The sequence below is a fragment of the Oenanthe melanoleuca genome, chromosome 2 (assembly GCF_029582105.1).
Source record: "Oenanthe melanoleuca isolate GR-GAL-2019-014 chromosome 2, OMel1.0, whole genome shotgun sequence".
Lineage (NCBI taxonomy): Eukaryota > Metazoa > Chordata > Aves > Passeriformes > Muscicapidae > Oenanthe > Oenanthe melanoleuca.
In genome coordinates this window covers 12,103,190-12,247,368 of record NC_079335.1, presented here as the reverse complement: position 1 = coordinate 12,247,368, position 144,179 = coordinate 12,103,190, and the positions used below count along the sequence as shown (strand labels likewise).

Below are 144,179 nucleotides of genomic sequence, written 5' to 3'. Positions count from 1 at the left end.
AGCAATTGTCCTAGCATTTACTTAATTGTCCTATGTCCTTTTCTCATTCACTGTCCTACCTCATAACTATAGAAAAATTGGATTATTGTGGTTTTTTTCCTTCACTCTGTTTTACAGTGCTCATTTTCTCTCTTTGATGGATTTTATTTCTATCAATGGTTTAGATGTCTCTGTTTTAATGTCAAGATCTCAGACTGCCTTCTTCCATGTGCTAGAAGGTTCCTATTACCCTATCTTCTCCATGGAAGCTTATGAATGAAAATAGTGCCTTTTCTTTTACACACATTTCTAAGCACAGCTCTGCCTCTGGAATTATATTTTCAATCAACAGTAGTGTCAAAATCCAAGAACTAACTGAGAAAAATCTTTCTAATTGAGAAAGGCCTTTTCAGTGCTGGTCCTAAACTAAGCTTTTATTTTCATTGCATGGTCTAACACCCCACAGCTGTTTGTAGCAGAACAGAAGGCATGGAAAAGCTCTAACAAGAAAATGGCTTAACAGTGACATGGGATCCAAACAGCATCCACCAATCTATGCACACATCTTCTGTTTGTAAAAGTTTGGGGCTAGGTGGACCAGCAAAAGGACCCAATCCACCTAACCCTAAACCAGGCAAGACTAGGAGGACAAAATGATGATTCCTTGTAAAGGGGGCTCCCTGATGGGAGAGGCAGAGGCAGTCACCTACTGACTGACCAGTCCTGGAACAAATTCTTGAGCTGTCAGAGAGTGAGACAAAGCCATGCAAGGTAAGTAGAATCAAAGATGAGAAATAAATAGCTGGGCTTGTGACAGGAAGAAAAAATATAAAGCACTGAGAAAAGAGTAAATAAATGATGAATAAATGATGCCTGGATAACAGCAACCCCAAAAGCTGGTATCTGGTTTCAGCAGAGCACAATACATTTCTCCTGCCTCTCTGAGCATGGCATGAATCAGCCTCTAGAGGTAATAACTGGACTGGAAAGCTGGACTGAGCACCTGCCTTTTAGGTGACCAAATTTACATGAGATTTATCTTACCCCCTATGCAAATGCACTGGAAATTGTAGTTCTATGTTGCATCTTTATTAAACTGTGACTTTTTACACTTGCTAGTCAGATGCTGGATAGATGCAAATCAGATAACTCTCCTATTCCATTTACCTCCTCAGGAGACCAATGTCAAAGGGTGTAACAGTGATAGGTTAATCTTAACCACCACTAGACAAGTGGGCAGCACAATCCTAATTATGCTGATCTGTTAGTAAAACATAGATCATATGTTAATATGGATGGAGTTCTGCTTTAGGTGCAAGTTTGATTATACCAGACTGCTCATTGCATCTGGGAATCTCCTGGCAACACAAATTGTTCCAGGTTTGTTTGACAATGAATGTGGTATTCCACCTAGTTTCATTTAGTACCACATAACACTGGGACTGAGGAAGTCAAAAAAGAGCCTGTCCCATGCTCCACAGATTGCAACTGTCTGCTTCCTAGGCATCAAAAGCTATATCTAAACAAATTAAAACAGTGCACAAGAGCTTTTTTCTGGCATTGCATGAAGTAGCATAACACAGTTTGCATCCACATGGCTCCAGTGTTCTCCCACCACCAAAGGAAAAAAAAAAAAAAAAAAAAAAAAGAGAGAGAGAGAAATTGATCCAAATTTCCCATTACAAACAGTGCCTGACCTGCTCCTGAACCACACCAGGGTTCTGTCTGGGAGAATATCAGCTTGCATGGGCCAACTCCCTGCCAACACGCATGCCAACAAGTACACAATATAGGCTATTGAAGGACAGTCCTCATCCTATGCCCCAGCCTTGCTTAGTTTAGTTACTGGTATAGATACAGACAAAATAGCCAGAATATAAGGCAATGATTTTCCCTAAGCACGAAAGCTGAAAAATTCAGCTCAGACTTTGTTTGTAGACCACATTATTCACATGATCTATAACATCCCCTAGCAACAGACACTCAGAAGACTGGCTGAAACTTAGCAGCAACAGGAGCAGCCTGTACTGGCAGGGAGAAAGCAGGCAGTGATAGAGAGTGTGTCTGTCCTGGTCCCACCTGTAAGAGCTGCCAGCTCTTGACAGTCAATGCCCTCCCCAGCCTGAGCTCTAGGCACACATTACAGGCTTGTCAGCCTCTGAAGAGCACTCCTGGGGATCCTCAGGGCCCACAGAAAAAAATGATTTTTTTTTTTTTTTTTTTTCACTCTGTCCTTGTCAAACAAACATGTCCCCACATGTGCAGCAATGCTGTGTGGCCACAGCTATGCAGGATGTGCACAGCTGCATCTCATGATGTCTAACATGCCAAACACTGAATGATGGCAATGGGACACTCAAAATCAAAAAGTACCACTGGGACAGCACCACTGACAGTAGAAAGCTCCTCTGTTAGGCAGAAAATATATGGTGAGACCTGGTATTTGGCAGAAGTCAGGACTAGAAAACATTATGACAGTACAGACAATGATAATGTAAAGGACATGCAAGTCCTTCCTCTGTTTCCACACTTTAGGAAGAAGGCTGGGTTTATAACCTCTAATAAAGATTTAATTATTCCTATGTCTTTTAGAATACCTTCTGTTATACATACATTTTTTATTAGGTATAAAAATTAATTTCCCCAACCCCACTAGACCAAGGAAGAAGACTGTGGCAGAAACTGGGACCTTGAAGGCTGTGTCTTCATTTGGCAAAGGAAAACAGCAATATTTACTCTGGATTTGAAGAATGACCTCTAATGAATGTTATGTTTGCTAATGATAGACACTTTGGAGGCTTTCAAGAGTCAGGGATTACTCTGCTATCCAAAACAAATAATCATAAACCAGATTTTTTTTTAATAATGCTGATAATAAACAGAAGGGAATAATTTATTAAGTGCTGCATACGTGGATGGTTTCTTCCTCCAGTTCAGAGGAAAGCTGAAATTCAAATTCAAAGCTGAAATTGAAGTTTACCTTCTTCTTGTTGCAAAATCTCTCTGTCTAAATTTGTGTTGCAGTTCTCATTGGAAATCAAACCTTCACAAATTGGCCATCAGTGCATTGCAACATTGTCCACTGTATTTCACCCAAATTAGCCAATGGTTATTTTAGACTGATTTATACTGTGATATTATCATCTATTCTCCTTAATAACTTACGAGTCTAAAAGTCAAATTGCACAGAAGGAAAGAAATCTTGAAACTGCTCCATTCCTACAGTACTGTGTGACTGGGCAGGCGTGTCCCAAGTGCTGCCACTTGACCCCAGCCAGCAGACAGCCAGGGAGCAGCCTGTGCTTCTGAGCCAGGTGACATTAACAGCTGTCTGACTGTGGGGTTTACAGCACAGGTGAGAGTTATCTTCTCTACAGTCTTTTGTGTAGCAGGCCATGTCCCCATCCTATGAATTCCCCTTGACCACCTGCTGTCTCCTCAAAAATTCCCATTGCTCTTTATTAGACCTGAGCCTTCTTCAAGAGGTAGGTGAGAATTCTGTGAAAACACAAGAGGAGTTGAATGAGATCTGCTTGGTTCCCTGGCAGTCTAGAGCTCAGCTGAGATGCTGGCATGGTACTTTACAGCTGGATTTGATTTCTTCCAAATCTGTAAGGACACAGTTGGACACTGCTTATCTCCTCCATTTTGAAAAATAACTTGGTCAGGTTTTGTCTCCTTATAAAGTACTAAATATAATTTTTAAAAGTTCCAGTCATATTCTAGCCTTTCATGTCTCAAATGGCACTTCTGTGTTTAGGGACTTTTGGACAAAAGTTCAACTCCATTAAATTGGGAACAGGCTGTCTGGGATACTGAGCTGTTGCTGCTGCTGCATCCTACAATCACTGGGGCTTCTTCAGATTGTGGTTATTAGTTGCTTGAGAAGAAATTACCAAACATAGTAGTGAAGATAAATTATATTTCCTATTGATCTTGATGCATATTCACTGTTCATCATTAATCTAAAATAATTTTGTATTTCTGGACCAATGTGTCATTCAAATCCCTACCAGTAAGGCTCAGTAGGAAAACATTACTAAAATAATTAGCATTACTTAAGTCAGGAGTGCAGGCCTTGTTTCAGGCTATGTAACACCACTGCCTCCAGCAAAAAACCCTTCATGACTGGGATGCAGAAGTCAAAGGCAAAGATGCATTTCCAGCTTTATTCCTGTAGCTATTACTTACAGAACCAGACCTGTCTGCACCAATAATATACCAAATGTCTTTGGTAGACTTTGTCTTTATGCTTAATTTGGAAACTTAGAATAGCTGGAGAGAGACTTGAAATTCACAGAGGATTCTGTCCATGAAGAATCTAACTACATATAATATGGTAAAATCACTCCATGCACACAGGGAGAGCAGAATCCAGCCCCAAACTACTTTTGTTTAAAATACAGTGCAGCTTATATCCTAATAAACAATTTACAGTGCAGTTTCCATGATTTGAGTTTTGGATATCTGAATCATCTTTTTTCAGATGGAACTGGATCATGTTCTCTATTGCCAGTTAATTACTTTAAAGTATCTCAGCCTTTTTTAAATGCCTAATTGTCTGAATTTGTATCAGCTTCTCTTAGAAATTTGGTTAACATGATTTTCACCACATACTAGTTATTATCAGTGTGTGTACTGAAAATGCAGAGCAAGATAATGATGATAATGAATCTCAGGCAGGTTTTGTGTTTGCTGTTTCTTCTCCCCAGCTGGTTCACCCAGTTCAAAACCTTAAAAATACATAATACCATTCCTTAGAGTAAACATACTGTAACTCAGTTTTCTTCCCCCAAGCAAGCAACCAGATGAATGGCCTTGGTGGATTATTCTGTAACAGAAACACTCATAAGGGGTCTGTGATAAGCAAGTGAATGGAAATGGAGAAGTGCCCTGTTTAAAATCATCCAAACATTTTCTCTTAACATGAAACATTTGAAAATGTGTAGCTCAGTGTTTGATGAAACACAGGACCCTGTTGTCTGTAGCTCTGTTCTAGTCCCTTCTTTAAATGTAATCTTTTATCCAAGTCACATGTGTTTTCAATAACTTCACATGTGGATGCAGTTACACCAGAAAACTGATTCACAAGTACTTTAGAGGCTCCTCTATCTTTCAGACCCACCTAAAGTTTCTTTCCATTTTTTTTTAATATTTTTTTAGAAAGCATATGAAGGGAAATAATCAGTTTTGCTTGCTTACAACACAACTGCCCTGGTCTGAATCATAAGTACAGCATTGTTCAAAGGAACAGCTGGTACCAACTCCAGCAGTTTAAGCCCTCCCCTCCAAACAAAAAACTTTGTTGGGTCTGTTAGTCATCACCTCCCTCAGGTATTGATTCAAGGCTACAGTTCTGCCTATTCCTGCCATGGCTAAAAAGATTTGTCACAAGGTTTTCGGAAAGGAAAATTTTCATGCACAAGCAAACATACAAATATTTCTTTCTTGTCTGCTAATCTCCATGGTTATTGTACCTCCTTGAAACATTTTTAACCACATAAAGGGCAATCACAGTTTAATGGCAACAATAGAGCACTAAATAGTTATTTCTGTAGAAAAGCACATACAAAGATAGTTTTGCCCTCAGGCACTGCAGCTTTATAAACAGACAACTTCACTATAAATCTGAATCAATTCTGAAGCTTTTTCTATCAGGAAACACCATTTTAGGGATTGGATCTGTTTGAAATATATTCTCAGGAACTGAACTCCTATTGCACTTTATTTTCAAAGCAAGCTCACACAGGTCCCCTCCTCATTTCCAGGAGTGCAGTTTCACTGCTCCTTCTAAGCTATGCCAGAGGTGGCAGCCCTAAAAAGCACTTTAACTACTTTGGGAACTGTACTTACATGGTTCTTTCAAGAAACTTCTGCTAACCAGCAAATGGTAAACTTTGAACTTCCTGGACAGTTTTCTAGGACATCTGCTTGACAGTCAGTTTTCAAAGAGTTTGTACTCAGTTATGGACTTATTGCTTTTATTCATCAGGGCCCATTTTGTCCTGGAATACACAGGTATTCCAAAACAGAAGTTTGCATATAAATCCCTTCATAGCCTGTGGACTGGTGGTTTGAGCCTAGAGACCAAAGTAATGTAACCCCTTCAGCTTAGCACAGGAACCTCTAACACCATGGAAATCAAGCAGGACATGAGGATTTAGATGTCATGATTACATGGCCTGGATTTGGGGTGACCTGAATATTTCATCTGCAACTGAGAATCAGAAGCTGTAAGGGATGGGGAGCTTCAGGAAAAGATTTTGAGTTCCAGCCACCTTAATACACTGATGGACATTTCCTAGAGAAGGAGGAAGGAGTTTTTGTTGGTAGGTGTAGGAAAGTTGAGGTTGCCCAAATCTTTTCAGTTAGAGAGCTGTATTTGCAGATTATGTCTGGACTTGAAAAAAAGGTATTCTCAGATCTTTGTCTGGCCTTTCTACCATAAAATAACAGGCAAATAGATGCCAAGATGTTTCAAATATGCATTTAGCACATGTCAGTCTCAGGATCATGCAGAGCTTTTTGCCTCAGTAAGAACATCCTTCATTCCCACGAGGTCCAATGCCAAGTGAAGGGCTGTCTCTCACACTGTGGGTTGAGATTTACTGCCTGGCTGTGCCTCTGGGCAGCTCTGGGAATGGCAGCAGGACACCACATCATTCAACACAACACCAGGGCACAGATGGGTGAATTTCAGCCCTGACCATTGCATTTTTCTGACTCTTCTGCAGCCTGAGTAAAACCCATGTGTGGTCTCATAAATGATCAGTGTGGTACAGCTGGAGGAGTGAAGTGTATCTGTCCTTTCAGGAGACTAACTTTCCAAAATCCACATCATCCTCTCTGACCTCTCCTGAGTGGCTCATGCCAGAAGCTGAGATTGATCACAGCTAAAGTTGTATCACCAATATGCATGATGATTCATTAATCATAGAACATGAGTTCAGACTTTCAAAGTCTGAGCATTGTGGGCAGGATCCAGGAAAAAGCTTAAATGCATGTATACATTTTATTCATGTAGAATCTATGGGATAAAAAATGTTGAGCAAGTTAATGTGCATGGACTTCATCGAGGGCAGGGTGTTTGTGCTTTGGAGGATCAGGTTTTACATAGCACAGCCTTGTTCCCAAAGCTACAGACATGCCTACAGTAAAAAACAGAAAGCATGATGGCAGGGTCAAGGTCAAAACCTGGGACAAAGTCTCCAGAATGAGACCAAGGGACACAGAACCCATGCTCCTTACAGAGGGCTGGCATCAGAAAGGGCTGTCAGCCCATCATCTCTACCAGAAACATTTGTGGTGTCTTAGACTGTTAATTAGAATTACAGTGTTTATTCTGTTGTCCAAGGCTTTTTTCACAATGTTGAGAAAATTATAAACTTTTAAGATATGGGTGTTACCTTAAAATATGCCTGCCTGAATTAGTCTAACTTAGCCTTAAACTACGTGCATTTTTATGAAGAATTAATGGGGGAAAATTTTATAAAATTACAAAGTTAATCAGAAATCAACTCTAGTTTTCTCTCATACAGTTTTGTTGGACATTTCAGGCAGGTTTAAATATTTGATAGGATAATTTTATCTTTTGAGGAATTATAGTGGTAGAAACTATCTGAATGCTCCTGTCTTTAATTGCATGTAACCTATGTTTCCTCTTAGTCAAAGGCCTCACTCTGCTCAAATGTAAAGTTTCTATACAATTGCATTTATGACAAAGAATTCAAAAGACACAAATTAAGTCTGTGTATTACAGTCAAGGAAAAATGAGCAAAATCTACATAGCAGTAACCCTGAGGTCTATTAGAAAACAGCTTCCAGAACTTGTGCCTTAAAATATCAGCATCAGACTATAAGTTCATTTAACCTGAGTTTTAAAAGACTTATAACCACTGTGGTTATTTGGTGGAGTAAATCTACACAATAAATTTCTTTACAGTCATATTCAACTTACCCAGTGCAAATCCAAAATACTTCAAGTGAATCACAAATTTCATAGATGTGGATGGAGATATAAAATGTTAGGGTTTCAGTGCAAGTGCTGTGGTTTTAAACTGAAATAACAAAACAGGATCTGGTCTGGAGAACACAAGTCCCATGGAAATCTTTATGAAAAATTCAGAAGTAGTATAGGTTACATGTCAAGTATAGGTTGACCAGAAATTGTATAAATGCTGAAGTGGAGTAGTAAGCAGAATCTTGAGCTAATTTATCCCCCAGTGAATACAAAAAAAGCCAGTACTAGATGTGTTGAAGAACACAAAGTAGAAACTAAAACAAGAAATTAAGATAAGTAAGCCAGTCTGCTCTCTTGGTTGAAATTCCTCTTATTCTTCAGAGATGAGGAGATATTGACTTCATTACAGAGACTGAGCCTTTTCTCATTCCATGCTGCTCAGCAGCCATGGTGGTATGAAAAGGGAAACTGCTGCCTGACACAGTAAAACAGCTTCACTGCCCCAGTGTCCTATTGCTCCTCACACACTAGGGGCAATCAGATGGCAGAACTTTCTGGCAAGGGACTTCAGCTGCAAGAGAAACTCATCCTCTGGGGAGAAAGAGAAAAGATACTCATGTGAACCTTTATCAAGGGAAATAAGGGGGGAGACTGTCAAAACGAGCATGTCATTTGTAAAGGGAGGTCAGAAGTATGGAAAACCAGAAAAATACCATGTGGTCTCACCAGTAATTTAGTTCTTATGGGGAAAGTTAGCTGAACTCTTCCTCTTCCCTTCTCAGCCTCAACCATGTCTGGTTCTCTGGTTTAAAATTCAGTTCAGTACTTCCCAGATGGGGAATATGATTTCCTCCCTTCTTTATAGATTTCTCTGGTTTACATTACCATACAATAAATATATTACAAAATGTTATTTGCCTCTGTCCACAGCTTTTGAGTAGTTGCAGTGATCTAAAAGATATCACAAATTAAATTACTGGATCCCTCTCCAAACTCATCATGGCACATGGAGGAAGAGAAAAATCAAGCAATCTCATTGCATCTGGAGCTCAGTGTTTATGCATTTCAGCAACACACATTCCATTGTGCTAATATCTTTCTTGAAAAGAATCAGTGAGAATGAAACTGTCCAGTTCACTGCATGGACCAGTGCTGTTCTCCCAGCCAGCCTGGCAGTCAACACTGTGCTTGAGGGATTTTAATGTACACAGATGTGGTTTTGATTTGATCTTAATTTTTTAGCAGGAACTTCTTCTGAAGTTGGTCCATGTAAATGACCAGAATCTGGAATGAAATCTAAGAAATATATGCATTACTTGTAACCAAGATCATTAGTGAATTCAAATAAGGGTAGCTGGAGAAAAGGAATATAGGAATGTATTTTTAAGGTTAAACATATTCTGCAGAAACAATAAAGAAAATCAATTCAGTATTTATTATCAGCAGGTACTTAAAAGCAGCATTAACTGCACAAAGACTGTGCAACTGCTGAACCAATTCTACTGAGACACTCTGGCCACCAAATCACCCCCTAAATGACACCCTGACCAAAAAACAAAAGTGTCCCCTGTAGCAATATTCCCTTACTGCATTTGTGTTTCTACCACAGGGCAGATACCACAGGGCCAGGACCATGTGAGCCACTCCTGGAACGTTCCTGACAGGGATGATGGTGGGTCTGAAAGCAGCACAGGCACTTCAGAGGGAAAACTTCCCAAGCAAGTGGTCAAAAAAAAATCTAGGGTCAGAAGCAAATCCACAGTTACAACTATTGGCTCTCTTCAGGGGAGCTTAGGCATCAATCATTTCACCCAGCTTCCCCATGATCGATCCCAAAGCTGGGATGGGAATGTGAAATATGAAAATTGTTATTGGAGAGTGGTCTGACATATTTCAAAACTAAGATTTTTTATTTTTTTTTTAATGAGATTCCTTGTAAGATCAATGCTGGTACACTCACTGACTTTACCAAAGAGTTGCCCAGGATTAGCAGTAAAAATGCAAGCTGCATAAGTTAAAAGGTCAGTAGAATTGTTACATTTATTTCTGTGAATTCATTTAAAACAATAGGCATTTCTCTTGTCTAGCCTATTGTTCTAGTATTAATTCCCATCTGTATTTCTTATTTCCTCATCAAGCACAAGCTTTGTCTCCTTGCTGTGAAAATTCTCCAAAGCACTGTCGTGTCCTATGAGCCAAATCCATTGCTGCAAGATCAGCTGAAATCCAGGCACCTGCAGCAGCCCCATCCCCTTTTCTCCAGGAAGCCCTTTAGTGCAGAATACATTGGGATGTTCAGAACCACTACCCCTAATGGTGCTATTTCTGTGCAGGACATTAAAAGAATTCTGTGGCCACTTGGGCCATAAATTCTCTGTCTTGTTTGCTCTCCCACCCTGCCACTAACAAGCAGGGAAATTGTGCAATAAAAATGTGCAATGTAAGCCCCAACCATCCCTTCAACATGCACCCAGCAGCCTCTAGCCAGGTGAGCAGGTGTGCAGAGCAGTGGAACAGAACTGCTGTTAAAGCAGTGAGAGTTCTGTGCATCCTCTTAGACTCACCTAATGATTTGTGTCCCAAACCCCAGGCCAGATAATCTGCTTGATCCAGCTATTACAACTAATCTTTTACCTGGGAAAACATCTGTGGAGGGCATTTGACAACACCAGCATAAATAAACTTGCTTAACTGAAATCTTAATGCACCATCAAAGTACGTAGGATCTTAGATTTCTAGGAGAATTCATGTTGGAAGGCACTTCAGCAGGTTTCTAGCCCAAGTTCCTGCTCAAAGCAGGGACACTCATAAGACCAGACCAGGTTGCTCAGTGTTTTATCCAGTCTGGAGATGGCACAACCTCTCTTGGGAAACCTGCTCCCATGTCTGATTGTCTTCATGCTGAAAATATTTTTTGTCTTATCCAAGTCAGAACCTCAGTGTTTCAACTTCAGAGTTCGTTTAATCTAAATATATATAATTACTATTTTGTAAGTATTAATATTACATAATGTTGCAGGGTTTTTCACTCAGCTTTGCCCTCAGAACTTAAGGGGTGTATAAATCTGTTAGCCCACCTTAAAAGTGCACTAGCTGTTGCTTGTTTAATGTCCTGGGGAACAACAAATATACATTCAGAGCCATTCTATAACCAGATATAATATTTTGCATTTAAATGTTCCTTACAGCAGAATAAATCCCCCACACACTTAAACACATATCAAATAACCCTGCATTAAACAGAGGCTGTTTCTTTGGTAAAGCCTGGCAGCTGTTTAAGCACAAGCAGAAAATTAGGAAAAAGTAGTTCAGGATAAGACATGGGAAGTACTGCAGGAATGTGCCTTGTCCTTATGCATTGATATTTCGCTAGGAAGAGTCGTTGTCAGCATTTCTGTCAGAAAAGGTTGCCTGGAAAGAAACTCCTAATTCATTCCAGTACACCTAAATAGCACAGCTCAGCAACTTCAAGAGATGCTGCTAGAAACTCCTGGTTTCTCAATGTGATTGGGAAGCAGAAGAATTGCTCTTAGTTAATGAAATCTGTATTTAGAGACCTCATGGAAAGTTGTTCATTCAGTAATTCAAAAATTTCTTTATTCAATTTAAAGTTCTGAGCTATGACACATCACTAAACTACGTGACAAGTCAAAATAGAGTGAAGCACAGCCTTGAATTGGGGTGTGACATGATGTCCCTTGCAATATGCCTCAGGATACCTTCATTGGCCAGGAATGATGAAGAACACAGCTCTGCACCACTTCAAAAGCAGCCACACTCCCTGGACATGGTCAGAGCTAACATGTTTTAACCTGCTAGTGACCCATAAGCAGCTAGGGTTGTTCCTTGCTCCAGAGGGTGTTCAAATTCTTGTCTTGCAAACAAGACTTTCCAGTGCTTGCTCAGTTATCTGAGCCTCTGCTAAAGGAAAAGAACAGGTAAGCAAATGGTAAACAAACCTCAAGCTCTGTTTCACCTTTGCATTATCTGGATGAGTTACAACAACAAAGAAGATATTTTTCCTCCTAGGATTGTTTAATTCCACAGATTATAGCTCATATTTTCTGGCAAGATATTCAGCTGCTATTAAGCACTTTGACAAGAAACAATGTTCTAGTACTCATCAGTACCTTTCTCTACCACCCCTAGACAGTGTGCTGAAAGAGGAAATCAGTATAACAGATTTGGATGGGTTCTTTTGCTTTTATGGATAATTTATCACAATGAGGTAGAGCAAGAAATGGAAACAATGAACATCAACTTACATAAATAGCACAGAGAATCAGCCTGGTGACAGGATGAGCAGAGAGGCTTCAATGTGATTTGACATTTCAGGTTAATTTCTCTCCAAGGGTGGAAGAGAAAATTTTGTCTTCAGAGCAATTTACAGCACTGACTAAATAATACAATAATGTCACATTTTGCCAGTATCTTTCAGGAGTGAACCCGTTTTCCCCACTAAACTCACACCACACCGACTGTGAGAGAGAATCTCCATAGTCTATGGCTGAAGGAAAGCTCTGGCCACCCTTCAGAAGGTGGGACACTGATTAAAGCAACAGAGGGGTGCAAAAGTCACATCTCCCCAAAACTCTGTGCCTGGGAGATGTGACCTACCCACATTTATTCAAGATGCTTTGATCCTCCTGCCACAGCTGAAGTGGTGTGAAATGTTCACAAAAATCTTTGCCAAAATTATCCACATTCCTAAAGAACAAAGATCCACTTATCTGCCAGAAACTCCACCTTACTCTCATAAATAGCAGCCATTTGGCTTTTTTCCCCTCCTTGAACAAAGCAAAACTGCAAACATAGACTTTTGTGCCCAGATGAAAAGAGTAATTATAATAATAGCAGTAAATGGATACACTACACTGAGCACAGAAGGAAAAGTGTTTTTGCTGATAAGACTGAAGCACCAATCCAGCAGTGACCTCCAATAATGATTTCAGGGAAGCTCCCTCTGCACAGCATCCCAGACCTGTGATCCTGAAAACAACCTGTGAACACAGTGGCAAGGAGACCATAAAATGCCAGTAGCCTTTACAGAGACATTTAGGGGTGATTCCAAATACTCAATGCAGAGCACTTAAATAGCAGATTTGCATTTTCAGTTTAAAAGTCTGCAATTCTTCCCTGTCTCCTATAATTGATTTTTTTTTCTTCTTCTCTGCCTGATACAGATTAGTGTTTCACAAATAAAAAAGTTCCTTATTACTAAAGTTAAATCACATATAATCAGGAACACAGAAAATATTTCAGTAGGCAAAAAGCTAATTCTGCTAATGCCCCATGAATGAAATGTTATCTGTCAATTAAAGAAAAAATACTTCCTCTTCTTTTTAATGCCAGAGAGCAGAATTAATGCCACAGCTCAATTTCTATCATACAATGTAATAACACAATTATGAAGCTGAGGAAATCCTAAAACTTATTTTGCTTGGCTTCCAGTCCGACAATTTTCAGAACTGTATGCAATGCACGGATTTGTTTCCCATTAAAAAATTATTTGTTAAGCTCCATTCATTCAAGATGCAGGAAGAGACAACTCAATGGCTTATCAATTTAATCTGAACATCACTTGACTCTTCTGCTTGGCCTGCACTCACATTACAGTTTCCCTAAGTAGTTTCAACAGCCCATACTGAAATAGAGTTTTGTACCAGACAACAATAAATTACAGGTTTGCCAAGTCTCTCGTGCCAAGCATGGTGCTCCCACACCCCCCCTCCACAGCTGGGCTGCTCCCTTGGACATTTTCTGTGCAGCATCATACCAAGGTGATCCAGTCTGGGCCCTGCAAATCCACTGCATCTAGCACAAAGGAGGAGATCCAGCTCCAAACTGGAACACCTAAAGATAAATGAGACAAATGTCCCCATGTACACTAGGCATCTTCAGTCAGGAATTCTTCAGTCAGGAATGATCTAGGGCTGCTTTGTTGCCATCAGAAATGCCCTATGAAATCCCACATGACCTTCAGGCAGCACTGCAGAACAGCCTGGGTGTCTCCTAGGACCATATTTTGCAGATCCATCCAAACACTTTGAGTATTTGAAAGTATCTCATGCATTATGAAACCAAACCTTGCCCTTCACCTTGATTTAATCCCATACAGAGGCATGGAGGATCAGAGCTTTTCAGCTAGAGAAGGAATCCAAACTGCACCTAGCAATGCCCATTTTCCCTGGAGCAAAGGATTCATTACACCTCATGGGACTGTGTTCATACACATACACACATGAGAGAGAGAGGGGGAAAAAGGAAGGGCCCTATGCTGTAAGCTAGTCACATTCAGAGCTGGCTCAACATTTGGAACTCTTCAAGCCTGAAGTCTGTATGGCTCTGGAATGCTGCCTCACTCCCATGCAAAGATGAGGTCTTTTGAAAAACCAGAAATAAGATGTAGGTTCATAATACTGCTAAAATTGTGGGAATGTTGGAACATAAGGATTGGGCCAGGCCTGTTTCCCAGTATTATAAAAATATTAAAGACAGAATTCATAAACAGAAAAATCTGTTCAATGAAGTGCATAGAAAATGAGTAATAATAAATCAGCTGCTGTATTTGAAATGGCTCAAATTTTTTTCCAGAGTTGCTCAGTTTATCTCTATTTTGGCTGCTGTGCTGCCCCATCAAGTGTGATTTGTGATTAAAGCTGCTTGTGGTATTGTCTTCAGGCCAGTGCTTCTGGTGTGGCCATTCACAGTACAGCTTATTTTCATTGACACATGGACCCCAACACTGGCTTAAACCAAACAGCAAAGGCTTTAACTGGGGGAGCTTCAAATGTGCAAGTCCTGCTATCTCAGGTGGGAGATGGCTCATCTATCAGTAGTTAATAGAGGAGGTAAAGTATCAGCACTTCTGGGTCCATTGCAAGGTGCTGCATGAACACAGACCACAAACCATTTTTTTTTTAAATTAAGGATTCACTGTCCAAGCATAGGCATAGAAGAATCTAGGAAATCTGGCTTCTATTCCCAGCTCTGATGCACCATGGTGGGATTGAGCTGCTGTTCCTAAATTTTCCAGCAAATCAACTCACCTCATCTTCACCTGCACATGTTCATAGGCTAAAGTGTCTCGCAAAAATTTGGCCAGATTTGAGCATCAGGTAACATTAGCCCTACCTAAGCACTGCTCTGGATGTTTTAGGCTGTGTCTGATGCAGGGCCAGCAGCAGGGATGCTCTCATGGATGCTCTCTGGATCCATGGCACTGACCCAAGCAGGCTTGCTGCCCTGACACTTTGGATAACACCAGAAAGGGGCCCCAGTGCTCCCTTCTCCCCTGCATCTCCCATCATCCTGCACCAGGGAAGCAGAATTTTCAGTTTTCTCAAGCAGCAGGAAGATCTGACCCCCAGGATCCCAGTCCCTGGCAAACCATCATCCACCTCTGGCACCAGCAGCAGGGCCACCTCCCTCCACTGCAGAAAGCCCAGTCAGTGCTCCGTGTGCCTGGATGCTGGGCAAGGGTCCAGACCTTCAGAGTGGTATTTGAGAGCACTGAGCACTCTCTGCCACTGAAATCCCTTTATTTTCTCCCTCCACACCTTCAAAATTTTGCAGTAATGAGGCTGGGACCCTACACACAACAGCCTTAGTTCCACATTATCTCAATTAATATTTTTCAACCTACACACTATAGACCAAGGACTCTGTGAAAGACATAATATACAACAGGGTATAATCTTTTTCTGCTAACTATCCCTATCCCAAGATGGATTAGCTCTCCTTTATTATTCGTCTTTTGTCAGCCAGCCAGTGAATGATAGCTGTATTACTGTGAGGTTAAATAATAATGTTTGTCTATCCTAATAAGAGAAAATATTATTTGTATTTCATAACAGATGATCTTGTGGACTTCAAGCCTTCTATGTCACTGCAGTTGGCCATAATTCTCAAACTGGCTAATTTTATTACAAATTTAAATTACTAAACTCTCATTAAGTTCTGAGCTTTCACTGTGCCTCATGCATTTTACAGATCTTATTTACCTGTTAGACACATTTCTCTGGGCTAAACATGAGAATACCCTCCTGATCAAAGTACATGCTGTTATTCCAGGTAACAAAGCATTGCAATGCCAAACGAAACTTTATCAGTCCAAGCATACTTCCTAAAATTCCTCCTGCATCATCCAAAGGCTGGCAATATTAGCACTGAGCTGGTACTTCCCACACATTTAAGAGGTTGGCTCTCTCAAAGAGGAGATTAGGCTGCTCTGTACTAAAATATGGAAAATGCCTCTGGCAATGTCTGAGTTGGAAGATTAGTACTTTTAAAATTATTTAATGACTGTGGTTTAATCTACGGAAATTTCTGGACAATAGTGCATGTATAATGCTTAATTGATCTAAGCACACAGACTCAAACATTTGGGATGAGCCAACTGCTTTTAGCCTCACTATTTTCAGGGGGAAAGTAATAGATGTGTGGATATGGAAACTTTCAGAACTTTGGAGGTAGGTGTGAGCTGAGTAAAGACCTGAACTATTATTGTTGAATCTCATTTCTCTTTGGTACCTTGTAATTGAGTGACTGCAAAGGTTTACAGTAACTAACAAATTCTAGCACAATACAAGACTATAAAACTGCTTTATTTTCCTGCCAATTATGTGGTGAGAAATATATGGCTGACACATCTTGCCACATAGGAGGAAAAAAAATAATTTCCCAATTATCTTTGTATATTTTTGGCTAAGAAGTTTTCTCATGAGTCACAAATCATTTTCTCATGGCACCAGTAGCCTTATTACATATGCAACTAATTTCATTCTGTAATCTAAAGCAGCAACAAAATTAAAATTTCTGATATCTCTCCTGGCATTCAGTTATGAGAAGCTGCAATGATTTTTCTTTGTCTATGAATAGCAGTAGGTAAAAAGGATCTCAAAACCAGGAATACCAGTGTGCTTTTGGTTGGCAATAAGGAATATAATGAACAGCATGTACAATGGTCCTGGCCTCAGCACACCAGTCACCATTGACTATTTTCTGTCAGAGCTTCAAAACAATGCCAGCTCAAAAACCATTTTCAAAGAACTCTTCTTTTACTTATTTATCACATGGAATTAATATTGGCCTCACCCTATTCTCAGTAAGATCAAGAGAAAGTTCTAAATTGATTTCAGCACAGGAGAAATTAAAGATTCCTTTTTCATTTGCTGACCCTTGAAAAAGAGACAATCCTAGTAACCACATTAAATAAAAGCCAACATAACTGCTTGGCAATCAGCAACATGATAAATATGTTTCATTTTGATGAACATTAGAAAATCTAAACAGAATGATTCTTGCTTGCTTGCTTCCTTTGAGTTTGTCTATGTCCCCCAAGAAAGGATCTTGCTGCTCTCTGTGAGATATCATCCATTGTGGAAAGAGTGATGTTTACCATTGGATATACAGTTTTGGAAATGAAAACACTTGACAACAGAGCTTGTGTTACTAACTATTTGTCATGAGAGTGTCTTGAGTTGCTGCTCTTTCCATGGTCTGAATGTTTTGAATCTTTCCTGCCAAAAGGAGATAACTGAGGCAGGCTAAATTAACAAAAAAAAAAAAAAAAAGCCAAATCCCTGACCATGACAAAAGTACTTCATAGTAACATACCAATCACAGGTACATTGAAGTTACTGTACTAAACCTTCAAAGATCTAGAGTTTTGAGACAAAAGCAAATTACCCTAAAATCTTGGAAAACCTCTCACTGCAGCCTGCAAATGAAAAAGCAGCATGAGTATTTTACCAGGCAAATTGCTCCAAAGATTTAACTCATGACATGAATCTAAGTAGGAATAACTCATCCCAAGCTTTTCAAGTCTTTAAACATCTCAATGCACTCTCCTTGCAGCAGAAACCTTTGGATGGACCAGTGATAAATATTTTCAGCTCCATTTCTGAGATGCTGCAGAAGACTAGAAATTTAGTGCCTCAGCTATTATGTCCAGGGTGGAGGGCAGGCCCCAGGAAAGTGAGAGTGAGCCCTGCCTTGTCCAATTGCACTACACTGCACAGAAGGCCACAACCTCAGCTTTCACCCCCTGCACCAGTGCCCTGTCAGCCTCCAGCTGTGCAAGAACTGACCCACAGGACACACCAAGTGAGCTCTTCATACTGTCCTCCTTGCATGCCTGTCAGCTGTAGTAGCAAAGGTCTGTGATGGCTGATTCCATTAAATAGGTGTAGACAGTTTCCACAATCCCCCTTGAGTTTCTGCTCACCCAGCAACGGCAGAGATGCTCAGAGATGTACATGAGCACAAGTTCATCTGTCTGAAACCAAGGCTTCAGCATGGCCATGGCTCTTGAGAAGACCCTTATTTTAACAATTCTTCTTCTTTTAGAATTGATATTTTTTAACCCTTCCATTTTGGAGACTGCAGGTCACAGCACCTAAAGAGGCTCTGCAGACAGGGACAGCCACCAGCACCATCAGTTCTTTCACTCTCTCCTGCCCAGGTCAGAAAACCAGAAGCAAGGACCAACCAGTGAGGATGGAAGTGAGACAGTCAAATGCAAGTGAAGTGTTTTGCTGTAAAATCAGGCAAGACCAGTCCTAGCACACCAGCTAGGACTGTGACAGTACCAACCTCTACCAATGCCAAGGAGCTCTGAGATCTGGGGGGTTGTTAGGATCATGAGCCCCACACCAAAACCACTAATGACTTGCTTGTTTTTACTGGTGAAGAATCAGTCTGTCTGTACATCTGGGGCTGCTAAGTCCAAATTCTTCTGCAAACCAGCACACTTCAAAATAAAAAAAAAGGAGAACCGAACAGAGACAGGAAGCAGTTTTAGGGCAGGCATGCCTCAAAAGGAGGGTTCACTGTTGTTGCTTGAAAGAATTTTAGCTCTGCCAGGTTTTTTCAAAGTCCTGGCTGCTAAAGATCTCCAAACTCACCTGGCTCCCAGACACTGGTGAATTTCAAGCAAGAATATGCTGCAAATCAGGGGGTTTTCTTATCGAGCACCCACCCAAATCCACATCATAGCACTTACAGTCAGTAATGGCTCAGGCCCAAGCAGTGACAGAGCTGAGGGGCTGTTTCATCCTAACCAGCTCACACTGACTAGCTTCAACTACTTCTTATGGATTGACCTCACAGCTCTCCAACTGCACTTCTTCTGCCAAGTTTGTTCGTTTCTGTGTTTTTCTTTCAAGTGTCTCAAGAGCACAGTTCATACAACTCCATATAAATCTCAAAATTTACAGCATGTCCAAGTTATACACAAGATGGTCAGGAAATTATGTCTAATAGAAAACTGTCAGCAGCAGATTATGAGAGAAGTGTGTGGGACAGATAATGATAAGGCAGAAGAAAAATACAAAGACCTGCAAGAAAACAAAAGAAGAGGCAGTGAGTCTGGGTACTGAGGCCTGGCATTTTTGCCAGTTTAATCACATAACTGGATATCACACTTTTACAGCATTTTTCTTTTGGCAAAAGCAATCTTACCAGCATCAAAATATATATTTTTTTGCTCCAGAAGCTTAGAAAAACTGCACAAAACCTAAATACCTGTTTTGTTGATCGAAGCTGCCTCTAAATCCAGAGTGCACTAAATCAGCTCCCCCAGCAGTGCTGGGGTCTGGATGTCAGCAGGGAAGAGCAGGAGCTGTGTGGAGGCACTGCCCAACATCTTCCCTCAGAATGCTCCAGGGTTTTCAGTCTGGGCTTGCCTGTGGCTGAGGTGAAAATGGGTGTGGTGGGTCTGTGCCTGACCACAGGGCAGATGTGCTTGAGCCCCCCTCCTCTCTCCTTCACAGCCTCTGAGCCACTGACCAGAGCACCCTCCTCTCCTGCAGTTGTGTTTCCCAGCTGGGATCATTTCTTTGACCTGCCCAGATGGACAGAAAGGAGGTTTGGTTTCAATAACATGGCAGACAGGAAGGACACTGCCCAGAGGATGTATTTCTAGCAACATTTGACACCTTCCCCTTTTGACCTGGATAAGAGGGAGAAGAAGAATGGCTGGGTCATTTTTTTGCTGGAGGAGTGCAGGAGGAAACCTGCCAGCGACAGAAGAGTGAGAAAGGGACAGATAGGAGCCTGGCAATTCAGAAAAGCACACCAAGAGGGACAAAACAAAACACCAGAGCAAACAGCTGCTGTTTAAAGTCCAGATGCCTGCTCCCCTCCCAGCCTGCTTGCTCAGGTCATTAAACCCAGAGTGTTTTGTTCCCAGCCTCCTCCACTGAAACTGTTCCCAAGTATGAGCATGAGCCAAGGGAAAACCCTGAGCAGCCCTGCAGGACCAGGACAAATGGTCACAGCTTTCTGCAGCCCAGGCAGTGATAAAACTTTGTTCCTCTGCTAAACAATGTGTAATTAGAAGATATTCATGGCTGGGTTTTAGTAGAGCCAGTGGGTGCATAAAGTTAAACCACACTCCTGTGTTAGCTTGGTTTTTTTCTCAAGTAAGAGAAAAATTTAAAAGAGAAGCTCAGCTTTTCAATATAGGTTTTGTCTCATCCTTCCTTAGTAAGTAGTTCTCCAGGATGAAATTTTTTTCAGCTGACTTGAAGCTAATCAGCAGTATTTTGAAGCTAAAGCAGCATTTGTTAGTCAATCTTATTTGGGTGGGGGGGAGGAAGAGTTAGTCCTATGCTTTTTCCACTATGAGACCAAAAAACATCAGATACTGTCTTTTTCCCTTCAGCTTTTTTTTCCCCTTTCCCTTTTTCCCCAAAGGTCTGGGATAGAATATCCATATCCCCATCCCTCTGAGCTTTTCTCTAATAGGTTGCAAACATCAGTGCAGAGCAGTGATTTTTTCATTCCCATCCCATCAGTCAGAATCAGAAACCGTGTTCTGCCGTCATCTGGCAGAAAGGAGCAGAGTCAGGGAGCCACAGCAGAGAGTTCACTCATAAAACAGACCTGGAAAATTAAATATGCACTGCCCAGAAAAGAACACACTCTGAGTAATGGCCAAGGCTTTTCTTTGACTTGCAGCTACTTTTGCTATTATTTTTGAGATATTCAAGCCCTAAAAACCAGCTCTGGAATGGGATTCCAGGTGTTAGCTGGAATTCTCTGAGCATTTCTAGCTTGGACACGATGAATGGTGACTCAAGTCCTTAATACAAATATTAGCAAGGAGAAAGCACTGCTCTCCATTCAACGCTGGTATACCTGACCCCAGACACTTTTCCCCAGCTGATAAATTAGAGCTTTTATTTGCATTTGGGTCCCTCTAGTGGAAAAAGGAAGAAGCCCAAGGACAGCAGCACACCTCGGACGGGACGTGCTGCATTACAGAACCTCACGACCTGCAAGCAGCAGCGTTTCTGCACCTTTGCTCCCATTTAACTCAGGGTCACACCGAGGCTTCGTGCAGATTTAACTGCTGTGATGGAAGCCAAATATCAGCCCTGCATGCTCTGGTGCTCCAGGACACAGCAGGATGTTTATTCCATTCTTTACACCGCTGAGTGTGCTGGGATGGAGCAGCCCCACTCAGCTGTGCACACTGGGAGCAGCAGAGCTCTGGAGCAAGGGACAGGCTGTGTGAGCACCAGGTGAACCTGAGCCAGCACTGCACCTTCCCCACTTCAGTCAGAGCTGACACAGGGCTGAAGCCTCAGCTTAAGGGAGAGATCCCTCCCCTCTTCAGCACTGGGGTAGTCTCAGCCAGAAATCCAGCCAGCTTCGGGCTTCCAAACACAGTGCTGACAGAGCAGATGAAGCCCAGTGGGTCACCAAGATGCTGGGGACCACAGCACACTGTCCCTCCTTACAGGAGGAGAAACTGAGCTTTGTTCAGCCAGGAAAAGCAGCTCAGGGAAGGTGTCACTGCTGTCCACAACTATCTCATGAACAGAAGGTGAAGTCCATCTCTCCACAGAGGTGGACAGGGAAGAGACACAAGGCAACATGAGACACAAGACTTGAGCGAGAACAAGGGAAATTCTAGAGACACAAGGGGAAAATATTTCATTGTGAGCACAGTTGAGTGCAGAAAATATCCAGAGAAGGTAGGGAATCTCCATCACTGGAGATATTCAGGACTTGGTTGGACAAGACCCTGAGCAACATGCTCTCATTTCAAATTCAACTCTGCCTGGAAAAAGAGATTGGGCCAGGTGAAATCTAGAGGTTTCTCCCAGTCCAAATTATTCTGCCTTGTATTTCTTGCCCACTGAATAACTCATCTGGACCCTGGCTTTGGTGAAGATGATTTTGAAAAGGAGTGGTGACAATAAGAGAAAATAGCCAAATGGAGTAACCCAACATATGAGATTGTGGAAGAGAACTGGTGTCTGAAAGAGCAGTGTCAGTCTGCATTCATCCTACCCAGCTTCAGATACCTGCATTAGGAGTATGGTCACCCAGCCTCAACCCATCCTGAATCAACCTTCTAGCTCTCCATCACTGAAGAAAGAAGCTGAAGCACAGAGGAATTCAGTGACACATTTTCATCAGCAATTCAGCAGCTCTGGAGAACAATTCTTATGTTCTTCAAATCAAAGCATGCCACTCTTCAGATGCATAGAATGGATTGGGTAGGAAGAAACCTTAGAGAACATCTAATTTGTATTTTAAGTTAATTCTGCTCACTGAAAACTTGTCATGTGGCTCTGATTCCTTCATGGCAAGGGGTGGAAGGCAGCATATGGACCTTGCTGTATGTGCACATGTTACTGGCTTCAAACATTGTTGTGAGCCTCTCTGTTGTGAGTTGAAGAGAGAAGCACAACTCCATGATGTCCATCCCTGAATTCTCAGCAGCTGTTTGCCCCTGTAGTATTTCCCAGCACACCTATTCCATAGTGGCTGTCTTCTAGCTTAGCTCCTGCCCACAGCTGACATACATCAGGTTCACAGGACAGCTTTGCATTCTCATCCTGGGTATGCTCCTTGGCAGGACTTCCCCAGGCCAGGGTTTTGTGTCTGGCAGAAACTGGTCCATCCCTCAACCTCTGCCACGGCCCATCTCTGTGGGATCTCTATGGTGGCACTGCTTTTTCCTGTGATGGTGAGTGATCCAGGAAAGCTCAGCAGCCTCTGCTCCTTCGAGGGGATTATTTACCCACTCTACCAAGATTCTGACTGAGAGTGCCCCTGGCAGAAAACTCCAGGGCAAAGGAGGCAACTGGCATGCTGGAGCTGTGCAATGAGTCCTTGTGGCCCAGGAATGGTATCTGGTATTGCAAACTATGAAGGATATTCTTGTTTAACAGCGCCAAATTCTGCCAAAGGAACTCTCAGGCCAGGGTGCTGATGCTGTGCTAAGCACCTTGAGCTGCCCCTTACTGACCAAAACTCCACCTCCAGCCAGCAAAAACCAGAATGCCACACTGGGGAGCTGTAGAAATATCTTAGCTTGGCTAGGATTCAATCACATTAGCAGGAGACTCTTCCACGCAGAGCTGTCTACTACAGTGAGTTTTGGGAATAATTACCAACAGTAGGAGTTTCAGGACTATCTTACACCAGGTTCTACAAGGGTTGTTCACAAGGTTATAAAATATATATCACTCATTACTCCAGGTCTGCTGCTAGTAAAAGGTGAAAGGCTGGGCTATATAACAACCTCAGAGGGCTGGTAAAGCAGCAAAATAATTAAAGAAAAAATTACAGTTTCACCAAATTTGGCTATAATTTCTGAGAACAAATTAGGCAAATCATGATCCTAGAATGACTTTACTGTGCTTTTGGGTGTTTATTCCCAATGTTAGAAGAAGCCAAGTTTCAGGAAAAAAATTTATAAAAACTTAGATGTGAATAAAGCAATATTTAACCCCCAAATTTAGGCTGCAACTGAATAAATTTTCCTTCCAAAAATCACAGTCCATAGAAACAGGAGAATTGAAGAATTTCAGCCAAAGTGTTTTAAGTTTCAAGGAGTTTCAAGTAAGAAAAGCAGGCCCTAGGGTGGAAAACTGTTTGGCAATAAAGGCATACAACTGCTACCAGCTCCACCTATAACATGGTCAAATTAGTGTGTACTGCAGAGCCCCTAGTAAAAAGTAGATTAGTTAGCCCAAGAATTCCCACTATTATTTGCATTGGTACTTACCATGAGAATAGCAATGTTTCCTCTGTGAATAAAAACATCAAGTCTAAGCCTTGCTGGCACTACATATAACACTTGCATTTTCTCCCTCATGTTAACATGGAGATTCACAGGCAACATGCCAAGAAGACCAAAGAAGCTAAATTCATTGTATAAATAATTCAGGATCAAAACCACTGGTGGTAAATCTGGAAAGTCACCATCTGACCTACCATATGTGGTTACTATGGAAATCACTTTCTCCTTTAACTTAATATACTCAGTAGTGGGAACCATTTCCTCATGATTCATGAATCCTGGGCATGTGCTCTGCTGCTAAGCACCAGTGAGAAGCTGTTTGCTGCAGTGATGTTATAATACCTTGACAGGAATACAGGACTGGAAGCTGCCACAAACTGGGCCTGAGCTAACCAGAGTGAAGCTGAATATGTGCTGCAAAAGCAAATCTGAAGAGGGACTGGCTATGAATTGCTATGTGGTCATGTCTGATGCCAGTAATATCAGTCCCAAGTCAATAATAAAACTGTAGCTCACAATGAACAGGCACAGCTTGTTTCCAACACAGAGATGAGGTTCATAGCCACCTGTTTATAAAATTTGTTCTTGTTTGGATTAAAAAGATGAGTTTGTCATATGAAGGATTAAGCACAGTGTAAAAATTCAAAAACTCAGGACTTCTTACTTGCCCCTATTACTTCTAAATTGTTTGCAGAAGTAATTTCACTTGTTTATGCCTGAAAAATTGAAATACTTAATTTGGTCCATCAAGGTGTCTTAACAAATGGGATATCCTGGTCATTACAGCATCACTCAGGAAGAAAAGCAGTTCCCAGGCTCCAGAAGAGCCTGGCCCAAATGTGGGCTGCACATTTCTGATCCTTCCAGCAGCTGGCTGTAGAAATCTGTGTTTTGCACATTGCAATAGGCTTGGAGGATTCACCCTGATATGAGCTGTGAATCTCCAGATAAGGTGGTGTTGGGGGGCTGTAACTTTCAAGAACCACACAGCTCTTAAAAGACAGCAGCTGTGATTTTTATTACTTTTAATAACTGCTGTTCATTATTATTTTATTTGCTCAGATACCTCAGTTGTAGCCAATATTTGGAGCAGTGGTGTCTTTTACAGTCACTGGGAGGTTTCAGCTCTGTTCAAGATCTGTCTTGTCTAGATATTATGAAGTGTAACACACTTATTTTCTAGAATTAAAAATATTTTCCCCCCAGTAGCCAGTCAGTTGTGACAGGGATTAAAAAGCTATAAAATGAGTCTCCAGTTCTTCCCAGAGCCTGACCCAGCTCTGTAATACAGAGACCATCACCATCTAAGATTTACACCCCATTACCTGCAGGACCAGTGTGCACTTTCCAAATCCAGCCAAATGGAGGTGGGTCACACCTGTGAAAACCTGTCAGCAACAATCATCAAAAAGTAACAAAAACCTCTTTACTGTGGACAACAATGACAAAAAGGGTTCTGATTTGGTTTCATCTTAGCATTGCCCTTCCCCAAAGTGCAGCACACTATTTTGGAGTCAGTGTGCCGATTCCCTGCACCTATCCTCAAAACAACATTTATTAAGTGATCGACAGGACACTGATTGCCACCAGAATTTAATGGGCACAAGCCTGATTGTAAAGGGCAATGCAGAGCTCACACTGTCCAGCAGGAGAGCTCAAAACAGAGGACCCTGAGAAGGCCCTTTGACCACAGCCTCCACTCCTGGAGCAGCTGGGCTGCTCTGCACCCCAGAGCACACAGGTGAAGTCTGGTCATTCTGGAAGTATCCTGAGAGGAAATGTGGCACCTTCCAACATGGGGCAGCTGCACAGGGGACACAGCTAAGAGCTGCACCTCAGCACTGTCTCAGCCTGGCCAGAGGTGTTACATGGCTCTTTTGCTTAATCAATCATTACAAGGCATTATCATTAATCATGCAAAGAACAAATATCTGAAACAGAAACTTCAACCTTTCAGCTACACGTGTGTTGAGGTGTAATAGTCACAGAAGTACAATTTTTATTCTTCCAGGGCAGCTAAGTCACAGGCGCTGCCTCAAGGGTGTGGGGGTGATCTCAACCTCACCCCTTAGCAGAGATTTACCCAGCATCTGGTGAGTGAGGTGCACCTCTCCAAGCTGAGAGAGCCTGGCTGTCCCTGCACCTCAGCCCCACAAGCTCTGCCTTCCTACTCCATCTGGTGCTGGGGAGCCAGCATCTGCTCCTCCTCATCCTCTGGATACACTGGGATCCATGCAGGGAGAGCCCCAGCCACGCTTCCAGGGCTCAGGAGCTCCGTCTGTGCCAGTGCCCAGACTGACCCAAGCCTGCAAAGCCCATCCCCAGGCACACACAGCCTGCCCTTTGCTTTAGTGACCTCCACCATTGCCATGGGAAAGGCACACTGCTGGGCCATCTGTCAGCACTTTGGATGGCAGGCACCTCCTTACCAGGCAGGCAGATAACCCTCTGGTAATTAAGCAGTGAGCCCCAGCACCTTCATTATCTTGCAATCACATGCTATTAAGCTGAGTCGCCTTCCCTTCCTTAAATTTCATGTGAGCACTGTTCAAATGCTTAATTCAGAAAATGATGGATGAACTCCAAATGGGCAAAGAATCTCAATTTCCTCCCATACAATTAATATTGCCTGGCTTAGGCAGAACAGAGATACCCAAGAGCTCTGCACAGAAAGGTCTCCTTTACTCCAGCCCCCTGAAATTCAAAAGCCAACTCAACATGTCCAAAATGAAAAAGAAACAGCTGAGAGATTTTGCACCACATTTTATGGTCTTTATGGCATCCAAGTCAAAATTTTCAGTAAAATAAAGGAATTTGTCTGATTAGCAATTAATTCTTTATGTCAGGCAAACTCTGAACTCACAGTTGTTGCTAGGTTATCTGTTTGCATGACCATGTCCACCCATTTCTGCAGAGAATGCATAAGAATTTGCATTATTAGGAAATCTAAATATTTGTGCTGTCAAAAATAGTACAGAGAAAGATTTTTTTGTTGTTGTTTTACACAATAAGATCCAGGTTTTATCCACTGAAGCAAGGGAAATTTTTGGCTCTCAACACAAATCACAGACAAAAACATCCGAGCCTACAGTTATCATGAAGCAAAGAGAAATAATTATTTGGCCTTTACATGGTTTGTTTTGTTTGTTTGTTTGTTTGTTTCAATAAAACCAGGAATTTTTCTCCTCAGTTTTTATTTTGAAAATGATTTCTTTTCAAGTGGTATTTCCAAAGGAATATTCCAACTGGCTTCAGCAACTCACATATTTGTCCAATAAAGAAAAGGAGAAATGTCACTGCAAGACACAAAAGCTCCAGAGTCAGACAAAGATGACTGATCATGAGAAGTGCATTTTGCTTCACTTTTTCCAAAAATCTTTTCCTCAGTAAATAATTCTGAGTTCTTGTTCATCTACAGATCTCAAATACCATTTCTGAGAGAAGTCTTTACACTTAAAAATTCACTCTTTTCACATGCTTTTCAGAAAAGGGTTGTACATACACTTCACATGCAAAATTATTTCTACCCACCCACACTAGCTTCAGTAACCACATATTCCAATTTCCATAACCCATTTTCTTCCCCACTCTCTCTTCTCGCTGAACTGTCAAATCCTTCATTGCACTGTAATCTCCTTTTCCATACAATTTATTTTCAAGGATCTAATTTATTTTCAGGTGCTACAAAATAAATAATCATTTTCAAAATTGATTACCAAAGCTAAAATCTGGGCTGGCTGCTGCTGACATTCTACTTGTAGGTCACATACACACACATGAACAAGCATTAAGAAAATTAGGAAAAATTTGACACTAAAATACAAAACTCATGGGATTTCAGAATTAAATATTCTTGAGTTTTACATACTTCTAAGGCTATGTCCATATTGGAAGCAGTAGAAATTCACTCTGTTCACAAAAAGAAGCAGTCAAGATGCACTTTTCCATCCCACAACTTCAACCTACCCCAAACACCAGATATGAGAGAGCCCTGACCATGTTTATCCAGCTGACTTAAACCCCATTTTCCTGTCTCTCAGACTCATACTGGCTTCTGACAGCCTGAGGTATCTCTACTGAAATCCCTGTAAGGAGTTATACAGAGAGAACATCATGTTTCACATGCAACACCACAGTAACAGACACAGCATATCCACTAAAAATGGAATTATTCATTCTCTTATTTAAATTTTCCATCTCTGCTCTTCAATAAAAATGATATTGGTATAGAATCCCAACTCTACTGCAGCCATGTAAGCTGGTTCAGGAAGTTACAAGAGGGAATTGGAGAATGAGAGTCCCAGAAAAAAACTGGAAAGTAGGATCCAGCCTTCACAGGAGCTGAAAACAGCTTTAAACCCTCCTCCAAAACAGTAAACAGGGTTTTTTCCAAAGTATCCCAGTCTGATGTAACTGCTACTGTTTTCTTGCTTTGACTTCAGGATTAGGCTCTACAGGTGCATTTGGCAAGCACATTCCAGAAGGTCTGCCAGGATATTCAGCCCAAGGTGAATATCTACTTACAGTAGGAGCTGGTTAATAAGATCTCATTAAAGAATTCTGGGGACCAAAAAAATCTGGGTTTGTCATAATTTATGCATTTTCAAAAGTCTGTTTATTCTGATAGCATTTGCTCTAGAAAGAAATTGAACAACACATTGTGAAGTTCGTGTATTCTATTTGGTCTTTTTGGAGCAGCAGTTTTTATTTTCTTCCTCCTGAAGTGGACTTTTGAAAATTCAGTTACAAAAGTTACAAAATACTTAAATTCTGACCAAATATTTTGTCTCATTTATCTGCTTTCCTGGAATTTCACTTGGAAAGGGTAGTTTTTCCTTTCCAGCTCAGAAAGGAAAATCAGAGTTTCCTTGCAACAGAAGACCTAATCTCCACCCATACTGCTTGACATCAAATGTGCTCATAAATTCTGGGAAAGGATTTTCAAATTATAAAAATAAACTATAAATGCTCAGAAGTCCACTTGTGTTTCACAGAGGAAACTGTTGTGGTCACAGTGATCAGGCAGAGTCCCACAGAGGAGCTCATGGATCCCAATGCCAGGTCTCTCCTGGTGCCTTGCTCCATTAGAAAACTTCAAGATTAACCAACATGTCAGAAAGTAACACCCAGCTTTCACAGAGTTAGGCATGGAAAGATGGATCACACCCAACACTGGCAGAAGAGGGTAGCAGCTTCTGCAAATAGTGAACTTTTATGTGATGAAACTTTAGCCTGTCTCAGAAGGACACACTTCTGAAAGTCACTTTTACCATAGTCCTGGGAGTATAATTACTAGTGATATCACTTCTAAAACTAAATAGGATAGAAGGTTGAATGTGTTGCACAAATAAGCCAATGAACTCACTGACACTGATAGCCTTCAGATTACACAGTGCTAAAACCCTGTGGTCTCAATCTTCCCTAGTAGCTGTCCCACTAAACCATGTAACTGGAATTTTTTTTTTCCATCCCTGAATAATCACAAGGAAGATGGAAATTCTGCACTGGGAGAAGATTAATGACTGTGGTACACTGAGAGGGATGTTACTACATCCAAAACAATGAATCACAGAACTACACTTTGGAGAATGTCACCTTTTATGACATGAGATTCCACACAATTCTGGAGTTTTATAGGACAACAAAAAGGTACCTGTGATGTCAGCAAACTTGCTGGGTACTTCCAATCTGGGCTTGTGCTGCCAAGTATTCCTGGAGTGGTGATTTAATTTTGGCTGTGTCACTGCTGCTATGTCAGCTGTACTGCTGTGAGTGTAGCTCTCACATGTCCCCAGCTGGGCTGTTGCTGTCCTTCAAAATCCTTGTCACGTGTGACACCACAAATGGACAAGTCAGCAAGGTAACAGATGCAATAATAAACTCTAACTGCATGTATGGGGAAGATGGATAATGTACTACTGCAGATAGCCAAGTCTGGGACTAACAAAACTAAAGAGCAGCCTGAATAAAGGGAGCTTTTTGCAGATTATGCTAACCAGGTGTGTAAATGTTTGCCTGCTCCCAACCTGGTAGAGTGGCTCAATGAGGAAAGGCCACTGGTGGGCTCTTTGCCTGGGAAAGGGGGGCTTCTATCCAGCTAGGGATCCTCCTAAATCAGAGGGAAGCTTACTTCTACTCCAGCAATTAAAAATACAGACCAAAAAGAACCACTTGTGATGGATGTACACAGAAATACTAAAGTATGCCAGCTTTTCACTGAAGCAGGAGCACAGTTGCAGTGAGATGGAGCAGTTTCTATTCCCACAAGGACTTGAGAACTCTCTGGGGCAACCATTTCCTTGGCTCAGGACTGTTTCTCCTCCTCAGGCCTCCAACTGCATTTTGGAAGAAAAATGAGGAACAAAAAGATAGTGTTCATTCTGAAAGACCAATATGTATTAAGTGAAGCATAAAATTATAAATGGAGAAGTAGAACTATCACTGGAGAGAAAGCAGTTTGCCAACAAAACCAGAGAGAAGCAATGTGGATGGATACACAGAGATGCCATGAAAGAGTCCCCTTTCATCTGCTTAATAGCTCTTTCCCTGCATTGACATGTGAAAATTTAACCACTGGCCATACAGTAAGCTGACATTCATTTTTTAGCTCACACAAATCATCTGGCATCACTCTGCTCCCTGGTGGGTGAAATGGAGCTGGGTTGGGAATCCCTCAGACACAAAACCTCTCGACCCCATCCCAGCTCACAGTGCAGCCTGTCATTGACAGAGGGGTCTTGGCCACCCAGACCAGCACTGAGCCAGGACCTTCTGTCCCAGCACCCTGCCACGATGCAGGCACAACCTCCTGAGGTCCCCTGGGACAGATCTTCACCTTCCCAGGACTCCAGAACATGCCCATGGAGGCAGCTGGCGTGCTGCCGTGCCCAGCTGAGCTGCTCTGTTTCCACATGCACAGCCCACGGTAGTGCTGTACACAGGTCAAATGTCCTTTGCCTTCATTCATCTTTTCCAGCAGCACACGAACTACCAAGCAGCAGAAAACTGCCCCATCAAAGGTCTCTTCCAGTTTCTCATTGTACTGGGGGAAATGCTATCTAGAAGAAGCAGCCTCCAGCTCTCTCCTTTTCTGCAGGTCATGGGAACACGAGGCAACACAAGACAGAAACCACTACATGATTAGAGCAAGAAAATCAGTCATGCTATCCTTATGAGCAAGAGGTGGAAGAGCAAAAATATCAAATGCATACCCACCAAAGCCTGCTGAGGGTCAGCCCTCTGCTTACACTGACCTTACTGAAGTCAAGAATGAGAATTTCTCCATTGACTAAAATGTCAGTATAAGCTCCATCCAGCCTGAAGTGAGCCATGTGCATTGCAACAGTAGAGACACATCTAAAACAGTGAAGTAGTGTATTGCTGAAATGCAAAGCCAGGAAAGCTGTGTTCTAGCTGCCAGCTGACTGCAGGTGCACGTGGCAGCAGGACATACATGGTCCATTTTGGGTGGCATTCACATTACTGGGCAAGATCTGAACAGCACACAGCTAAGAAGCTAAACCAGCTGAAGAAATTGATTTATATCCACAATAAAATAAAGGTAACCAACAAGGCAAATGTGAAAATGTGACCACACAAGGTACAAGAGGCAAACCAGAAAGAGCACCTGCTACACAGCATGTTTTATTGACAGGATGGCTTGTTGCTCACCATGTTTCCTAAATAAATTAACTAGAAGGTCAAAAATATTCTTGAACAGAGGCTGGGATCAAAGATGACAAAGTGAGGAGGGTGTCCTAGTTGAACAATCAATATTAACAGCAGTCCTGACATAGTCAAAAGCTTAGTGCTATCACTGACTGGATCCTCCCTCTGCAGTTGGTGATTTCTGGAGGGACAGTGACTTTCTCTCTGGATAATTTTAAGAATAATTTCCCTATCCCAGAATTTTAACAGATTAAAATTAATGTACTTGGGGAAACCTCCAAAAGGTCTCTGGAGCTACATGATGACAAATTCCCTCACTACTGCAGTCTGCTTTTGAACTAATCCTGGATGGTGGGACTTTCCTCTTGCTCATTGCAAGGGCTCAAGGAAGCTCTTTCACAAGTGTAAATCAGGACAACTCACTGATTTCAGCTCCTGAGGAGAATTAGCTAGATCACCATTTTAATCTGTCTAAGATTTCAGGGCAAAGAAAATTATTTCAAATTAATCAGAGCAAAATCCATCATCCCTTCAGCACTATGTGTATTTCTCTCTACTCTGTAATTTGAACTTTGGAAATTCCAGCAATATCAATCAGAGCAAACCGAGAACACCAAGGAATAATGAAATAAAACAAAATATTCAGTGTTACATCCAGTACAAAGTAGGCATTATGTAAAAAATTAAGTGGAACTTCTAAAAAACCCTGAGAAACTTTTGCATTTTTTAGTATCAGCAAAGCAGAAATAGCCATCTTTCCCTCCAGAGGCATTCACAAAGAGCTATAAACTCCAACAATAAATCTAATAATTGTGACCCCTTCTTAAACTGAATGTGTCAAAGGGGTTTTGTTGCAAATTCCAAGATGTTATCAGTATTATTATATTTTAATACACTATTTAAATAAGCTTTAGAATTTATACACTGTAATAGGCCTATTAGGTATATTAACTTCCATAAGAGCTGTAATCCAGTAAAGAATTTTTTAAAAAAACTTAATACATTTTTATATTGTTTTATATTTCAATAAAACAGCCAATATTGATTATTTTCACCTTGGTATTACATGTTAGATTAAAAGTCTAATTTAATGATCTTCTAGGAGTTGTAAGAAAAAAACCTGGAGCTTCTATATGATGGGATAGCTGAAATGATAGTGACTGCCAGCCCAATAATAGCACATGCCATCACCCAAAAGAGAAGCACATACAAAAGGCAAAAGAGTTTTACTTGCTATTCTTCTGTAAACATGCATATTTAAGCAACAAAAAGAGAGATCAGAGGAAACAGAAATGCAATGGATGCAACTTGAAAAAGCATCACCAGCATGACAAGGTAAAAGAGAAAGCAGAAGTGCCAGGGAAAGGGAACACAGCTTGCAGAAAAAGTCACAGTCTCTCATCATTGAATCACAGAATCATAAACCAAATCAGAATGAATCATAGAATGGCTCGGAAGGCACCTTAAAGATCATCTAGTTGCAGCTCCCTTGCCATAAGCACACCAAGCTCAGACAAAATGGATTTTGCATGTCACTTAAAACATGCTCCTGTCTCAGAAAGGGATTACACTCCTTCCCCAGTTTCCCCTCTTCATGAGAGCCCAGTGCCACTGCCCAGCACTTGCCTGAAGACCCCCATGTCCAGGCAGGTCCCCTGAACCCAGTGTGACCCCTGAGGTGGTAGAATGCTTAGGCAAAGCTCAGACCATGGGGTCAAAGTGTTTCCAGGCCCAGCATTAGATCCCTGGCAGCTTCCAGGGTGCCTAATGTGAAAGAGCCCTGCTGAATTCAATTGTACTGCTCACATTTGTACTCTTGCTCACAGCTCCCCTGGGTGTTGCATGCTCATATCCTAATTTGAATAATCAAAACCACTATCAACAGTGTGGTATTATGGTAACACAGGTATAACATGGAGGAAAAAGTGGTGTCAGAAAGGAGAACTGGAAAAGTGTACAGAATATGCAAGCAACTACTGGAAAAAATGATGAAAACAGCATGCTACTGTAAAGTTTCAGGTCTAATGGCAGTAAAATGAAAGCAAATTTAATGTTTAACTCAATTATTATTCATTAAATATCAAGATTGTGACAGGACTTAGAAACCCACTGTGTTGGTCTTCACTGGGTTATCAATCTGGGGTCTCCACCACCACCAAATACCTCAAATCCAAGAAATATCACAGTTCAAAAACTCTTGCAGATTGCAGAGAGTGACTTTCCTAGAGAGGCTTCAGGAACCCAGGAGACTCAACACTGAAGCAATCCTTCATAAGAAGTCTCCCAGCTCATCTTTCTCTGACCTATTTGTGAAATTCCCCAATGAGGGGAGCTCCCCAGGCGGACAGTTTCACTGTTCATACAGGAGTGTTTTATCCAAACCAGGTTTGCAGCATCACACATCAGTTGCAGTGTGTCATGACACGGTTAAACATGAATTTTGGCTAGAGATTTTATTATCAATGCTATAAAAGTTAACATGAAAAGCTTATCAGGTGAAACTGTGTAAATATTCCAATTGGTTTAGTTTTGTTTTCCACCCTTTTACAACCCTTTATTTAAGAAGTTATTGTTTATTTGTGTATTAATACTGGTTCCTGTTAATTTGGAAGGTTTGTCTGGAGAGACTTAATTTACCAATTTGTCAAAATTAATTTATCACCTTGCTTTGTTACTTCTCTGTCTGCAGTGTCTGTTTTATTGGAGACTCCCCACCAAACCACACCTTACTTCCAGGGTTCCAGAGCAGTGTTAGACCCCACACAATCTGCTGTGAATCAAATGCAGAAGATATTGGTCTTTTCCGTCTGCTGTGTGCAAGTCAAAGTGACAAACAGACTACAGAACTACATACAAATCATATTTTTATGCTAAGCTATAATTGTGATATATAAAGGATTTCAGTGAGCTGGTCCAAAATTGTCCTAGGGCTGCTATCCTGCTCAGAGCAGTGTTCCATTAGCTCACTGTGACATCCCACTTCCATAGGGAAGGGAGCATGCAAAATTCATAGATGCTCATGGTCAAAAGGAACAACAAAAGTCAGAGGATCCTGAGTTTTGAACTCAAAACTCAGAGGATCCACATAAGTTTACAAAGTTCCATTAGTAAATTACACATTTGGCTTGGCTAAGTTTGTGTGTGATCTATCTAAGCACACAGCAGTAGGTTTTGCATAACGGGGTAGGGTGAAAGGGAAGAGAGAGAGGGAGGGAGAAAAGGGGATTAAATAGGGGGAGAGACAAGGAAAAGAAAGAAACAAAAAGAGATCACCAGTCTTGGCTCCAGCTCAATCCACCTGGGGTGTCCAGGGTCCTGGGCACACTCATGGAGCAAGTGCACTGTTTTCCTCACCCTAGAAACAAGCTTTTGCTTTCTATGCTAAAGAGTTAGTGTTCAGTTAGTGCAGTCTGTTCTTCCAGACCTTTCTGGAAATGGGTTGGCAGGCTGTGGGATCTCTGGTGGTCTCCATCCCCTCCTACAGCCCATGCCCACTTCTCATTCCTGCACTGGTGCTGTACTGCACTGTGCTTATCTCCAGGAGCCAGATCAAGGGCTTCTGTCCCAGAGAAGTGCTGCCCTATCTCCAGCCACATCTGTTCCTTCCCACGGTGTGCAGTTACCTACACCCTGTTTGTTAACACCAACAGCCCTTGGCTGGGCCCACAGCCATTCAGCTGTCAGTGTTTGAGACACACACATTAGCTCCCTTATCTTCTAGGCTTCTACACTCACTGTCCTGGCTTTTTTAGCACAGCAAGTCCCATGCACTTCAGAAGAAACCTTTTAAAATATCACACAATAGTCAGACACGGATTGCACTAAGCTCTGTGCTAAATCTCAGTTTTAAACCTAATTTTAATGACTGAATTATCCCAAAAGAGCAAGATTTAGTAATAAACCGCTAAAATCTGAGAGAGAAAAAATGTTAAAATAGCTTTAATGTAGAAACTAATTTAGTAGTGATGGATAAAAACAGTATTAATAGGAGATAGGTAGGCTCCAGCTGTCATCTTTTCTGATCTCAGACCCAGATCTAAACAAGCATTTGCATTACTAACTGCTCTGTAGATATGGAAGTCTCAGTGAATTCAGCAGGATCTCAGCACCCAAGTGGAAGTCAGCAGAGTTTTGCTCCTTCTACACCAGTTCATGGAAGTCTTATATTTCACTTGGGCTTTTATGAATCCTGATTCAGAAACTGTTCATGTGGGTACCCAGTTTTAAACCTCAGCTGTACTGACCCCACTGCAGGCTGGCAGAGTCCAGCTCTGTATAACAACTGGATCCCAGAATCACAGGACAGCTGAGGTTGGAAGGGACCTCTGGGGGTCACCTGTCCAACATTGCTGCTCAATCAGGGCTACAAAGAGTCCCTCTGTCTCCACTGAGAGCCCTTCCCAGGTATGGAGCTAGCTAGCCACACATACCTTTCCATGTAAGAGCCTCCAGCAGATCCTAAGGGAGGATTTCTGTTCTTACTGTAAGATGTTTAATTTAGAACGGACAAATAGTCTCGACTGTGGGAGTTTTTCAGTGAGTCACCACCCAAGAATGACTGCAGGCATCTCTCCAGTGGAATGGGTATGTCAGCACTGCTACACTGCACTGAGCTCTACTCATAAACAGACACCTTCTGAAGCAAGATCAGTGTGAGGATGTCAATTGTACCTGGCCCTAAATAACAACCACCTGTGACAAAGATTGGTTATTAGAGGTACCTAACTTTTGGAGTGGAATTCACCTCCAGGTTCATTGGCAGAAGTTCAGCTGTGCACATGTGCACCAGTACTGTACTGACCTGGCAGTCTGCTCCAGGACTTGATTTTGTTGAACAAATGTAACTGTGCCACGTTTGATGTTCTCCAGGGCACCCAGGAGATCTACACAGGGCTGGATGACAAGACACTGCACCCATGAGATGCCCAGTTCCCAGGGAGCAGTGCCAGAGGTCAGTATGATCTCCTAAGCTGATATCCCAGAGCACCAAGGACCAGGCTGGTGCAGGCTGTCCTGACCCAGTCCCCCAACACAGGCCCCTAAGGTACCTGAGCTGCAGCTCCCAAAGGCTGCAAAGGACCTTTTGGTCCTACACCATGTCTGCCAGCCCGCTGCAGGTGATGCCAAATGCAGCACAGCATCTCCAATGGCATGCATGTGGACAAAGGATAACCCTTTATGTCACTGGAGAAAAGATAACAGCTCACACCAGCTACTTTAGACAGGTCCTTTGTGATGACAAAATTGGTCACAGATATGTCTGTTGCTATTTGTTGGGTATAAAGAGGCTCTGATCTCAATGCAAAGCACATCTTCACCTGATCAGATGAGAAACACTCCAAGGAGCACAGCTCCTCATATCCCAGGGTTTCCTGGGAGATTTTATTCTTACTGTATAAAACAAAAAATGGTTATTTTTGCATGGCTGGTTTAAACTTTAATATTCTTAATCATAAAAAAAAGTTGTGAATACCTTTCAATCTGCAGAATGTTTTCTTAGCAGTAAAAAATAGAGCAGCTCATTTCAGGAGTGAAAGTCTTCAATTTTTTCACAAAATGCAGCATAAGAATTTACTAAATTAAGTTAGAATCGATCATGGGTGAAAGAGAACTGGAATTATTAGATCCTTTAAATGGCAGAAATAGTTTAAGGGATGAACATAAATAGAATTATGGGCCTCCTTGTAGCCTCTGCTGGTGAACATTCTCTCCAATCAAAGTGAATAGCTTGATAGGATCAAACAAAAATGTTATGAGTGGGGTGGCTGATTATTGAATTGAAGGTTGGCAGAGGAACAACTAATGACATCTTATTACTAAGTCATAAAATCGACATTTCGATGTTGAACTGAAATCTGTAAAGAAAAAAATTTAAGACTTTTAACAAATTCTGCATTCCAGGAAGTGAATTTAACATAAATACCTAACACTTATTGCAAGACCCACTTTTAATGTTCTTGCAAGTGGGAGGTGTCTCAAGAGGGAAAGTCTTTTGGTCATTAAGTGTATCACAAAATCAGCTCACACTATGCTTCTCTTGCTTGCTTATGTAAATTTGGCATGGGACTTTATATACTACAAATGTGAGTTTTTATGTACTACTAGGGATCATGACATAATTACTAAAATTACCAACGAGAATAACAAGTTAACCATTGTTTAAATTTAATGAATAACATTGTTTTTACTGAGCAAAATAGCAACAAACTATGTAGAGAGGGATTTTTTTTTTTAAACTTCTAAACCAGAAAGATGAAGACTTATCATGGTAAAGAAAAATCCAGGAGGAGATGAGTTTGTTCAGATTTATCAAAAGGAGTCTAAGGGACAATCTAACAGAGGTCAGCAGCTACCTGACTGGGGAGTTACAAGGGGGACAGGCATGGGGAAAAAAATGGACTGTGCAGGCAGAGTGGAGAATACTGCCAGGAAGATTTCATACTTGGATTTTTTCAATGCTCAGACAGTCAAAACAGCAGATCTGGAGACTAAAGTTTTCCTGCTTAGAGCAGGAGCTTGGGCTAGAGACTTGCAGAACTTCATGCCACGGGATTCCTGGGCTCCCTGCTTCAGTGGCTGCACAGCCAGAGCATTGCTGCAGTCTGATCCTCTGCCCAGCTCACAGGTTTACTGGGGCCCACGGGGATGGGAGCAGGGCTAGTAGGACAGATATCTCCATGGATAGATCCAGTTTCCCCTCACTACTGGAAAACATGGCAGCAACTCTGTTTGCATCAACAGCCTCCCTAAACTAGCACACACAGAGGTAAAAGCAACACCACTCCTCTTAAGACATTTATCTCAACAGTTGCAAGTAATATGAGCTTTTAATATTTGTGTTTGTGTTTCTCTGGAAGAAAAGGCAGGGGGAGGACTGGCAATCAGGGGAACAGCTGCTCTAGCATCGGTGGGAAAGCACCACACAGCTCCAGTCTTTTTCACCAAATTGACCTTTCTAGGAAAGTGTACCTGGTGACAGCTTGAAATTATGTCTTTGAAAGGGAACAGTAACTGCAAGCATGTGGCATGAGAACAATTAAACACTTTTCTTGCCCCATTCACACCTGCAAAGTGCTCAGTGAAATACACGTCACTCTTTCCTCTTCCTCATGAGAAATGTCTCCAGATGCTCTTTAAAGCACAACATTCTCCTGTGCCTGCTGCAAGATGTGGAGCAGAGAGCACAGGCATTTTCCAGTGTTCAGAAAATCTTACATTTTGGTATTTGGCCCTCTTGAGTCAGTGCTCTCTTCATTGATGCTCACAAGTCATTAAAAGGGAGACAATTGTATATGCAGAGCACCATTCAAAACTGTTCACAGTCTGCCCTGGTTATTTTGCAGATGCACAGATTTGAGACTTCAGAGGATGATAAATATCATCTGATCTGACTTGCAGCACTGCAGAAAACCAGGAACCTCCCTGCCATTTTTGTAGCCTCTTGGCTAATCCACAGTGGAGCTCTGAAGCAGCCCCTGCTTTTTTGTAGTATAGAAAGGGAAGACACCAGCCATGCACAAATGCTGGAGAGTAGTAACTGCTCTGCTCTTAATCTCCCCCACATGTACAAGAAAGCAAACGAAAGCCAAGAAAAGAAAATGGGACACAGAGGAACATATTTTCATAGTGCAGCTCTTAAGCTGTCACCCATTATAAGCCCTATGCTCATTAGACCCACTTATGTCACATTTGCACTTGCAGATTGAAGGCCTCTGGTGCAATAACCATTCATTTTATACCAGCAGAGCCTTGACACCTGAGGCCAACACAGCCCTGCAAGGTGCAGAGACAGCTCTGTGAAAGCTGGGCTCTCTCTCACAAGAATTAAACTGGAGCCCTCTGTTTATCAGACAGGATCCCCTTGGAAAGGAGATGTTTGCCCACTCATCAGGAAAATGATCCCTGCAGTTCACAGAATTCACAGAATCACTGGGTTGGGAGAGACCTTCAAGATCATCAAGTCCAATCCATGCCCTAACACCTCAACCAGACCATGGCACCAAGTGCCACATCCAGTCTTTTTTTAAACACATCCAGGGATGGTGACTCCACCACCTCCCTGGGCAGACCATCCCAGTACTTGATCACTCTTTCCATGAAACACTTTTTCCTAATATCCATCAATATTCTGGTGGGTCAGGGCTGTGCTGTGACACTCAGTTTTTCCCTCCTGCAGCTATGGCACCTGTAGCAGCTGCACTGGGGAGGTGGGGAAGAATCAGGACCACCTCTCCTGCTGGCAAACCACAGCCCAAACATAAAGCTCCAGCAGCTGCTGCACAAGCTGTTGAGCATGAATTACCACCGTTTGCAACACAGGGTACTAGAGTAAAATGGCTTCAGTTTCAGGAATCTTTACTGTATCAGGCTGTAATTCATGGCAGTTCAGCTGCTGCTGCATGGATGGCTGAGCCATCCCTGCAAAAAATGTCTGGAGTCTTTCCAACTGTTTGAAAATAAGCTGGACACCAGAAGGATCAATATTGCCCTCTTCCAAAAAGCCAAGATGGTACATCTTCCTGCACAAATTGAAATTTCAGACACAGAAGGTGATTGAGGGGAAAAAAATCAGAGATTTATATTGGGAAACAAAGGAAAATATGCAACAACCATGATCAGAGTTACCAGGTCTGTACATGTCCCAGATGGCAGAAGCCAAAGCCTATCTGCGTTAAAGGAAAATGTGCTTGGATTACAGATACTTTTAGTTGAAAACTTAGACTATGGAAAGAATAATTTTGGCCATAATTTGCCCATTAAGCTCAGTGAAGTGCTCTGGGACAAGGAAATGAGTGAGAGAATCCCTGGCCAGATTCCACCTTGGCTTCTATTTACTGCAACCAACTTTGCAGCTAATTCTTGTGCACCTCTCGCTCCATCAGAGCATTTACTAAATAACTTTAAGTACATCCCACTCCCATTTAGGCACTGAACTAACACTCAGGTTTTGCTGGCTCAGAGCCCATAGTGAGTAAGAATACTAGTGGATATAGCAGTAGTCAGAAGAATCAACACCTAATTCTTTGCAGCAGGGCCTCTGGCACAAAGGGCTCTTCTTCAGAGTGAGACAAGGTGCAGAGTTTGCTCAGACCTCACCAAGCTCTCAGGCACCATGGTGGGATTCAGTTCACCTAATGGCAGATAGTTCCAACATGGGTGTTGACATCTGCTTATCACCTCCAACTCCTTTTGTAGGAAGTGGAGAGAAATAATGTGTTCTTGTTCTTGTCCTTCACTGTAGGATCTCTCCAGGGGATTCATCATACACCTGTCGAGTATCATTCATAAGAGGGCCAGCTCTGACAGATAAATTCTCTTTAGAGATTGAATCCTTCCACCTCTCTGCAAAAAGGCAGCGACTGTCCATCCCCCCAGGTCCTTCAGAGGAGCTGAGACCCAGCCCAGTTGCGATGGTCAATGAGGAAACCTGGTCTGGCCCAGTAAAACTGGAGCTGCTACAACACTTTCTGGGGAGCAACTTAAGTGAAAATCTCTCTCAAAACAGCCACTGTGAAACTCACAAGAAGCCAGTGAGCCCTGTCCAAACAGGAGCAATCCCCACCCTGGATGAGTGAGGCAACTGCTGCACAGGAGGGCCCCAGGCAGCAGCAGAGCCTGGCAGACACCTCTGCCCTGATGGCCACCCAGGGCAAAGCTGGGGACTCCCTCTTGCTGCCTCTCCCCAGCCCTGGGACCCCTGGCAGGCCCAGAAACTCTCTTCTCTAGTCCCATCTGACAGAGACACATTAAAGGATGGCACCACGTGGCACAGAGCTGCATTTTGAGGTCCGCATCCTGAGGACATGCTCAGCTGGCTTTGTATAACCAACTTCACATTCAGGAGACAGAGAATGGATATCACAAGAGCCCTGAGCACAGTTTTAATGGTGAAATTAGTGAGTTAGTCCCAAGGACTCCCACACCTAAAACCAATCCCTGAGAGCAGTGAACCCCCACTGCCAGCCCCATTCATTAGTGGAATGCAGTGCTGAATACAATGACTATGCCCTGAGAGAGGATGCAAAAAACAGTCAGGAAATGAAGAGTTCAGCCATGGTCTTCCTACAAGGATTTCTTCTGTGACTGCCAGGGCTCCATGCTGGAGACAAGTGAGCCAGATGTGCTTGACTACAGCTATGGTGGCAGCTCGACCAACAGAGATGCCCCAACAGGAATTAGGACAGCCCTAAATAGACATAGCTTTAATGCTGGCAATGCTGTGGCTTTAATCCACCAACCTCTTGCTGAGTTCCTGTTTTCAGGTGAATTTATTCTATTCTAACTCTTGTGTTTTATCTTTCTGTATTGAAGTTGTTTTTTTCTAAGATGATTTAACTAGCTTGCAGCTTCTGTTCCCAGAGCAAGGCTTGAATCTTCTCAGTTATGGTAACAGGCCCATTGCAAAAGTCAAAGTGCAAAGAGCTAAGGCAGAGGGCACTATTCCTCTCTCACAGCTACAGACCCAAGGTCCAAAGAGACCTGTTAGCCAGTGTCACATGTGAAGTCTGTAACAGCAGGCATAACATATTCCCCCTGACCTGTATCCTCCAGTCCTAACCAAGGCAAGGACTGCCACCCACTTGGTTTCTACCTGGCTTGCAAGGTTTTGTGCTTCCTGGGGGAAAGAAAGGGATCTCCTGGCTGGAGCTGTGCTGCCTACATTGGAGTCATTACGGTGTTTTACCAGATGTGTACATGCCTGTGCTGTGTCCACCACAACTGTGAGGGTCCATGCTTATAAGGTCCTTCATCAAGTCATGCTGAACACCCTCAGTGCAGATTATTTAATAACTGCTGGGGTTAGGTGTAATCCAGCTCAGAGGCTATGGAGATGTGAGGGAAGTTCATGAAGGCTGTGAAGGGAAGCAGACAATATGTTTTACTCAGGTCAGCACAGAATTCACTCCCCATCAGAGCTGGTGAAAGGCTTCTGGAGAGCAAGTGCTCTACTGACAACTTCCAGAAATCTCCCCAGTGAGCAGAGGCCCATATCAAGCATCAGTAGCACATGTGCATAGCTGTAATGGGAGCAAAACGCTCCAGTTATGACGTTTGTTTTCAGTTCTTTCCTCCAGCTCAGCTCCATATGCTGTTACATTTTTCCAGCCTGTGCAGTGATTCATGTGGCACGCTGCCTGACACTCACCGTGTGCCCGTGCGGGTCCCACGGGTGCACAGGGAGAGCTCTGCACCGAGGCAGCTCCCAAAGGGCCAGAGCCACACCACTGCCTGCAGGGCTCCTGCCCCTCTGCAGCCAGCCTGGATACGAGCTCCTGCATTTCCCAGCCAGCAGCGCCTCAGGGAAAACTGGCTTTGAAGTTCCTGTCCCTCCCACAGCTACAGTTGCATCCAGTTGAGAGAAGATGATGTAACTGGCAGCAAACTCTGTCCTCTTGGCATAGAAGTCCTGCAAATAACCCTCTGGTGTCTCTGACCCCAGCACCATGCCTGATGCTCCCACATAGATCTCTTTGTCCAATATTTACACAGCAACATGTAAACAGCATCTTCCCTCTGTAAACGTAATTGGAAACTCTCAATTGATTTTGTGCCAAAAAGATATACCATAAAACTCAGAAGGGCTATTAATGAGAAGGATATTAGCAATAAAAACCCATATAGGTCTGCACATAAACATGAGTGAGCATTATGAGAGCGGGAGAGAGACATGCAAACCCTGCATGCTGTTTTCCTGAGGTGGTTTTGCTAACATTTGGAGCTCTGCTGTAATAACCTTTCACATAAATATTGCAAGACTCCACTACGTAATTATTCCATCTTGAATGTCATCATCTGTATTTCTCCCAGAATACAAGCTGTTTGGATCATCGTAGGGAATATTTTGGAGTCAGTTGCTCAGTACCAGGTTCAATTGCTTTTACAGCAGCATGAGGAGATGTTGGAGGGAAGTCAGCTCCAGGGGAGGCAGGGAGAGGGAACCACATCCTGGAAGGTGGAGGGAGTGGTGTGCAAAGCTGACTGAATTCAGGAATAAGGCAAACTCTGCCTAAACTAGTACAGATCTGCTCTCTATGGTGAGGCAACCAGCAGTCTGGAGGAGGAGGTGGAGAGGGCAGTGTTGTTGCACCCCTTAACTTCTGACAGTCTCCCATTGTGTCTTCACCATCAGAGTGCTGGAATGTGGGTGGGATAAGAGAACAATGAGGTGGGTGGGAAATGGGCTGTGCCACCAGGCTGAGGGAGGTGTAAGCAGCACTGCAAAGCCCAGCTGCTAGCCAGGAACCGCACACATCCCCCAGACCAGTGCTGGCACCAGTATTGCTTCTTGTCTCCCCTGCTGGGCTGCCTGGTGGGACTGGGGGCATTCTCTGCAGGGTGCAGTCACCAGACTGGCACAGTGATACACTGGAGGGCAGGCTGCTGTTCACAAGGACCTGGAGAGGCTGGAAATCGGGCTGAAAATTGGGATTTACAGGTTAGGGGCCTTTCCCCAAGTTACAAGTTTGCATGTGATCCCCAAAGATCCTGCCCAAGTGTTTAAACACCTCTCACCCAAAGTTTTAACTTTCTTGAGTGCCAAAGCCTTTCCCTCCTAAACACAGCACCGCTGATAAGAAGCCATCCTTCATCTTGGGCATTGGGAACCCAAACAACTTCGAGAGTCTCAAGCTGAGAAGGGCCTGAGGCCCTTTGGTTTCAACTGAACCAAAGGAGGCATGAGTGAGCCCTCTCTGGGGAAGCTGGAAGGATTTGCCCTGATTGAATAGTGACAGAAAGAAAGGAGAGGAAAAAAAAACACTGTGAAGAAGGAAATCAAGAGGCTGTTCTGCACCTATAAGAAACCCAGCCTGACTGGTTTTTTCCTCACCTTGGAAAGTCATTTTAGACAGAGATTTGCAGGAAACGAGAGCTTCTAACCTATTTTTTCTATTAGCAGCAGCTAACATTCAAGTATTCCTGACCCTCAAATTTTGCCTCAGCTGTAACACTCAGGCCTTTAATAGTCCCAAAATGGGGATGTAGCTCCACAGGGGACCTTCAGACCAGAAGTTGTCTCCACTTTTTGTATTTTCCAGGTGTGTTTCAGCAAGAACAAAACACCATGTGCAAGCAGATGGAGGGCTTGGGGACATCCAGCTTCTGCAAGGAAACCAAGGCTGTCCTGAAGAGCCACTGGTCAGTGCCTGCCTCGCAGATATGGCTGGGCAGAGAAGAATAAACAGGGACCAGAGTCTTTGTGCCTTCAAAGAGCACCTTATGCATGTCAGAAGAAAGAGCTGAGCCTTTCCCCACTCACAGCTAGGAACTACAAGAAGAAAGAGGCTTTGCACAAGATCATGACTTGGCACATGGGTATTTCCCTCTGCCTGGGCAGATGTCTGCAAATCCCAGCCTCAGGCTCCCACTCCCAGGTGAATTCCCAAGTGGGAGGTCTGAGTTCACAGGACAGAAGATCACCTAAACACAAGGCTCACAGGTACACAGTGATGCAGCATTTGAGTTGAGGCATTGAAGTTTAAGATTTCTGTCTTGATGCATCCACCTGCAAAGCCAGGCTAAGGTATTCACACCCACCATAAAGCTCCTGGGAGAACATGGGGCTCGAGACCAGGGAAAGCTGCCCACATCATCCCCACATATGAGGCAGCAGGTCCTGCTAGGGGGAGTTTTAGGTGCTGAATCAAGATTAGGAGGAAGAAAAGCACAGCCTTCCCCATTGCCCTCTCCATATCACACCATTCGGTTTTTTTAAGTTTTTTTTTTCACTGATGAATTCTCAAAGAAACTACTTGTTTAAGGCAAGAAGCTGGGGCATTTAATTACAGTGATGCCATTCATACCATGACAGTTAAGCATCAGTTGGAATTTTTAAAATATAATCTTTATTCTATACAAAAATAAAACAAAACAAAATCCTCTCTGGGCTAATGTGGATGAAGAGCCTTGACCCCTAGAACACTAATCCCTTTCTCCAGTAAACTCAGATTTGTTCCCTCTGCCACACACACAGCTTGCATGATCATCCACAGCTTTGAAATTCTGTGGGATAAGTCAAATACCAAGGAAGCACTCATTTCATATCACTTGGTTTTCCTCACATCTGGTGATTTAGGCCATTTCCTTGTGGTGGCCTAATCCAAAGTTTTTCAAACTTTCTGTACTACTGGGCATCCAACTGGGCTTCACTCACCCACACCCACTGCTTGTACCACCATGGGCTTTCTCATCTCAGCTTTCCTCAGCCTTTTAATGAAAAACAGCTAAAAGTGATGTGGTTCTGCAGATCAGCTGGATCCCTTGCAGTGGTCATACAGAGGGATCCAGGCACAGTTTAGGAACATTAAATGGGTGCCAAGACCAAACCCTATGGACAACCACAGCTCTCAAATGTCACCACGTTTCCACCATGCTCTCTGCCCTTGTTGAATGATTTCAGAAAGAAGTTCTGAGAGAATAATCATTATAAGAGTCATCCAACATACTACACTGTGACACTGCACTGTTAATGTTTTAATGAAGCATCAAAACCTGCTGAAATCAGCTGCATCACTGTGCAGGTAAGATAAGTTACAGAAGAGAGTTAGCAGATACAGATCACCAGACACAGGACATAGCCCTGCCCACCAGATAACAAGCTCTGCCTTAGACAGTGCCTGACCCTGCTCAAACCTCTCCCTGCTCCTGGCAGGGTGGCACAGCAGATCCAGAAGCAGCAGTGGCACTCAGGGTGGCACAGACCTCCCACTCCTGTCTGCAGTCCTCACTTTAGAGACAAGATTTTCATGTAGCAAGAGATTATGAGTGACTTACCAAAACCAGTATGGGGTAGGGTTATTGTTCTCAGAATCCAACTCTCCAAGGTCCTGTTCCAACACTGTATCTTAAGTGTTAGACTGTAAATTATGCTAAAAAGCCACTCAACTTCACCAGGTCCATCCCTATATCCCCACCACTGTGATACACCTGTAAAAAGAGTATTTGTCCTTCAATAAGCAGTTTTTATTTGACCAAGTAAAAATATCCATTTGTAAAATGCATCTTCATTTATTTGAAATATTTTACATGCTTTTTGAAGAGATGTGCTCAAGCTATTGAGCATATATATATCTATATATCTATATATATATATAATATATCATATCATATCACATCACATCATATCATATCGTATCATATCATCATATCATATCATATCATATCATATCATATCATATCATAAATTATAGATATGATTATGATATATGATATATTATATCTTAAATATTAAATATTAAACATTAAATATACATTATATGTTATATGCTATATGCTATATGTTATATAAAATATAAAATATAAAATATAAAATATAAAATATAAAAATTTATATCAGAAAATTTATAGAGGCTCAAACGAAAAAAAATCTGCTTCTCAAAATGAAGCAGCAAAAGACAGCTTGGGTTGGCCAGTGTTCCCTGGGACTGTGCAAGGCTCACAGGGGCCAGATTTTCACTCTCAGCAGCAGAACAGCTTAGTGAACACAAATGCTGGGAAACATGGACTGAAAAGTCCAAGTCAAAGTTCAGTTATTTTGGAATTGCTAATGTGAAAAATAATACTTTAATATAGGAAAAATCCTCAGAGACTTCCTCACACACATTCATCACTCAGAGCAGCTACAAGGAGGTAATTCAAACTTTCCACCCTCACATTAATTGCAGCAGCACCTTGGAGTGAGTTCCTGCAAGAAGGAAAGCCAGACTGCAGTGGGCACTTTGCATGGATACAATAAAGGAGACAGTCTGTTCTCTTGGAGTTTACAATAAAGTAGATAACAGAAATAAATACATGAGCATTGAAAGAGCAAGCAGCAGAAAAAGCATTGAGTGAAATTATAACACATTGAGTAAGCTGTGAATGCATGGAAATTATTTTCTAATTGACATTTTTCTGAAACCAATCATACTGCTTGCCTTCAAGTGGACAGAGCAGTGTTGTAAAAACCTTCAGTACATTCAGCTCAAGCTTGACAGCTACCAATTAATCTGTCCATTAACTGAACAGCTGAGGAAAGAATAAAAGGGCCAGAGCATCATGATCCTCAGTGTTATTGTGCTGATTAAAATGTCTGCAGATTACAGCTATGTCACTTGTAACAGTCTTCTTGCCTACTGTTTAAAGTTTCTTTGCTGTTTTTAGGTTCTAAGAGAATAATCTTCTAAATATTAATATTAGAGTTCTGAGAAAAAAAATCTTCCTTCTTCAGTAGGGACAGGAGGTTTTTCAGCTTTTCAGCAAAACAAAGCAGCTTTTTGGGGAATGATGCCTCCTTTTGTGTAATTTTCTCTACTGTGATGAGGCTGAAATTTGCATTTGACATCTGAGGCCAATGAGAGTTCTCTAGAGGGTTCCACTGCACACAGCCCTATAAAGCACTGGTATCTTCAGTCCTAGTCTTGAAAAATCAGTGTGTGCTGATCCCTGGATCATCTGGACATGCTGATTTCTAGATCCACATGCACTGGATCCATGCAAAGCCTTGTGTGCAAGTTCTTCAGCTCAAGAACAGTTGTAAAGAATGCACTTGCCCTTTCAGTGGGACATGTCATAAGAAAGAAGGTAGAAAAGATGAAGGAGGAATTTACATTCCTCTGTTTTATTCCGTAGAACTACTGAAAACAAAGGAAGAGAAGAAACTTGACAGGACAAGGATCAGTTTCAGGAAAGGATATTTTTCAGAGAAAGAGCAGAGGTACTCAGAATGTCAGAAGAGTGGGAAGCAAGCATGCAGCACAGAGGACCAGGGTACATCTCCTTGGACAAATAACCACCTCACAATATATCTGCAAGGTGGCCCAAAATCTGTAATCTGTAATCTGTAAATCATGTCCTGGGTGTTCCCCGTGGATAGCAGCCGGGTCTCCCAAGAACCAGTGCCAAGAGCATCCCAACAGAAGTAGGTCCAGAATCACTCATTACCAACACTCACTGTTTTCTACCTTGTGAGTACATCCAGACATGCCAGAGAAGAGGTCAGAGCTTCACTACTCCCAAGTCCCCAGGACAAATGCAACACACACCAGGACTGCTCCTGAAGGTGGTGGGTGCCACCCTACCAGCCTGGTTCAGTGAGACAAATCCATAAAACACAGGAGAGGAAAGTTCTGTTGGGAGCCCATAGATTAGTATCCATGACATTATTTCTAGAAGTGCTACACATTTACCACCACTCCCAGAGTTCAAAGGGAACTGACTGCTCTTAAGGGGTTTCTAAAAACATAATATAGGATTTTAATTTGCTTTTCCTGATTCAAAGCGTGTGAGAATGTTTTTCAACTTTTTCAATGTTTTGACAGAAAAACAGAAAACTAGGTTAAAATATATAAATTAAGATTTTATTAGAAAGTCTTCAGTACAAAAACCCCAGAACTCTATCATTTTAGAGACACTGGTCACAAGGAAATGCCATTGTTTTCTTTCTTGCTTTTTTCAAGCTCATTAAAAATGGATGAAAATAAGCACACAGCCCTCCAGCAGCTCCCAGCCTGCCCACCCTCTGGGGTTCAGCTGGAAAACTGTGCTTGGAAAACATCTACAAAAATGTTGGCAAATGTATATCAGTATTTTCCCAAAAGACCTAACAGGCTTTTATTATCCAAACATATCAGATGGCTTGGAAAATCCACATCTGCACTGAGCTGCCGAATGGGAAATGAGATCAAAATGTGAAACTAAGAGCTTCCGATGCTTTCCTCGTAAATGACATTAAAACCAGAGGAGAAGGAGGTTTAGCTTCTCCATTCCCCCTCATTCCTTCAGCTCCTGCAGCCCCAGCAGAAGGAGGCTGTCAGTGAGGAGCTCCCTGTGCTGCCAAGGAGTTAAACTTTCCAGTTAAATACAGAGGAGAGAAATGAAGAGCTGTTATTTCAAGGGGCCAACCCTGGTGATAGTACCAGCATTTTACTTGAATGGATAAATCAATCCTTGCAACCCAGAGACAAAGAAAAACATGAACAAAGAACTTTCTGCTGGTGTTCCTTAAGCCAGAGAAAATACTTTCAATATAATTTTAATACTTTTAACATAAGGCCTGCTTTAATCAATTAAGATTAACTTTTTAAATACAACATCAGTACTTACTGGAAGGAATGTTAAGATTAAACTCAGCAGAAAAGTTTGTGCTCATAGTTTTTCCCTCTCTGGATGTTACAAAAAAAAGTTGCACACTTCCCTTTTTGCTCTGGCAGTGACTGCTGTAGTTATTATTTTCCTCCCTCTGATGCTGATGCCAGTTGAGCATGGAAAGACACACAAAAGGAGAAAAGTCACAGGGAAAACTGACAGGAGGAAAGGCTTTTGGAGTCAAAGTTGCCTTACATCATTTAAAGTTGCTAGGATTAGTTCATTTGAACTCCTATGGAGTTGGGACGTGGTGTTTGGAGATAAATCCAGCTTTTCTTCAGTGTGGTAATTCATCCACTATGACAAAGTTTCCACCAGGATGAATTTGAGTTTAGCTTTAGGCTCTCCAGTTCCTGTTGCTGAATGCCAGCACAGAGTGCTGCTCTGTGCAAGCCTCTGTGTTTCCTGAGCACTCAAGAAGGCAGGTCAGCACTCAAGCTGAACCCTCCCAAAATACTGCAGAGACCCCTTTCTGGGATACAGAAGAAATTAAACACATGCAGCCTAGGGCAATTAAAAATAATGTGAAGTGGGGTTTTTCTGTGCAAACAACTGACTATTCAGATGGAAAAGCCTCATTAAGGAATATAAAACTTACAACCAACTGGATCCACATAATTAATCAGATCTGAAGAAGTGAAGACAGTCCTGAGATAAGTTTTCTGTATAGTTCCCTTCTGATGTGGAACTGTGATAAAGCACTTGGAGTGAATCATCTTCTCATTCCCAGAGCCAGATAATGGGACATACACAAGTATCTATTTTCACCCAGTTACCAGCTGCAAAGCCAATAAATGTTTGATGCATTCCTCATCCCCTTTCCTGGAGTTTGGGTCTTTTAGGAATGGGGCAGGTTTGTAAGCTATGGAAACAGCAGGTGGGGGTGGCAAGAGGAAACATCATGTAAGTGTAAAACTTGTCTGCTAAAACCCATGCAGGCACACCTGATCTGGGCTGAAAGACAAAGGACAGCATTTAATCAGGCTGGACTTGAACCTGTGTCTGGGCTGAGCTACACAAGGCTCCCAAGCCTTACTCTTCCTCTCAGTGATCTAAAAGATAAACTGTGCTACCCTATAGACTGTTCTTTATATCAAGAATGTGGATTTCCCGTGACCTCAGTGTTGTCTTTATGTGACTTCTGGATGTGTAGGTTCAGAGTTTAGCCAGTGAAGAGGGCTAGTGTGTCACTGTAGCTGAGAAATAACACCTGTCCCACCAGGGCCAATGAGATATTTGCCATTTTGCTTAACAGGGACCAGGATTTCAGGCAGAGTGCTTAAGAAAGCAGGCAGTAAGTTGGAAGATGGAAAAGTGTGATCTGGACAGCCCAGGCTTTACCTGTCTATTGGCAAAAAAAGAAAGCTGTAGTTCCTGTGTTACAACCATATCTAAAACTGCTAAGCTCTGTGGGCAGAAACTGTGCTGTCCTTTATCTCATGAAACCCCAAGGTCTTCCTCTTTCTCCCAACAACTATGCAGATCCTGCAGTTTTCATATGGAGAGAGAAGTCCATGCCACACTTTGATGCTATGGTCACCAGCTGTACCACATTTGCAGTGGCCCTCAGATGAAAATATCACTACAGGTTCTGATAAGACCCAGCTGTGTTCAGCTGTCACTGAAGTGGTGACACTCTACACCCATCTGTGTGTGTTTCCAGCATCCAGCACACTCAGACCCACTTTCCCCAAATCCCTGGGATGAAAACCTATTAGCAGTAAGCAAGTCAGAACCAGGCAGGAGAACTGCCAGGGGCCCTTCTCAAACATCTCACACACATCTACATCCAGGAAACATTTCTTCCAACCATGACACACATCACTAGCTAAGCCAACAGGGAACTCCCTCCTGACTATCTTGTTGTTTCTTACTTTCAGCATCTACTCCATCATCTCCCATTAACTTCTTTACAGCAATTAATGCACAAAAATACATTTTGGCACCAGTTCTGATGTTTTAATTGTCCAAAGTTCAGATGAAATTCAGGAGCACCTTCACAGCCTGCAGGATCCGGTGCTGTGCTCCCAGCATTTTCCCTGTCCATATTGTGTCAGATGAAAGAAACCAAGAGTCTCACCACTGCTTGCATTTCTTATCAGCTGGTTCACTTTTTTTTTCCTGTAGGCTGAGCTTCTCCTCATGGTTTTCCACCTCAAGTGCAGTGTTACACTCACATGGTCACACAGTTCTCAAGTGATGGTGAACCCAAGCATGGCCAGCTTGGTGTCCAGACAGTGAAATCCTGAATCCATCCACACCCTGCTGAGTCAGCACTGCTGCATCCCAAAGAAGCCCCTCACCAAACTCAACTCTGATGTCAACTGGGGCCTCTGGGCCTTTTCATAAGACAAATATTTCCCCATGTAAGATCTGCTGGGACCACAGATGAAGGTGGACTGCATTAGGCATCTGTTTTCCTTTGCAACCAAGCTGTTTTGAAATCACTTAACATTTTTCACAGAAGCATTAGTATGTTACCATCAGCTTCAATGGGAATTTCTATGCCAGAGCAACAGATGAGGCAGTCCACCACTCTGCCCCTCCCCTTTTTATTTTTTTAAATTGTACAGTACACACAAATATTAACATATCATCCTGATAAAGCTTTGTTTACTGGCATGGTGCCAGCCCCTCTGCAGTGCCTCCTGCTTGGCAGCCTAATCTCCTGAAGTTTGAGGGATGCAGTCCAAATCTCTTAGCAACACTAAATCTCATTCAATTAACTTTGTTGGGGGACAGAATCATTTTGTTACTGCTGCTTGCCAGTCTGCCATATCCAATGTGCCATCCAGCAGTTAGGCCATGCAGCCTTTGGACGTGGCAAGGAGGCACAGCACACCCCAGCACAGCAGCTCTGGCCACACTGGCCATCCTGAGCTGCAAAGCAGCCCATTAGCCAAAAACTCCAAGTCCTCAGAAAGGTCTTCAGTGGCAACAGATCCAAGCCATGGCCTGGGTTTTAACGGCTTCTATTGATGCCACTTGTGATCTGCATCCAGCACAGACTCCTGCTCCGAGCACCACTGCTCCCCCTTGGGATTCACACGTGTGTTGGGTTGATGTGGCCAGAAATGTGCATTCTGTCACCATCTGTTGAAGCTCATGGGGCAGTGACCCTTATCTCTGTGACACATACTATCTGCTAATGGGCCATCTTTGGGACAGGGTGAGGCAATCATCTTTATCTTTTCCACAGCCCATCCTCCCTCCAGCAAGATATCATCTGCTGCTGGGCCATTCAGTCCCACTGTGTGACTGATAAAATTACATCATCCCATGGGAGATGCTCCAGCCAGAGGGAGGAGCCAAGCCTTTCCTACCTAGATAAAAACAGATTTTGGACAGCGAGATACCTTATTTCCACTGGATTCCAGAGGAGAAGCTGGATGCTTCCACATCATCTCCGGACCTTCAGAGGAAAACTACACCTTCTACAGGAGCACTGCTTCAGCTGAACCACACCTGCCACTGCAGGAGGACTGTAGCCATCATTTAATGGGACTGCTGCCAACACCCTGACTGACTGACAGGGCGTCAGGTTGTATTCTGACTGTCAGTGTTTTGGGATTGTTCTTTGTAATACTGCATTTCTATTTTTAATTTTCCTAGTAAAGAACTGTTATTCCTAATTCCCCTATCTTTGCCTGAGAGCCCCTTAATTTCAAAATTATAATAATTTGGAGGGAGGGAGTTTACATTCTCCATTTCAAAGAGAGACTTCTGCCTTTCTTAGCAGACACCTGTCCTTCAAACCAGGACAGAGCATCACTGTTCCCTCTTGGGATTCAAGGGCATCGCTGGCCTGAGAGATGCTGGGGCAGCAGCCACCAAAGAGATGTCCCAACCCAGCACAGCCCTGCACTGGGGCTGGCAAGTGCCATACACTAAGTGTATGAATACACATCTCCTTCTGGCCCTGCTCTATGAATAAAGGTCCAAGACATGGCTTCCAAGGGATGTTCTTTTGTACCTATAGAAAAGCAGGGAAATGTATGGGGATGTCTTGCAAGTCCCCAGAGAACAAGAAAATGAAACTACTTCTAATCTCAGCTAGAAGCTGCTGGGTGCTGTATCCTGTGGGGAATGGTGGGTTAACATCATAGGCCTCTCCTATGTGTGATTTTACACAGTATTTATGCTTAACTACAACACGTGAATCTTTAATTACAAATCTAAGACATTAAAGGGAAATTAGCTTAGTTTAAAATAATTTTCTTTCCACAACTAGTCAAAAACAACCAAAAAAGCAGTAATTTGATTCCACCACACAGCAGGTGGCATTATATCCTTCATTAAATCATACAGATATGACTAATATTAATCTTCATTTGTACCACTATGCATCAAATTTGGTATCCACCACATCATCCTTCGCATACTAATTATTTTTAAATGTATTTCATTAATGTGTTGAGACATAAGTAAAAGCAGTGATAAGGACCTGGACAGGAATTAACCCCTTTCCCAGCTCCCCTCCAGACAACAGATCCCAGCATTTCTCTGAAAGGTCTGCACCAATATTAGAGCTTTAAGGAAAACATATAAAAAACCCGCATTTATTTTTCCTTCTATTACTGACTTCCAAAAACTCTTGCAAATAAATTCACTGTATAGGGGCAAAGGTTTCTCTTATCTTTGTCACTTTTAATATTGGGAAGAGTCTTTCTGAATGCAGATGGTAATTTAGTTCATAGGCAGCAAAATGCATGTCCATGGCTTTATAGAGATATACACCTTTATCTCTTACTCTCTTAGTGTGTCCCCCCCACCTTTTCCAAGCTTCCCCCTAAAATGCCACCCATTTATTGAAAAGCTAAATCCTATCCTGTCTGCTCAGTCCTGGATAAAACACGGTTTTTGGCAGCATGATGTTAAATTTGCATCTTGTAAGTAATGCACCCAGAGATTGAAGCAATAGTCACATTGTTTTTATAAATCAAGTTTTACATACAGTATCTTTTTTCCTCCAGACACTCTCAAAGAGCAGGAAAATCAGTATTTTACAGGGAGCATGAGTTAACCATCTCTGTTGAAAAATGTCACCATAAATTTGTCACTGGTCTAGGGTGACATTTAAGGTGGCTACTGTGACAAAATATTTTTCACTGAGAAAGCTGCCTTTTTGGGATTTTCAAGATCAGAAGAAAACATTTCCTTTTAGTTGCAGTAAATGCACATAGCCTAACCTGTAATTTTAACGTTATCCAGGAGCTAGTGCAAATCCAGCTTTCCAAAACTTAGAGGAGCTATTACTAGCATGGCCTTGCAGCAAAACAAAATCCTAGAGCTACCCAGCATACAGGGAAAATCTACGTGCTAAGAACCTAAGAGCAGGTGTCCTACTAAGAAAATGATACAAACTCTTGGTTGAGCCCCAGGAGGATAAAGACTCCAAATTGTTTCTGTAGCACTGTGATACTGCTTTTATATTCTGAGAGTGGTGTAGATGCACTTTTCTGCGAAAGCAGGAAAATTCCTACTGCCACCACTGAGATCCAGGTCAGTCTCATAAATATTTACCTCAACCTGCAGAAAGCCCAGATAAGCTTCCTCCTGGTGTCAGTGATGGGTGAGCAGTGTGCAGCTCAGCCCAGGCAGTGCCTTTAGACTCCAGGGATCTGGCTGGCCATGACTCCCCTGCATGGGGTTGCCAAAAGTCCCAGGAGCCCCAGTGTTGGCACTGATTTTTATGAATGCTTGGCCACAGCCAAAGCTGCTGGAGACCTTGTCTCCAGTTTTCTCAAGCTCTGGTTCCCCATCAATAAATTGGGATAACCATAGGGACAGATACTATGAGTGTGCTGTGAAGCTTATGAAGTTAATATTATAAGTACCTTAACACCCTGGTTTACACAGAGTTACAGAAGGATTGTTATTTTTGAGCCTGCATAGCCAAAGACCAGTAAAGTGATAACATTCACCTTCAGAAAATAGATTTTTATCTTCTCACATGAAACCTGACCAGGGTAATACTCGCTGCTCTCCTCCTGCTGTTGAAATATGTTGCCATAAGTGTTTAGTGTAACATCTGACCTGTTTCTCTTGAATCTTCCTAGATTACGGTCAAGTCATTTGCACTTCAATAGTTCAGGGGCTGTACCACAATTTCTGGGCCTGGAAAGTAGCTCAGCTGTAAAAACTTGCTGGAGGCTGTCAAATGGCATAAAGAGGTTAAACCAGGGAGTATTTTTAAAGACAGTTTTGGAAGGAGAAAATTGTTATACTTGAGTCCTTCCCTCTCTGCTCCCCTTTTGGTTGCGAGCCTTAAATCATGGAGATCTTCAAGGCTGTCTTTCCAAAACAGTTTAAAGACAAAACTACAGCAACCATTTGCCAGCTCTCTGATTCCACAGGTAAAGCAGAGTCATCAGAGCAAAGTCAAATGGCCTGATCAATAATGCACTGTGGCTGTATAGATTGCATATGTCCAGAAATGGATGGGGAGGAACAGGTGTGTGGGGACTGTCTTTTGTACCAGCTCTGCCATAAGGGACAGGGGAACCCACAGCAGCCAAGGGCTGTGTGCTCTTCCATCACACACAGGCCTTGGCACAGCAGACCCACTGTGGTCCCCTAGAAAATACCATCATGCAGAACTGCCACAATGTCTTAACACTTGAAAGTCTAATACTGTGAAATACTTCTCTGCACAATGTGCCACTTGGAACTGCATCCTTGTCCCCAGACTCCCCCACCCCTTCCCAAAACACCTCTCAGCTAATACATATAATTTAATAGCCATGTATTGTTTAAACCCTCATAAAGAGCATGAAATAAAACAGAGAAACTAGGCTGCCTGCAAACTTTCCAGGTCTCCAGAGAGATGGCAAATTGTATCACCAGTCCCTCTAGAATTGCCAAATATCCCCATCAATTCTGTTTGCACCATCAGTCTAAAGATGCTGTATTCTACTCTAAGGGACAGATAAAGACACATTCTGAAACACATTCTACAGTAGAGATAAATATACAAGCTGTCTCGGTGAATTAGTTACATGTGCAAATAGCTTCCTGAAGAGCAGGCTGTTTGACGGATAAAATCTGATCCAAAATCAGCAGGAGTCACAAAAGAAAATAAAAAATAAAAAAAATCCCCTGAACCAGGGGCTCTGAACCAGGTCTTTGGTTAATTGGAAATGGATAACATTGGATATGACACCTGCTGGGCAGTCTTTGGTCACTAATCCACTCCAGTTGTCCACAAAGCCTTGCAACTTGTCACCCTTCACGCCAGGCTCAGCAGGGAGCTGAGAGATGAATGCCTCAGACAGTCAAACCACTCACCCCAGCCCTGTTATCTTCTGGATGGGGTCGGGGCAAAGCCACAGGGGAGTCCAGGTGAAGTATGCATTGCCACTGGCCATGCAGCACCTGCCTCCAAATAGGAAGAGTTGTGTCTCCAGCACTATGGATAAACAGGGAGGAAAAAAAAACAGGACAAAAAAAGTCTTAAAAATTCAAAGAATTTCTACTTAAATACTGCCATAAACTGGTGGGAAAGACTTCTCAAAGAAAGTAACTTTCTCTATGGAAACAAATAGATGATTTCTCAAGTGGATGCCCCTGCCAAGCCCTAGCACTGAAGTCCTGTAAAAAGCTCCAGAAAGGGATTTAGCCTGGCTTTTAGGCCAGGACAAATCCCACCAGCTTGCAGCCGAGATACCACTTTTGTTAATACAGAACTTGGTCTTTATTCCTTCTGCCAAAGCACCCTGGGCTGCCTGGTCCCGCAGTGAGGTCATAACTCAGGGCTGATCACATCACAGCACGTTGCCATGGCAATGCTTGAACTGTCACAAAGGATGTGCGCCGTGATTTCACAGCAGATGGGCTGTGAGGGAGGAAGCCCTCATTTAAATTTTAAAAATTGCTTTAGTAATTAGCAAGAGCAATAGAAAAAAATAAAAAAAAAAACATTGAAAAGAGAAGAAAAATCCCCAAACTGTCACTCTCAGCAAAGGTTATAGCATTCACGTGGGATCTGCTGGCCATCCACAAGAAAGGCCAAGCTGCTGCTCCAAGTTCACCGAGCTTGTCAGGTCACTGATGGGTCCAACAAAGTCTGGAGCCTGCTCGGCTCAGGAGGCCCAGGGCAGTGGTGGGTGAGCAAAGCCCAGTGGGCTGTCAGTGCATTTCAAAGGCATCCTTCACAGGCACCTGACAGGAATGGCAGAGGGCAGGCAGAGGCTGCCAAAGGCTCTATTAAAGCACTGACTGCCTGACACAACAGGAGCTACAGTGGCCTGACTTCAGAAGTTTTTAGCAAGCAGCTGGCTCAGTTATTTCTATGGTCCTTCTCAATGAAGCACGAAGAGCACAGAGTCACACAGATGTGCTTGCATCCCTTCAGGGACAAGGTGGAGCTTTACCCCTCAAAGGTAAGAGTGAAACACCTTGGCTCAAGTTTCACTGGCCCACAGCAGCCTACACTGGCCTGGTCCTGCATCCTCAGCAACTCTTGCACAATTCCCACCTCTTGCCCTGGCCCTTGGGAACTGAAATCAACAGTGAGCACTGGAGGCAGAGCAGGTGGCGTCAAGCTTTCCAGACAGCCATGGCACAGCCCTGCTCCCTCCTGGGCTCCTCCATCCCTGGCAGAGGTGACCTTGAGGAAGCAAAGCCTCGGGTCCCCATCCCCAGAGCTCACTGCAGGGACGCCGCCGTCCCCTGGCTCACACAGACGCTCTCTTCCACATGACAGCAGCTCAGCAACCTCAAGGCAGAATTAAATCTCTCTCCCTTCTGCCTGCAGCAGGCAAAGCACGTGGTGTTTCAGAGACCTTGGGCTGAGTCCTCATATTTAATGGGGAGAGCAGACTTCAATGCAGCTTGTTCCTTGTTCATTCAGTGACTAACTGTTGATCTCTCTAAGAATAAGCCAGATGGTTCCCGTGATAAGTGATCAGCTCTCCTGGAGTTTTTGAAACAGAAAAAGACAGATGCCTGCGTGCCTCTTGCCAGGACCCATCTTAAGCTCAGGCGATGAGTGCAAATTCTCAGAGAGGTTGTGTTCAAGGGATTCTCTCCATCCAGGCTTAGCAACTAATCTTCCCCATCAGCCCTTCTTCCAGGAGGGGAGGCATCTTGCCTTCTGACAGCTTCCCCCAGCTTAAGGGCACTACAAATCATAAGACCGGCCCTTTTAATTGGATCAGACTTGGATACTGTTTTCCTTTCCTGCGCATTCACATTAACATCTCATTTAGCAGACAGCACATCTGATCGGTGCTTACGACTTCAGCTTGGATTTGCACACACCGGTGATTGAGAACACTGATAGGAGCGACAAAGCATTTTAGCAAAGGAGAAATCTTGCTTTGGGAAGCTGGTTTGCTGGGGTGGGAAGAAAAACCCACCAGGCTAAAGATCTTTGTTTCTCAGCCATTGATGCGCTGACAACACCAGTCAAGCACCGCTTCCTGCCCTCAGCACAGACATCAAGGACTCCACAAGAGAGGGAAAAAAGGTAGCAGTGTTTGTCTGCTGACTTCTTTTTTATTTGTTTTTACCTTAATTTCTCCTTCTGATTGTATAAGAAGCCTAATTGCACTACTGAGCTAGCATTAAAAACAGAGAGCCAGCAGATCGCTGTGCCCATGCAGGGTTAGGAGAATGGGGTGGAAAAGGAGATTGGGAGCAAGGTGTAAAATTAGCGACAGAAGCTAAGTTTGGTTCTTCCCAAAACCAGCTCCAAGGCAATAGCTTGGCCCACCAGCCAAGGGCCCTGGGAGAAGAAAACACATCCATTCCAAAGCTCAGCCTATCTGTTCGCCGCTAAGTCTTGCAGGCAAAACTCCACTTGATCTCACAGAGTTAGGTCAGCATAAAAAGGAGAAACATGTAGCCATGTAGAAAACACTTCTTTTATTTGCAAACCTCTGCTCTGGCTCTCAGAGGATGTACATTCCCTTTTAGGATATTTATGCAGTATCTCCAGAGTGAAAGTCAGAGCTGCACCCCTAAGACAGAGAATTAGATCTGTAATGCTGATTCAGCCTGCAATTTCACAGGATTAAACAGTCAGAAAAAAAACATTAAGCTGAGAAATACTGAAATGTATGTGGCAATACATATGTCAGACACTCATATTCACACCATAAGAAAACTACAAATCAGTACACAGTTCATTATGTCTGACCAAAGGCATTATTTCACAGACGAGACTGCAACTTTATCTGAGGGCTTTATGGAGCAGATGTCACTTTAAACCCAGAGACAGTGCACAGAAGCAACAGAGAGGGCACTAGATTTAAAGCAAGGAAGTACTCTGCCCTCACTTTCCTGGGAAATTGTGCATGCATGTTCACTGAGCTTTTTAATCAGTGTGGCTTTCATTGTGTTATTAATTAAAAAGAGAGGCCTTATGCAAAAGAAATTTAAAATTGCAAATTTCCTTTTGCATATTCTGCAAAAGCAATTTCCATTTTGCTATGTTACCCTGCATCACGTTAATGTTAGGTTTTTATAAATGAATGCTGAGACTTAGTAACAGTATTCGAATTGCATTCATCACTGATACTTTTTTTATTGCATGATTTCCCAAGGAATCAAGGCTTTTGTAATTATAAACTCTAATCTTAAACACCGTTCTCCCATCCCTCAGTAAACCTTTGATCATTTCACTTAACTTCAATTAAATTTGACAGAATTTGACAGATCAACTACAAGTTTCCTAAAAGACAGCATCCAGGTAGAGATGCCACACAGCCTGTTTGTCCCACTGCTCAAGATTCAGAGGAGGAATTTGATGACCAAGTAAAAAAACATTCACAAAACCAATCTCTGTGCACTATATTTTGTATCCCCGTGTGGGAAAAAGCCAAGTCAGACACAAGCAGGTTTTGTTAGGGTTAGATGTGACACAGTGTGAGCAGCTTCTCTAGCAGTAACATCAAATATACAGCTGCTCAAAAAGTTGCCCTTAGTTTATTCATTTAGGATAGTAATAACAGTTGCTCCAATTTTAAACCCACATCCTCTTTATCTTAAATACAGTGAATTACGTCTAGTTTTTAATGACCTTCCAGTTCCTAATTTGTGTAGCACCATTTTTGGGGAAGGCAGCTAAGCCCCACTGCGGGCCTTACTTGGTGCAGGGATCTTACTGGCCTCAGGTGAGAACTGCCTTTGTTACAATCTTAAGGCTTAAGGTCTGAAATCCTGCACATAACTCCCACTGACAGCCCTTCTTTGCACTTGAAAGGCATCATTAGCTGCCATATCACCTAATCAGTCAAAGAACCTTCTGCATTTGGAAATGCAAAAAAAGCTAAACAGGCCTTAAAGTACCTGTCAATTAGGACAACAGCAAGCAGATGATTTTCCACCTGCTTTTCCATTGATCTGCCCCATCAAGAACATTTTATACTCAAAAGTATAGTAGTCTTACTAAAAACACTTAGGCTTGTCTCTTTTTCTAGATCGCAGAAAAAGAATTTAAGACTGGGGGAAAATCTTTGCACCCTAAAACAACTTTTTTTCCACCCGAGTATTCAAAAATCAGAAATATTTTCTGGGCTGGAGAGCTACTGAAGTTAAACAAAATATATTCAGTAATATTTAAAAGAGAAAGAAATTTCCATTGAAAAAATATCGGGACGAACACCAGAGTTTGATGAGCATCAGCAAGCTTTAAAGGGCATCTTAAAGCAGAGGGGATGCCCAAGCTTGTCCCTGCCTAACAGCTTCCATCTGGAAAGCAAAGTTAGCAGGAATCTCGGGGCTAGTGGCAGCAAGGAAGGAATCCATCCTGTTATCAAATACTTACAGAGAGTGACTATACTCAGTCAGGCAGTCAAAAACACGCCTACTCAGATAAGGGTATCCCTGCAAAGAAATCTCTTGACACTGCTTTGACATATTTACGTTCTTCTGCGATTATTCAGTTGCAATAACTTAGAGCTCCTCGTCTGACACTCAAACACGAGCCAGTCCCCAGTCCCCAGCCCTAGATGGGGAAGGGAACAAAGCGATGCCCAGCCAAGTTACAGCCGGGCTAAAGGTTGCAGCCCGGCCGCCCCGCTGCTGACACGGGGCAGGGTGAGAGCCGAAGCAAGCTGCGATTTAAAGCCTGTGGAGCACAAAGTATACAATTAAAAGATTAATCTAATGCGATCTAATCAAAGATACCACATCTAGATAGCACATCTGTGAAGTTACACTGAGATTATGCTACTCTTAAGTCTTTTTAGCCTGGACTTGTTGGAAGATCTGCTATCTAGTAGCAAGATGCAATCGGTAAATTATTTCTTTTAATTAATTCATTTAAGTAAACAGAAAATAGCCTGGGTCCTCTCTATCTACATCTCTTTGGAAGAAAGGCAAAGAGTTCAACTGCGTTTTTAAACTGGGGAAAGAATTCCTGCGTTGCAGCAGAGGAGCAGATTGCGGTAGCATCCCTTGGAAATACACACCACCTTCTTCAAAGCAACAAAAAAACACCGCCTGAAGCCCACCCAAAACACTGTGGCTTGGAAAACCTCTATCACAAGCCGAAGATGAAGAAGTGCCTCCCACCTCCCCAGGTAATGTGTCCCGGTTCCGAGGGGCAGTCTCACGAACGGACAGCCCCATCCAGACCCGCGGATCCCGCCGCCCTGCCTAAGCGGGGTCAGCCCCGCCGCCTCTCCAGCAGGGATGCGATGCGAGATGCTGGTCCCGTCCCCCCGTCCTAGGAGGAGCCGCTGCCATCCCCCACGGGGAGGGGCAGCCCACGGGACACCGCTCCGAGGGTCCTCGCTCCCAGCCCTCTACCAAGGGTCCACAGCCCCCTCGGCTCGCACCGCCCGGGGCCGGGCAGAGGTTCCGCCGCTGCGAGCCCCGGCTGCACCTGGACGATCGGGAGGGTCCGCGTGGTTCCGCCCGTGCAGCGGGACGGGGAGCGGCGATGCTCGGCCGGGCCGGGCAGGGGCCGGCGGTGCCAGCACGGGGCAGCAGAGCCCCCGCTCGGGGCAGGGGCAGGGGCGGGGGTCGGGCAGAAGTGGCGGGGCCGAGCCCGGGAGGCGCGGCCGGGCGGGCGGTGGGGGCGGCGCGGCCCCGCGCGCAACTTTGCGCCGCGCCGAGGGACCCCGGCGGCCGCGCCGGCGGTGGTATCGTATGCAAATACGCAGGCTGACGTCAGAGATCATGTGGGGTTTGGCGTAGATCCCCGCCGATCGAGGGCTCTTTTTTTTTTTTTTCCTCCCTTTTTTTTTTTCCCTTTTTTTTTTCTCCCCCCCTTTTTTTTTTTTAATTTTTTTTTTTTTTTTCCGCGGCGGGGCCGGGCCGGTGCGTGCGCGCGTGGCGGGGCGCGCGTGTTCCCCGCGGGCCGGCGCGGCGGGGGCGGGGGGCGCGGGGTCCCGCGGCCGCGGGCGGCGCACGGAGCGGGGCGGCGCGGCGCGGAGCCCCGGTGCCGCTCCGCCCGGGACAGTCGGTGCCGCCGCCCTGGGCGCAGGTAGGAAACTTCCCAGGCGGGGCCCCCTCCCCCGGTGCGCGGCGCTCCCCGGCCGCCCCCTCCCCGCGCACGGACGCTCGCCGCCGCTCCCGCCCCGGCCGCTCCCGCCCAACTTTTCCTCCCGCTGGAAACTGTCCGGTCCCCGGACTCCGGCGGGGGCCGGGAGGTGGGGGGGAGGCCGGGGGAGAGCGCCGGGGTGGGAGCCGGGAGGGTTGTTCGGGGTGGGCTCCTAATTATTTTAGCTCCGTTTCTCATTTTTGGCCATGCAGCCTCCCTCCCCTCGCCCCTCTCCCGCTGCCCGCCGCCTCCCGATCGCAAGTTTGTGTGAAGGGGGAAAAGCAGGAGGGGTGTGGGGGGGGGAAACATGTCTACGTTTGTCTATGTCGACATCAGCAACACAAAATATGGCGTCCGCTTTCGACAGGGCGTTACGTAGAGGCGAGCGGGGGATTTTGTCAGCGCGGTCCGTGCCGAGGAGCCGCGGTCCGGGCCGGGGGCAGAGCCGCCCGGGGCGCGGGAGGGGCCCGGCGCCGCCGCGCGTGGCTCCGCGCCCGCGGCCGCACTTGGCACCGCTTTCTCCTGCTTTAATTTTTGATGGGTTTTTTTCCTTCCTCCTGCTCTCCCTCCCCTGTTTTTTAGCCCCCCTCCCACCCGTGACGCCGTGGCCGTGGCGCGGGGCTCGCTGCCGGTAACTGCGGGCAGCGGCGAGGCGGAGCGGCGGCACCGAGCCGGGACCGCGGCGGGGCACAGCCGGACTCCATCCCTCCTCCACCCCCGGTGAAAGGCTCTGCCTTCCCGTGGCATTTTGATTTTCCCCGGAAAAGGGAGATTTGGGGAAATTCGGGCTTTGGCACGTTGCACTCTGTTTGTTTGTTTTTTTAAATGAAGGGTGACTTTCCCGTTTGTTTTAGCCGGTTTCCAAAGACAGGATCACAGAATCTCTCTCTCCCTCTGGGATGAAAGCGACAGGGAAGGATACTGGTTCCCCCGCCCCCCCGTGTTTGCTAGGAATATAACTTGGAAAGGATACAGGGATGTACCTGTCTGACTTTGGGTATCCGTATACCCTGCACTTTTGTTCGTTCGGAGCCTGGGAATTCCTCCTGCGGGAGACGCCGGGGAGGCGGGGCATGGCTCTGATTTCCTCCCCCCGGCTGCCCAGGCACCTCTCGGATGGCGGCTCCCCATCCTTGCTCGGGGCAGGTGCTCCTGTGAACTTGCGAGGCTCCTGCCGTGCAGGGGAGCGCAGCAAAAGTTTTGGGTTGGAAAGTGTAGAGCAGAAGGGGAGAAAATATCCAGAGAAGTAGGAATGGGAGGGCAGAGGAGGACTCTTGGCTGGGTGGGAAGGGGGCCTGGCGGTCAGGACTGCTGGGCATCGGCAGCTGCTGCCCGCAGGGTCCCGGAGCGGCAGCGCGGGGAGCGGGGGGTGAGCGAGCATTGCCGGGGGGTGCGCAGGGCATCTCCTGCATCTCCTGCATCTCCTGCATCTCCTGCAGAGCTGCAGGGTCACAGCCCAGCGCTGGCAATGCCTTCATTTCTCTACTACAGATTAAACTTCCTGCGGGGTTTTTCTCTCCTGGCCGGGGCTGGGTGTTGGAGGCACGGATGTAACTAGAGCAGGTCTGGTGTCTCCGGCGTGCAGCCTTACTGGGAAATGGCATTGAGTTAAGAGTGGTGTGTGCTGCCGTGGATTTATTAGACCAGATGAGCAATATTATTGTTTAAGAGGTATCTGTGACCAGAGTGCTTTGCCAGCATAATGTATCTCTCTAGCAGTGAAGCCTTAATAATGCAGATGTGACTTCAGTATGTTGTATGAACTCAGCAGCTCTTTGAAACTGAATTGCACATTGATTGCTGGATCAGGGAAAGCAAGGTACTGGCCTTCAATTGGGAAGAATATAAATGCTAAGAGTTGGCTGGTCCATATTTTGTTTTGTCCCCACGTGTTTTTATGTCCATATGTGTTTCTATCTCCTCAGGCTTCTACAGAACACAATGGCCAAGAGCTCTCCCGTGTTTGTCCTCTCTTGTATCCCTGATCAACTCAGTGCCAGAAAGTGTGGATAGGTGTTTATAGCTCAGTCATCAGCCCAAAGACCTTGTGATTACTCACCTTTGTAAAATGACGTTTTTCCTGCCTGTCCACCCCAAGAGTTCAGCTGTCAGAGTTTCGTCACACAGGACATTTCCTGCTGTTGGTGTTTGAAAGTACAACACTCCTTCCCATTGCTTTCAAAATTCCACTTGTTTTTTCTTTTTTCCTTTTTACTCTGGTTACAATCAGCAATTTCTAGTCAGTATCTGTAAAATTAATAATCCATTATATGAAAAACCCAAGTTTGTAGTGTCACATTTGTGTTTTTTCTTGTGGGGAGGGGAAAGTTTTATTGTGTTTTTATTAGAAGTCAAAAAAAGCCAACATTAAATAGGGTAAGGTTGCTGGCTTCTTTTTGCATTTCCAAACCAGTTTCAAACTGCTCCAGGCTGGAATGAGAACACAGCAGGTTTTGCTCATCCTCCTAAAAGACAAAGATTTTAATGCCAGACATGACATCACTGTATTTGCATGTGTGACATCTTCAGGTTGTATTTCTTCTTGTTTTGCCCTAACTTGGCTGATCCTCGGAAATACTATTTGGAGTCTCTTCTGGTTAGGATGTTTCAATCCATGTATAAATTATTTTTCTTTGTGTCCGCTTAAGGAATGGAAACATCCACTGAAAATAAATAGAAGGAGGATTTTAATTAGAATTTGTTCCGAAACATGCAGTGTCACAGCTGAATTCCCTGAGATTTCAGCATGGCTGTCAGGTAAAATTGCATTTACATTTTGCATGGAGTGTAATTGTAGTTTGACTTTCTTTTAAGTGTGAGGGTAATTCAGCAAATGTGTTCTTTCCCCTAAAAGTTACTGCACATCTACATGACAGTATTTGTTCATACTGAAAGTAAGTAATAAACAAAAGTTGGCACTAAAATAATCTATAAAGGCTTTAACTTAAAGCCATTAAGATAATTGCTGGTCTTCTGTCAAGATGTGTTTACATATGTCACATCAGCTGGAACTAATATTTGTGGTTAGATTTTTAACAACTCTTCTAAAATAGATCTGTATCTTTATGGGATGTAATGATACAGGTTTTTTTTTCTGAAGAGCTGAAAGAGCTATTGATTTCCAGAATTACTAAAATACTTTTCATATGGGATAACATTTGAGAGTTTGGTTTGTGCAGGTGTAGCAAAATGGAAATAAAATAAGTTGGGTGCTTGGAAGATGAAGGGAAGAGTGTTCAATCCCAGCCTTGCCTTTCAGAGACAGTTCAGAAATCACCAAGCCAGCCCTCTCCCCAAAACTGCCATGTCTTTGCAAGGCAGAAGGGTTCTTTGGTTGGTTGTTGTGTTTTTAAAAATTAGCACTTAGGGTTGTTGTAAAAATGTTGGGAGTTTGAAAGTGAGGCAATGCATTTGGCAAGCTTTTTTCAGAACTGTGGGACCCCAAACTGGGTTCTAAAGCGAAAGCTGAATTTTCCATAGGCTGAGTTTATGTGGAATGCCCACTATTGTGAGTCTGCTGGTGAAACTGAGGGAGAGGTGTGAAATGATTTTGTGTATTTAGCACTGCAGAGGGCTCTGATGGTTTGGTGGTGTTAGTGAGCAGAGAGAGGACACAGGCAAGGAGAGAAGGTTTAGGTATTGGCAGCTGGGAGGGAACTTATTTATTAAAGTCATCCTGGGAGATTCTGGTAGCTGAGGAGGTGGATTATGTTGCAACATCCCCTTGAATTCATGGATGAGACTGCCTGTGCCTGGCCTGCAGTGGGCAGTGCCTGGAGAGGGGCTGGCAGTGGGGATGCTCGTGTCAGTGTTTGACAGAGGAGTGACAGGGGAGGAAGGGTTGGGGAGCAAATGGGGAAGAACGTGATCTGGAACACCTGCATGGTTGGAAATTGCACATCAGGAGTGGAGGGCTGAGCTTGCAGTGAGTTTTGACAACCTTTTGTGAGCTGGCTGGGGTCATGGGCACATGCTGGGTGCTGAAAGCAGGGCAGGACATTCAGCTTTGCTCTGAGAACAAGCCTCCCCAACACCTGCAGGTTATGTCTTCTCCAGGTTGTTGTCCAGTGGGGACCTGATCTAGCAAACTGGAGCCTGCTCAGCACTTGCTCACCTCTCAAACAATTACATTATTGGGAGGAATTTGCAGATCTCCACAGCTCCCACCTACACAGACTACATACAGGTTTAACAGGACCATGGTCCAGGCTCAGCCTTGGATTCAGTTTCTGTCTGCATGGTTCAAAAGCTCTGAAATCCTGTAGGTCTCTGTCTCATGCTGCCTTTGTCTGGGATTGCCCAGCCTGAGGGTTGAAAGGGATCTTTAAAGTTTTTCCTGATGCCCAATCTAAACCTACACTTTTTCAGTTTAAAACCATTGCTCTTTGTCCCATTGCTACAGGCTTTGGTAAAAAGTGAGACTGTGTATGTTGAATACCTCATTAGGCAGGGAACCAAGTGCTTTGGTCTGGTCAGCATCCCACAGGCACATCAGGAACTTTCTCCTTGATAGTGGGTTTATCATCCCAGTCCTGGCTCAGGATGTGACATTGGCAATCATGGCCCTTTGCTGGTGTAACAGCCCTTTGGCTCATGGCTTTTGCCAGCACAGTGCTTCAGTGGCATGTCCTGATAAAGGTCCATGGTAAAAGTTGGTGGTACAGACCTCTGATGTGAGATGTGCCCATACAGACTTGCCTGCTGTTGTGTGCTTGTTCAGCTCTCTGCTGTGGGAAACCTCTGTTGCTGCTGGAGTTAATCCCCAGTCAAGGGCAGCCCCTCCTGCAGGTACAGGCAGGGGAGGCTCTGGATCACAGGAATGGGCACAGCCTGGCAAATGCAAATGGCTCTGAGTTTCCTCAAGACTGGTATTGCCTGCTCACAGTATATTTCAGTTCACTTGGTAAACTCTTCACAGCCTGAAATTCATCTTCTTTCCTGGAAGAATGCTGTAAGATGAAAAGCAAAGCTACTTGCCTTGTGTTACTCCACTTAGCAAACCCTTAGCTTTGGCTTTGCAGAGGAACAGCGCTCTGCTTCTGTCCCTCCCTCCGTAAGGGACATGTGGAGATACAAATCTTAAGTGTTAGCTTTTAACCTGTAGCATTTTGATACTGTGATTTTCAGTGTGGCACTGGTGGAGGGGACAATTAATTTCATGTGAGCAGTGGGTTGGATGGGATGGGAACATCTTGCACTGCTTTTCATTTATTTATTGTGCCTATTAGAGGCACAAAATCTTGGATTTTCCTTCTATTCCCCTCCCCCCATTCTTCCTGTCCTGACCTTTTTTCCCCTCTTAAATACTAAATATTTTTTAAAACTTGCAGCCTCAAATTACCTGTTTATTTTGGCTTCTCTTTTGTAGTTTATTGTATGTTGTTCCCACAATTTTTAATAAGCGTTAAAACTGCATATTTCATCCACTGGAGCTTCAAACAAACAAACAAACAAACAAAAAAAAAAAAACCAAAAAACAAAAAAAAAACCCAACCAACAAACAAATGGAGAGAGATTTTCTTGCTTCTTTTGAGTCAGTGACCATAAGTAAGAAAGCCTCAGATTCAGAGTTACTTAACTCTTGTCCCGTTTGGTGAGTGGAGGAAGAAGTCCTGTGAGCAAAACTGTGTAGGGAGGAATGTGGTTCCTTTCTTTTTAAGCAGAATCTTGTTATTTGTGGTTTGTTTGGGTTTTTTTAAATACCACCCAAAAACCCCAGGTTCTGAGCTGCTGCTGAAGGCACTCTCAAAGGGATTGAATAAAATACCAGTATGCCTCAAGGACTCTGTGCCCCTTCCATTGCTTCTGATTTGTGTGTTCCCTTTTCTCACTCTAAGTTTTGGACATTTAGTTTTTACATTTCTCAACCTAATTTCATGCTTATTATTTTCAGTTACCTTATGCTGCACTTCACTTAGATAGCAAGAGTGGGAAAATACTTGTTCTTTTTCTTAAATCCTACTAGCAAGACAAAAATCCGAGAGGATACCAGTTGGAAGCAGTTAAGTTTTGGAGGGTTTCAAAGTGTGCTGGGTGGTGCCTGGGAAGTGGAGCAGGGAGGTTTTGCCTCCTCTCATGCCAGTGAAAGCCAGTATGAAGCAGACAGCAGCAGCATCTCCAAGCTTTGCTGCCGTGCTGGCAGAGCACTGCTGATTCACTTCCACATAAAATGAAGGAAAGTCCTGATGGTTCTGGCCTCAAGTGTTTCTGGGGATATTCCTTCCCCACCCCTCTTCTACCACCCACCTCAAAAGCAGATATGTCTTGTTGTGGGGTTTTTGTTGTTTTTTTTTCAGCATCCTCTTGAGCACAAACTATCAGGCTCCACAGGGAGTTTTTCCTTGTCTTTTGTCTCTCCAGAAACTGATTTATTTAAATGATATGCTGGGAGCACACTGCTGTTAAAGGCTTTGGTGCTTGTTGTCTTCCAGGCTTTGGTACTGCTTTCTTGAAAATTGTGGAAGATGGGGTTATCCCAAAGAATCCTGGTTTCCCCTGAAGCTTTTTTCTGCATTTTTCCAAAGAGATTTTTTGTTTGTTTCCATGTGATTGAAAGGCAAGGAAGTTGTTTGAGTGCTCAGCTCCCTCCCAGGGAGAGCACTTGGCTGCCTGGCTGGAAGTCCACATGGCTGTCACTGCTCCCACCCATGGGACAGTACACCAGACCCAGAGGTAGTTACAGAGTCCTTTATCACTCATGCATTACTATCTGGCATCCCCATGTCATCTCTTGCAGCCTGTCACCCTTATCATGCTGCTTTTCATTACCATCAAGTGGTACTCAGTGCCAGGAGTCATGACCTTGCAGTCTCAGATTTTTGGGATCTGTTTCTCATGTCTCAGGGCTTTGCACCCTTTTTTTTTTTTTTTTTTTTTTTTTTTTTTAATTTTGTGTTTCTTTTTTTTTTTTTTTTTTGAGAGACAGTAGCCCTTTTACCTGAGCTTTAACCTGAGGCACAGGTACTACCAGCCTGTGCTTGGCTACAAGTATCTTGCCAGGAGGCTGCCAGCTCCACTGTGGTCTGGGATTGTTCAGTATAAGAGAGGAATTGGCTCTACATGTGTTTTAAAACAATTGGAGTGACAAGAAAGAATGATGTGTTTGGAGGAGACTGTTTTCTTAGCTGCTTTTAAATTGGCATCTCTTTAGAGCATCCTCACAATTTCACTATTGCTAAAATAGTTTCACAGCATGCCCCTCCTCTGTGTATCTGTTTGCATCTTGTCTGTGTGCCTTGGTGATGGGGTGAGGTGGTTTGGGAAATAGTGCTCAAGGCAAACACAAGTTTCAAGATCCACACTTAATCAGATAAAGAAAAAAAAAAATCTTAGCTCTCTGAAAGATTTTGCTTTCAATCTTAATTATACTTGAAGTGCCTTAGATTCTGTTTGTTCTGTTATCCTGGATCTTAGCCTTACCAACCTTATTTTTATGTGTTTACCCTCTGTGTAATGGTCCAGGTGAGCGTGCAAACACTCAGTAAGAGTCAGGAGAGGAGAGTCACAATATATTATTTATGCTGAAAAGAGCTTGTACATAGGGAATGATCTTAGCTCCAGCCCCATCTCTTCTCCAGCAGCAAATCAGAGCACTGAGCTGGTGGATTTAAAGTTAATCTCCTGAAATCTGAACTCCCTTTTCCTTGCTCTGTTCTTGCCTCTTGGTGAGCAGTGAATGGTGTTTTTCTCACCACAAAGTGCTCAAGGGAGGGCTTTCAGCCTCAGGTTCCACCACCCCAGGGTGCAAGGGGTGAGCAGGAACCAGGCATCCTTTGCCAGCTGGCTCTGATTCCTTGCTGAGCCCTCTGCAACTCTCCCACAAAAGTTCTGGAGGACTTAAATATATGGTTCTTTTAAATTAAAAAACAAAACAAAAAAAAAAAACAAAAAAAAAAAAACAAAACAACCAAACCACAAATCCCTGTCTGCACCCAGTGCCCAGTTTAGGAGGAAGATCATTGTTGAGCACGTGGTTTGCATTTTTGATTTCTCTGTGGAATCCTCTTCCTTCACCTCTTCCCCTACCAGTCTGTGCCCACCCTGACATCTTTTTGGAGGGCTCCATCCACATCCCAGCAAGGAACTTGCTGTGACAGGGTGCTCACAGGACAAAGAGCACCTTTCATCTGGGCAAAGAGCTGTTGTGGTGCTTTATGGAGAGTGGGATCTGCTTTGAAATGTGCTATTGAATGGGAGGCTCTCCGGGAAAGGTGTGCAAGGTACTTTGTAAGGAGATTCTGGGTATTTAACACAAGCTGCATCCCAAAATTGGTGGTGATGTCAGTGGTATGCAGCACTGTGTGGCAAAGGATTTGTGGCTGTTTGCAGGCTGCTTTACTTATACAGATGGAGCAGACAGCAAGAGGGATGGGAATTATCTCCTGGGCTCTGCCATGCTTTTAGCTTTTAGATCTGTTGTGTGGAGTGATGTGAGATGTAGTTTGATGCATTTTAAATGGTGTATTTGCACAGGAAACATGAATTCATACCTGAGTTTCCTCTCTGTATTGATTTCTGCAGCCAAAGTTGGAATCTGATCATATTTTTCAGTTATCTGCCTTGCACTCAAGGCATCCTTTCCTATTTGCTTCTCACTGGCACAAGCAGTAGGACCACTTCCACTGGTTCAGGTCTTCATCTAACATGCTTTAGTTAGTTTATTTTTTAGTCTGCCTGTATTTTGTTCACCCCTGTGTAGATAGGGGGTTTATTTGTTCCTTCTCTCTTGTCCTGATCCTTTTCCTGAGTCTCAGGGTGGAGGCTGCTACTGTGTGTTGCAAGGTCACTGCTTGGCTTGTGTCTCTGGGCCCTGCTGTAGCATCTCCCAGATGAGTTCCATGCTGAGCTTCTGGCACAGATTGCCTGAGAGACCTTCCCCTGCTCGAATTTGTGATTGCTGGTCTGCACAGCAGCAAAGGACTGAGATTTGCAACCCTTTATTATTGGTCTTTGTAGCCTACAGATACTCATTTTGGAGCACACATCTGCTTCTCTTGTGGCCACTTGGCTTGTTCGGGGCTGCAGCTTGATAAATTTTTGGCTAGTGTGTGAATGGCCCATGTCCCTTTGCTGTCTTGTAAAATCAGTAAAAAATAAGTTCTCAAAGGGTTGGAAACAGAAAATGTAACACACAGCATTAAAACTTTTGCAGTGTAGCTGGAGAAGGTAAAAGGTCAACTTTTTTTTTTTTCCTTCTCTTTTAAATGAAACAGGCAGCTAATAGGAAATTGTTTAAGAAACTTTGAGGTTGGGTAGGTTTTTTTGGTCATTAAAGATTTTTTTTCCACTTGTCTGCTGTTTTAAAACGTTTGTTCTTAAATTATGTAAAATACATGGTGTGAGAATAAGGAACACCCCAACACACATCTGGATTTGGCAGGGTTTTTCCTATGTGATGTTTCATCCTTAATATGATTTAAATTAGTTCAAGGTGTTAAAGTCTTTAAATCAATGTTTATGATGGTTTAAGGCTCCCCACTCAAATCATGAAGGAGCATTACATGCTACGGATTTTAAAAAGAGGCAGTATACCTTCATTGCTAATTATGTACTTTATTATTAAGTAATATTAGTAGATTTTTTTTTCCCAGAGCATGTTTGGCAAATGATAGTTTTTAATAAAATTACAGAATAACGTAATTACTTGAAATTTAACTTACTAAATTTATTTTATGTCTTAGCACAGTAAGGATCTGCTAAGGTCACCTTTGATCTGTGTTGAGAGCAGCAGGCAGAATCATGTTTGAAGGTGAGAAGTCAAGGACCAGTTTTGTTAAAAACTAGAGGATTATCCCTGGAGGTGCTGTAGGAAGCTCATTGCTTAGGTGAGAGTGGGGTGTTGATGGGGATATTTTTTGTCTTTTCAGTGAGAACCTGTGGATAGATTAGGAAAATCATAGTTAATTATTTAACAAAGTACTGCAATTGCTTTTGACTCCTGCACTACTAAAACATCTCTGGCTTGGAGGGTGGAATTAAGACTGTAACTTTGAGATTAAGCTTTACTTTTCCTTTTTTTCTTCCCTTTGAATGCAAGGCTCTTGTCTTCCAGTCCTGAAAGGCTGGGACAGATGAACTTTTGCACTCTGTGCTAAGGACACTTACATAAAAGGGAGGTACTCAGATTGCATCCAAACCCTGCTCAGTTTGCTGTTGAGGAAGGTGGGTCTGTGCTGTCCCTGTCCCCCTGAGGGTCTTCAGGGAGCCTCTCTGCTACCAATCCTTGCTTTTTGTGCAGACCCCTATTAGAAAACCACAGAAAAGGCTTAACCTGTGACAAGCCAGATGTGATTTGAGCTGAAATCCAGGAGACTGATTATTCCAGGGGCCAGCAGGACTGACTCAAACCCCTTGCAGCAGGTTTGGTTTGTGGTTTTGGATTCCTGCTTGCACTGGGTCACATTAACCACTCTCCAGAGCACAAGGGATGGGGGGGGGGGGGTCTCTCCATAACTTACCTGTTTCCATTTGACCAGTAGGAAGTTACTGCTCTGGGATTGACAGACCCACATATACAGGAATGTGGAGGAAGATGGAAACAAACCTCACAAATCCTTTAAAAATCAGTGATACTGGCAGGGATAAAACAAATGAAATTAACTTTGGCAGCATCCAAACTTCTTCCCAATGCTTCTTGCTGTGCCCTTTTGTTTTGCCCCACAAGGGCTGCAGGGCTGCATTGCACCCAGCAGCCTGGCCAGCAGTGCCCTTCCTTGGTAAAGCTCCTGGCAAGCAGAGTTGCCAAAAGGTGACTTCTTGTCTGCAAGGTGCTTTCCTGTCTGCAGACATACAGCCAAGGGATGTCAGTTCACATATACAAAACAGTAAGTACAGCAAAAATACCTTTTCACCAAAGTCCTCACTGCATCTGAGGCTGAAATCACAGAAACTGTTCTTTGAAGTTGGCTGTAGTTGTATTGTGAATTTGGCCCTCAAATTGCAGCTTTGAACAAACAGTTGGGACCTTTGAAAGGCCTCAACCCCCACTCTTTCAATTGGCATTTTTACATATGTGTGGCTGTGGGGTGCATGCACACACCTGCACATAGGAATTCCATGGTTCTACCTGATTGTTTGGAACATTAGAGTTGTATTTGAGACAGAGCACTGAGGCCTTTGCAGTGCCACAGATGTGCCCAGAGCGTCAGGATGGTTGGTTCAGACCCCTTCCATTCCTGCTGGGTGACAGCAGTGGGGCAGGAGGCTGTGGTGTGGTTCTGCTGGAAGTCCTGTGATCAACTTCTGGGTCTTGCTGTGATGGGGAGAATTTGATGGAAGGATCAAGCCATTCCTTCACATTATCACATTGTAGTGAATGGGCAAATGCTACTGTTCTCGTTTTTTCTTTACCTCTGAGATCACCAGCAGCTGCTTCATTAACTATTAATGGTCTGCTCATTAATGCTGTAAAAGGCTAGGACCAGTCTTGCAAATTTTCTGGACTCTTCCCCTGAAATATTTATGATTTGCACGCTGTGAAAAAGGGCAGGAGCAACAGCAGAGAGCATGCCTCCAAGTTTTGTTGAGCTTTATTAAAAAGCTCATGAATATGAAGAACCTGGCAGATTCTTCCTGTTTTTTGCTTTCTGAGCTGGTGCTGCACATCTGGCTCTAGGGGTCGAGTGGGCTGGTGGTTTGCTGAATAATTGGTGGCAGAGTCCTGGATGCTTTATTGATGATCTCTGGTTCCTGTAGTGCATTCCTTTGCATCCCTCTATACAAGCACCAAGGTGTAATTGATACCTCCAGGGGAGGTCTGTTTACTCTTAAGTGCTGGGGAAACTGAGGCACAAAAGTTGGACATTGGAGCCAAGAAATAGAAAGCCAGCAGAGGATGGAAACGTTTTGCCCAAAACTGTAATGATACTTTTGACTGAAGTCTGGTTAGTGTGAGAGAGGGGGACACACACTAAGCCCCATCTGAAGCCATTACTACAAGTCATTCCTGTCCCATTCCAAACAGCTCCTACATGATCACAGAGATGAGCAGTGAGTAGTGCTTTCCCTGGGAAGAAGCCAGTTGTTTTAGTTCTCTCTGGTCCAAGAACCAGCAGGGAAGCTATTTTGGCCCTCCATCCAGATTTTGGAGATAAAGCTGTGTTCATCTCATTGCTTCAGTCTACCAGCAGTAGAGAGTCTGTCCACTGAATCCCAACTGCAGCTCAGCTGGTGGTGCACCAGACAGATTAAAATCTCTGTTTCTTTCCCACAGCCATCTGCAGAGCAAACACTGGTGTAAATACATGTGGGAGGAGTTTTTTGGTAGAGAGACATGCTTTAAAGAGAACACGTATGACTCCAGGAATGAGGACCACTTTGTACAGTGTTTCACATCTTTCCCATATGCAGCTGTCCGTCAGGGTAAAAAAGATCCTCTGTGTCTGGAAGATGCAGGGTATGTCAGGAATGACCAGCCTTTAATACTCTTCAAGCTTCTGGGGTTGGAGGCAGTGGTGAAGTGAAGCCAGGTGGGAAAATAAATCCATATCAGAGCATTCTCTGGTACAACTTTCTCATTATTTCTTACAGAGTGTGACTATTTCATCCCACATTATATCAAATTGCAATAGGTTGGTTTCTCTCCTGGAGCTGTTCTTTCAATTGCTGGAGCAGTTAGGACAGACCCAAGGTAGAAATTCAAAGCCCTTCACTGAAATAATGTTGAAGTTAATTTGCCATGTTTATTTCACACTATGGCAAGGTGAATGTGGTAGACACAACTTCGTGGTCATGCTGTGCCCTGTGATGATTTCAGGAGGTGCTGATGGGACTCCCTTGTCACGCTGATCTCCAGGAATATTCCAGCAGCATACTGAATGCCATCTGGTTTTGCCCTCAAAACTAGCATAAGTGTCTCTGGGGAAGACTCCTGGGATTCTACTGCTACAAGAATAACATCCACATCTTTAGCTACTTTTGTGATTCTTCATTGAGGCAATTCCTGCAAAAGCTGGAGAATGTGTGGATGCAAGAAGCGAGTCCCTGACTGTTGACTCTTCTAGAGACAGCTGCAGAGCAGATCATTGGTGATTTTAGTTACCAGTGGGTGCCATTACCTCTCTTTCTGTAGAGCTGCTCCTTTCCTATCAGCATGGGCACAAAACTCCACATAAGTTTTGGGAGCCTTTTTCTTGGTAGTTAGGAGGAGTCTGCCATCCAAAACAGAGACCATTCTCCAACTCTCAGTTTGAGGCTGAATCACAGGTGAGAGATGTTGTAAAATCTCCTCTCCTGAGGAGAGGGAAGATCAGTGTAATTCAAATTGTTGAGGGCCATGTCTTACCACTGCCAAAGGCATTAATTATCAAGTATCAATTATGTGAGAAAACACAGTGATAATTAACACTTCCAGTAAGTAGAAACGTACTGTATCCTATGAAATGACTGGAAGAAGGAGGAGTTCTCAGTAGAAACAACAACTTTCATTTCTTGGTATCATAACATGAACTAAAACAGTGGCTGGCAGCAGAGAAATTCCAGATGTATCTTCTGCCTGCTGCTCAGTGTGAGCTGTGTTTCCAAGGAGAAAGCATGTATTTGCAGTTGGGCAAATTCCTGATTTCAACACTTTCAGACTGAGAACTGGACTGTGTTTTAGAAGATGCTGCAAATCATAATTAATCTTCTTTTTCTGGCAATGTGGTCATGTCAAGATAAAAATGATTGTTCAGATTTATGAAAAGTGGTTTCTAAAGTTTAGCCCTTGAAGTGATGTCTTGGCATCTAAGTGATGCTTGGGGTATTGGGAGTTCATTGGGATTGTGGGTCTCTAGCATTTTTGGCAGAAACCAGTTGTTGGTTAGCTATATCTGTGTTTGCCTGTGTCCTCAGGGGTGATACACAGGGTTGGAAGTGTTAGTTTTAAGTTTTTGTGTGTGTTAAGGTTGGCGGGTACTGCAGCCAGCAGCTGCTTTGGGTTATAGTAAATTCTGGACAGGAAAATGTTACCCAAGCCTAAAATTAAGAGACAAAAGGGCAAAACCAGTTCATGGGCAAAAACTGGGCAAGAGGTCAGCCAGCCAAATTAAATGGCTCCTGGTTGAGTCTGCAGTAAGGCTGTCCCTGCTAAACCTGGCCTTTTCAGAAGAGTTTAACCTCCTTTGAGATGTGCTAGTTCCACATTTTTTCCAGTGATGCTGTTAATGCATTGTTCTTGCCTTGGCTTAAGGACTGCAAATTGGCCTTTTGACTGCTCTGCTTGTACAAGTGGGTCCTTCTGCACTAACCTGATGTGATGGGCCCAAAACAGTGCTCATCTAGAGTTTCTGTATCAATAAGAAAACTGTCCTGTTGGAGGGTTTATAAAACCATTTATTTCATGGCATCAGCATCTTGGCTCTCACTTGACAGCATCCCCACCACCAGTGGCCTGAGCAGCTCTGTGTGGCAGGGCACAAAGGTTGGGTTTAGCATCACCACACAGGCTGTGCTGTATGCTGGGATGTTTGCTTGCATCCCACCTTCTGCTGAAGATAGCTGGGGGTTAAGCCGTGCCTACACTCAGGCTGCTGCCAGCAGAGCTGTCCTGGCCCAGCTGGAGAGGTGTGGCTGTGACTGTGTGCTCACAGTGAGGGTGTGCTGGCACAGCCCAGGGCACAGGGGATGCTGGGGATGTCCTGCTGCCCTGGGCAGGGCTCTCTGCACCCCTGCCACTGTGCCCTGTCCCTTGTGCAGCGCTGTGATGAGGTGACACAGGTGCTCCTCTGCTGCTGTACTTCTGGGAAATCAGCTCCTGGACATTTTTAAAGGTGTGTTCTCCAATCCTCCTAAGTGAAACAGAGGTGAGAGATGCATTTTAATGTTCCACATTCTGTTTCCCACCTTTGCAGGGTGGTTCTGGTGCTCCTGCTGCCCCCTGGAGCAGGGCACGGTGGCTGTTATTCCAGCTGGGTGCCATCTAGTGCTGGATAACGTTGTGAGATCCAAAAATAAAAGGTGGAAAAATATGCAGACAGAGGAACCAAGGCACCACTTCACCTCTTGGGCAGAGAAATTCCCTTCCTGCTTCCTAGCACCCTCCTTCAAGACCTCTTGAATTTTGAAAGATGGATACTGCTGTATTTTTACTACCTGCTGTGTCTTTCCAGACCAACTTTTAATCCTTGTCTCCCTTCACGAGATTATGTTGTTAGACTGCTAGTACAGGTCCTTTGATGAAGCATTGCTCTTCTTTTCCTCCCCAGCATTTTAGAGTTACACATTTCTTTGCTCAAGAAGAACCCTTCAGGGTTATTCCAAGCCTTACTGGAGAAGCAGAGAAGGTGCTTCATTGGTGCTTATTTGATCTCATATTTCTTAAAATACAGCACCTTGTATCCTCTTGGGTATTTACCATACCAGTATTTGTGATACAGAAAAGTTTTTTACAATAATTAAGTGAAGAAGCTCTGGGGAGTAAAAGTGGTTTGCACAAGGTCAGGCAGGGCATTAAAACCTCTCCCATAGCTGGAACCATACCCTGCTGCTCACGTTCTCAGTACATTATAGGACCACTGATTTCCAAACAATTCCCTAAGGATGTGCCAGCTGAGACAACATCAGACCTACAAGTCTCTTATTTATCTGTTTGCTTGTATGTTGCAAGTCACTTACTGCTTTTTAGCAAAACTAGTGCAATCATTTGATCTGTTGAAATTTCCTGATTAAGTCATCAGATAAGAAAAACGTCTACTGAGATGTGATTGTTAACAAGAAATCCTCAGGATGGCCAACCTGGCCTCTTTAGGAATGTGGGCTCTGACTTGGAACCAATACATGGTAAGGCTGTGGTTTTGGCTTGGTTTTCTCCCTAGTTAAGTATGGGAGGTGTGTCATCCTTTGTAACAGTCTTGACCCTTCCCCTCCCTTCAGCAAAACTTGGCATTTTTCTTCTTCCAAAGGAGACCTAGGAAATGATTTTACTGGAGCAGGTATGCCATTAAAGATGCAGATGTGCTGTGGAGAAGCAGAGCTTGGAATGTTAACTGCTCTCCAGCAAGATACATATACATATACATATACATATACATATACATATACATATACATATACATATACATATACATATACATATACATGTAAATGTACATGTGTGTGTGTATATATGTGCTAGTTCTCTTAATAGCCATGGAAAGCAGGGATGTCCAATTTCCAGGAGCATAAAGCTCTTGCATTTAGCCTGTTCCAGCAGATAGTAGGAGGTGTGACCTCAGTATCATTTCCTTAATTACATCAGCATTTCTTGTTACCCTGTTCCACACACTCCCTGCAGCCACGAAATCACATTTACTGTAGGAATTCTCACTGGTGTCCCAATGTTCAAAACCAACACTTGCATTTCTCTGTGTTTCTTGGAGGTTTTTTGGGTTTTTTGGAAGCAAGATGCTAAAGACAAATAAGCACATCAATAAGCAAAGCATTTGAATGACTGTGCAGTCATTACAACTGATATCAGGGCAAAGGAATGCAAACTGGCCAGTCTGTGGCTTCATGCCTTTAGCTCCTGTCCCTCTGTTTTGTTTTTAATTTTGAGCACAGGAAGGGGCCAGTATATGACCATATGCTTACAAAATGCTGGCTACACGTCTTCCAAACACTGTTGTCATAGTAATGCTATGACATGTGTATGTAACATTTTGTCACACTGTGAATGTACCTATGTAACTCCAAACCTTCTTGCCTTTCCTTCTCCTTTTCTTCATCGCCAGTAATAACAATTACTTCCAAGGAACTTAATGCATCTGTTCCAAATAAATTGGAAATGTGATTTCACTTCTGTCAGTGCCAGTGGGAATTTCATACCCTGGGAAATGTGCAAGGGTATTGCTGGAAAAATGTTAAGCATGCACTTAAGCATCATTGATGTTGATTAAGTTAAGTCTGCTTTAAAACCTTATGAGCTATTGCCTCTTTCTAAGCATTGGTCTTACTGGGTGGTTCTGAATGAAGGACAATTGCTCTCCCCTTCCAAGGCCCTGAAGATGGAATTGAACCTGGAGGGAAGAAATAGCAGAAGCTGATGCTGATACTGCAATGAAGATTACCTTGGTCATACCTTTTCATTTTCCAAAGATAAGATTCTTTCAGCATGATGTCAATATTCCTTCAGTTATCAAATGTTGAGAGTGTTTTGTTTTTTTCTCTTGTGATTTGTTTTCCTCTATTTTTCTCTTCCTGTAATCATCTTTGCAAGTTAAACAAGTTTTTGAAGTTAACAGTACTTTGAGGAGTGATATCTAGGCCGAAGAGGTTCACACCTCTTTGGTGTGAGTGAGTTCTTGTGATTTTTGTGAAGGGGAAGTCTTGTGATGAGAACATGGAGGAGCAGGGCCAAGGTCCAGATTTGATCTCTGTGGCTTTTCCCCTGTGAGCCTTTGGCAAATGAGAGTTGAATGCAGGCTCCATATAACCATCTTTAAAATAGATATCCCTTGGGGAGAGTATGGATTAATTAACATTTCAGAGATGCTTTGAGTTTCTTTGGTAGGTGTTGCAGAAATGTAAAAAGGATTTTTTTCTTCATAGAGGCAGGCTATCTAAAGGACAGATTTTAAGGATGTTAGTTTACCTTGTCAGTGCACTTTTTTCAAATGGAAGACTATTTAACTTCTTCTGTTTGTATCAGTATGGTGCTTTACTGCAAATTTAAGCCAAATAAAATATACAGTGTCTGGACTAAGACTGGATTTCATACCTTCACATCATGAGAGCTCATGCTGATAATTTGCCAGTAGCCTCAGGTCTTTGATAGTAATTTGTCAGATGCTACACTGAACCTAATTTGCATCTGTATTTACATAAATGCTTTAATTAAAATTATATGCACCAGCCTGAGATAGATGAGCAGCACTGCCTGTTACTTGTTTACCTTCCCTGACAATAAAACCCTGCCTTGGCTGCTGCTTGCTGATTGTATGACTTGACAAGGCTGTTTGAGGTGTGGACTAGGAACTTGACAGGTCTCTAGTTAAACTCTTCTGCAAGCTGAGGAAGCTTTCAGGACAAAATTCTGCCCTTATTTTAGCAGCAGAGAAGATCTGAGCAATTTGATTCAAGGGGTCAAATTCGGTCCATATCCAGTCCTGAAGTTCTAACTTTAGGGTAGTGTCATGCAGTCAGAATTTATATTTCCCTGCACACAATGTCTGCTTTGTCACACATCCAAAATGTGAAACTCCACCAAGGACAGTAGAAAATCTTTTTAAATACAGCCTCCAGGAAGAATAAAATTTTTGAGCACTGCCCATCTTTCAACAGAGCACTACAGAGTTTCCTGGAGGGCAGAGTGCTCTAAGGGATTTTGGGGCACAGGTGGGGCCCTGGTTGTTTCAGTGGGACATGTGAGAGCCTATGGCTGAGTTTGGGTGAAGGCAGTGAAGACTCTGGATGTGTTTTTTGCTTAGACCACACATTTCATCTGGAAAACGCAGCCATAAAAATACAAATCAAATCCAGACTGTGCCATTTGCCTTTGGACAGTGGATGATGTTCCAGTTGATGCTGCTGTGCTGCTTCCCAGTTTTTGAGAGGTTGTCATAATATTGCAAGTTACAAATGGGAAAGTGTGACTGATTCCACAGACTGCTGTGAAGATCCATGAAGGACAGGCTAAAGAGAGCTGTAATCACACTGCCTGGATTTGGGGGGTCGCTGATCTTTGTTTAAAGGTGTTTACTTAATTTGCTTTATAGGAGATTCTTTAGAACCACTGTTTCCTTCACTGAGAGGTTGTGTATATGCAGAGGACTGGACTAAGCTCCATTTAATTGTAATTAATACATAATTAAAGGTCCTTTCCAACCCAAACTATTCTATGATTCTGTATAAATTTGAGCATTACAAGTAGGTTTCTCTGGTGACCTCTGACTATATTTCCTGTAGTTATTTCTGGATGTCATTTGAGAGAGTCCATTCAGGTTCAGCATATTTGTACATTAACATTCATCCATTAACCTGTTTGCCTGATAGCTCTGTTCAAGATGCTAAACTGTCCCCTGTATTATGACCTGTGGGACAGGTGACCAAAAGCTGTTTACTGACTTCCATGTGAAAGAGGAGAGTAACAGAACCATCTACATTTGTGGCAAAGTGGCCTAAATATTTAAATTAGGAGCTGTTAGTAAGCTGGCTGGATTGCACACAAGGTTGTGGGGTGAGTGTCAGTGCAGGGTGATGGTGTGAGGGAAGCTGGAGCCCATCCTCCTCCCAGGGGTGTTGGAATGCCACAGCACAGGAATGGCAGCCAACAGTGATGGCCAAGGGATGCCCTGCAGAGTGATAACCTGCAGAGTGATAACCTGCCAGGGGGATACCCTGCAGAGTGATATTCTGTAGGGGATACCCTGCAGGTGATACCCTGCAGGGTGATATCTTGCCAGGGGGATACCCTGCGGAGTGATAACCCTGCAGAGTGATACCCTGTGGGGTGATACCCTGCCAGGGGGATACCCTGCAGAGTGATACCCTCTAGGGGATGCCCTGCAGAGTGATACCCTGCCAGGGGGATACACTACAGGTGATAGCCTGCCAGGGCACCCTCTGCCAGGGCTGGGATCTGCTGGGGTCATAACCAGGCAGCACTTTGCACTGCTGGGATGTGGTGGGCTCCGTTGAGTAGTGGGCACAACAGATTTGCAACCTTGCCTTAATTTAAACTGACATGAGTAAATCCACACTATTAGTTTTGCTTTGCTTCATCCATAATAAGAGGATGAAAACACCATATTAAATTCATTTTGCTGTGGGGGTGCTCTGATAGTTGAGAGGAAGGTGGGAAGGCAGTGGAAGGAAGCAGCCCTTGCTGCCCTGTTGTGAGAGAGGAGAGGAAGGTATCTGCTGGTTGCTCAGTCTGGCTTTTATCAGTCACTGAGTGGAGTGTAGGGCAGCAGCACTCAGCTCCTCTCCACAAATGAAGCTTTTCAGTGTGAGGCAAGCACACGAATGAGAGGGCCTGGGATGTGGCACACAGGGGAAAACCTTTCCCCCAGGGAAAGCATCCTGTTGGGAGAGATATTTGTTTTAAAGTCTGCTCTGCAGCCATCTCCTCTGACATTTTGGAGATCCATTGGCCAGCTGTCCTGGCTCAGCCCTCTGCTTTCCCCTCAAACATCTCTGCTGCATCTCCCAGCAAGGGACAAAGCAGGATGGTGGCTGGTTGTCAGGAACCCTGGAAAAGTGTGGATTACAACCCAGCTTTAACACTGAAGCAGCTGCTGGTTTGAATTTGGACTGACATCCAAGGTGTGGGTACCTCTGCTCGTGCCACTTTGGTACCCAGGCTTTCCCAAGGGGAGCTTCAGGTGTGTTGGGAGGTGGGAGAGCAAGGAACGGGGTCCAGCAAGCAGCCCTGCATTTGGAGAAGGTTTCTTTCATAAACTGTCATGTCTGTTTGATTTTAAGGGTCTGCACTAATGCTGCCAAGTCTAGTGAGTGCTGTAAGCCAGCCTTTAATCAGCCTGTGTGTATTTTGAGAATTGTGCCGACTGTTCCTGCCTCAGAGATACCTGGAGATTTGGTCGAGAGAAGCCTGTCCTAGTTTCTCAGGGTAGCCAGCAAGGCGTGCTCATTTCCCAATTTAACATGAGCCTCCTCAGTCTTATTTTTCAAAGCATTTTCTTTGAAAGATTGCAAAGCTCCAAGCAACCAGTTAATGCATGGGGGAAGAGAGAAGACAGTGTAACAGAGTGATAATTCCTGCAATTAAAATTGTATTAATAATTTGGGCCATGGGTGGAGTGCAGCAGGATGGGGTGCTGGAAGAAGGGCCATCCTTGGGCAAAGGAATCTCCAGCAGCTCACTCCTCTGCAGCTCTTTGGTTCTGGATGTGCAGTGCTGAGGCAGCATCCAGCAGCCTCGTGCAGGACTGGCAGGGTTCTTAATGAAAACAGGGCTTAATGGGGTAAAATCATGGCAAGAAAGTGTTGGGGTTTGATCATTTGCATATCAGAAGTTAGTTAGGCTGGGGGTTTTGTTTGTGTCACACAGTGTGTGTGAGGGAAATGATTACTCATCTTTCCATCAGAGCTCTCCTGCCTGGGAAAAGTGAGTATAAAAAGGTTGATGGATCTGTCCAGGCAGCCCTCTGCATCTTGAGCAATCCAGACAAGTGCCCCAGAGCCAGGGAATGCTCATCTTAGACCCCTCTTGAGCTCTGACTTGGAAGTGCACAGGTTCTCTTCCCATGTGCCCAGATCCCTGTGAAACAAGGTTTTGTCAAAGCAGGACCCAGCTTCCAGCAGAAGCACATTTGGTAATCAGGCTCTTGGACAATGTGGTGTGTTCCCAGCATCACACCACCATCAAAATATGCAAAAAGTATCTCTCAGAAGTAAAAGCACTCCATTCTGGAAAAGCACTTGAGAGACAGTCCATTAGCTCTTTATTTTCACCAACCTAATTGGAATTTCTAACTACTTTATTTATTTTTATTCTGCTGTCATTTGAAATTGTAATCAAATTTTTGAATTGTCCATACTATGAACTATCACCTATTGGTAGGAATCCTCCAAGAAGGGTCCTTTCTCCATCTACCTTGTGTGTGTACAGAGGAATTTGATACAACTTATTCAGGATGTCTGCAATAAGTCATCTCATCCCAATACAGGATGTCACCTGAGGCCAGTTCTTTCTTATTATTTCTATTTCAGAGCACCTCAAGACACGCATCAGTTCATGAAGCAACATAAAGCAAAGCTGGAGGCTGTGCCAAATAGTTCATAACCATGGAGGAAAACTTGGCAGAGGAGCAGAGAAAGGAAGGGAGGAATTAATGCTCAAACATGTGTCTGAGTGGTTTTGATGTGTTTGTTTCATGTTAGCTTTCTTAGATGTTGTCAGCTGTTGTTAAGTTTTGTACACCTAACAACAAAGATGGTATTGATGGTATTAATGAAAATAGACACAGTATGGGAAAAGGGCAGTTACTGAATTTAGAAGTTGATCCAGATGCCCTTTCACTGTTAGATGGATTTTATTATAAAAAAATCTGCCTTTTTGATTTGGAGTCACCCAACAAAACCAGTCCTTGGCTCAGATGGATGTTTGACTTAAGTTCTGATGTTCTCTTTCTCTTCTTTTTAAACTAAAAAAAACCCCTTAACTTTAAAAAAAAAAATGATACAGTATTTGCAGAATCAATAGAAAAGCTGACCCAGATAAAAGTGCACAAAAATTGGTTTCATGCCCTAGAACTTTTCCTCTATGCTTTTTGATGCAATGTATCTGATCCTTCAAAAAGGAGGTAACATACAGTGATCTCAGTAGCTTTGAAGAATTGTTCTGGAAGAATAACAAGGAGTACTGGGGAAAGGGGTGTGCACTTGTCTGGTTTTCTCCCCCTCATTAAATATATCATGAGACAGAAGAAATTTAATGTCATGTTGCTGGTTATGTGGAAGGATAAGATAAATTTGGTATGAAATCTAATTTTTGTCTGATTTTTAAAAGGTGAAAATGCATTTCTCCTGAACAGTCTTCGCAGCAGGACGTGAATTGCACTTTATCTTCTTGGAGTGGCAAAGGTCTATCCAAGTAGTAGCAGGATTCTCTCTCAGAAATGAAATTATATCCTTGATCCTGAATGGGGTAGAAGGCTGTAAGAAGTATCTGGTGTTCCAGATGTATTCCAGTAGAATAATAGAATCATAGAATGGTTTGGGTTGGAAGGGACATTAGTGATCATCTCATCCCAACTCCCCTGCCATGGGCAGGGACAGCTCCCACTAGACCAGGCTGCTCAGAGCCCCATCCAGCCTGACCTGAAACACTTTCCAGAATTGGGCATCCACATCTTCTCTGAGCAGCCTTGACAGTGCCTCAGCACCCTCACAGAAAATAACTTCTTCATGATACATAATCTAAACCTATTCTCCTTCAATCTGAGCCCATTCTCCTTGTTCTGGCACTGCATGCCCTTGTAAATATTCTTGACCCATCTTTCCTATAAGTTCCCTTCAAGTGCTGGAAGGCTGCAGCTATGTCACCCTGAAGCCTTCTTTTCTCCAGGCTGAACAACCCCAATTTTCTCATCCTTTCCTCAAAGGGGAGGTGTTCTGTCCTTCTAGTCATCTTTGTGACATCCTCTGGACTCACTCCAGCAGGTTCCTGTGCTGGGACCCCAGAGCTGGGGTGGATGGGCTCTCACCAGAGCAGAGCAGAGAGGCAGAATCCCCCCTCACCCTGCTGCCCACGGGGCTTTTGAGGAAACCCAGGGTGTTTGTCTTTGGGCTGCCAGCACACACTGGAACATGCCCAGCCTCTCATCCAGCAGCACCCCCAGGTCCCAGCAGGGCTGCTCTCATTCTGTTCATTCCCCAGCCTGGATTGATATTGCCCTGACCCAGGTGCAGCATCTTGCACTTGGTCCTGTTAAACCTCATGAGATTCCCATGGGCCCACTTCTCAAACCAAGGCACAGCCAAACCTTAATTTTATTCCAATACAGCACTTAGATCTGGAGGAATCACACATCCAGTGAACCTCTGTTGCTTTGGTTTCCAAAAACATCCCAGGCTGTTCAAGCTGTGTACCCAGACACAAAACAAATTAGTGTTCCATACAGACATCAGTGCAGTGAAGGAGATAAATTGATAGAATAAATTTGTGGGACAGCAAGACTGACAGGCTGTAGGAGAGTTTCATTCCATCCCTTTGTATTCTTGGCCTTAAAAGTTAAAGTCTAGCTGGAGGGGAAGGATGAGCCCAGAGTTACTGATTCTTAACAGAATAAGCAGACACATTGCCCAGGCTGTGTTGACTATCCCCAGGATAGGGAGAAAAGGCCACAAAAGCAGCTGCTCTGTGGGGATTTCCACAACCCTTCCCAGTCCTTGGGGTCAGTCACTTTTTTTAATGCCTCAGTCTATGCAGACTTTCCTCTTTTGGCTCCATTTAGTGGAGTGTGGGGAAACTGAAGAGCCAGGGCTGGGGCTGTGCAGCTGGGAGAAGTGCAGTGGGCAGGAGCATGCCCTGGGAGATGCTCCCACCAAGCAGGAGCTGCAGGAGTTTGCAGTGAGGAGAGCAGCTGAAGCTCAGGACTGAGCAGGAACCTATAGCAACATATAAGGGACTCTGGGCAACCTTTTCTAGTCTGTTTGTGGCTCTGTGATTACTTGTAGCTGACCCAGACACCTCTCACTGAACCTTCCAGGTATAGGGACATGGATGCTCTTACTGAAAACAAGAGACTCAATAGCACTTAACAGTGTTGGTCTTCATGAGGAAATGAAGCACAAACACAATTATTTGAGAGGAACAAAGTGATCTTTTTGCTTTATGTTTATATCCTGTGCTCATTTTGTTTCTTGCACCAATGGCTGCTGTGTTCAGCAAGAATTAGCACATCAGTGCTTACAGCCAAAAGTAGGAATGGTCTAAACAGCTGGAAAAGGGATACCCCTTCCTCTTGTATTTATTTTTATGGCAGCAAAATGTAGTCACTGTCTGGTCTTGATCAGTCTTGGTTTTTTCCCTTTTGTTTGTTTTTTTTTCTTTTCAGCTTGAGGGTTGAGGGAAACAAAAGAGGGAATGAATAAAGAGCAGGGGAAAAGAGTGATTGCTGCCGGGCTCTGTCATGTGGTGAGGAAATCAGGCTGAAACTGGAGAGACCAGGCCAGACCTGACAGTCATACTGGGAGGCTTGAATTGTGTCACCCTGACAGTGGGCCTGAGCAGTGACAATAGCTGGTGATGTTTCTGGCTGCAGTCTGGCATCGTCCATATGTGAACTTGTGCTGATGGGTTGCTGCTCACAGCACTTTCCCCACCTGCCTGCTCTTACAGGCAGCCTCAGATGATGAACCCTGTCCTTCCCAAACTGCCACATCTCTTTAGACATGGGGACTGATGTGGGGCAGCATGTTCTTCTGTTGTGTTCACTTCAGTTCTCTCTTTGGTTTTTTCCCTACTCTTAACACTGCTGTTATTATGAGCTTGGGTATTTGGTGGGTAGTTAAAGAAGTGTTAATTTTTGGCTTTGTCCCCAGTGTACAACTTACATCAAATTTGTATGATACCTGGATGGATCTGAACACAGGGACTGAGCACTACAGGCATGGGAAGAGTGGCTGGAAGGTTGCCCAGAGGAAAAGGACCTGAGGATGCTGGTCAGCAGTGGCTAAACATGAGCCAGGGTGTGCCCAAATGGCCAAGAAGGTCAATGGCATCCTGGCCTGGATCAGGACAAGGGCAGGGATTGTCCCCCTGTACTCAGCACTGGTGAGGCCATACCTGGAGTGCTGTGTCCAGTTCTGGGCCCCTCAACTTGAAGAAGGACATTGAGGGGCTGGAGCACATCCAGAGAAGGGCAGTGGACTGGGGAAGGGTCTGGAGCACAAGTCTGATGAGGAGCAGCTGAGGGAGCTGGGGATGCTTAGCCTGGAGAAAAGGGGAGACCTTATCCTTCTGCAACTCCCTGAAAGGAGGCTGCAGCCAGGTGGGGTTGGTCCCTTTTCCCAGGTAACAAGTGATAGGATGAGAGGAAATGGCCTCACCAGGGGAGAAATTGCACCAGGGGAGATTTAGATTGTATATTAGCAGTTTTTCACAGAAAGGGTGGTCAGGCACTGACACAGGCTGTCCAGTGAAGTCACCATCCCTGGAGGAATTTAAAAGACATGTAGATGTGGTACTTAGGGAAGTGGTTTAGTGATCAACTTGGCATAATGGTTCTTTCCAACATAAATGATTCTGTGACTATATAAGGGGACATCCCATGGTGTTGAAAATTAATTAGCAGGTTAGCAGTGCACAGCTTGGTTGTTTAAAAATAAAAAGTTACTGCTGTACGTATGTTGGGCAGACAAAGTATCCAACAGCAGTGCAGCAAACAGTTCTCAATCATGGCCCTGCAGAAGATGGGTCTGACAACTGTTTTCCATCAGCTTTATTACTATGGGCATATAGGTAACTAACCAGAGGGTGACAGTCTGAAATGCAAGGGTTAAGAGGAATAATGTGAAATAGTTTAACCTTACTAAAAACCAAATAAATTAATACTGAACTTTTTCTTAGCCAGAACCATACAGGACATCACTCTCTCTCTCTCTGGCTGAATTTTCTTATACTATCAAACATTCTTCTCCTTGCTCTAAACCCCTTGCTGCCAATTTAAAATAGTACAACACTGAGATTCTCACCCTTCAAGAAAACACTTTGATTTGTTGAAGGAAGTTAGGAACAGTTAAGGAGATAGGAAAGAAAGTAATATACCTTTTCTCTGTGTTGACATCTGCAACTGGGGGATGTGTTGAAAAGTAAATATAATCCACTTTGAGCAATGCTCTCCCATTCTCTTTCATTCTGGTTCAGTGCTCTGGTTCCCAATGAACTGGATTTAGTGTTGGAAAGTGAGGTGCAGAAAAGACCTCAGTGAAGAAGTGGGTGTCATCTCCCCATGCTGGGGCTGTGAGGTTGATGTTGTGTGTTTGCAAATCTTTCAAGAGAGCACTGGGATGAGAAGTGGCAGGATGACTGTCTGTCTGTCCAGTGCCAGGGAAGCCAGCCCCTCTCTCACCTTGCAGCCAAAGCCAACTGCAGCTGCTGCCAGCAGCCACACCTCTTCTTACCAGCTCCAGGTAAACTATGGATGGGCACAGCCTGGCCCTGAGCAGCCTGTGCCAAGGAGCTGGAGCACTCCCTTGAGTGTGGCAGTCAGGTGAAGGTCTCCATGGCTGCCTGGCTCAGCCATCCTCTTCCCTGCAGTATCACACTCTGCTTCTCCCTAGAGGAACAGGATATCAGTTTCAACCTGGCAGAGAGCATCTAAATCTCTAAGAGAGAAAGAATAGTTTCTGGGACAGTGCTGCACAGTGAAAATGTGCCTAAAACTATGAAATTTTTCCTTTTTTTTTTTTTTTTTTTTTAGACACCTAATTTGCTTTTTGATCTTCTTTACTCTTTATTTTGCTGTTATTTTCCCTTTGCTTGCTTTTATGCTTCTTAATATTTTCAAAAGCAGCTGGTAATATCAAGAAGACATTGCAAAGAGGGGTTTGGTCTGTTCCTGTAGTTTATAGAAATTTTCCTGGAGGAAGCTAAGGCTGGAGAGCTGCAGCATGGTGCAGCCTTGGATTGACTGTCTGGGACAGCTTCTGCTCACAAATCCCTGGAAATTGTACAGCATGGATAAGAACCTTGTGTGAGTGGTAGTCACATTAATGAGGTGGAGAAGATGACTCTTGGCAGGGGCCTCCTACTCTGTGTTTTCCAGGTCAGCACTGGTGGTTTTCTGGGGGAGCTCAGGGGGTGCCAGCAGCAGCTGCTGTGGGATGGAAATACCCTCTCTAAGCTCTGTTCCAAAGGCTGGAGAAGAACAGCTGAGTGGGACAGGGATAAGACCTCTGGGGATGGATGGAGTGGTGGGAGATACCCCATGGTCTGAGCATCACCATCCACACAGTGTGTGTGCACTTACTCAGAGACCTCAGGGCACTTAGAGGGGTTTTAGTGGCTTTTTCACTGCATATTTAGGTTTTGATATAAACTGTCAGTTGTAGGGATGGTGGCAGGGATGGGTTAATTTTAATAGCTGCACAGAAAGGTGTTGAAGGCAAGGATGCTCATGAGCATGTCAGTCCATGGTGCTGTGGTCTGCCAGGTTTGGTGGATGTTCAACGAGGACTGGACCAGCAGCCAGGAGCTGTTGGGGCTCTTGGGCTCTGTTGGGATAACTGGGATTTTCAGCATGTGGAGACAGACGACTTTCAAGAACATTTGTATCTGCTAATCATGCTGTAATAACAGTCTGCAGTTGAGAGGCTGCAAACCCCCCATTTCCAACACAGCTGTGCATATTTAATTCCATAGAAGGCAGTGCTAGTCTGCTCTTAGAAGTAATTCAGATCTCTAAGGTGGTAATTTTGATCATGGTGTTTTTTAGGGAAATACAGGTATAAGCTACACTGAAAAGTTACTAAATGCCCAGTATAATACAAACACCATGGAGTGAGGGGCAGGGTGGCTGCCAGTGCCCCACCCTGCATCCTGGGCTTGCTGTATTCCTGCCTTGCTGAGCCAGCAGCAAAGAAACATCCTGGGCACGTTGGCTTAGTGAAGGAATTTTTTCCTGACCTATTGCCTGTATCACCAAGTTGGGGCATGGAGAAGTCAGGGAATTTGATGGATCAGCAGTGCTTGTGGGGAGAGCACCAAAGCTGGTGGAGCTGTGGAGTTGGCATGACCTGCTCCATGGGGATGCTTTGGCTGACCCCAGGATTTAAACCACCAAACCAGCATCTTCAGGAAAACAAGTCACGAGGAGTGGGGAGTTTATTTTCCTTCATCTCAAGCACAGCTTGGGAAAGCAAGTGCTTTCAGGGCTTCCAACTGAGTTTCTCTCTGTAAAATATGCTTTTGCAAAATTGATAATTTCTGTAGGTTGAGAGAGTCTCAAAGGAACTTTTCTGTCAAGCATCTAAAAAGTACCATTATTTCTCTTCCCTGTTGTAACAGCAGCTCAAAATTTACCTTTTAGCTCTCTGAAGATATCTTGACAATCTCTCTTTTTTGTGAAAAACTCCACGGTGAATAAAGCAAAATAATCCCATTTTCAGGTGGTTTGTGCTGTAGTTTGGGTTGCAGAAAACATGTGGAGTGCTGGTGTTTATAAAGTACCTAAAAGCCTTTCTGTTTATTTTGTTTTGTTTTGCCGTGAGATGTTTTTTTGGAAAGAATCTGGAATGACGAAGCAGCTGGTGGCTGAGTCTCCTGCTCAGTGTGCAGGGAATGAAGATTGGCTGGGATAGCTGGAGTTATTCACTGCCTGCTGTGGGCCATGTAAACACACAAACAGGCAATTCCTGTCAGCCAGGAGGTGTGTGGTAACTGGGAAAGCACCACGAACTGTTCTGCGTGTACTCACCACGACACAGAGCCAGCAGAGAGGGATCAGCCCAGCTCTTGTCCACTGCTCTGTGGGTGAAATGATGGTGCCTGTATGAATGCCTCCAGAGGGGTGGTCTGGTCTGAGTTTGCCTGACCCCAGCGTTGTGATGCATTTCAGGGAAGTGGTGTTTTCATGGCAAGGAAAGCTGCTTCTCCTGCCTTGTGCTGCCTTGGAATAAGCATGTCCCCATGGGAGGCTGCTCCAGAGCTGCCTGCAGCAGGGATGCTCAAGACAAACAGACTCAGGCAAGAGTTTTCAATAGTAATTACCTACCTGTTGAAAAAAGTTGGTGTTTCTATGTGAAACATGTTGGTGCCTCCTTCTTTCACTGTTGCCTAACTCCAAGCACTCAAAAGCAGTAGCAGATCTCCCAGAACTGTGAAATAGTTTGAAAGATCTGAAATATGTATGTGTGTGTGTGTATATATATACACACATATATTACCAACTTTTTTCTGAGCTGTTATATCAAAGCCAAATCATATTCTCATAGCCACAAGGGGCAGAAACTTTTTGCATACTTTCTGAAGAGGATCGTGCAGTACAGTTACCACAGCAAGGGATGGGATGCAATAGTCCTGAAGATTTCTTTCTGCTTTATATTTCCAAGGCATGTGGAGAAGATCCTTGCAGAAATTTCACCAGCTGGGTCTTTAGGAGAAGTACCAAAAATTGTGAGGGTCAGTATACAGTCCCAAGAAGCAACAGCACCATACACACACATATTTATTTTAATTAACATTCTAAGGAGAGGTTTGAAATTGAAGAAGGACAGGGCTGTGTTGCACTGTAGGTGATTTTGTTGTTCTTTGGAAGTATTTTATTTATAAGGTTTGCATTTAGTTCTGTTGGTAAGCTGTAGGGTCACTTTTGTGTTGTGGACACAGCACTGCAAAAGCAGGATTTCAGATAGCAGTTTTAGTAGAATGTCACTGGACTAAACCCATTAAATACAGAAACAGCTTCATCCTAAGCCTAGCATGTGAGAATGGAGAATTTGACCCAAAAGAGGGAGGAAGAGCAGCAGAAGGTGGCCTGCTGGGTCCCACAGTGTTGGAGGTATAAATAGCACAAAATCTGCAGCTATCCCATGTGTTTTATTCCTCTTTTACAATTCAGTGAAACTAGCATTTTTTTTGCCTTACTCTTACATGGAGCAAAGTGGGAAGCAGTTTTCCTTTTATCTGTGAATAAACATGCAGCTTTTTCTAGCCTAAGCTCTTAAAATATGGTTATGGTTGTGTAATAGCTTCTGGCTTCCCAGCTCCTCCACTAGCCAGTGTGCTCTTTCAGGAAATCAAGTCATATCTTCCTTTGGAAAGATTAGAAAAAAATATCAACCTAACCTGCTGGGAAGCAGCAAAAGGCTCCAAGTGATTTCTTTTGGTTTTGTCAGCCAACCTTCCTCAGGCCAGATAACAGGAGTCTGGAGTTTCAAACCCAAATACTTCAGCTTGAGCTGGAAGTGCAGGTTGTGCTCACAGCCCTGCTGAAGCAATCAATAAACTTCTGCCTCTTCCTGGGGGGCTTGTGGAGTGGTTTTCTGATTGTATTTCTTTTACTCAGAGCAGTCCCTTGGCTGTTTATTATCTCTTTAGCCATCCTTGCAGGCACAGTGTTTTTTAGGTATGTATACAGCCACTGCCAAAGGGGAATATTTTTTCTGTTCAGTTCTGCTCTTGCAGCTGCTGAAGTAAAAACCTTCCTCTCCTGTTTTTTAGGGGGGGAAAAAAAAAAAAGGCAAAAATGAGGAAAGCCAACTTTAGCTTTGAGAGACAGAGGTGAGTCCCTTTAAAGAAGAAAAGGAAAATTTTGATGGTGTTTTGTTGAAGTTCCCAATAATTAAAGAGTTTATTCTGAAATGTGACAGCTGCAGCAGGTGTTTTGTGGGAATTTCCAGTGCAAACCACAGTGCTGGTATCTTAGAGCATCAGTGTGAGTGCTCCCCACTCTCTGCTTGGCCTAAGAAATGTGAATTTTTTTTTCCCTCCAAGAGGCTCCCAAGGTTCATCATGTTACTGTAAAAGGGCTGGAGGACCAAACCTTCCAAACTGCTTGTCAGTGGTGGTCACTGGAAAAGGGAATTGCTGGAACTCCTGCTGGCATTCCTGGTGCTGGTGAAAAAAACTAAATTACCAGTCATAAAGGGGAAAAGATGGCTGCTATTTCCTTCTCTTTTATTTTTCTCCCTGACTTACATGGTTTTTTCCACTTTTGTAGGTATCAGAAGTACTACTCACCTTCAGAGAGATTCCCAGGATGTAAGAAATCAAGTGCTGTGAGTGAGTAGCTTTTCTTTCTGTTTTCCTTCACATAAGAAATCCAAGCTTGCCCAAACAGAAGGAGAATCTTATAATTTTTTTTTCCTTTAAAGACATTTCAAGAAATGTTTACAGCAAGTGAATCCAGTCTTTTGGAACCAGTTGACACCTCTTTGCAACCCACAAAATAAAGTCAGCATTGTATTACCACATAGGCTGAATAATTATCTGACTACAGATATAAACCACATGAATGCATTTAGCTGATAATATGGTCAGCAGAATGGACCATTAGCACCATCTGAAACTTGTTTGTTGCTTCCAAGCTTTACCAGCTGTGGAAAGACAGAATCTTGCTGAAGAGTTGAGGCATTCCTTGGGAAGTGAGCTTGCATCTTTTGCAAGGAAAAAGAGCACAGATTGGCTGTGAGGTTGTTTTTGTGTGTATGGACACCACCCCAGCCTTGTCATCACAATAGGAAACTATCCAATATTGGGGTCTTCCCTGATGTGAAATAAAATAGCTTTGAAGGAATTTTTGTGTCACAGGAGACACCTGCACACTTGCTTCAAAGCAGCTTAGCCAGGAGCTTCTATTTGTGTTAAAAAAAAAAAACCTGAAAATGAATATATTTTAAGAGTAGCTGCCCCACAACCTTTCCCTGTGCAGCTAAAGGGTGTGGGCAGGGATTTCCCAGCAGCTGTGGCTAGTCTGCAGTCCCCAGGTGGGCAGCCAGGGCTGCTCTAAAGGAGCCTCAGGAAGTCCTGCCTGCAGCCCTTGGCTGTGTGCCTGGCACAGTGTGGGCTCCTGAGGCAGCTTCTCTGCTCTGCTGTGAGACTGGAGAACAGGGCTGAAATTTGGATGCTGTTGCTCTGGGCTTTGTTGCTTTCTGTAAGTAAACTTTATTAGCAGAGGGGTTGAATAAGGGGTTTTTTTTTTGAGGATTTTGTAATCAGTTCATCTCCTGTGCTGTTTTTACCCTGTTCTGTGGTGATGGCAATCTGTGGTTACTTGGACATCAGCAGAGTTTTGTTTCTGTTTTCATTTCAGTGGCTTAAGCCTGTTTTCTGTTACAAAAATCTATTTGGGCTAGAGCAGAATAAAACCCCAAATTGAAATCAGCCTGAAAAAGAAAGGGCTAGTTTTGTTAAAGGAGAAAACTGAGTCTATCCATGTTTAGTAAAGGTGTGGTAAAAATTCTCTAATAAACACCTATCAAGCATTCATAAACTGGTAAGCAAAAAAAATGGAATCCTTCTTTCAGCCTTTTGTGAAGGATGCTGGCAGTGAGTGCAGTTACTGGAGAAAAAAGAGATGTGAAATGATAACAGTGTTTTGTATTGATCTCCCTCAGTAAGGTCCATGGTTCATATTCTTCCTTTGAATCACAAATGTTTTCTTCTAACTCCTTGTGTTTAGACTGTCACACAAGACCTGCTAATTGAGCTGTGGGGCTTATTTTTTGTGAGTCACTTACAAAGCATTGCACAGGTGGGCTCTGGCCTCTGTTTTTTTTTATGGCTGTGTTGGCTTCAGAGTGATGAATAGATCCTAATTTAAGTGAAGAAGATTCAGCAGAAGTATGCCATATGTATATATTGTGTCTCTCAAAGTATATCCACATCCTAGAAAAGTTCTTTGCTCATCTCAAAACCAGAACTTGATTGTTTTTCTGTTAGGTAGGCAGTGTTGAAATCTGGGAATCATTTTCTCAGGACTTAGTGAATCTTTGTCCTAATGCACCCCTGAGGTGGTTGGTTCCACAAAGAGGTTGAACATGGGGACCTGCTCCTGCTCTTCAGAGGAGAACTTGCTGGTCCCATGTAGATGTTGTCTGTGCTACTAAATCTAAGGAAAACAGCAGTGCTGATACAGGCATGTAATCCACAGGTGCCTGTGATATCTTACAGCTGTGTTAAGAGGATGAGAGAGAAAGCCAAGAGCCTCCTTGGAAGCTCCCCAGGCAACTGGTGTATGGTCTCAGATGGCTCTGAAATTACTGCAGCAAGATACAGTCACAGCCCAGCAATGAAAGGAGACTGGAAATTCCCATTTACCTGTCTTCTCTTCTCTGGCTGCATGGCAGGAACTGGGGAGCACGAGATGGCTGCAGTGGGACAGTGCTCACTGAGAAACTTATCCCTTGCACAGGAAAACCCAGAGCTAGAAGAATTTGGCTCCTCTATGTCTGTTCTCTCTGTCCTCTTGCAGTATTGCCCTGCAAAATGTTTCAGTTGTTCTATGAGAGAGCTGATGGAGAGAAGGAAAAAGAGGTTTTCTTGTTGTTTCCTTTCTCTGACCACCAGCTGGGGGTGAAACTTGCCAGTGGCTGCTCCCAGAGGTGCCTGTGCCCTGTGAGGGGTGGCAGTGTGGGTGTCAGCAGTGGCTTGGGTGGCTCTGAATCCTTGCAGAGGGGCCTGGACCAAGAGCTGACATGATGTGTTATGAGCTGTCAGGGAATGTGTTGGTTTGGGAAACTTCTGCTACTTCCAGTGGGCCTGGGGACATTTCTGAGCAAGCTGGTTGCTTCACCTGTTAGGCTTTAATTCACCATCCCTTTGTAAGGCAGCATCTCTGCCCTGCTATTTAAAAGCAATACCCACTTTATTACAGGCAGAATTCACCTGATGGAGTGTGGATCTCTGCAAGGCAGACCCTCTCTTGGTGTGGCACCAAGCCCTGGGAGATGCAGGGATGGTTCCTTCAGGTGTTATGTGTTTGGGAGGAGCATCCTCAGCTGGCTGTGGCTGTGTGCTGCTGTCCCACCCCAGGATGCTCTGCCAGGACAGGCTGCTGAGGTGGCTGCAGATCACAGGGTGCCCAGGGCAGGCTGCAGTGTTGGACTGCAAAGGCACAGCAGGTCTGATGGGGGAGCAGGAAGGACAGAGGAGCTGTCATTGGGCAAAAGTAGCTTGGAAAAATTAATTCACTTATGTCAAGGCTTCTGGATGTATAACTTTAAAAGAATATACTTGTTGCAGTAAACTGTTTTCAGATGAGATTTAGATGGATTTGGGGTTATTTTTGCTTCTTGGAGCTTGAGCAGTGAATTTGCAAACATCTTCTGCAGAGAAAATGACAACAGCATGTCTTAGGGATGCCAGAGGTACGTACAGAAGAGGCTCTGCCAAATGCAAATGGTGCTGCCTCCTTGCTTTTACATGGGGCAAGAGGTTGGGCTCTAGGTGTGGCAGCTCTGAAACTGTCACTTGCACTTGTCACCAGCAAAGCCACCTCTCCAAACAGTGTACTCCTCACAAAATCAACATTCATTCTCCCAGTGCTCCATCAGGCAACTGACTGGAAATCTTGGACAGATTGTTTTGTTTTGAAAAAGGAGGGAAATACTATTATAATTGAAGGATAAAGATGTGGGGCAGAAGTTGGTTGGAGAGCAGGAGAAGTTTAGTCAGGAGAGATAAGGCTTAGTTGAAAGCCTCCATTACAGTTCCAAGATGAGAAGGGGTGAGAGGATTTCATTCATGTAAATACAAATGTGCAGCTCATGTCACAGCCCAGGGCAGGTTTTCCCAAGAGCTGGGCTTTGGTTAGGAGGGGATTGCTTCTGCCTGGCTTTCCAGCAGCCCCAGTGTGGTGGTCCTTTGGGATCTTGCTCCATTCTTATTTTTGATACTGTCTCTTCTTCTCTTTCTTTTCTATTAAGTATGATGTCACAAATTACATCAGTCCAATAACTGTTTGTGGTTGTCATAGCCACAGTCTGTGACACCCAAACAAAGCAGCAGGAGACCAAAGCTGGCATACAGATGCTGTAATATTCATCACATTCCTTTTGGTTAATCACTGCAGGGTTAGGTATTTATTTTCCATTGGAAAAAAAGAAGGAAGGGGGCTTGAAAGCAAAAAATTGAGTCACTGAGGAGGTAGAAGGTGGTTTCCACCTTCATCTGACCAATGTAGCTGCACTTTTCCCCTCCAGTACTCTTCCCCTGAGGTAATCCTGCTCTGGCCCCACCTGCTCAACTCCTTCTGCAATTGCTCCCATCACTTTGGGCCATATGGTGATGCTCCTCATGGATAAGGCAATGGGAGACATTCTACAAGCTGTGTCCCCAGGGCAGAGGCTGCCAGCAGCAGCCACATGCCAGGCAGCTTTAACTGCTGGATGCTGGGGCTGCCTTCTTGAGGTGCATGGGTAGAGTACAGAAGGGTTTTTTCATCTTTTGGGGGCATTAGATGTGATGGGGGAGTGCCCTTCTTTGTTTTGTTTCTTGAATCTGTAAAATAAGCTTTTCTGGTTGAGCAGCAGAGGTTGTTTGTCCCTGCAAGGTTTTATCACTCCTTCAGTTTTGCACATTTGGCCTAATAGTAGAAAGGCATTTGCTACAAAAAATAATTCCAATAATGTAAAAAAAATTAAATAAATTACAGAAATAGATGTGATATGAGCACTGTATTTGTAAGACAAGCACTGGAGGCAGGTTGCTGGGATTTGGTGGGAAGGAGGCACCTCAGCCCCTTGCCCAGTGCCACCCCCTGTGTGCCCCCACAGGGATGTGCTGACCCTGGGACTCCAGCATGGCTTCCCCAAAATACCTGGGCATGTGATTGCTGTGCTGGGCCAGGTGGCTCCCCAGCCTGGCTGTGCTGGGAGCAGGCACACAGAGCAGAGTCTGGCTCTGCATTCAGGCATTTGGTGCTGTGGCTCCTGCTGGTGCTTGCAGGGAGGTGCTCATTATATAATAGCTGGTGGTTGATTAATATGCTGTGAGTCAGAAGTGCCAGGGTATTTTAGCTTTCTCTAGTTGCTATGGAAACATTATTTTAACAAATAGCTTTTTAATATTTAATTAAAACTCAGCTTTTGGCAAGCTGGAGTAAGAACTATTACAATTACTACTACAAAGGGTTAGCAGTGGAGTGTATTCCAGAGCCACATTTTTGTTTCTTTTTTTTTGGTTGAGCCTGTGTCATGTGTCCCCCACTCTGATCTGTCAGCTTCAAAAATTAAAAAAAAAAAAAAAAAAATCACTAATTTATTGGTTGTGAGAAATGTATTCTTGTTCCTAAGACACAAAGCAAATGTAATGCAAATCTGCAGCTACTCTTCACAATTGAAGGTTGTCACTTCTTTCAATGCACAGTGCCAAGGCAGCCCTGTAAGGATGAAGCAGTGTGATAGCATTTATTAATTGCTGCTGTATCACTGGTGTTCCTTCTTCTGCCTCTGCCTCCTGAGTGAGATCATTCTGGTTTTGTTTGCTTCATGTTCCTGTGTCAGGTTGGATGCTTTTCCTTGCCAGCTTGTGGAGGAGGCTGGTGCTGTGTCCAGATCAGGCTCTGGACAGATTCCTAGTCTTTTTTTAGGTGAGCTCCTCTGCTCCTGATACCAAATGATTCTGCAACAGAGACAAATGAACAGAGAACTCAGTCTCTAGAGAAAAATAAATATTTAACAGCTCTTTGTAAATAACCTTTATTTATAGAACAGTTGCAGGTTCTATCATGCTTGGTAAATGGGGATGCTTTTTATGCAAGAATTCTGCCTTGAGGGACTCAGTGGATGCTTAATGTTGTCTGTGATATAATAATGAAATAAATGTGTCACTCTCATGGGATTCCCTTCCAGCCCCTATTTCCTGTGATTAACTTCAGTATTGCACACTTTGCCTCTGTTCACATCACATTCCTTAATATTGTAGTGAAACCTTGTTTGGAAGGTAACCCCTTTATTTCCTGAGGGGAGGGGAAGAGTGTTGAGGTTTTTGACCCATGCAGAGGGGTGTGAGGTATATGTACCTCCATCATGTGTCAGTGTGGTGGCTGGCTAAGACCCAGGGATTCATGAGCTCAGCCTCTCACTCTGAGAGTCTGGAATGGTGCTGTAATCCCATTTTATAAATGAGTGAAAGTAAACCTGGAGAGATGGATTAGGATGTGTTTCACCCCAGCTGCCTCTAAGTTACGCAGTTATTCTGCAGTAGCTGTCTAACCACTTCAGTATCAGTTGAAAGACTGCACCATTTCCAGGGGTGTTTCACCCTGCTGTAGGACAGGTGTTTGAGGCAGGTCACAGCCCTCAGAATTCTCTCTATCCCCGTTCAGCTTTGAGCTGTAAACTAGGGGGGGAAAAAGCAGGCAAGAGGAATGCCACCCTGACCAAAGATGGCTTAGACAGTTTCTGTAGGTGGCCCATAACAGTGTTCCAGACTGCAGGATGTCCTTGCTCTTCTCACTGCTGTGGTCTCACAGTGTCAGGTGGCCCTTCAAAGCAGCACAGCTAATCTCTGCTACACATTGCTCACAGCTGAGCATCTGGGATTTAACTACTCAGAAGGATATGCAAAACCAGTCTCTAAGCATGTCAACTAAGGTGCTAAAGATTTGTCTAAAGCATTCTAGCAAGCCAGGAAGAGAGTTAAGGCTTTCCTTCCTATTTACACTGAAGGTGTGTTGTCATGACCAAAATTAGAGTGATAATAATATTGCTGCAGTAATACAGCAAGTAGTATGGGTGTGTTAGGCAGTTCTTGAAAAAATCCTTCTGAGTTGCATCCCATACATCTTGCTAAGTTTTTTGATGTCTTTTTAAACCCCTCTGTTAACTGATGGCAATCTCATCAAATCCAAAGGTGATCCCAGGATGTGGTAGGAGCTGTGATGGAAGCAGGGTCTCTGGGTGGATAGTGACAGCCACAGAGCAGCAGATGCTCACAGCCACCTGTTTCAGCTGCTGCTTCCTGAGAGGTCTGGGAAGGAATACTTTTTATTTTCTACCACCAAGGAGCTGATACACTGCAAAAACCAGACTGCAGTGTTTTCCTAGCAAACCTGGGTCCCCATGGGCTGGCAGGGCAGCCAGGACAGGCTTTGCAGTGGATGGTGGGAGGTCCTGCCAGGCTGGAGGGGCAGTGTGGGGTGGGCACAGGCAGTGGCTGTGTAGGGGGATGCTGACAAGCAGATGGATGAAGCTGGCATTAGCAGTGCAGTGGAGGAGGTGAGTACTGCTATGCTAGCAGATGTGATCAGGCTACCTCAGAGGGACAGGGGGGCTGAGAGGTTTGAGCCAGTCCCCTGACCAAAGAGAGCTTGTGGAACTGTTCCTTGGGAGGAGGTGGGAAGCGCTTGGTCGATGGTGACTGGCAGGGGTAGAGGTCTGAGCAGTGACACTTTTGAATATCAAAAGGCAGTGGGTTAAGTATTTGAAATGGGAATTGTTTCAAGAAGGTACAGAAATAACATTTCTACCTGAAATTTTCATCATATGGCCCAGTTTTGCAAAGGATACAGAGGCAAGTGCTGCAGAATAGCAATCCTGCTTGGGCTACATGCTAAGAGATGCCCCCAGGTTATGGGTGAGAGATGTGGCTGATTGCAGAAATACTGACAGTAGAGCAGATGCAGAGTGGGGAAGGCCACAGCTCTGCTGGCCCTGAGCAGAGGTGGGCAAAGGGCTCATGGGGAGGGCTGGCTGTGCCAGGAGCCTGTGGTGGAGCAGACCTGGTGCTGAGTGATTTGGGGGAGTCCCTGATGCACAATGCTCCTGGGTGCTGGGATGGGTGGCAGGTCTGGAAAACTGTTCCCAAGAAGGGAAATTGGGATCATCAGGAGGGGGAAAAGGTAGAAGATGGGAGCCTGTGTTTCTGTTTGGGTAGGTGTGCATGGGAGTTGTGTTGGAAAAGCTGAAATGTGATTTATGAGGGGAAATAAATGCTCCACAGTGAACACAGACTGCTGTGAGAGAGTTTACCTGTCAGGTCCTCAGCTCAGCCTCCCTGTATGGGTATAATGTGCTATAGAGATTTTCAATTTACAGTAATTTGGGACTTGCATGTGGTATGACATGCACTCAGGCAGGTCTGGCTTTCCCACCCCTGAGAGTAAAGGTGGATCAAGCTGGCAGAAAGCCCTGTGTGGGATTAAAGGGCACATCTTGCCCAAGTGAGTGCTCAGAGATACTGCAGTAACAAGGACTCCCCCAAAATGAAGCCCAAGGCTCGTGGGGTTTTGTTTTGAGCTTTTTTAATGGAATTTGGGATCACAGATTTGCATTGCAAGTCTGTGATCTGCACAAATCCCCATGTAACCAAGCATGGTTCTTCTCCCCTCACTTAAACCCTCATTCCCTCCATTTAAAGCTAAACCAGGCTTTGCTAGCTTTCCTCTTCACTGGTCCCAGTGGATTTAAAAGGTATACTGCTACTTCCACATCTCCCTGATAAGCAAGAACATCAAGGGATAGAATAGAGTTCAGTGAATTGAAAGGAGAGAGATTGCAAGTGACAAAAATTGCAATGAACTTCTCTGGAGCTTTCCATCTCCACCTGTCCCAGACCTTTCCTTTTTGTGTTTTTTTTTTTTGCTACCATCAGTAGTTTTTGGTAGTGTTTTCAAAGTGGCTGCTTGCTCATGGAGATGTCTGTTGGAAATCAGGAGCACTTGGACCTGTGAGTCTGTGTATTGGGGAATGTGCTCCTGTCTCCTGACAGTGCAGTGGGGTGTTGCATGCTGTGCATCACCAGCAGCTTCACACAACTCAGCTGTGGTATTTGTAGGGGCAATTTGTGCTTAGTCCCAATCTCCCTGTTAGTGGCATTGGGGTAGAGCATCCCACAGGCACTGAGCACAGTGGTGGTCTCTGAGCTGACTCAGTTTTCACTGTCAGCATTAGTTATGACTCAGGTATAAACAATATGGCAGATTTCCTGTCTGCAGGTCTCCAAGTACACTCTTCTGCTTGTGTTTGCCATGCTCTGAAATCCAGCCAGGCTTGCAACAGATGAATCAAAGCCTGCAGTGCTTGGGGCAGCTGCATTTCAGCTGCTGAGAGTGTGGGAAGGGGGAGGAGGGGGTGCAGTGCCCAGGAGGAGACTCAAGCTCTAGTAGGACAGGGAATGGCCTTGCATTTATTGTCTTTGTTATTAATATTGGATTAAAATGTGTTTTATGTTACTTACATTATATATGTAATTGTATCTAGTGAGTATATATTAGCATTATACACTATGTGAATGCAAAGAGGAACTAGGGGGGTTTTTAGCTCTTCTATCAAGCATTCAGTGGATTCCCAGATCGAGGTGATCTTGCTCTCCTGTTCAGGAAATTTTCCTGTCTGACCATCCAGGATTGTCTTTGCCAGGTGCACCCACAGCACCTGAGCTGGGACCAAAGCCCTTTCACCATGGCTGGTTCCAGTGGGCTGAGGGTGCCCTGCTTGCCTCCCTACACTCAGTCATTCCAGCTCAACCCAGGCTTTCCCACAGCAGAGTCTCAGATTTCTGGATTCTTAAAATAATCATGGTGAATAACAGAATAGCAGCTTGAACTGGTGCCTCTGGAGGTGGGGCATCAAACAAAGGAATCCTTGGGCTTTTCCATCCCCACAGTCTATGTGCATGGCAGTCTGGGCTCCTCCTGCTGAGTTTTTGGCTGCTGCTGTGTGTGAGCATTGGCTCCCCTGGCTGCACACGGGTCCCCTGTGCCCTTTGTTGTGCAAAGGGTCCCTGCAGCTCCTGCCTCGGGCTGGCTCCACCTGGAGCTCTGCTCTGCAGCTCCACTGAATGTATTGCTCAGCATCCCAGTGGTGTTACCTTCAGGAAAGGAGCCCTCTGAGTGGCCATGGACAGGCCATCCCTCTGATACTGGAGGAGTGCAGAGAAGAAGCAGCTTTCTTCTTTGATCTTGCTATTGCTGGAGTGAGTAGCAGAATTTCAGAGGACTTCAATGAGCCGGGATCAGCCCTCTAAAAATACTCCCAAGGGAGAAAGCACTTGTGAGTAGGTGAGAAGCAGCCCTTATGTGCCTCTGGGGTGGAAGGGAGCACACCCTTACTAATAAGCATTGCTTCTTTATGAATATGTTTCTTTTGGTGCATGTTATCAAAAGGAAAGGAATCTCTGCAGTAACATGTAGGGCTGTCTGTGGCAGCAGTAAGTTTTGATCTGTTACTGTAGGAATTCTGCCACTTTTTTTGTAAGAGAAGATCCAAAAGCACTTTCCTTTGCTTTCTGTGAAAGTCTGAGGAGTGCATTCTGTGCATGTCGTGAGGATCTCTGAGCATCTCTTTCCATCTGAGTCTGGCTGAGTAATTGTGTCATTTGGGCAAACTCCTGATGCATTCATCAGCCTTGTGTTAGCCCTGACTGCCAGAGGTGGCAGTGAAATCAGAGGTACACCCTGTGTGTTAAAAGCAGTGTAAAGCTTCCAGAGCCTGCCATGACTGTCATCACCTTTGGGGATTCCAAAGTGTGGTTTCAAGCCCAGGAAGGAGACAGGGTAGGCTGGGGGTCAGGTTTGCATCCCCTGGCATGTGATGTGATATGATATGCCACCCTGGTGGTGGCATTGCCAAGCACCAGGGGATGGTGGTGCTCATCTCCTTTGCCAGCAGAGAACAGCTTCAGTGTGTCCTTTAGGCCTGAAGCTAACGAGAAAAAAAGCCAAAAAACCCTGTGCTCAGCCCCTGAGATGGCCCCAGCAGCACTCTGCAGCTGTGATATGTCTGGTACACATAAAGCTGTGCACTCAGGGACAGGATACATGGAGAGAAGGGAGATGGTGACCTCCAAAAAGCTGCAGTGGTGGCAGAGGGGAAGGAAACTGTGATTTAGCTGCTCTTGGTAGAGGGGTAAGTGACCCCAGAGAGCATTTAAGTAGCAAAACAAGTACAAGGTATTTTGAAGGTTTCATAAGCTAGTTGCAAAAGTAATAAACATGAAAAAATCTCATTTATAAGGGGAGAGAGGTTCAAGGCTGCATCTCTCAGCAGCATCCCAGGGTTAGCAGAGCCATGTGATCATTCCAGTATCTAAGTTTGCTTCAGGCTCAGGCTTGGTTTCACACCTGTCTGGCACCTCCCCCTTCCTGTGCATCCATGCTCTGCTTGCCCAAAGGTGCTGGGTCTGTGAGAGGAGGCTTATTGTGCCACTGTGGCTGACTGGGGCTTCCCACCTGGCAAATAGCTTAAAAAACAAACTGCAGCAAAGCAACTGGTAGCTATAGCTGGTGAGTTACCCTTACAAATCAGAGTCCCTGCTTCTGACACCTGGTTCCTGCAACACATCACTTGCCTGCCAGCAAGCACATAGCTGTGCCCATCAGGTGTCTGAGGCCAGTCACATAATAGTCATAGTCACCTGTTACCTGTGGCTTCTCCTCCCCAGTCTGGGTACTGAGCTCTGGGATACATCAGGGGAGTGGAGCACCAGGCTCAGGTGTTGTGTCCTCTTCCCTGAGTGCTGAAACACATCAGTGAATTTAGTGGTGGTAACATCATTGTAATGAGCTCTGAGCAATGTGCAGCATCAACAGCACAGCTCTGCAGTTCTCCAGAAGTTGTTTCTTACAAGACCCCTTCTCACATTGAGGTGATGTTATACAAACTGGCTGCTGACTCAGTGTCTCCTTTAACATGTGCTGCTTTTGTATTGCTTTCAAATGCTGGAATTCTGCAGGAAATGAGATTTCAGTGCATCAGCTCTTGCCCCATGCAGTGCATGTTTGTGGCCTCAGCTGGTCCTGGTGTAGTGTTCACTCAGGTGGAGGTTCCTGGGCTGTGCACTGAGTGTGCCCATGTTTTGTGCCATCTCCACAACCATGGAGCACCAGGTCTCTTTCTGGAGAAGCCACCCTCTCCTCTTCTGTGCAGCCTCCTTGGTGGCTGTTGGTTTGCTTTCCAGAGGACTGCAGCAGGATGAAGCTGACAGCACTCTGTGCCTCTGCTCTTCCTTAAACACTCAGCCCTGAGAGCTCTGACAGGCTGACAGCCCTGAGCCACCTCACAGGAAACAGAGATGTTCAAAGTGCATGTCAGTAGCTGCACTTTCCTTTTTAGAGACTCCCAAATCTGCCTGAGCCAAGGAGCCAGCTGTCCTGTCTGCTGGCCAGGGCATTCTGAGAGGATCTCACTGTGTCCTGGGGCTTTCCCTGGCTCTTCCTGCTGCTGGGAGCCTCAGCTGGGATGGCAGCACAGCCCCAGATAATGCTGGAGATTTGAGAACACAAAGGAAAATCAGGTTGTGTCTGCTTTACAAAGGCCAGATTTTATTCCAGGCAATTGGAAGCTGGAGCTGGGAGGGCTTTGTATTCCTGTGAGTGAATTTGGTGAGTTGGTGTTTTGTGGTTTGGTTTTTTTTTTTTCTTTACTTGATCAAAAAGGTGACTGGCAGCATGGCTGGATCCATGCATGCTGCCAGTCTGTGCATCCTTCCCTGGTGTTCCCCTGCTGCTCCTTATCCCTTCTCCAAGACCCTCCTCATCAGAGGCTGGGTGCCACATTGCTCTGTGCACCTTCAGCACAGCAGCTCTTGAGGTCCAGGAGGGTGGTCCTCCCTTGGCAAGGGTTGGTGTCATCCTGCTGGACACCACTTCCCTTTGCCCTCTGCAGAGTACAGGAACACCCAGCTCATTGCTTGAATGGTTTCAGCAAAATCTGTCTGGCTGCATGAGTTGGGATTTGTTTGGTTTAACCCTAAAACAAATTTGCCTGTATGGGCTATTGGCAGTAAGGCTTGGTGTTCCTTCTTGCTCCTGAGCCACCAATTGTAGAACATCTAGCTTGTTGCTGAAAATTGCTATTTTTACCTTAGTGTTAGCAGAGAGTTTTGAAGTGTATTGACTTGTGAAGACAGCAATATTTGACACTTTTTTTTTTTTTTTTTAAACCTTCAAAGCAATTTACATCTACTAGTCTTCCTGATTCCCATGTTAGCAGGGACATAGTGGGTAAACTCTTTGGGACAAGGAATGGGGCTTGTTTGGGTTTGTAATAGTGACATTGTGATTGGAGAAAAACAGTTGATCTGGGTAAATCTTCTTGCCAGAGAAATCCTGCCTAGGAATCATACAGAGAAATGACTTTGTATGAATAACTTAAAAATGCTGGAGAAGTGTTAGGATTGGGATGATTTGGTGCAGTCAAACTGTATCTTGTCTTGCTCTAATTTATGTAAAGCAGTTTTATCTGTTGTGGGGGATAGGGGGTGTTCTTGTTCAAAGTTCCAGAAATCTACATGGGAGATCTTAACTCAGAAATGCCTTCACACAGTACTCATCCAATTTTAAGCTGTAACCTGAAGCATAAGAAAAATGTTTTCTTAACTTGTTGTAGTAAATTATATTTTAGTAAATTATATTTGAACCAGTGTTGCAGGTCATTGAATATATGGTGAATCACATCTGACAGATGTTCCAAAAAGAGTCTGAGATGATGTGACCAAAATGTCATGCAGTAAAGATATTCACATAAGAGAGTAATTTCCTGGAATATAATCCTCAAGGATTGTAAAAATAAATTTGAAAACGTAAGTCCATTTCTATCTTGCCCCTTGCAAAGTAAAAACCACTGGGAATTGTTAACTCCTTGGTGGTTCTTACAGCAGCTTGTGAAGATTAAGCTTCTTGTTGGGTCTCTTTTTCCATGCCAAGGACAAAGTGAATCCCTGCACCTCCATTGCAGCCCACACTTGTACTGCATGTGATGGAGGTTCCCCATAGAGATATGGATGTTTCCTGCCTTGTTCTTCAGGTCTGCCAGATGTTTTTCAAGTCTTCAGCTTTCCTGAAGCAGTGACTATTTTGGGTAATACCACTGCTGCATATCAATGGGCAGAAAAAGAGTCTGGGCTTGTTTTGGGTTTATTTAGAATATGTGCAACTAGAAGGCATTGCATGTAGTTAAGTGTGTAGGGAACAGCTGCTGGCACTAATGGTGATGTTCTCCAGGGATCTTTTATACCTTTACAGCATGCATCATCTAATTATGGCAACCTATCCTAAAACTGTGGTAATTAAACTTAAGAGATTACTGAGGTTGTAGGGTATGGTTTTCTGAGTTAACTTCCAAACCTGTCTGTTTCTAATCTGTGTTTTAAACATTGACTTGAGCTTCTAACTAATCTTCTTTAACTTCCACTGTGTTAGTCAAGCAGCTAACTGGGAACTCTTGCAGGCTCCAGTTAGTTTGCACAGTCCTTACTGAATTAGATTGGAAAAGTACTGTGGAATTTGAAAGACAAGCAGAATGTGGAATTGTGATCTTTCCTTTTTATGTACACTTTTTGAAAGAGGAAGACTGTGATGTCTTTATTTATGTGAATCATCAAATGACTAACAAAAATACAGGGAAAAAATGTGTTTTATCATTGCTGCCTTGACCAGGATTGTGAGTTGAGATGGGCAGGCCTGGAGGTTGGGCTAAAACTGGGCAGGAGTGAGGGGGTCATGGCAGTTCCTGTGCATTTGGATGGCAGAGGAAAGCCTGGAGTCCCTGACCAAGGGCTCTGCTGCTAAAGGTGAGCTGCCCCTGCCCAGTGGGATCCAGCAGCAGCAAGGCTGCCCTGCTGGCCATTTGAGATAAACTCTGTCCTGAAGTCCTTCTGAGTTTGCTGTTTGTTCTCCATTCTCCTCTTCCCTTCATCTCCAAGCCCTTGTAGCCCTTTGTTGCTGATGATTTCTTCTAAGCAACCCCAGAATGAGTAGAGGTGCATCCCAACACCTGCTCTTTTCATCATCTGCCTACAAATTGCCCTTCCCCATGGGAAAACACAATAAAATATCCATGTGCACACACAAAACAACTTACAGTCCCACCAGGATAAATGCTGTATTAAAATCACACATGTAACATCATCAGAGCTCTGGTTTAAGCAGGGAGATGGAAACTGCCCTGCTGACCTAATGCCCATTAAAAAAATATCAGTACCTAGTGTCAATGGGCTGCTTTCTTCTTTTCTTATTTCTCTGCTTTCTCTTCAGAAGAAGTTCAGTGCTGCATTAAAGAGATTACAGGTTCTTTTCATCTTACCTCTCTTTTCCCCCCAATTTTACTTTTTCCCAGCAAGCCTCAGGGGTTTTTTAGTTGGGTTTTTTTTCCCTTTTTTTTTTTTTTTTTCTTCCTTTTTCTTTTAAAGCAATTGATTTATAGCTCTCCTACCTGCTGGGAAAGATTGACCTGCTACTGAGCATCTTCAGACAGCCCTTGTTCTGAGTCACTTGGGACTGAAAGCAAGCAGAGGGCCAGGTTGAAAGGTGTTTCTTTCCTGATGCTATTTACACTCTTAGGAAACAGTGATGGCATGTGCTGGTTTTATGTAGCTTGATACACATTGTGTGTATGTGTACCTGCATCTTGAAATGGGGCTGTCCAAGGAGAAAAGACTTTTTGCCTTTTTTCCTCCACCAACAGCCTTTTGATTTCTACAGATCTGAATGAAATCTGAGTGCACTTGTTTTTTTCACTCTTTCTCTCATACTGTGCTTTTGGTGAAGTTTTGCTGTGCAGTTTTGTTTTCACAAGTCTCAGGCTGTGCTTTGTTTCCTCTGAAGCATGAGGAAACATTTCAGAGGGTCATGTAATTTGTGGTTCTCTTCCTTTGCTGCCCTGCTCTGTGTGTGCAGGTCTGTGGCAGGGGACATGAGAGCAGCAATGCTCAGCCACCATGCAAGAACTGAACAGGAAGGATTCTTTTCACCTCACTTCTGTTTAGTGCAAACTTGATGGACCATGGAAGCTTTTTTATTGTTCAGCATCTAGAGCCAGAAAAAATATTTCAGGGCAGTCTGGACAGGGTTACTTTTTCTTCTTTTGTTTTGGTTTTTGGGGTTTTTTTGGGGTTTTTTTTTTTTTGTTTGGTTGGTTTTTTGGGGTTTTTTGTTTGTTTGTTTGTTTTTTCCCCTCTAGTTCCTGCTGTCTTGATATCAACACTAAATTGTTTCTCCTTCAAAGGAACAAACCTGATGTGCCAGGATGGTTGTTCTTCATCCTTTCTAAAGGATAGATCAGCCAGTGCTGAATTTCCTCAGACATGTCTGCTTTCATATGTTGGTCTGAAAACACTGACCTCAGCAGCTGGGCTGATTTATTCCACAAAAGGAGGAAAATCTATTCTTGTTTGAATTCAGTTTTAAAATAATAAAATCTAGAATTAAAAGCAAATGATGAGAAAAAACAGGCCCTTTTTAAAATTTGCTTTCTTATATTTCTAATATTAAGGCTGTTTTCTCACTTGCTCATGCAGCAGCTAAGGCCAAGTTCCATGGACATTGCCCTTGAAGTCTTTTAGTGAGTGTCACCTTTCATCATTAGGGAGCAGCCAGAGATGCCACGTCTGAACCTTGCCAGGTGCCAAAAGAGACCAGTCAAGATTTATACACTGGCCCTGCTCTGAGGATGGATCAAATGTGGGGTGACCCATCCTGTCTTGTTTCTCCTGTCTATTCTTGTCTGGTGGTTTGGATGCAATTAAGTGATGTGAGCTGCCAGTGTTTGGGGAGGAGGGGTTTGAGAGCTGATTTCAGCAGCCAGATGCAGTTTCTCAGTGTTGTGTGCAATTGGGCTGTGTTTCATCATATTCACTTTATTAAAGTAAGTGTTACAAGAGGGCTGCTCAGTGACTGAGTGAGGAGTTTCCATTGCAGGCTCTGCAGTCTTTTCCTGCTTCCTAGCTCTCTTTCCTCCTCTTGCAGCACTGCACATGGGATAACTTTGCTTTAGAAATGTTCTTATTTTCAAAAAGGCAGCAGAGGCCCATGGCCTGCATGAGCAGGATGGGATTTTAAGGATTTCTTGTTCTCTTTCTCTCCCCTCTGATTTTTACCCTTTAATTTACTGTTGTGAGTCCACAGGACATTCCAGGGAAGCAGAATGAATTGGGTCAGGTACAGCCCAATTCCCCTCCAAGCCCAGAGCAGCCCTGCTCTGCAGGGACAGCCTCTCTGGAATGTTTCTGGAGACCACACAAGGCAGGAACTGTGAACAGTTTGTCTTTTCTTCTGCCTAAGGTTCCTTCACTCTGTTTTGGTGAGGGTAAAGAAGGTAAAAGGTGTTGGAGGAGAAGCAGATCAATTCCTCAAGGCAAAGAAATCATGAAGAGAAGAGGAACTTTGGAGAGAAGACAAAAGTAATTAAATACTTTTTTTTTTTTTTCCTTGGACTCCTTTTTTAGGTGAGAAGCATGCAGTAAGTCTTGACCTAGTTCCCTGAATATCACAAAAGTCTTGAGGTAGAAATTGCTTCAGGAAATGTTCATGGGTGAGTGCTTCCCTGCCAGAAGGCAGCTGATCTGCTGGAAAGGAAGCTCTCCACATAAGTGTCTGTTTTGCCAATGCTGTTGTTGGGAAAGAGGTCTGAAACCCAGGCTAGGTATGAGAGGTCATGGCTGATGAATGCTCCTCTGAGATCTGGTTTCAAGTCTCTGCCATCTCCAGCCTTACTGGTGGCACTATTGTTTGTCCCCTTCCCTGCTTCTTAGTTGGATTTTGGGTCGGGTGGCTTCAAATAATAGTGTCAGCTCTTGCTGTGGAATGTGGTTTTTTCTAAACTTCACAAACTACTGTGTAATGAAATTTTCACAGAAAACTTCAGGAGAAATAGCCCAGGACCACTCCTGGGTTGTCACAGTGCTTAGGGCATCCTTGCAGGTGATGAGACAGGGAGGGAGTGCTGCTGAGATGGGGTGGAGGGGAGCTGGCTTGGGGGGCAGTTCTGGGTTGCCTGTACTTACACAAGAGGTTTGGCTCCATGGCTAGGATTAGCCAGAAACAAAATCTTAGCTCCCAAGTGTGTGGGGATGCTGAATTGTAAAGTATTCACCAAAGAGCATGGGCAGGGTATGCTCAGAAGGAAAATGAGTAGTTACAGAGACAAGCTTGAGAGCCTTGCTGGTGTCCAGTTGGTCCCAGCAGATCAGGGAGCTCGTGGGTGCCCTGCCCTCCACCCTGGCCAGGCTGCCCATGGCAGTGGCAGGTCTGTCTGTCTGTCCTGCAGGAGGAGATGCCCTCAGTGAGCATCCTGCTATTGCACGTGGAGAGCATGGCCTGCTTGCCTCCATTCCACTCCCTTCTGTGTGGAGAATGATGTGGGGGTACAAAGGTAATATTTCATGCTGTTTAGGAAACAGAATGCATGGATTGGGCTTTACAAAGCCAACCAGCCTGCAGGTGCTGGAGCAGCTGGTGCACAGCTGGAGCTGAGGCACGTTTCAGCAGGGAGGCTGTGGAGTGCTGCCCTTCCCCAGGTTCCCAGGGCTGACAGGACTGCCAGGATGGCAGTGACAGCACAGCTCTGCAGCAGGCTCTCCCTGCCCTCCTTTCTGTGCAGAGAAGCATGCCTGGTGCTGGTGGGTTGCCATGGAAAGAGCTGCCACGTTGCACAGAGTTCATAGTGGAGTGTTTGGTGGTTGGTTCTTTTCAAGAGAAGAATTTTCACAAGCATTTTAAAACTAGGTGACCATCTAAATTAACACAAGCTGGTCACAGAATCAGTGTCCCTTGAAATTATATCATTAAGGATTTTTTTTTTGTTCCTTCCCTTAGAAGGAGCACATATGTGTTTTGGCAAACAAATATTGAATATTGGTGTATATATAATATTGTATACTTATATATAAAGCGTGTAATTGGATTTTGATGACTGGATGGTTGGAGCCTGTTTTGCAGCTCTGAGAGAGCAGGAAGGAGGAAGGTTTGCTGGAGATGGTGGGGGTGAGTATAGGATAAGCCCTGAGCACACTGCTGCAAGCCTGGTCCTGGCATCCCAGAAACAAGAGAAGATACTAAGTTTTAAAAAATCCTTAAAAAAAAAAAAAGATTTAAACAAGTACCCTTCAGTGAGAAACTGTTTTATGGAGCAGTTCTCCCTTTCTGTGTTTCTCAAGTATTGCTCAAGCATCATTGTTCCAGTTTCTTCATCTGGAGGAGCTCTGAAGTAGCCCTAGGGGAAATCCAAGCACCAGGGAGACAGAGGCTGATGCCTGCTCTGAGCCAGAGCTGGGAATAGGGAGGTATCCTGGGATTAAAACGTGTGGGAGGAGGCAGCTGCCAAGTACTTTGCTACACTTAGGTGTTCTGATGGCAAACCCTTCCACTGGTTAGAAATAAATGAATGGGAGATTAAGCAGTTCTTCACTTGTTGTTTTCCTTGGCATTTTATTCCTCAATATAGTAATAATTTCTCCATGTGAAACATGGTTACTTTTGTGGTTTGGGATTGTAAGGGGTGTTCCAGGGCTGTTTTGTGCCAAAGCATCCAGGCTATGGCTGGTCCAGATTAGACTCAGTTATGAGAGTAGGAGCTGGTTTGATCAGTATTGCTTGATGTTTAGAATGGGAACTAGAAGAAACAAAACATTCCTTCTTTGTGTAAAAAAAAAAAAAAAAAAAAAAAAAAGTCGTCCTTTGTATCATGTGCTGTAGAAAAGGTCTCCAAAGGCATGGATTGTGCTAATCTCATTGTATTTACAACTGTGTCAATTCCTACTATTTTTAATACATACCAGATCTTACTTCCAGAGATCCTTTTCACTCTCTTTCACTGTATATTTCCAGAAGAATCCCTGGTTCTTTTGAATTGGGATATTAAGTAGCTTGTGAATGATTCAGTAATAATTTCCTCTTTGTATTTCTGGAGTGAAATAAAAATGCAGAGACATTTGCATCCTGCTAAATCCCACTTTTTCCAGCAGCATAGTGTTAGGGTGTGCTCATCCTCTGTCCCCTACATCCCATGCTGGCATCCTTCCCCAGAGCTCCAGCTGGCTCCTGTCCTGGTCTAGGGACTCTCATTTCAAGGGTCAGTTGAGGGAAATGCGGGACAGGCTGGATTCAGAGTTGGAAAAAAGTTATTGAAAAAGAAGTTATATATACTTCCACACACAGGCTGGCAGATCAAACAGAAACAGAGAAATGCTGCACAAAGGAATCATGTATTGTTAGATGAGATCAGATCAGTCTGCCAAGTTTCTGGCCTCTTGAAGACAAGAATATACCTGGAAATTGGAGACACTTATATTGAGGTGGTCTGGTAGTATCTAGGTGGAGGAAGTTGTGCAGAGCTGTGGCGCTCACTCAGACCCACCTGTGCACAGGTCTGGGTAGAGGTCACCCGAATTCAAGGCTCCCAAAGCAGCTCTGGTCCCCACTGGTGTGGGAAGGGGATCTCCTGCTGGGCAGGGGGACAGTGATGTGTTTGTGGGCTGCAGTCACTGGGAGTGTTGCTAACCCAGCCCTGTGTGACAAGGGGGAAGGATTGCACTGTGTGCTCACTTCTGGCACGGACAAAGGTCCTTTGTGGCCGTGCCAGACTCTGCAGAGCTGTTACTGTGCTCAGAGGGCACTGGCCCTGCCCTGTGACAAACTGCAGCAGCCAGGGTGCTGCAGGGAGGGAGAGGAAGCTCCTTTGGCCCCGTGATCTGCAGGGAAATGGCGTTTGTGTGCCTGTAGGGACGCTTACCCTGTCCATTCCCACCCGAAACCTCAGTGTGCTCTGTGCCAGGACAGACCTTTTCCCCAGCAGTAAGCACAGTTTTGAAAGGCTTTCTAGTTCTGGGGGTTCTCTTTGGCTTTTGGGGGGATTAATTAAAAATTATATTTATAATCAGTGATTTTCCTAAGGAAAATAAATATTTGATGGGGAGCATATTTGTTGGACGACTGAAGAAACCAGAATAATGTCACTTCATAGGGTGTAGACATCTGGAACATCAGTGATGATTCAGGTGGTTTCTGATGGCAGACAGGGGTTGGTGTCTTGGTCTTGTGTTAGATGCCTCAAATGCCCACTAAGAGGAAAGAGTTATGTAACCTGCAGTGAAGGGAAAGCATGGAAGTGTTTCAAAAGGATCTTGCTGGACTTGCTGTGTATTGTGTCTCAGGTTCTCTGTCACACAGTTTATAGGGTTGCACTAGAACAAAGTGTTTTGAATGTGTGTGAGGACTGGGTGCTTACTAAGAGGAGAAATAATTAAATACACTTTGAAAACAAAGCCCTGAGATAAAACTTGAAGGTGATAAGGGGAAAATTAGATGGAGGGGTGATCTGAGTGGGAATTGCAAGAGATGTAGTACAGCAGATACAGTAAAACAACTTCAACGAGCACAGCACAGCTCGTGATTAAAATGACAGAAGACAGTTTAACTAAGCATCTTTTAGATGGTCACTTTGTCAGCATTAGACCTCACAGCTGACTGAGGAACTGACCAAGGAATAATGTGATGCATGCTAGGAATGCTCAGCTTGTATCACCAACAAGCAGGAAAAAAAAGTATCCTCTGGACTGAAAACAGTGTGGGTCAACTCATCCAGGGCCTTCAGAGAGAGAAGGGAACAAGTATTGTTGGTGCTCACAGACTGTGTGAGATGGGATTGTCATGAGAAAAATCTCTACTACGTAAAAACCCCCTCTAAAAATACTTGTTTTCTCCAGAATTTTGGCAAAAAGTGGAATGGGGAATAGTTCTTGAACTGTAGGATTGAAGCAAAGGGAAGACCAGGAGGAATTGGTGTGGTTTGCTGGTGCTAAGCTTTGCAGCAGCTGCAGAGGAAGGCAGGTTTTATTTTGTGTGAGGACAGGGGGAGGTTTAGCAAGCTTGGTGGAGAAGCTTCTCTCTTGTATATGTGCACCTGGCCCAGTGAGTGATCTCTGAGAGAAAGCAGAAGAGTTCAGACCTTTTATCTTTAGACTTTTGCTTCCTGCCATGAACCTCCTGGTGAAAGTTGTGGTGGTTTTGTGACTTTGGTGCTTTTTTGCTGGGACCTAATCTATGAGTACCAGCTGCTTTCACAGGGGCTCTCACATATTTTCCACTTGTGAGCTGGGAGGGTAACCTGAATTTACTGGAGATTGGAGCAGTAACCAAAAGCCTCTATGCAGTTTGCAGCCCTGCTGAAGACCTTGGGTAAGGCATGATTTTTGCACTCTGATAGCCAGTTTTGGTGGCAGCAAGCTCTAAATAGACTTGCCCATTTAGCAAAGCCTCTGCCATGCTCTCTTCATGCCTTAATTGTCCATTTGGGCAATGGGAATAATAGCAGTGGCTGAACTCACAAGCCTGCTGTGAGGATAGGTATCTGAACAGCTGTAAAGCCTCCAAATACTGGACCAGTGGGATCCTCTGATCACCACGGGTCATTAACTATCTAAGGCAGACTCCCACATGAGGGGAAAGGACCTAAAAAAGACATTTGTTTTACATGGTGGGTGGAAGCCACATCACTGCTTTTGGAGAAGAAAAGCCTCTAAATGTGAGCCTGTGTTTTTCACAGTCTGATACAAGGCCACTTCTAAAACAGCCTTTTCTTTAAGCAAATAGAGCACAACAAAAGGCAATATGAAATATGATATGATGAGAGTGAATGAAAATTATTTACAGCAAGACACTTGCAGTGCCCCTCAGCTGAACCAAATCTGCTCATCACCAGCAAGCTGAGGAGATCAGACTGATGCAAAGCACTGCCTTTGCAATTCTCCCAAGCATCTCACTCCTCTTAACCAGCAGCAGTCAACTTTCCCACGTGCTGCTTTTTGTCTGTCTTGGCTAGGAGATTGGGGTCTGGCTATAGTCATGAAAAAATTGAGTCAGGTTTGAGAAACAGGTCTCTTCCTAGCAATACTGGGGTTCATCTGTATCACAGGAGTCTCCTGATAGAGCAGATCACTGAACTGTGTGAGTTAGGCCAACAGCTGACTCTGTGCTGAAAACTGGAGCTGCCCTGAAGTGCCTTGGATATCAGATTTGTTTGGTATCCCCTGGCTGAGTTGGAGGTCACTGGTGTTCAGGTCCTGTGAAAGTTGTGTGGCAGTTTGCAGGAGTGGTCTTGTTTTGAAAGAGGTGTGTCTAAATTCCTGCTTATGGAAGTGTTGAGGTGAAATGTTCCCATTTCATCACTGTGCAAGTATTCAGTGTGTGGGCTTCAAGGCACATCTTTGTACCCCAAACCCAGCTTTTGGGCTTCTTCCTTCAATAGCACATAGGTACTGTAACTCAGGAGTTTCCATACAGGAAATGAATATTTTGGTTGTTGTAGTTTATAAGCCAGACCTGATGTTTATTTACTTATTTATTATATTTATTTATTTAATTACTGTGCACTGAAGCTTTTCCCAGTGGTGCAGAGGTTCAGACTCTCTCAGCAGTGTCAGTCAAGACAACCTGGAGCAATAACTGTTGAGTTCACCAGTGTGTAGGTGAGTGGATAGGGAATTGGGGCAGGAGAGAGCAGCAGTGCCTGTGTGCCACAGGTACAGCCATCCTGTGGGAGGAGACACCGTGCTGCTCTGCTTGCAGTGTGTTATCCTCCAGTCTGTGCTCTCACTGGGGAACATGAGGATGCACAGAGGCTGTTGGGGAGGGAGGGAAGAGGTGCAGTGATTCATCAGCTGTACAGCTCACAAACCATCTGCATTGTTCTAATGCATTGTGAATGACTCAAACGGGGAGCTGTGCAGCTAGACATGGGTTACTAATGTTTTCTGTTCACTGTTGAGCTCCTTCCTCTCTCTTGGGACTTCCACAGACTCCTTCAGCCTGCAGTTGTGGTGAGTGGGGCTGATGGAAAGGCTGCTTCCCATGCTGGACAAACAGAGTTGGCTCAAACCCCCTATAGCTGCATTTGCTGCTTGTCTCATCCAGACATGACATGCTGGTGACAGAAATTTCTTCTCTTTTCTTTCACCCTCAAATCTAAACACTTCTTAGAAGTGGTCACCAAAACAGTCTTGTGGCCTTCCTTAGCCTTTTCTCCTTCCCCTCCATCAGGTCCTCTGGTGCTTTCCCATTTCCTGCTGTGGTGTGTGCCCTGTATGTGTCAGAGCCAAGACCTGCAGACCTCTGGGAGCTGCTTCTTGAGAAGTGAAAGCTTTTGGGGTTTGGTTTTGCTGAGCTCATTTCTACCTTGCAGCCTTGTAAGAAGGACACCTAGAAACATGCATGTGATTTTTATTGTTTTCCCCTTTGCAATTCACCTGCAAAACTGTTTGAGTGCCTTGATAATTTTATTTAGAAAAAGTTGACACCCAACTGACAAAAGGCAGGGTGCTGTGGTTCCCAGAGCAGAATTTGAGAAGGGAGACAAGTAGTGTAAGGAGGACTAAAGCAGGAAAACTTCTGCTCTGTTGCTTAAGTTTTGTAAGCAAAGTAAAAGAATCTAATGTCTTGATTCTGTCACAGCTCATCTTCTTTCTGCTTTGGAAGAATTTAACTTGGTATCTTTATAATAACAATAAATTTGAAGAGAGGAACAATAATACATAAAATACATAGTTACATTGGAAGTGTGTACAGCTGTTCCTTGTCTAGGTGGTAGTGTTTTGGAATGACAGATGAGATGAAGGAGAAAGTGGACCAGATGTTGCTGTTAAGACATTTGATCTAAACAAAGAAGAAATGATTACTAAAAACTGTTCTAAGAAAAGAATACTTACTTTAACATACCCACCTTTTTCCTAGAAAAAGTATTCCTCTTTAAAGAGTATTTGAAAAGAAGTGAAGCTGAACATTAACAGAATAAACTATTTTTTTTCTGCATGAAATAAAAGACTCACACATCCAGAGTTTAACTGACTAACTGAAGGTAATGTCTACAGATAACTTTTACTTTGTGTCTGTGAGTCTCTTGTCTTCCTACCACATGATGCTGGATGGAAACTTAATATGAAAAATTATTTCTATCCAGTGACTTTAATTTAGTCCAATGATGAGAACTCAATGAGTTGCACAGACAAGTAATTAAACTTATTAGAATGAATGTTTTTATAGCTTTTCTATTTCTATTGTAAGAAGTCTGTTGCTCTTTATTTCTCTCTTCTGAACATGCAAGTACCCACTCTAGGAGTGAAAACTGAACACACCACTGATTAAAGGAGAAAATTTTGACAGGGTACATGATTGTTATTTTGGAGCTTGCTGCCCTGGAAGCCACCAGTGGAGGGTGTTGGACAGAGGATCAGCCCCTCTGTGGGTGTTGGGAGCATCTGCTGGTGTATCTGACTGTGCCTTGCACGGGTTGTGTGTGCATCATCTGGCTTGGGGGAGCTCAGTTTGAATTCCTGCCTCTCAAAGGAGAGAGCAAGGCTTCAGCAGGGCATCCTCTCCAACCTCTTGGGTTTTGAGTGCACAGGAGCCACTGGGGTTTGGGGTCCTTTTGTGCCTGAGCATCTGCAGCTCCAGAGCAGAGCTCCAGCCAGGTCGCATTTCTGCAGGGCAGGATGCACGTGCTGCTGGCAGAAACACACACCACAAATTAAAAAAAGCTTTTCCCAGGCTGCACCAGCTTAAACCAGTGGGAGCTGCAGGGATCACAGTTACCCACGTGTCCATTTCGTGTGCGGGCTGTGGGTTGCCAGCCCCTATTCTGGAGGAGAAGGCAGTGGCTGGGAAGCAAGGAAACCTGGATTTGTCCCCAGCTTGGCACTGCAGTGCTCTAACCCCTGCTCTGGTGTGTGAAGGATCAGCTCCTGCCTTCGCTAAAGCCACTAATTCGGGTGGAATGAGGGACTGTTGCTACAATATCAGTATTTTTTCAGGGCATGAACCAGTTTGTGAAGTGCAATTTCTAACCACGAGTAGATTTCTTCAGAAAGCAAAAAGGCTAGTTGGGCCTAATCCAGTTTTTAGCAACAGATTTAAGCCTGCATTTAAAAGAAGGGGGGAAAAAAGTACAAGCTAGTGATTGCAGATTGGTACTTATATAGAAAATTCCCAGCGTGCAGTGTTCAACTTCCCCTTTCCTGGGAAGGGGCTGCCTCTTGTGTTCATGCCACCATTCTCCCCACATCTTTGGCTTAGCAGCAGCTTGAATGGGAACATTTTAGTTCAAAAGAGCAGCCTGTTAGCAGTGTACTCTGAAATAAGCCTATTGCATGGTGCTGCCACACAACCGATTCTGGTGAAGCCTACAAAGGGTTGTTTTTTGTTGTTTTTTTTTATTCTCAAAATATCCTTCTTTTTTTTTTTTTTTTTTTTCTTCAGAGTAAGTTTTTCTAACTCTACACAGTGGTCACCTCATAGATGAGCTGTTAATGTTAACAGGCAGCTTTCATGTGACTAATTTCATCATGCAGTTCTACAGGATTTTCTACAGCTGTTGGTGCCTTTAGAAAACTCTTTAATTCTACCGTCAGCCCACCAAAACTTGTGATTCTTGTTTTATCTTTGTGTTTTACAGTCTCTCAGTGACTGCTGCAGGGGGGTGCAGGGCAGAGGTGGGATGTGCACTGGGTTTGCTTCTGCCCCCATTTATGTGTTGACATCCAGTTTCACAGGACCTGTTGCTGGGGAAGTCAGGAGTCCCAGAGGCAGTTTGGTTTGCTGATCATCTTTGAAAGGTGTGAGTCTCTGACCCTGAAAAGAAAGAAAAATTATCAGTTGCTGCTTTCCTGTAGAAAAATATTCATGGTCCTGGCATCCTGTTATAGACTTCTGTGTGGGAATTTTCTTATCATTAGAAATGTCTACACCAACATATGCAAACTTTCAATTTTATTTTTTCAAGTCTGCAAAAATTATTGCTATAACAATCTGTATCCCACCCATTTAATTGGAATTTATTCAGCTCACAAAAAAGCTGCAGAGGTGTTGGAGCTCAGTGTTGGTCTGACTTAAATGCTGTTTTAAAAGCTCTGCCCTAATTCACAAAACCTGCCTTTCTTTCTGTGTGGGTTTGTTTTGTTTTGTTTTGTGGGGTTTTTTTTGTAAATTGTTACAGTCCCAATCTATCTTGCAGGAATTATTTGCCCTGGTTTGCTTCTGCTTATTCTTCTGTATGTAATTAAGCAATGTTTTAAAGTGTTTTATCACAGAGGAGAGCAACAGCATGTTTTTTGCTGTGCTAGCTGATGTGCTTTTTGATATTACTGTAGCAGCTGCATGCTGAAAACAGTTGTAAGGAAGGAAGAACATCACCCTAGGCATGTTCCTTTTTTTGCACCATGAAATGTGTATCTCCCCTCTCATCCTTGTATTTGTAGGAGAAAAATGTTACTGCAACTTTAATGAATGTGAGTTCATCATCTCTGGTGGGGGAGCAGGATGACAGCTCTGCCCTGTGCTGCTTGTGTTTGCATTGCTGCAGCCTTTGTGGGCAAAGAGCCAAGGGGGTTTATGGTGCTGTCAGGTAATAGCAGTCAGTTTCTGCTCTGCTCTGAGCTCGAGCATGACTTCTGGGCAGCATGCAGGCTGGGGTTGTGTTAAAATCCAGCACACTCAGAGAGACACAGCATTTGCATCCTGGGGAAGTCAGGGGCCCACAGGCTTGGAAGGCTGTGAGAGGAGATGGCTGGAGATACCCAGGAATGAGCAGAGTCACTGAGGTCCATCACCATGTGCTTGAACACGTGTCCTGGAAGGGGTGGTGAATCCTTCAGCTCAGGAAGAAGGCTGGTGCAGGTGTGTCTGCTTTAAATCAGCCTGCAGTGTTTGCAGGTCCAAGGGAGAGCATGGCATCTGTGGTGGGGTTTGCTGAGATCCACTTACTGGAGATACCTCAGTGGGATGGTATTCCAAAGGCACCCAGGGAACAATTTGTGCCCAACAAGTGAGCTCTGTGCTGTGTTCCTCCTGCTGCTTCTGCTGTGTCCTCAGGCTGGGGAAGTGGGAAAGCTGTAAGGAGGAGTTCTTATCTTTGTGATACTGAATGCCATGCTCAAACAAGGGGGGTGTGGGTGTTAAATTACAGGGGTGTAATTTGCTGTTGCTTGTCCTGTGTAGCAGAGGATGCTGTTTGTGGAGACTGAGCTCCTAAGCAGCAAAGCAATAAAATGTTTCCACCCTCTTCAAATACCAGCCAGCCCTTGCAAATGAACACTGCTATATATTTGTGTGTTTATTTGCAGTTATCCTCATGCTGGTGGTTTTCCCACTGTTCATTTTCAAATGAGGCCAGGTGCTGGGAACTCTCTGCCAGCACAGGGCAGAGCAAACAATGCAGCAAGATGAAAAAATACAGAAAGATTTTACTGGCAAATTTCACAAGTGTCCCTGAAGTGCTTGGCTTTTTTTTCTGTTTGTTTGTTTTAAAAGTCAGCTTTATCTGTGAAAAGTAAAGATTCATTTGTACTGCCTGGGAGGTTCAACCTCTCTCAGCCTCTATTTGCTTTACTCCAGCCCTTGGCTGAAAGCAAGATGCAGCACAAAGCTGTGATATTTCTGATGTGCATTTTCCTTTCTGCTAAAATTAGTTTTCCATGCTTTTTAATTAGACATTTCTTTAAATTTGGTTGTCTTTAGACAGCCTTTTGCAGACTCAGTCATGTTTTGGGGTATGAGGGAAAACAAGCAGCATCTCTCCCTGTCTCCCCCTGCCCTGCCACTTCCCCAGACACAGCTCACAGGGTTTTGAGTGATGCTTTGTGCAACTGAGCTGTGTCCAGGTGCCATGGAAAATTCCTGCTCTGCCACCACCTTGGAGGAGCCTGTGGGAGCAGCAGTGCAGAAAAGGAGTTCAGTTTCTACCCAGATATTTGTCTTTTGTTGTGGTGGAAGTAGGGTGTAAAATTTAGCTTTGTGCACAAGGTAAAAATGGGAGAGAGTGAAGATTTCAGTATTGAGCAAGAGAAACCTTTTGGATTTGTTTTTATCATCCCTTGGCTTGAACTGTACAGTTACCTTATGCTGATGGGTGGCATTTTTACACAGGCCAGTATTTTCCAGTGCCAGCCAGGCCTCAAAACATAATTTATTATTTTTAGTGACTCTCTGCAGTTTCCCCAGTCTGGGGCAGGTGACCAGACAGGAAATCTGGTATTTCCTCAGTCTTGTACAGAGTTGCCATTAAGATCCCACTTCATTCTCTGGTCAGCTGCTCTGTAGCTGATTTAACAGGGGTTTGATTGATCAGAGGACTGTGGCTGGATCATTTCATTATTTAAACAAATTTCAGGAACTAAATGAAGACAAGTTAGGGCCTCACTCATAAGTGCTGTGACACACTTTTGGGGAGATAAGTTTAAAAGAAGGCATTGCATCTGGCTTGTGTGCTCTTGTCCTGGGTGGCTTTGCTGAAGAAAAACAAGTTGAAAGCTTTTGTTCCTGCACACAGGTTTTCTGTAGTTTGGTTTAAACCACATTCACAATGACAGATTCTGCTTGGAGCCAAGCACTTTTGGTTTTCTCCTGGTTGCCTTTTGCAGCTTTGTGCATTTGCTCTTTTAAAAAGAAAATTAAAAAATGAGATTTTTTTTTTTTTTTTTTTTCCAACCCCCTGCAGTATAGAGAGACAAGCAAGAGATGTTGGCCTATGAGCTGGAGGGATGAGGACTGTGTTCCCTCCCCATGCCCAGTGAGTACACAGTGAGCTCACAAGGCAGCACCCCTGCACCTCACGCCTGTGGACACTCCACAGTGGCAGCAGCCCAAAAAAAAGAGGTTTTTTCCACAGTCCTTAAACATAAGGAGAACAGGGCCAGCTTTAGGGCTGGAAGGTGACCTGACCATTGTGCAGCCCCACACTGAATATCAGAAGTGGATTTTGCCCCTTTTAGGAATGCATGTGCTGTGGACAGGGCTCAGGTGATAAAAGTGCAGCTCAGGTTCCCATCAGGATGTGCCATTGCCTGGGAGGAGCTGAAGTGGCACCATTTATCAGTTTTGTCAGGAGCAACACTGCATATTCAAAGGTGTCTGCTGGGGCCTTGATCTTCTGGCAAGTGGCTCATGTTTGCAAGCTGTGAGGTGCTCTTGATGCTTTCTCTGGGATGAGCTGTGGCAGTCCCTGCAAATGTATATGATGTACCTCCCAATGTGTTTGGAAGGGAGGGGAGGATCCAATCCTCTTTTGGAACTTTCTATTGCTTTATCCCAAATGACATCCTTACTGAGTTCCTGGAGGAGCTACTGCTTGGAGATGCCAGTAAACTCTCCTTGCTCAGGTAAGTGTTGAGCTTCTCCTCCCCATCATCCAGGGTGTGGGTCAAAGGGACAGTCTGTAGCTAGTTATGAGTGTCCAAAACTACACATCTTAGATTAAAAGTCATTTGTTTCTTTCATTGACTTCTAAAAAGAAGCATTTGACTTGTGCAAATTCTGTGGTGCATCACAATTCTCATGTGGCAGAAAAAAATCTACTCAAAGTGTAGGGTTAGAAAGCCAACAATTAGACATGCAGAAAACCACTCTGTGGAAAGGAAGATGGAAGAGAAGCAACAATCTGTGAAATTTTCTATAAGACAATTTTTCATCTTTCCACACACTTAGATATGTTTTGAAGGGATCTTGGTCCTTCCTCTCTACTGGAACATCCTTGTTTGGGGCCAGTCTTCCTGTCCCCATAAGAATTGGGAGCTTGGTGCAGCAGAGGGCTTGCTGAGCTTCCTGAGACTGGGGAATTCAAAACATTTAGTCTGACTTTTAAGAAACCTGTGATTGATTCAAAGCTGTAACCTAGATGTTTCTCCTTCTCCACTCTTTCTCTTCCATTGCATTCCTTTGTGTTCCTAGCTTTTTTTTTCCTGTGGAGGTAGGGGGGAGTTCAGTGAAATATAAATAAGCCTTGCTCTGTCTTTGATGTCCTTTGAATTTTCTTCCTTTTGCTGATGTTGCCACATGAATTTTGCACGAGGTCATGCATTAAAACAGGAGCAGACCATTAGGTGCAGCTGTGGCCTGGGAGGAAGAGCCAAGTCTCAGAGGAGCATCCCAGGAGCCATGGCTCAGGGACACTGGCACTCAGTACCCTGGCCCAGGACACTGCCTTGCACCTCCCTTCCCTCATCTAGGAAAGTCAGTATCACAAATGTTGTGGGATCCACAGGGAAGAGTGAGATGACCTCATCACCTGCACCTTGCTTCCAGCACCAGCTGGGCTTACAGAGCCTATCCTGCCTCTGTCTCTCATCTTTTGGCCTGTTTCAGCTAAATTTGGTATAAGGGAGAAGAAGCTTCAAAGGTAATTAATTTTCAGCAAGCACAGTTAAAGATGGATGATCAGGAATTTGGGTATTGGGACAGTTGTGTCTCTAGCTTTGGATCCCAGCTGCAGTGGGATGCAGCAGGTCACAGATCACTGCCAAAATACCTGTGGAAGGACAACTGTGAGGTGAAGTAGAAGGGGAATTTTGAAGGAATATGTGGAAATGATAGAGAACATTCAGTGTGATCCAGTTTAACAGTCAGTCAGCACAAATGTACAGAAAACCAGGCATGATTGCTTTCACCGTTCTTCTGTTTGTTTATCATTAAAACGCAGAAGGAAAAAAAAAGGAAACAGAAAAGGAGATGTTGGCTCAGAGGCAAATGCTTTGGGGAATGATGGTGACAACGTTGGTGGCCTTAGGTTAGGGGGAAATAGCACTGGCTCACCCTGACCAGGGCAGAGCCATAAGCCTGTGGGCAGCCCCATCCCTGTTTCACAGAGCTCAGCAAATAGCAAATATGCTGTGTTTCCCAGGGAAGCACCTGGAGCTGAAGTGCACCCTTGGAAGTCATCCAGGTGCTCTGAGCTCACCGAGTGTGCAGGAGCATGCCTGGGCTGTGCCAGGGGTGGCACTGGCTGTGAGCACAGAGCACTGTGCAGTGATGCAGGGGCATCTGCACCTTAGTGAACAGTGTCTGCATGAGAGCTTCTCCATGGAGAGTTTGGTGTGTCACAGCTTGAGTTTTACAGGAGCCTTGTCTGTGAAGGTGCTGTGCGGTGAATTCCCACGTGGAGTGTTTCATGTATGGGGAATTGCTCCATGCTGGGTTTGGAGTGCATGGAGCTGGAAGCTGCTATCCCTGCTCTTATCCCCAGCTGGAGCTGCTTCCTCTGGCAGTACATCATTCTGAGTTTCCATATGCATGGCAATGGTATGACCTGTGATGGGCAGAGCAGCAGCACTGTGCTCTGGAGACCTGCAGGGTGTTCCTCAGCTGCAGACACCTGAGAGAGGAGCTGGCAGCTGCTTTCACAGTTTCTCTCTTGCCAAGGCTCAAGCAAGAGGAGCAGATACAGGGACAGCACTCAGGTGGTTGTGAAGTGTCTGCTGATGTTGGATGTGTCCAGATGTGAGTGCAGTGATATTTTATTTTGTTAGATCTTCGTGTCCTTGGTTCTGGATGCAGTTTATCACTTATAATCTTCACAGTAAGCAAATGTGCATTTGGTTAGATGTGAGATCAGTTTGGATTGGAAATGATCTTTAAAAGTCACCCAGTGTATCCTCACTGCAGTGGATAGGGGTATCTTCCATTGGACCTCTAGTTCAAATTCTCCATTTAGAACACTTCTGCAGAATTCAGTGCAGGCCTGACCCACTCTGCAAATCTCCACTTTCTGTACTACTCCAGCTTGTACACACCAGTGCATCTCCCACTCAATTCCAAGAACTTCCTAATTGTTAATTCTGAGTTTTCTGTCAAGACTGTAGAAGTATTATGGAACCAGAGACCATCTGATCAGGATAGCAAATTGGAATCAGTGATTTTAAAAAGCATGTTGTCAAATAGGGAAGTGACTTTTTTCTTTTTGATTAATGAAACTCTTTTGACAACTAAATTCCTCTTTTTTTCTCCCTCCAGTCCTGATGAGTGCAGGTACATCCTAAAAAAGCTGGTGTAATTTTTATTTGTGCTTGTTCTGACTGATGTTTGCTTCAAAACAACTCAGATTCTTCAAAAAATGTGTTTTAGAGAATTCTTGCATTTGGGAACTTTTGAAAGTGCTTTGGTTAAAAAAAAAAAAAAAAAAAGCTTTAAAATGTTTTGGTTTGGCTTTTTTTAATTCTGTAGGGAGTGACATGCACAAGTTGAGACTTTATCAGTGGGGTCACAGAAAGGGACCCTGTTTAAAAGGTGTCTGAGAGCTTCAGTGGCCTTTGGTAGCTATTTCTGTCAATGTTGAGTGAAAAGTGGTGTTTTAAGGAAACTTCCCTTCTGGAAAAGACTTGATAGGCCTCCATAAATCTGCTGAGTTTCTTTGGGCCTACGTTTTCTCAAAACACAGACCTTTGGAAGTGTTGATTTGCATTAACTCTTCTTTCTGCCATTACTTTTACAACCAAGGCATATCCTATAGCTTTATATAGAAATCACCCATCATTAGTAACCACAATCATTTAGTAGAGATATTTACAAGGTAAGTGACAGTGGGAAGTAATTAAGTTTAATATAAATCACACTCAATTTCCAATCTACAGGCTTCAAAATAGTAATTAATAGAATTGCAGCTTCTATAAAAAGATGCAGTATTTATAGCAGTATCTTCTTTTCCTAGCTAAACACACTGAGTCTAGTGGAAATTAAAATCCCCTGTCTCTTCATCTTGTTTGTTCCAGTCATTTTCTTCCTGTGGTGCACTTCATTGCAAATTACCCATTGCTTTTATTCTTTGTGGGGAGATTCTTGGCTCTTAAAACGATGACGGGGAGGAGGAAGTTTGGCAATACCCAAAACATGCAGATGCCTTGCAAATGTGCACACCTTGAGCTGTGGCTTTGTGCTAAATCTGTGTTTCATTGATCAGTGCCTAACAACGTGTGCTTTGTTTCACAGGTGTCATGCAGCTGACAGGTCTACTGGCAGAGCTGATGGTCACAGCCAGGGCGGAATTTCTTTAAACAAAACAGAGTCAAATAATCAGGGAGGTTTGGAGTGGAGCTGTTTGCAAGACCTACCGAGTTGGTTGCTCACCCTGTCAAAAGGAGCCACCAGCTGGGACAACAGCACCCTGCCAGAGCTGCCATGGCCAGCAAAAGAAAGTCCACAACTCCCTGTATGGTGCGAACTTCGGAAGTCGTGGAGCAGGAGGGTGCTGAGAGCGTGGAGACCCCTAAAGACAAGGGCACTGGTGCATCACAGCAGGACTCAAAAAAAACCTGGCCTTCAGAAAACTCAGTCAAAGACTGCGAAGTGGTCGAGGCGAAGCCCCCAGCTGAGAATCAGTCCAAGAAACCCCAGGGTGGTTATGAGTGTAAGTACTGCCCTTACTCAACACAAAACCTAAATGAATTTACAGAGCATGTCGACACTCAGCATCCAAATGTCATTCTCAACCCCCTGTATGTCTGTGCTGAATGCAACTTCACAACCAAAAAATACGATTCGTTATCTGACCACAACACAAAATACCACCCGGGAGAGACTAACTTTAAACTGAAATTAATTAAACGCAATAATCAGACTGTTTTAGAGCAGTCTATTGAGACCACCACTAACGATGTCACTGTCACAAGCAGTGGGCTGGAAAATGCAGAGTGTGATGATTCACTTCATGGGGGAATCAGTGCAAATAAAGTGCCAGTGATGAAACTGGGAAAGCCTAAAGGGGAAACCAAGAAGGGATCTAAAAAGCCAGAAGAGGGAGTCACAGAAAACCACGTGGATGGGGCTCTGCCCCGCATCATAACTGAAGCCACTGAGGCTATTGCCTGTATAAATGGAGACCTTCTCCATGATGTGTTGGCCCATGTTATGCCCTCTGTACAGCTGCCACCAAATATCAACCTTGTCCCCAAGGTCCCAGTCCCTCTGAACAGTACCAAATACAACTCTGCACTGGACACTAATGCAACCATGATCAACTCCTTTAATAAGTTTCCTTACCCAACACAAGCAGAGTTGTCGTGGTTGACAGCAGCATCAAAACATCCCGAGGAACAAATCCGAATCTGGTTTGCTACACAGCGTTTGAAGCATGGCATAAGTTGGTCTCCCGAAGAAGTGGAGGAAGCAAGGAAGAAGATGTTCAATGGTACTATCCAGGCAGTTCCCCAGACCATCACCGTCCTGCCAGCTCCTTTGGCAACTGCAAAAATGCCACAGCCCATCATCCAGACAGCTTTGCCTTGTCAGATACTGGGCCAGACCGGCCTGGTTTTGACTCCTGTGTCGAATGGTTCAACTGTTTCCTGCTCACCAATCACACTAGCTGTTGCCCCCAACCAGGGGCAGAAGAGGACAATGCAGACGTCAGGTGCCCCCGAGGCCAAGCGTCCCCACGTGGTGCAGGTGCCCGAGGCTCCTGCCAAGCTCACTGCTGTTCCCGTGGTGCCGGCCAGCGAGAGGAAGAAGACCAAGGAGCAGATCGCAGAGCTGAAGGCCAGCTTCATGGCGAGCCAGTTTCCTGATGATGCAGAGGTCTACCGGCTTATCGAGGCAACAGGTCTTTCCAGGAGTGAGATCAAAAAGTGGTTCAGTGACCACAGGTACAGAAGCCAGAGGGGCATTGTGCAGATTCCTGGGGATGCTTTAGGGAAAGATCAAATAGCACCTTCAGCTGGTCGGCATGGCCGGTCATTTCACCCGTACACAGATTTTACTCCCCAGAGATTCAAAGAGAAATCTCAAGAGCAACTTAGGGCCCTTGAGGAGAGTTTTTTAAAATGCTCTTTTCCTACCCAGGGGGAATTGGACAGGCTTCGAGTGGAAACTAAGCTGAGTAGGAGGGAGATAGATTCATGGTTCTCTGAGAGGAGAAAGATAAGGGACAGCATGGAGCAAGCTGTCTTGGACTCAATGGGATCATACAGAAAAAATAAGGATCAAGGAACTCCCAATGGTGCAATAAGCCAGGCAGAACTTTTGAGTAGCTCTCAGCTCCCTGGTGCTTTATCTGGGTCCTCCACCACATTGAAGAAAACACAAGAGCAAATTCATCTATTGAAAAGCACATTTGCAAGGACCCAGTGGCCATCACCCCAGGAGTATGACCAGCTGGCATCTCAGACTGGGCTCTCAAGAACTGAAATAGTTCGCTGGTTCAAAGAAAACCGCTCTTCACTAAGAACAGGGTCACTTAAATGGATTGACCAGTACCAGCAGCAGTATGCTGGTGATGGTCATAACAAGCAGAGCCAGAAAAAGAGCTCAAAACACATGGAGAGTCCAAAGAATGGTAACGAGGTGTCCCGGCAGCATTACCAGGAGCATAAAAAAATTAATGAAGAGAATGGGGGGAAACCAGTGGTGAGAGCAAAACGAGACTGCGAGCCACTGAAAGACTCTTTGTTGGGGAACCAGGCAGAGGGTGTGGACAGGCTGGAGTGCAGCAGCCAGGAGGGGCACGGAGAGGAGACGGAGGAGGCGGCGGAGGGCGGCTGGGTGGAGGTGACGCTGGGCGAGGAGGACGCGGCCTCGGACTGCGGCGACGGCTGGAGCCACGCGGCCCCCGGGGACCACGCCGAGCTGCCCGAGCCGGACTCTGGGAGTATAGCTGGAGACACCTCCCACCTATAGACAGGTAATGCTGAGGGGCCTGCCCTGGCACGGTGCTGCCAGCAGTCTGTAGCCCTGCTCCAGAGTAAATCCCTGCAGCCCGTCCCTGCTGCATGCCTGAACAAAAGGGAGACCCGTTCTGCTTGTAAATTAAAACCAACTGCATGGTAGAGGAGGGTTTAGTGCCATTTGCCTTTCTTGTCTGCTTGTAGGTCAAGTCCTGGATAAGGGAAGTTTTCTTTTCTTTTTTTTTTTCCCTTTTGGCAATAAGTGATTAAACCTTAAAACCTTCTATCTTTAAACAACCTATATAACCTCTGCAGCATTTTACATCAAACATGCTAGCTGAGCCACAAGGAAATAGTAAGTATTACTGGTTGCTAATATCCCCCTTGCTGAGAGGTCACTGAATAGAGGCTGTGCCTATTTTTGCATCTCAGGTCCTTCCTCTGCCGCATCCTGCCATGTTGAAAACAAAAGGTCACTGGGGGAAGGGCCTAGGACACAGATGCTTCTTTATGCAAAAGCAGGCAAAAAAAAAAAAAATGGGGACTGAAGTGGATCATGCAAATGTGTTTTCTTCCTCTTGCAAGTGAGAACTCTCTCCGGTCTTGCTTTGTTCTGCTTGCTCTCACTAGAGGCTTAGGAAATGCCCCAGACTAAAGCTGTGTGGGTGTTTAGCAGCTCTTCTTCACAGGATTTTGAATTTAAAAGCAAGCTGCAGGGCCTGGCTTTAAGCAGGGGGGATTTTATGATCTTTCCCAAAGTGAAAGGACTTGTTATTTGGAGAACTGAAACTGTTCCTGATCACAGTTGCACAGGTGTAAATCTGGAGCAAACACTGTCAGTATTTCTTGTATGTGGAATTGAGTTCACTGGAGCCTGTAACATTTTGTGCTCAGTGTAACTGAATCCAGAGTTTCCTTAAACCACAACTTTAGAGCTTACCCAACAGGAAGCTCAGCATCCCACATTAAAGTGCATAGTGAGAGAACACCTGTTTGAGAACTGGTAATTTTTCTAGCATCAAATACGTAGAATATAGTTTAGTGTTTCTTTAAAAAAATAATCTAAAAAAAAAAAAAAAACAAATACAAAAGCTAAGACTGATAGAAGTGCCTCCACTTGTATTTAAGAATTACTGTAGCTACGAGTACTTGGACTGAACTACCTGTTGCAGAGGTGCAGTTTTTGGTAGTGAGCCCTGCTGGCTAGCATCCACTTTCTCCATTTGCAATACTTGTCCAAGAGTCTCCTGGACATTTTCTGAGTTGGAAAACAGAACAAAACCCTGATGTGGTACTATTTTAAATTGTGAATTCTGATAGCTAATCCTGAGAAATAAGTTATAACAGCATCTATGTAACAAAATATCTTAAAGATTCAGGCTGCATTGTAAGGCACTGTCCTGCATTATCCTTGGAAAAGTTGATAATTAGGGATGTGAGGAGCAGGTGTTACCTGTGTCAAAGGCAGGGATTAAAGGAAGAAGGATGTAGGAACATCAGCCAGAGGCACACTGGGGTGCCACTGTTGTGCAGCCACATAAGAAGGGAGAACCAGGATCTGATCTGCTCTTTAAAGTCAAATGTGTGATGAATAAATGCATTGTGGGATTACTTTTCTCCAGAACATTTTTTTCCAGAACATTTTCCTTTCCAGCTACAAATACTGATTCTGAGGAGAGGGAGCAGATCAGGGGCTCAGGTGATGGGGAGGAAGGCAGGAGCAGGGGGAGTTGCCTGAAACCTGTTTCTTACAAACTTCTTGTCCTATGAAACCAAGATGTGCAGCAGCTCCCTTCCAGCAGTGTGGGTTTGTGCCTGTGTTTCTGTGCTTGTGAGCAGTGTTGGAGTGAACCTCCTGCCTCTGTGCCCTGGTACAGATTCACCATAAAGCTTCAGGCTCTGGAGGTGCTCAAGTGTTATCAGAGAGGAAATTTTATAAGAACTTTGATCTCACTTAAACTGCTGCTGAGTGATCCTTTTGATGAGGAGCTTTCTGGTGGTTGTGTGTAAAATGCACCTACTGAGAAAAGGTGCTCTGGAGCAGGACTTCTGCAAAGAGAGTGCAGTAATGGTCAGAGGGCCATTTTGTCCTCTGCTCCTTGCCAGTTTCTCAGTGTGATGGTCTGGGGAGTTAAAGTCTTTTTATTTTTCCTATATTCTGCTTGTAAGTCTCAGCTGAGAAATGCAGGTGCCTTGCTCTGTGGTGCTCACACATGGAGGCATTGCCACAGTCATTGTGACACAAAATTTGGAATCTTTATACCCCACACTGATGGCACTCACAGAATAATCTTAGCTAATTTTCTAAGCTTTCATTGAGCAGCCAGTCTTAGAAATGTTCAGCTAAAACTTTGGTGTTAAATTAACAAGGTGTTAACTAAATGGCAAGCAGGCTATGACTCAAAAGCAGAGACTTTTGTATGACCTGGCAGAGAGCTTGTTTCTGTCAGTTGTCATAAAAGCTTGATTATTTTTTTTTTTCCTGACATGCTCCTCAGGTGCCATGTGTAAGAGGTGGACTGAAGAGCTGACAAGGGGTTCCTCTTGTCTCACACAGCCACAGTCAGTGTGAGCCTTCACTGCTGAACTGTGCACCAGGCAGAAGCATGCTCCTTTCATGTTCATGGTGCTGGTGTTTTGCCAGCTTGATCTACGTAGTCTAAAGTGAATGTTTGTTGGTGATTGACCTCTGTACCCTTCTTGACTGAATTTGTGTGCAGCTTTTGTAAAACCTCGGTTCTTCCAGACCATTCAGTCACTCTCCTCTCCAGTATGTAGCTTGGGGAGATTTTGGAACTATTAGAGAGCATTTGTGTTATAGCCTAGACAGACCTTATGCTTTAAAAAACTGATTTTTCCAAAACTGATTCATGTTTAGCAGATTCTGCTGCTGCAGCTAGAGGGAATTTCACAAGGGAGTGGGCCTCTGTGAGAGCAGGTTTCATGCCAGGCTCTGCAATGCCATCCTAGGACTAAGAAGAGGCTCTGTTACTGAGTCCATATCTGAAGCTTTTGGCAGAATTGGGTTTATTCCGTGGAGCAGGTCAGCTTTCTGGAACAGTGAGGCTGGGAGACCTGTCCCCATAGGGTACCAGGCCTTCAGATGTGTGGCTGCTGGAGGGTGCACCAAAGCCACCTCTGAAAGTGTTCCTGTCATGAAGCTTTGTGTCCCTCTTGTAGAGAGGCCCACTGCTCTGTCAGGAGTGCTTTAATCCCTTTCCATCAGTGGGAGAGGTTCCTGCCTTCTGCAGCCCAGGTCAGAATTGGATCCCTTGTCCTCCTTTGTGCAAACTCGACAAACAGAAACTGGTTCTGAATAATTCAGCCAACTACAGCTCAGACAGGAGAACAGGACCAGAGCATGCCAGAGTGCTTGGCAGCTTCTGCTGGCTTTCTTCAGTGTTGTCTCCCTGTGGGGTTTTCCCAAAATCAGCTTTTGTTTTTTTTTCAGAATGATTTGGTTTTTTCCTCCATCACCACCTTTCCACAGTAAACGGTCTTTTTGCAGAGTTACTGCATTATCTCCTTTTTTAGCATGAGCCCTGCAAGATGCAGGCACCAAAGCCTGTGGCTCATGGTGGGAAGGAGGCAGCTGAACACACTGGATCTTGGTGGCTGTGAGCACTGCTCTGTGGAGATCTGCCAAAGTCAAACCACACGTGAAGGTTGTACAGTAGGAAAAAAAAAACCCTGGAGGCAGTCATCTATTGCATCTACTGAATGCATGAGACTGAGCATCAGAGGCAGTCTGGGTCCTTGGGCATCTCCAGCCCCTTCTGCACTGTTGCAGGAGCTGAGATCACTTGTCTGCCATGACCCAGTGCATTCCTCAGTGTCCAAAACCACCAAAAGTGAGTATCACTGGGGTCTCTTGCTTTTCTGCCCAAGTTCTCACTTTTCTTGAGGTTTAGGGTTTTATTTAGAAACCTCACAGTAGTGACTGCTACTGGTGCTGGGCTTCAAGTCAGGGTCTTGAAGTAACTCAGCATGGGATTGGCCAGTGGTTTTTGCAGAATTCAGGTCACCCTAAAATATTTGAGGGAATAAGGCTGAGGCTGAGGACAGGCTTTTTCCCCTGAAATGAGTGAGGTGCATTAGAGACCCAAGCTTTAATATAATGAAGGATTTCAGAGGGACCCAATGCAGCAATTAAAATTTTCCAGTGGGTCAGGGCAAACAGGGCCCTGTGTGGGAAGGTCTCAGGGATGGGGGGAGGACTTTTCCCCTTGATGTTGGTGCAAGCCTATGGCCTTTTCCTGGGCTTTCTGCATTGCAGATGGCAGATAGAGCTCACTGCTTTTGTGGGAAATAACAGACCAGATAGTGACATCCATAAGAGGTGTGAAATAATGAGTTAGCTCAGGTTTCAGTGAGCACTGCTGCAGGGTGGGTGAAGAGGATGTTTGCACTTCCTGCATGTTCGCACCTCAGTGTGGAAAAACTGAGTATAATCCCTGTCATAGAGCCCTTGCTTTTTGCTGGGAACTGGGGATACATGTGAATTGGTGGCTATTTGAAGGTTGTGTTTTGAGAGGTCATTTTTTTAATCTCTGGTCCAATTGTGCAGCCTTTATGTAGGTACAGGAGTCATAGCAGAACCAGGAAGCTGCTCTGCAGAGCACAGGCACATCCAAGTTTTTCCATTGTCTTTTAGTTTGTATAGCTTTCTAAAATCATGTAAAACAAAAAGGAATACAAGGGGATTTACTGGGGAAGAAAGACCTGAAGTCTTCTTGGTTTTAGCACTGTCTGTCCTGTGGTTACAAGCAGTTGCCCCAAATGTGTGTGCACATCATCTTTGAGTCAGTGAGAGGCTCTGCCAAGGCTGGACAGTGTATCCCTGTTAGAAGTCTGTAGGGAATTATTAGCTGGATGTTACATGCAGCAAAAATGCAACACCTTCCACATGAGGCTGTGCTAAGGATTGGCCTCAGGGTACAGCTCACACAAAATAGTGTTACCTTTTGTGCAGGGATGTAAACCAGTTCTTATCATAGTTAACAGCTCAAACACTTCAGAGTGTCTTAAAAAATAATACACTGCTGTTATAATTTTTGCAGGGGTACTCCTCAGCTGCACTGTCCTGATGTTGAAGGGGAAATGCTGTCTGAAAATAGAAGAAAACTCTCTTTTCCTGCCTGGGTGAGAGAGAGTGTTGTGACTCCAAGTCTCAAACCACGCTTGTGGAGGCACTGTGAGAAATACTCTCATGGAGCATCATCATGGAATTGTTGATAGTGCCAGAGTCCTACTACTGCTTTGCAAAAGAGAAGAAAGAAAGAGGAAAGGGTCCTTGTACATAGTTTTCTCTTAGCTTCTCTCCCACCCACTTTCCTGTCCAGCCTCTTCCTCTACTGGAACAGATTTGTACAACATAAAAATTTTGTTAATTTTTTTAATAGGTGCAAGTTATTCTTGCATATAATGCAATTCAGAAATGTTGGGGTTGGTTAGGGGGAGGGAAGTGTCTTTTGTGGAGGAAGGAGATGTTTTTGTTTGGTTTTTTTTTTTTTTTTTTTCCTAAGTCTTTTAAGAAAGAGTTCCAATCTTTTGGAGTTCTCTTGGTGCAGATCAACACCTGAGCCCAGATCCCCACTCCAGTTTACATTTCAGACCAGTTAAACATGTTCTGGAGCAGTGGGGTTTGTTTTTTTTTTTTTCTCTTGTTGTTTTGACTTTTTTGTTTTGTTCTATGGCCACCTGCTACTGATTGAAGTATTTAAATCTCTGCTTTTCCATGCTTCTACAAGGCAAGTCTTCTCCAGCTCCTGGTACTTCACTTTTCACCAGCCAGCCCCAGCTGTGGGTGTCTGAAGAATTGGCTAGAATGCCTTTTTTTGATTATTGGTTTGGTTTTTGGGGTTTTTTTAGCACTTTTTGTTTAAACATGCAGTACAACTCCCAGAGGGGTTGGAATGAGGAAATTAAGATGCTTCATAATCCAAACTTACTTGTGTTTCTCTGGCTGGTGCATTGATGGACACCATAACCAGCAGTCTGCTCTCCAGCTTTAGACGTTCTAGTGCACAACAGAAGTTTCTTATTAACCCTTGCCACTAAATTTTTAGGTCACTCCTAGGTTCCTGAGTGCACTTTTTTTCAAATACTGCTAACTTGGATTTGTGTGGGGATGTCTGTCTGTGCACATGTGAGGAGAGAAAGGAGGGAGAGCAGGAGCCTGGGTGTAAGAGCTGTCCAGTGGGTTGGAAAACTTGCCCACCTTTCAGTACACTGCACAAATAGGATGCTAGGGAGTTTGAATAAATCCAACTTTTCTAACTTGTTGCTCATTTGTTGTAACTCAATAAAACAAAGGCTAAAATTTTTGGTAACTTTATTTCTCAACTCTTGTTTTACTCTAAAATAAATAAAACTAAAAAAATAAACAAAGCCCCACCAACCTCAGCCCAAACTTTGTGCACAGGAGCTTGATGTTTTCAGAGGTGCAATGAGGGTTTTACTGGTTTTGCAGTATTTGGCTTGGCAAATACTAAATGTATTAAAGTGAACTCATGAATACTAATGTTTATTCCCCCATGTCAGTCAGCTCTTTCCTGCAAGAAGGATGCAGAGTGCCTGGGAATGAGTCTTCAGGGAACACCTTTTATTTTGATTGCAGATTCACAGACTGAATGAATGAAACCACCCCTGTGATTCACCCAGCACAACATATAAGCGTAGAGGGAAGTTTGTAGTGGGTGGCAACAAGTGAATTCCCTTGCAATAAAGTTGTCTGGTTCATTGCTGAAGAGGAGTGACTGGATGGGGCAGCACTTCACTTGCTGCATTTGTGTGTCACAAGTCAACAGCAAAAGGTATGGAAGTGACATCAGGCTGCCAGACAGGGGCCGTGCACGTGTCCCATCACACACAGCTCAGACCTTCTGCGGAGTGGAGGCAGATGCCTGGGCAGTCATGGATGCACAGGTCAGGAGATCAAGAAGAAAATGCATCTGAAGCTGCTTGTCAGAACGCCAAAGCCGTAACTGAAACTAATTGCCACTTTTGTTTCCACTGCTTGTATGAAAGGGTAGTAATACTTTAATTGCCCTATGAAGTTTTTAACAGCCACCTGATGGCTTAATATTCCTGTTTGCATCTCTCCTGTCTGGTGTGTGTTGTACTTCTGTATGTTTGGAGCACTGACCTACTTTGCTTAACCAGCAGTGCTCCTAGGGAGTTTAGGAAGAACAAGACACACCTGGGTTTTCTCTATTTGTGCATCCCAGATTCAGGGGATTAGGGCACAGGACTGGGGCTCTTTAAGATCTCTGCAATTCAAATAAAACAACAGCAGTGCCCTGCAGTCTGTCATCACACAGATGGTAAGTCTGAAGCTGTCCCCCAGCAAACAGGCTGGGCAGAGGCTGGTAGCACTAAGGGATTGTGCAGGTAGGTCCTGTGTGCTACCAAACCTCAGCCCCCAGGAAAGCGGAGCCCAGGCCCCCTTTAGTCTGAGCTTAAAGCAACCAGGTCCCCAGAGTGCTTCAGTGTGGCTGCCAGGCTGGGTTCAGGAGCTGGGCACTGGAGGCTTTGTGTTTAATTAATAGAGGCACTGGCTGCGTCTGGCAGAGTCCGAGCGCGAGGGACAATGGGGACATTGTGCAGGGCAGCCACTGGGCACAGCCCTGGCCTTGGGCTCTGGCTGCACACGATGAGAACAGGCTGCTGACACCGAGTTTGCTCCCACACAGCCCTGCAGCCTGGCTCCACGGCCAGCAGGGCCTGTCCTGGCAAAGCCCTGCAGTGAGGAGATGGCTTGGGACAGCCTTCCCTGGGCAGGATCCCAGCACCAGCAGCCCCTGCTGCTCTGGTGATGATTGGTGTCTTGCACAATGCATTTAAACCCAAGTGGTGGGGTTTTCTAATCAGAAGAAATCTAGTTAAACACAAAATAAAAATAAATCAGATTTTTAAACTTGTACAAGACTAAAATGTGGCTTGTAGAAAAATCTGTCACTGGGAAGTTGGTAATGACTTGAATTAGGTGGCCTCTACTTTTTACATTTTGTCTAATTTTTGCTGACAAGAGGATGGATTTTCATTATATACACGCATTACTTCTGCTTGGTCCATAAGATGCTGGGAAGCTCTTTACTGATGTTAGAGATCTGGGAGCTCCAAGTACATAACACATGTCAGAAACCTTTTTAAATGTCAATAGTGAGAGACCACAGAGAAGAGCATCACAGAATGGTGATCACAAAGAACCTTTAAAGATCATCTCGTTCATCACCACTGCATGGGCAGGGATATCTTTCACTAGATCAGGTGGCTCAAAGCCCCACTTAACCAAGCCTTGGGAACTTTTGGGGCATCAACTTAAGCAACTATAAACTGCAGTCTAAATGATTCAGTTTGGTTTTCTCAAATACTATTTTTAAGAAAAAATTTAAAAAACTTCACTTTTCAATCAATTCTGCAGCAGCACCATTTCTAACCTCAAATCTCCAATTCTGACCTTTGGGAATTTAATGAGTCACTCTGAAAGTCAGCCAGTGAGTGGTGCAAGAAGCCTGCACCTGCAGGATAAAACTCAGAATTGCAAGGATCACTCTAGGAAGAAGGAGTGTCCCAGCACCATATGGACCAGTAAAAGCTGGAAGGAAAGTGCTGAGTTATACAAGAAATCTAAGTATAATGATAATTATGTGATCATAAGAATCTAGAGAAATACACATGAAGGTAAAATGGCAACCAAGAGGAGTAGTATGTGTGCATTATATTTGCCATCAGCAGAAATTTAGCCACTTAAACATTCTTCATCTTCTTGTAGTCCTCAGATGTTCTTACATAGCAAAAAGATGCATCCTGAAATCTTAACAGTTTACAGAAGGAAAATAATAAATTTCAGAAGTACATAAAGCAACACTGTAGGAAGTCCATTTGGCATCCTGTTAGCAAGGAAAGAGCACACCAGCAATGGAAAGGAACTTCTTTACATTCTGCTGCGTAAAAAGAGAAACCTGAGCAGAAATCTTCATTTGGTCAGAGACTAATGGAAAGCAGTTATGAATGGGGCCTGTGGCTCTTGAGCATAACTCTGAAAATATTCATAATACAGCAGGAAAAGTGAATGCATTCAGTGAAAGCAAGAGAATGTGAGATACACAGTGAAGGAATGAAAAAGCAGCATAAAAAGCAGCAGGCAGGGTTTCTCAGTGTTATGCAGTTGAACCATATCCCAATCAGATTATTGCAAGCTCTGGCTAGGACAGAGGTAAGAGCTGAGTGACCGGGTAATTGTCAGAGCAAATCACACAGCACGCCTTGAGCACAGCAACAAAGGCATGGGGGTTTATGGTTTTCTTATTTTTCTCAAACTGGTGCACCAAAATGGTAGTTACAATTATATTAAAATTCTCATAATTTACATGTACCTAACACATCCAGCAAGCTGGCTCAGGCACAGTAAATGGGACATCTCTGTAGTTTCCTCAGTACACAAACTCACACTCGGCTTCCTCTTTTTAAAAAAGTCTTTCTTAAAAGTCTAGATAATCCCAGTGCAATATATCATGTAGAATTTAGTGTGCAGAAATTTTAATATAAAAAATAATGAATTTTTCAAACATCTATAAGACAGTTAAAGGAATAATAGCATTAACCCAAGCTAATGGATAGAGGAACTGAGATGTATGTAGGTATTCATAAGACTGCTGAATAAATACATTAAAGGCAAGAGCTAAGTTCAGCTTTGCCTGGTCTTGACTTCCCAGCAAGGAAGCTTCAGTTTATATTTGTATCAAATCATTGCTGTTTCATTGGTGTTTCTGAACCTTTCTCCCAATGCCTTTCTCTCTACAAGGGGCAAAGGCACAAAAGGGCAGAAATGAGCAGCCTGGGATTGGGGATTCTCAGAGACCCTCATCCCACACAGTCCTGCCAGGACATGGGTCTTCTCCAGGCAAAGCTTTCACCTTCCTGCCTTAATTCCTTACACCTTTCAGTCTTTTCCTGAGCATCCTTCACCCATCTTCTTTTCCCAGAGATCCATTTTGGGCAGTGGTGTGTGTGGTGTAACCCCAGCTGCACCTCTGCCTGCACTGCTGCTCACTCACTGCCCCTCTGCTGGATGGAGAAGAGAATTAGGAGGGTAAAAGTGTGAAAACTTGTGGATTGAGATAAAGACAGTTTAATAGGTAAAGCTAAAGCCATGTACACAAGCAAAGCAAACAGGGAATTCATTAACCACGTCCCATGGGCAGGCAGGTGTTCAGCCATCTCCAGGGCCCCATCACACGTAGCAGTGACTTGGGAAAACAAACACCACCACTCCAAATATCACACTCTTCCTTCTTCCCCAGACTTTATTGCTGAGGATGACCAATGATTTGGGATATTACAGAATCATAGAGTAGTTTGAGTTGGAAGGGACCTTGCCATATTCAACTCAATAAATCACAAATCCAAAACATACCCCCAAACCAGCTACTGTAAAGAAAATTAACTCTACCACAACCCAACCAGCACAGGGGACCCCATGGGGAGGTGCTAGGTGCTCCCCCCAACCTGGGTAGCATTTCCAACCATTGCTGCAGCTGCTGCTTTATTCCCACACAGAGGGAATTTCCTTTTCTGTTACAGCAGGAGGTCACAGCTTGCCAAGGGGTGCTTTATAAACACATCAGCACATGCAGTTAAACCCCTCATGGTTTAAGGAGCATTGTTATCTCCTCAGACCAAGAAGCATGGAACCATTCAGCCTCTCTGGCCTTCCTGAACCACACACACCAAATCCTTAATACCAAAAGGCATTTTGCCACACAGTGGCATGTAACATATATCTGTACCTAAATATTCAAATTCGACACACTTTGCTTTTTAAATCCTCCCATAACCCCAGCAATCCCTGTCATCTCAGTACTGGGGCAGGAATTTAAATCAGCACTAATTTTGATTGATTGATATAGTTATTCATTATTCTTTGTGACACATTTGGAGATGGCCACTGCACATGCTAAGAACAAAGGGACACAAGTGGAGTATCTGCAACAGAAACAGGACACCAGAGATTTTGGCACTGTCAGCCCCATTATACAGAGGGTGAGTAGAAATACCCCAGGTTGAGAAGCGTAGCTCCAAATTTCTTCTCCAGCCCAGACTCAGCTACCACCATACTTCAACCACAACTGAGCAAACAGCAGGCAAAGAGATTTGTGTTGGGGTGAGGGTCCAGAGGTTTGTGTCAGCATGGCCCAGGTGAAGAGTCCAGAGCCAGGAGTGCAAGCCAAGACCTATCCCTGCATCTGATGGCTGGCATGCTCTAAGGCTCCCTTATTAGGGATTTAAACAAAAGGAATTTTAATCCTTTTTTTTTTTTTTTTTTTAATGCCAGCATTTGAATAGGGAGGGGGGAATGGAAATTTTAGCACAAAGCGCAAACACTGAAGGTCAGGGAAAGGCAAGGAAGACATTGTCTCCATTAATACTAGAAGGAAGAGGAACCCTGCTGTATCAGAGGGAACAAATGAATACTTCTTTTGATTGGGAAGAAAGTTTCTCCATGGCTGGTTGCAGTGCAGCATTGCACATCGGAGACTGCTGGGGCTGAGAGCAAGGAGAATTAATTACTTTGCTTTTTGAAGCATGGACTGCTCCGCTCTGCTGTGCCAGCTTCAAGAACGATAAGCACTTATCCACAGAGCGCAGTTTTGTCCTCTGGGGTGGGAGTTTTGCCCATCTAAATCACAGGAGGCTGCTGAAGCTTTGTTTTGTTTTCTTCATACTTGGCCTGCACTTGAACCTGGGCATCACTGCTCCCTGTCGGGCTCACAGAGAGCAATTTTGTGCCATCTGAGGGAGGGACACTGGACTGAGCACTGTGCTGGCCACAAAGTGTAGTCTAGGGTGGGGCTGCTGCCACCATGGCACATCACAGCCCCACAGCCCAGACAAGGCTTTTCCAAACATGAATTTATCTCCAAATCACCTCCTCTTGGAGGATTTTGCTTTTGTAGAATCATAGAATATGCTGAGTTGGAAGGGACCCATCAGGATCACTGAGTCCAGTTCCTAGCCCTGCATAGGACACTCAAGAATCACATCATGTGACTGAGTTTCATGGGCATTTCAGCATCTAAACAAAAGTGAAGTACACCTCTCTTTCAGGGAGCAGATGGTGGCACTGAACAATGTCTTCAGCACTCTGTCCTCAACTGGGTAGCAGCAGAATAGGTTTATTGATAATGTCTTTGGCCTTTTGGCCTATTTTGTTGAGTCTCTCATACCTCCCACTCCTACTCATTCATTTAGAAGGTATTTATTTTATTTTTACTTGGGAACTGAAGTCATACAGATTGATGAAGCTTTCCTTCTTTACTTACAAGTAACTTCCATGTGACCCTTGGCAGGAGAGAAATGTTTTCATTCAGTAAGAGCACAACCCACTAATTCAGGGTAGCCACAGATGCTGCTGCACTGACCTTCATCAGGCAAAATTACATGGTGTTTAAATTTTCACGTAGTGTTGACACCCCTTCTGAAAAAGAGCAGTTCCCACCTCTCCCAAAGCCACTGTTTGTGGCCATCTGCAGCTTCAGCTTGCCAGAGTCCTAGTGCTCCTCCTCATCCCAGCTTTTTGGCAAAAGCCATTGATTTACCTAAGCAGTTGCAAAAGAACCTAAGGACACAAGCATGGGGCAGTTTTTAAATGAACTCCTCCTGCCTGTTTTAAACAGACTCTTCCAACAATACTCAGTGAGCCTCATCCCAGTTCTCTGTAAAGCCAAAATCAGTATCTCCTCAACATCCTGCACACTGAAGTTCTTAACTTATCTTCACAGCCACAACAGTAATAATTTTTAAAAGAATCCAACATGCCAAACATAAGACTACATATAAAAGCTACTTGGAGCTTATCAGGTTTTATCATCCATTTTGTGATGCCAGCTAGAACTGCCTTATTTCCATGCCTTGAATGACTTATATTAATTTGATACTACTGAAGCAGTCACCAGCACCTAAGCAAGTCAAGGATTAAGCTGATAGACAAGAAAAATCAGCACTTCTTTTCAATCATGTTCTCCCTGAATTATCATATTCAGGTAACCACTTCTTAATTGACACTCATGCTTGTTCAACACTAGATCAGTCCTTCAAATATGACCCCAGGTTAAGAGCTTTTTAAACCCATCACCTTTCAGGTTGCAAGACAGACGTACAGGGGTGGGGAAAAAATAGTTATGCCCAAATGCTTTCAATGGTAACTGCTATTCAAAAAGAGAGACTGCAGGTCTAAGGCACCAATATAATTTTTCTTTCAAGTTTCTTCCCACCCTTATTCCCCAGCTCTTTACCAGGGCTGCAGTGCCAGTCAGTGGCTGTTTTTCTGGCAAACACGTAGCAAAGCTGAAGCCTGACACACAGTGGTATACTCAGAAAAAAATGCAAGTCTACAAAATTGCCCTCATTTATTTGCTTTACAATTCCTCCCTGCCCAGAAGCACCTAAGAGCAAGCTTACCTTTTGGCATATACATAACAAAGCTTGCAATTTTAAGATACTACTCTGAAAGGGAAAAATATTAAATTTTCATAGATCAGAAAGTGAGTGATTTGGCCCATGGATTAATTTACACCTCAAAAAAAGAAGCAAAGGAGTGATACAGTGAGGTAAGTATGCAGTGTAAATGGTCTTGGCAGTGGCAGCAGTGCTGAATTGAAGAACACCAAATGTGAGGGAGGTGCCATGTGCTGTCCTGCCCCTCCCCTGGCTGATGGGGACTCACAGCCCTACCCTGCTGCCCACTTCCAGGGCAGGGTGTTCCACCAAAGCCCCCAGAGAGTGAGCAGGAATGAGCCCTTCTCCATGCATTAAAACCCAGATCAACCCATAGAGTGACTGAATTCCCTCTGGCTTTTCAGCCGAGGGCATTAGGACTAAACTACTCTCAGACAGCCTTCCCCAGGGTCAGAGTGCTGCC

At 44.1% G+C, this 144,179-nt stretch overlaps 1 protein-coding gene across 2 annotated transcripts; it reads left to right on the top strand.

Moving 5' to 3' along the window:
- The first annotated feature begins 63,086 nt into the window (after window positions 1-63,086).
- On the top strand, window positions 63,087-136,587 carry ZHX2 (zinc fingers and homeoboxes 2). 2 transcript variants are annotated; one of them, XM_056485889.1, is made up of 4 exons: window positions 63,087-63,210; window positions 94,347-94,404; window positions 127,587-130,272; window positions 135,316-136,587. In XM_056485889.1, exon 3 carries the CDS (start codon window positions 127,776-127,778, stop codon window positions 130,266-130,268), a length of 2,493 nt encoding a protein of 830 aa, XP_056341864.1. In that variant the 5' UTR covers window positions 63,087-63,210; window positions 94,347-94,404; window positions 127,587-127,775; the 3' UTR covers window positions 130,269-130,272; window positions 135,316-136,587. The 2 variants fall into 2 exon arrangements, with proteins under 2 accessions (XP_056341864.1, XP_056341863.1); XM_056485888.1 differs by having other exon boundaries at window positions 63,186-63,210; window positions 94,347-94,408.
- The last annotated feature ends 7,592 nt before the right edge of the window (window positions 136,588-144,179 follow it).

What these genes read in the sequence shown, in the direction of transcription:
- ZHX2 (XM_056485889.1), top strand. Translation starts at nt 127,776, where the DNA reads ATGGCCAGCAAAAGAAAGTCCACAACTCCCTGTATGGTGCGAACTTCG.